At 39.9% G+C, this 144,179-nt stretch overlaps 1 protein-coding gene across 2 annotated transcripts; it reads right to left on the bottom strand.

Annotated features, from left to right (window-relative positions):
- Positions 1-40,454: 40,454 nt before the first annotated feature.
- LOC124592508 (zinc finger CCCH domain-containing protein 13) lies at positions 40,455-123,366 on the bottom strand. Of its 2 annotated transcripts, XM_047131842.1 has the most exons (9): positions 122,858-123,366; positions 122,400-122,532; positions 122,218-122,322; positions 114,361-114,516; positions 85,157-85,253; positions 70,691-70,932; positions 60,011-60,189; positions 56,184-56,254; positions 40,455-42,820 (listed from the first exon to the last, which is right to left on the bottom strand). In XM_047131842.1, exons 1-9 carry the CDS (start codon positions 122,925-122,927, stop codon positions 40,559-40,561), a joined length of 3,315 nt encoding a protein of 1,104 aa, XP_046987798.1. In that variant the 5' UTR covers positions 122,928-123,366; the 3' UTR covers positions 40,455-40,558. The 2 variants fall into 2 exon arrangements, with proteins under 2 accessions (XP_046987798.1, XP_046987799.1); XM_047131843.1 differs by lacking the exon at positions 114,361-114,516.
- Between the last annotated feature and the right edge of the window lie 20,813 nt (positions 123,367-144,179).

Here is a 144,179-nt window from a genome sequence, read left to right as displayed (position 1 = left end):
ATAGGACATGTCAAAGTATTTACAAGTTTAAACCAATTTAAAATAAGCTAATTAGTTTATTTACTCCTGTTATACAATACTTTTTCTTACAAATAACTTATTAAACAATGTAATGGCACACCATTCACTCATATCTCACGATCAGTCATTGCACACACCATACACACATTGTTTCGTAACACTTTACTCGCTACACACACGAACACACGTACTCACACACACACACACACACACACACACACACACACACACACACACCAGTGATCTATGGACCATTTTCTGTGCCACAACTTCCCATTTGCTAGCCTAAAAAACTTAGTCAGCATCCCTCTATAATGAGTGAGATGCTGAGCTCAGAAAGAGGAAGAGGTGTTAGTGTTGTGCTATGCATAGCTTGGGGGTAAGTATTTATAGAAAAGGGAAAAAGAAGTGAAAAAACAAAGTGTGATGGTGTTATGTGGAATGTTGGATGTTTTATAATCATTATTTATTTGTATAACATTTCTGTTTCTCAAACCTCTACTCTGTTTTATCCAAGTAATACTTCAATGTATAAAATGTACTGCATAACAGGTACATTTTAACTGCTTTTTTAAATAAGTGTATTTTTGCAGTTTCTTTAATCTCTTTTGGTAATTTATTGTACAGTTGTATTCCTTGGTAGAAAATGCTGTTTTGAGCTTTATGTTTATTTTTTCTTGGTAAATGTAAGTTGAGTCTAGCTCTTGTTCCATGATCATCGACAGAGCTGTTTGTGCAGTAATTACCAATGTTATTTTTGATATGTACAACTGACTGGTAAATGTATTCACATGGTGTAGTTAAAATCCCCAGTGTTTCGCAAAGATCTTCAGAATGAGCTCGACTACTATTTCTGCATATTATTCTTATGGTTCTTTTCTGGAGTTTGAAAACTGTGTTTATATTTTTTGCATTTGTTCCCCAAAACATAATGCCATAGCTAAGAATTGAGGGTATATATGAATAATATGTAACTAAAAGACACGGCATGTTACACACTGCTGATAGGATTCTAAGGGCGCGTGGCCTCCAGCTGCCTTAAGATGAGTGACAGTGGGTGGGTGATTGACCCCATGCTGGTGTACCAGGAAGCAGACGGAGAACTTGTACGCCTGTTGATAAATGTCCATTGTCCCGTTTTCAGTGAAACATGCGAGAAAACTGTGCAAAGCTACGGTGGAGCAGTCAACAGAGGCCAAAATATGCGTGTTCGTGACTATAGCAACTTCCCGCTGAATTCACGGTCCGCAGAGTCTGAAGTAAATCAGGTGATGAGCGACAGAATGAAATTCACCGGCCTCCAATGGGAACGTAGGACCAAGGAATTTGAAGTACTCTCCTGGGAGTCAGAATTCCGGAAAAATTGGTGTTTTGTGCAGACGCTAACCTTGATAGGTGGCCTGGGAGGAGCTAAATAGCAGAAGTTGAGAGGAAGGGAAATTTTGTGGGAATTTGTTCACTTCCCAGAGCAGGCCGTGGTCGGCACTGGGAAGCGACGCATAAGTAACGCGACTTGCACTGCAATTGGCATAAGTAATTTTGCTGGAGGGGAAACCGAGGCGAAGAGTGGACTGGGAGGAGTCTCCGTAGAGGTCTTCCGTTCCCAGCTTGTCTATAGTGCGGACGTGGCGTTCTTTACTCAGCTTGCCTGAGAAAGAGTGAGCATCTCTGCAGTTTAGGACTTAGCAAGTGGAACGATTGAGCTTGGAGATAGAAAGTTTTGGTTCAGCTATGTACTGAGCAAGATAGCTAGGAGTGAATAGACGAGAGCAGCCTTGCAGCAACACGAGGCCGGCCGACGTCCTCACAACAACGACGCCCCGCCACGCTGAAATAGGCTATATTGCACCCACTCCGGCTTGAATTAGGCCACATTAATTTGTTGGATCATGTAGGCAAAGTTTCCATGAGGATTTCATGGGCCGTGTATTGGGGAATTCTTCTCGCACTTCGCATTACGCCTGGGTCAGTCGATAGGAATTAATTTTGATTTACCGTGCTTTACTCCACGTAAACACAATTTATTACCAGTGCCTGATAAGAGAGTCATGTAATGTGATGATGGAAGGTCAGGAGTTAAAATAAAGTTGTGGTCATCGATTGCATCTGTTTTCAATGAAGTAGTTGAAATCCCAAGTCATTTTCTTAATTAATTTTATCTTCAAGATTTGCATCTAGTGTTCAATAGCTGAATATAACATCAATGTGCACCCCTTTTTAATTAAAAGTGATCAATTCTGAATCAATTAATGTCAACACTGCCGCTGCAGTTCAATCAGGAGTCACAGGGCCTTATTACTTTCTTTGCATTATCCGATATTGCAGCAGTTTTGCGCTCTCTGTTGATCTGTTAGCCAATTTGGTGGGGTGAATGCACGCCAAAACCAGATAAGTGATGGGTGGGGTGTTACATCTTTGTGTGTTCATACCACTTCAACTGAGAATCAATATTCATTCCTAGAAATTTTGCATTTGTTGCACAGTCTATCAAGGTGCCATCTATATTTAATTTAACGTTGTCATTTTCCTTCTTCAAACTGAAATTCATGGCATTGGCATTAGTTTTCTTTATGTTCAATGTCACTTTATTCCTTATTGACCAATCGTAAACTTCCTTGAGAGTTTCATTTTCTCAGTGACTATAATGATGCTGACATCAGCAAAGAGAATTTTTTCACAATGAGTAACACTACTGGGAAAGTCATTGATGTATATCAGGAATAGTATTGGTCCTCATATGCTACCTTGTGGAACCCCTATATTAATGTATTTTGGTTCTGATGAATATTTTACAAAATGTGTAGATCTATTTGAAGTATGTGTTATCTCCACTCTTTGTACTCTATCTGCTAGTTATGATCAAAACCAGTCATTAGCTACCCCTATTATTCCTAATGCTTCTAATTTATTTAATAGAATATTGTGGTTGACTGTAGAAAGATCTAAAAATGTGCTTGTGACACACTCATCTTTATAAAGAGCTTTTGTGAACTCTATTATGGCTGACTCTGTATTTTTACCACTGCGGAAACCAAACTCTGATTCACTTTACAGATTGTATTTATTCAGGCAATTCATTGATATGTCTTTCATCACTGCTTCTATCATTTTGAGAATGGTGACAGCAGGGAAATGGGTTGGTAATTTTCTATGTCTTCTGCATTACCTTTCTTAAGCAAAGGCACAACTCTTGCCTGTTTTAACTGCTCTCGAAATGTCCCTGATGTAAAGGATTCGTTTTTTATATTTGTTAAGGGGCCTTGTGTAATATCTATGCATTGTTTTAGTACACATATTGGTACTTCATCTAAGCCTACTGACGTTTTATTTTTTAGTTTTTCAACTGTTTTATTGACTTCATTCCCCGTGGTTGGAAGTAACATCACTGTATTTAGTGCAACATTTATTTACAGGTGTTATATTTGTTTTATGGCAATGTTTGCTGTAACTTCTCTGCAATACCTGAAAAATGCTCATTTACATAGTTTGCTAAGTGTTTTGGATCATTTATTACCTTATCCCTCTCCCTTGGCAGTGTGTTATTCTGCATTTGTTTGCCTCTCCCCATTTCCTTTTTTATAACATCCTAGAATGCATTGCTTTTATTCTCTGCATTATGTATTATTTTGTCATTAAATGACTTTTTTGCAGCAATTAGCACCTTCCTATAGATCTTTTTGTATCTATGATTAAATTCCAATTTCAATATGTAAATAATATTCTTACCTGAGTTTTCAAATACGTAGTTTTTCTTGATTTAATTGAAGATTCAATTAGCCGAAGATAATTTTAATTTGATTCAGACTTGTATTTGAGTTCAAACATTTTAAAAGCCAAAATAATATAGAATTAAACAATAAATAAGAAAAAATCAAATAAATAATAACATTGAAGCCACCATTAGATAGTATGGAACTGTAGCGTGTTTGCAGATTCATGTGCTTTGCATCGTTCACCTTGTTGTAGTTTGGAAAACAAATTCCCATCGGTCTGTACATGATACAGAATTGCAGACTGATTTCTTGTTTTGAACTTTATTTCAACATTTGATGTAATAGGCTGATGTGGGAGCGCAATCGAAAAGTATTTTCTTATCATGTTATAGTGACATTTCCTAACTGCCATGTTGCAGTTTGGCAAGAAACTAAATATGAATATCTATGACTGGCACGATCAGACAGTTAAAGTTCAACATCCAGGGAGTACAGAGATCACTGGTCTAGAAGTACTGTGCTGTCTAGAATGGAAACCACTGACGTGGGGTGCGAATTTCGGCGGTTAAGTGCGGGTTGCATTGTCGTAACCCTTTCGGCGTGAATTTTATGTTGTAGGCAGTCGTCGTGAATCGTCAGGGTTACTAATGTGGGAACTCGCCCGATCTGGTGTACAACATAGAATACACGATCCGTACATAGAGTAACATACTTTTTATCATAGACAATTACACGAGACATCGTCACATGTACAGTGCACGGTGCTTACTAAACAGTCAGAAAGAGAGAGTTCACAAAGTTATTCTTGCTGGTCTGCGATGTTGTTGTTGTGCTTGCTAGCCGCCACATATCATTAGGGTAATCCTGCAAAGTTTTTAACGTACATGAAATTTCATATCAAAAGCTTTAGTCATAATGAGATTTTCAAAAATACTCCATTTCGTGCACAACAATAATTATAAAAATGCTGACTGTGAATGTACATTTTACCTGTAACAAATCTGATTAATTTCCAGAACGACATAACAGTTTCCAATAATAATATAAGAGTTTCATATTCAAATATCTTTCAACTATCCAAGAAAAGATTTTTAATGAGTGCATTTTGTTAAATACCATACTTGACATCAATAATAAGATACTAGTATTGCTTTTAAAGAAAATTCATTTGGTTCTAAGTAACTACATAACGTGTTTCGAGTGGAATAGAACTGTATGGACAGAGGGTGATAAGATAGAGGGTGATAAGATAGAGAAGGATGTAGCACAGAAAACAAGCAGGAAACTTTGCTACAACAGCTCGAGGCCTAGCAATCACTAAGCACATGATAGACTAGTGAGTGTATGTTTCTCTGGGAGATTCATTTACATCATCATACAAAGTTGACATATTGCAGACAAAATAATGGAAATATAGGTATGTATATTAAAGTGAAAATTTGTAAATTCATTTTTCAATACTTGTTAATACAATGAAATATTCAATTCATTTTCCAGTGAGAAATCTTTTTCCTTCGAAATCAAATTCTTTACGAATCATATTTACTCTTCTGCTTTTATGGTTTCAAAGAGTAATATTCCCAAGGCCAAGAAGATTCTGGGATTTTGGATGAATCACAAAATATGCATTAGGATGCAGATTTCGAATGGACCAATGTATACAGGGTGGTCCATTGATCTTGACTGGGCCAAATATCTCACGAAATAAGCATCAAATGAAAAAACCACAAACAACGAAACTTGTCTAGCTTGAAGGGGGAAACCAGATGGCGCTATGGTTGGCCCTCTAGATGGCGCTGCCATAGGCCAAACGGATATCAACTGCGTTTTTTTAAATAGGAACCCCCATTTTTTATTACATATTCGTGTAGTACGTAAAGAAATATTAATGTTTTAGTTGGACTACTTTTTTCACTTTGTGATAGATGGCGCTGTAATAGTCACAAACATATGGCTCACAATTTTAGATGAACAGTTCGTAACAGGTAGGTTTTTAAATTAAAATACAGAACGTAAGTATGTTTGAACATTTTATTTCGGTTGTTCCAATGTGATACATGTACCTTTGTGAACATGCCATTTCAGAAAACGCATGCGTTACAGCATGATTATCTGTAAATACCACATTAATGCAATAAATGCTCAAAATGATGTCCGTCAACCTCAATGCATTTGTCAATACATGTAACGACATTCCTCTCAACAGCAAATATTCGCCTTCCATAATGTTCGCACATGCAATGACAATGCGCTGACGCGTGTTGTCAGGCGTTGTCGGTGAATCACAATAGCAAATATCCTTCAACTTTCCCCACAGAAAGAAATCCGGGGATGTCAGATCTGGTGAACGTGCGGGCCATGGTATGGTGCTTTGACGACCAATCCACCCGTCATGAAATATGCTATTCAATACCACTTCAACCGCACGCAAGCTATGTGCCGGACATCCATCATGTTGGAAGTACATTGCCTGTCTGTCATGCAGTGAAACATCTTGTAGTAACATCAGTAGAACAATACGTAGGAAATCAGCATACATTGCACCATTTAGATTGCCATCGATAAAATGGGGGCCAATTATCCTTCCTCCCATAATGCTGCACCATACATTAACCCGCCAAGGTCGCTGATGTTCTACTTGTCGCAGCCATCGTGGATTTTCCGTTGCCCAATGGTGCATATTATGCCAGTTTACGTTACCATTGTTGGTGAATGACGCTTCGTCGCTAAATAGAACGCGTGCAAACAATCTGTCATCGTCCCGTAATTTCTCTTCTGCCCAGTGGCAGAACTGCACACGACGTTCAAAGTCGTCGTCATGCAATGCCTGATGCATAGAAATATGGTACGGGTGCAATCGATGTTGATGTTGCATTCTCAACACCGACGTTTTTGAGATTGCCGATTCTCGCGCAATTTGTCTGCTACTGATGTGCGGATTAGCCGCGACAGCAGCCAAAACACCTACTTGGGCATCATCATTTGTTGCAGGTAGTGATTGATGTTTCATATGTGGCTGAACATTTCCTGTTTCCTTAAATAACGTAACTATCCGGTGAACGGTCCGGACACTTGGATGATGTCGTCCAGGATACCGAGCAGCATACATAGCACATGCCCATTGGGCATTTTGATCACAATAACCATACATAAACACGATATTGACCTTTTCCGCAATTGGTAAACGGTCCATTTTAACACGAAGCAAATACCGTCCGCACTGGCGGAATGTTACGTGATACCACGTTCGTATACGTTTGTGACTATTACAGCGCCATCCATCACAAAGCAAAAAAAGTAGTCCAACCAAAACATTCATATTTCTTTACATACTACACGAATATGTAATTAAAAAAATGAGGGTTCCTAGATAAAAAACGCAGTTGACATCCGTTTGACCTATGGCAGCGCCATCTAGCAGGTCAACCATAGCGCCATCTGGTTTCCCCCTTCAAGCTAGACAAGTTTCGTTCTTTGTAGTTTTTTCGTTTGATGCTTATTTCGTAAGATATTTGGCTCAGTCACTATCAATGGACCACCCTGTATATGAAAATAAAGAAACTAGTTTTTGTTTTTTTTTAAATTGATGGAGATAAGGAATTCCAATTGGACGTTTCGTTTTTTGAAGTCAAATAAATTTGTATATAGACGTAATTCGAAGTGCAGAGGTCAACTTGAATCACAATTATCAAGAATAAAAAAATTTCTCTTATGAAAAAGAAGGTAAATATCGTCTACAAACTTGTATTCGATGTTGGGTCCCTGGAACTTTATAAAAACTGTTAGTGTGTTTAGCAATACAGTGCATAGTTCAGCAATTAACGTTTTAGACTTTCACGTGATTTGATTAATGCGTAATATTCAGTCTTAAATTTTCTTGTTTGTACTTTATCATCATGCCATATTTTCGTATTTCACCTTGTTTTCTCTTAGTTTCTTTGACAATTTCCTCACTTTATTGTGCAGATAGAATTGCACATGGTGAAAACTCAACTAGTGCAGAAAGAACGTCTGCAGGTTTTTGTGAAAAATAATTTCAAAAGGTTAAAATCAACTAGAACTGTGTTATAAGGAGTTCATAACTTCCTCAGAATCACTTACGCGTTCACACAGGATGAGACGCCGAAGATGGGCGATTTCTAAATAAAAACTGCTGGGTCAATTTTAAAACTGATGCATGTTTATTGACATTAAATCAAAGCTCATTACTTGCCATTTAATGTTGTCCAGACACTTATATGTGAAAAATAATTTCATTGATATGATGTCCATCATTTCGAATGCATAATTCAAGTCTCGTCTCCAAATCCCCCACTATTCAGACCAATATCTTTGCAGGGATAGCAGCAATTTCTTGAATGATTCCATTCGTCAACTGGTCCAGATTTCGCGGTCTGTGGTTACATACATGTCTCTTGAGGCACCCCCTCAGAAAAAAGTCACACATTGGTCATTCTGGAGGCCTGGGAGGCCAAGGGACAGTGCCAGAAAGTGAGATAATCTGTCCAGAAAACATGCATCGAAAAACTGCCATTGAAGCATTCACAGTGTGTGATGTAGCGCCATCCCGCTGTAACCAAGGGTCTTTTAAAGGGTTCATCATCTCCTTAGCACTGATTTCAAAAACGTTTCAAGTATATAAATGTATCGAGCCGAATTAACATTTTCTTTGAAAAAATACGTTCCAGTAACGTCAAAAGAGCCAAGAGCTCACCAGACTGTGACGTTTTCAGAGTGTAAAGGACACTTGTCAATAAAGTGTGTATGTCCAAGAGCCAAATAATGCAAGTTTTTTTTTTGACGGTCCTATTTAAATGAAAATGAACTTCATCACTCATCAATAAAATCACATTATCACCCAAAATCATTTGCATTCTGCAAATAAAGTCTCTGTACATGGCAAAATTTGTCTAAACAATTCACGACTGACTACTAGCCCACTAGCACTATGTCTAGGTGACTGTCCTGGGCTTCTGACCTTCGCCTCCCTTACCCTTGCAACATTTTCGGTTATCGTTACATTGCGTCTTGGGCCTGTACGTTTCTTATATTTCCAGTTCATCTGAAGTGTTCCAACCATCTGAGGATCGTCTTATGACTGAACAATTCTGTGTTGACCGACACTGAATTGTACCGTAAGGTTGGACAATATTGATATAGGAGGCAATAGCGATTATTTGGCCTGTAATTTGAAAGTCGAGCTCTCCTGCGAAACTGCGACAGTAATGGAGCCTGTGCGCGGTGTATTATCAAAGATACCATAACTGTTTACTTGATTCAACGACAAGAATTCGTTCAGTTCACCTACAATCAGCTAGTAAATGTTGTGAGAAACAGTCTATTCCATGTAAAAAAAACTTCAGTTGAAGAGCTTCATAGCCTGTGCAAATAAAGTAAATATCGTTAACTATTCCTTAGTTAGTTGGGTATCATATGAATATTTACATAAATTTCTAAGTAATACTACTGTGAAGTTATAGGGCTTATATGGGAAGTTGTCTTGTTATAGGGTACTAATGATCATGGTGAGAACATATGTCAAGTTGCTTGGGTCCAGTGGAAGGTGCAAATACCACTCCATTTTCCTGGAAAATGTGGTAAAGGGCGTGCGTCAGGGGAAAAGGGGCATCGGGAGAGCATAACAAGAGTTTGTTGTACCTCAGACAACCCTTAACGACAAATTATAGAATAAGTATAAACACAAGGTGGGTGCACCAACAGCCTTAAACAGGGGAGAAGAGAAAACGCCTGTTGAGGGTTTATTGATATGTGCCTAGTGAGGTTTTCCACTGAGGTGCATGGATGAACATAACGTCATAAGAGGTTACTTTAACCACGCAGGGAAAATGGAAAAGACATTTAAAGACAATCATCCAGGATTAAAGTGGGTTCGTGAATTTCTGAGAAAAAACTCGAAATAGACTGTGAGAACTGGAGAGAACACGAAAAGAGTTGGAGTAGCTGTTTCGAAGGACATAATAAAGGAATATTACGATAATCTTTGGGAAACGTTGGATGGGGATCATGGCTCTAATGTAATTAACTAAGATGAAACAAATTTTTCCGACGCCCTGGATAGGTGAACGTGCTTGTCAAAAGAGGAGTGAAGCATCCGAAGAGAATTTTAGACGCATGTAAAACTAGTATCAGTGTTATATGATGGCAGTAGCTGCAGATGGAACATTGCACCCCGATTTACTGTTTACAAAAGTAAGCACCTGTATGATACTTCGATCTTAACATGTTTGAATCATGGTACAAGAAAATTGTGTTGCCCTATGCCAAGAAATTGCAAGGACCCAAGATTATGATCGGAGATAAGTTACCCAGTCACCTCTCATCAACTGTTGCGACGAATATGACATTAGATTTGTCCCCCTACCTCCACCTTTGCGAGCCTCTTGGCGTGGCATTCTTTCGCCCCTTAAAGATGGCAGGGCGACGCGTGTTAGATGAGTGAAAGAAATCCAACAGAGAAGTGATGCAGAAGTCAGCATTTCCTAAACTGTTGAAAGGAACTTTCGTGAATATAAGTACGAATTTCGCGACGAATATAATATCAGGGTTTACAAAAATTGAAATTGTGCCTTTCTATCCTGAAGAAATGTTGCGTCAGATTCCACAAAATGAGAATGACGTTAGCAGCGAACTGCATCCTTTGAAGAACATCTCCAGCTATCCCGAGTTGGTGACCCAAATATAAGTACATCTGTCCGCTGTGCAAAGTGACTGACTGTACCATCTGGAAAAGGCATTGTAGTTAAGGATTTGTTTACCAGTGATACGGAGGATAGCAACGGAAATGCGGCGTCACAAGAAGATTAAAATATGCTGGAAACAAGTAACTCAGGCTTCAAATTGCTAGATTTATGTCACTTCTCCCTTGAAGCTACCATTTCAACTTTGTAGGAAATGCGGTACCAGCGGGAGTGGATATGTAATAAATGGTACACGGAGTGTGCTAGACAAATCCTTACTTTACTTGCTGGACAGGATTACATCATGGTCTACAACTATCACAGGATCGATACATACTAAACTGCAACAGATATTATTGTTTACTCTACTGCACAGGGCAGCGATGTTTGTTTTGTCAGCCAGAGGCGACATATAGTCGCTATGTCGCCACAGAGCCCCTACCCCCCTCCCCAGAGCACAGGAGAGGGGGAAGAGTTGTGAGGTGGTGAGGTGTCAGTGTTGATCTGTGGTGGGCAACGGCCACAGTGCTGCCGGAGATCTTGTAGCCTCTGAGGCGGGCAAGAGGCCAGAGGGCATTTCCATAGTGGGAAGTAGGTAGTACAGGTGCACTGTTGTCAGTAGCAGCCCCAGCAGTGGGCATCGAGGTTGGGGTGCCCGATGGTGTAGTTCTATTGTTGACTGTAGCAGGGACAGCCACACTGTAAACCAGGGCAGTTATGATGAGGAGTCCTCAGTAGTGACTCGGGACATCAATCCCAACGTGTCCACATCCACCAGTATAGGCGAGGTGTGGTGGAAACGGTGTGAAATCGTGCTCTCCCCAGATCTCCTGCTTCGTGCTACACAAAGACGAGCAGGTTTTCGTCGATGAGTGTCACAGATACATCCTCGGGGAGAAAATCCGGTTGAGCTGCTTTGTGAAAGAGCTAGAAGACAGTTGCCCAGGAGGAGGGTTAAATGGCGGCTGCTGAGACCGTTCTGCGAAGGTCCAAGCCAGTTTCAATCTATTAACAGACACTGTCAATCGTTTGCCGCCAATCATGATGTCGAATGTGTCTGTGCCGCTTTATGAGGGCCTGTATATGGCAGATGCAGGGCTGGTTTCGTTGTGTTGATGCATAGCTTCACATGAAAATAGGTGAGCAGATCTTTATGGACAAAGACCCGTGGCGTTGCATGATGTGATGGGGAAGGGGGTATATGCAGGTTCTGTATGTGGCGTCTGACATGGGCGATGAGATTTGGCAGATCACAATCGGTTGGGGACGGAATTGGCGGGAAGAGAGAATGCCTCGTGATACAGGGTCTCAGCTAAAGATGCATCGAAGCCTTCCTTATGGGTGATGTGAGTACCAAGCAATACCCAGGGAAGGGCGTCTGTCTTTGATTCAGAATGGCATATTAGCGCTGCTTTTAACATGCACTGCCATCTTACAATGAGACTATTTGACTGCGATTGAGACATAGTGGTATGGAAACAATGGAAGCTGAAAATGACTCAGATCATTGAATAGAGAGAACTCAAATTGTCTGTCTTTGTCAGCAGTAACAAACAAAGGGCAACCGAAATGTCCGATCCGTGTGTTGACGAAAACTTTGGCAACAGTCTCAACGGATATATCAGCAGCAGATATGGCATGGACCCATCGCACAACTCTATCAATCAGTGACATAATGTAACGCTGTCCATCCAAGACTGGAAGTGGTCATATTATGTCCAAGTGCACGTGTTGGAAACTCCCCTTTGGGATCGGAAATTTACCTTGGGGGGGGGGGGGGGGGAGGAGGGGGGGAGGGTTGAGTGTGGCGGCCTGTTTTGCTCTGTTGGCATGGGAAGCACACTCTGGTCCATTCGACGCAATCTATCTGCATGTGGGGCCACATGATTGTTCTGTCATTAATCGTACAAAGGACCATACCCTAAGGTGTGTGGGATTGTAGATGAGATCGAAGATTTGTTTACGAAAAGGTTTCTGGACGACTGGTTGGACGCAGTCATGGTACACATCGCACCAAACTGGTTTGATGAAGCCAGGGAAGGTCTGTTGCTTAAGTTTGAGGCTTATGTCCATGTCATGAAGGACGTTCTGTGAGTCTGGATCCGAGTCTTGCGCTTCGGCGATCCAGTCATAATTGAGCTGGGCAGAGGAAGAAGCAATGTGCAACAAATAGCCTCTAACAATGTTCCAGCACCTTTGATGTAGCGCACATCAGTCATGAATTGTGAAATGAAATCGGGGTATCGAAAATGCCTGGTGGAGTGGATTCCATAACACATCAGCCAGGGAACAGTGATCTGTGTAAAGAGCAAGAGGTCTGCCCGCTACCTCTTCTCGAAAGTGGCTGGTTGTCTTATAGATGGCGAGTAGCTCATGGCCAAATGTTGACCATCTATGTTGTGTGTCTGAAAGTTTACGAGAGAAAAACTGCAATGGCTGGGGTATGCCAGCTACCTACTGTTGTAACATGTCAACAATAGCAAGGTCACTCGTGTCCGCTGTTATACTAAGGGGCCGGCCGGAGTGGCCGAGCGGTTCTAGGCGCTACAATCTGGAACCGCGCGACCGCTGCGGTCACAGGTTCGAATCCTGCCTCGGGCATGCATGTGTGTGATGTCCTTAGATTAGTTAGGTTTAAGTAGTTCTAAGTTCTAGGGAACTGATGACCTCAGAAGTTAAGTCCCATAGTGCTCAGAGCCATTTTTCAACCTGCCTCCACTAGTTTGTCCTCAGCAGTAAACGCCACTCTATGTCTGTGGGGAGGGAGGCATCGAGGTCTACGTCAGACAGGTGGACTGAGTGTAGAGTTTATATGATGAACAGTAGCATTGCAAACGGCATAACTGCATGTGGTCTGATAGTAGGGTGCATGACTGTGGCCAGAAAGACGCCATGTTTTAGAGCAGGCTCACTGGGCAGAGCAGCGGGTGCACTGTCAAAATTGCGCACTGAAGTTGGATACAGCACTTCATTAACCTGAGCGGATTCCTTGCCAATTGGCTCTGGAAGTATGTTGGCGTCCTCGGAAGAGGCAGACATGTGGTGTGGCTGTTGCGAATGTTATAGGACAGCAAGGTTGTACTTGAAAACGTTAAGTGATGTTGCAATGTCAGCAATGCACTGACGAAGATCACATTTTTGTGTCTTGTGATGTCATACACAGTGTGTAGCGAAGAACAGTTGGACATCAAAGAGTTAAATTCGCCGAAGAGCACTGAGCACTTTAGGAGGAGGTCCAGAGAGGTATCTCTGTGTGATGAAGAGGTAGGAGATGGACAGAAATGTTTGTGGAGAGCTTCGCTGATAACTCCAATGATAATGAACTGCATAATAATGAACTACAGACGAGGTCAGGAAGCAGATGACAGTGACGCAGAAAGTCTTCTCCCAGAACCGGCTCTACCATCTCAGTGAGAGGAAGGTCCAGTGCACGTCACTCTCCACCTCCAAGTCCAAAGTGACTGAGGCGGTGGTGGCGATCGCAATGAGTGTCGCTCGTGGCATGTAATTGGAGCAATTATGGTGAGAGAGTAGTCGGCGCTCAAGTTGGCGGGAGGATATTGACGTCAACAGCTGTGTCGACGAGGAAGCAGGTTTGCATCAGATAGTCTTAAACAAATAAATGTGAGCTGTCGGAAGGGCGACATGATGTGGCAGAAATGTGCAGGTGCGGTTGATTAAGGCGTCTTGTTGTTCTAGAGCAGCCTGGAGCACCTACAGCAGGCCACTGTGCTCATTTGAGTAAGCACAAGGTGCGCTGCAGATGCTAGCCTCCTGTCCAAATCTGCTAAGGAACCAACAGTATCCCTAGGCTGTTGAAGGGACGGAGGCAGGTGACATTGTTCTCTGAAGTGGCATCTGTTTGTAAGCAGTGCCTGGGGGAACGGGGGCAGTGGACTGGGAAGGTGAGTGTATTCGCTGCATAGTTCAGTGGTTGTTGTCCATCAGTACTGTGAAGGTTGTGCAGCATGGTGGTGGAAGTGGCCTGCGCCAGATTGGCTGGAGTTGGTTGGCCTCAGACATGTTGTGGCTGCATGGAGCAAAGTCAGTGGTGGCAGCCGATAGCAAGTGGGGAAGCTCAGGCCAGCTTGGGGTAGTCAGTTAGCCTTGGTTGCCTCATAGCCAAGTGGGGCGATGGCCTTGCTGATGTCAGAGTAGCTGTTGATGAGAGTACAATGCTGCAACAGGGTGTGAATTGGGTCCATGAGGTGAAGCCTGGCATCAAGGAGGTCATCCTTGTGCAACAGCATTGTAGTCTGGATGTGCGTGGGACGTTTCAATAGCCAGAGCGTAGAGCATGTGGTTAGGCGTCTGTGTAAGATCGACCTGCATCTGTAGGCATCGCCAAAGTGAGGATGGCGGGTTGTCTCTGAGGGTTTGTTCATGCATAACTACTTGTAGTTTCTATTCCAGGAAGCATGAGAGATACTGGAGGAGCAAGGCCTTAATAGTCTCGTACATGTTGTGAGAGGGTTCTGCCAGGAATAAGTCACTGATTATGTCCATGTCATTGCCAAGACGGCTGAGTAACGTCATAAATCTTGCGTCGTCATCGATAATCCCGTGGGTGGACATCAAACACTCGTTGAATGTCGGTACAGAATGGGAGCAGTTGAAAATGAGGCCACGTGGTGTGGGTACTGTCCATGGGACTGGTCAGAGCATGGTACTGACTGACGTGGCCAGCACAGGAGCGCTGGATCTCTTGGAAGTGCCAGTCTGATGGCAACGTGGAATCACATGACACAGATGGCGCAGACATCACTACACGGTATTGTGTGGCTCGAAAACCAATGCAGCAAGCATGGGATCTATAATGCTCGGTCACTCAAACGGATGCATCCCGTCACCATGAGCAGCATACAAGAGGTTGAAAATGCATGACGCATCTGTGACATCAGACGGGTTGCTGCAATATAGACGGATCTTGAAGTGACAAATGTTGCAAATGCTCTAGGGCATGTTAGTACCATACACATAATTCATCTCAAAGGTGTGGGACGCGAGGTGTGTGGTGGTAGTTAGGCTAAACGTGATACACCACACATGAAGCACGGCTGGAACAAATGTGATGTCACTGTCCAATGCACTGGGATCACTTTTGAGTGGAACGAACGGTGTGGAAATGTTGTGAACTGAGACTCAGACACCATGGCAGGATTGGCCAACATAATCTGCTCTCTGTACATCAGAGTAGTAAATGAGATAAGGGCAGGATTATTTGACAGTGTCTATTGTTGATGTGTTGGAAAGGCGCCGTTAGGAGCATCTGTATAGCATTGTGGCTGGAGAATGTTGCTCGAAAAGTCCCTGGAAAAGTTCAGATGTCCACGGGTAGGTGAGGGAGCCAGAACGGAGGAAAAATTAGGAGCACAAAAGGTAACAGTTGCAGGACAAACAGGGTGCTATTATTCGTTATTCCATTCGGCATTGTTTCTGTCTAAATCACTGCACTGAAATTCCTCTAGTCCAGGTCAAACTATTTTGTTTATTGTCACACGGAATGTTTGTATCACATTGTGGCTCTGTTTGCAAAATATCCTCAGGGCTGTCATTGATGTGGTGAGGTGAACAATGGCAGCATTGTCAAGTACCTACCCTGAGCGGAAAATTTGCACAAAATCATGACACAGTGTGGTAGATGGGGTCACAACTGTAGCAAATGCGGTACCAGAGGGAATGCATATGCAATAAATGGTACACAAAGCGTGGTAGACAATTCCTTTCTTAATTTTTAGACGGCATTACTTTGCGGTCTACACCAGCCAGATGTTTGACACATACTAAACCATCACAGATATTATTATTCACTCTACAGCACAGGGCAGCGAAGTTTATTTTGTCAGTCAGAGCTGACATATAGGCACTATATTGCAACAACTTCAATCAAAAAAGGAAAGGAACAGCAGCTACTGAGTGGTGCCGTTGTTCTTGTTACATTACCAGGGAAAAAAACAATTTGACATTTCATTGGTCAGATAATAAGGAAGACAAGTTTGGGACTCTATGAAGTTAATTTCATGTGAAAAAGAAACATAGGAGCCACAACCTTTTTTGTATTCGCAAATGTTGCAGACACAATACACATACGAAGAGAACAAATCGTCACAGAGATGAAGCCTGTATCTTGCAATAAGGGAAGTTTATTTCCTCTGACACTGATGTTAGCGATGTGGAGTAGGACTGATTGTAATAAAACAAGTGTTTAAATCTGATGTGTTAAAATTTTTGATTTGCCTTCTTCATATATTTAATTATTTTGTAACTACAGTAGTGTTTGTACTTTTTTAAAAACGTAAAATTTTTATCAATGTAACCTATGGAAAAGTGTAACATTGATAATCAAGCAAAATAAACTCTTGATCAGAATTACACCATACCATTGACTAATATGTATCAGCAATTTCTTTCCCATACTGACTATGTATTCACTTGTTTCGATTTTCTATTATTATCAGATGGACTAGAAAGAGTCACACATTTTAAATATAAAATTATGTAAATTTGGTTTTAATGACATAGGAAGTATCAGTGAAAAACAACCAAAAATTATTGGTATTACCCAGTTTTATGGTACATGAAACACTTAGAGGGCAGCCGTAACAGATTTACCACTTTGAATTAAACAGTCACAAATGCACACACTATGTTGCAAGTCGAAATGCTCCATTGGAACTGAAATAGAGCCTTGTGTGGAGAAGAACCACCCCACCATGATCTTTTTCTGCCACCCTGTTCTCAGTACTAAGCAGTTTAACACCATCTGTCTGCTGAAGGACATTCATGACTACAACACATACGACACAAACAACCAATTTCACACATATATCTGACTGTGGTAGTCGATGAGGGTTTGCATAGAAAAATTAAAACATGTTTTATTTTAGATCTTTCTATAAATGATTTACAGTGCTTAGATAAAAAGTGTGATCCATTGCCTGATAAAGTAACTATTGGTTACCCTACATTACTGAAATAGTCTTTGCAAATTTTTGAAATAATTTCAATGCTGGTAGCTTTCCTGATAGGGTACAACTTTATGAGACATTTACCATGACAGCAATATAGCAGTGCCCACTTTCACGTTTTGACAAAGCTCCAAACCCAAAGGTTTTTCCAGAATAATGTTTTGCATTTCTGGTTGACATGTCCTATTATTTACCTTGACTCAATGACACTCATTACAAGTTCTTTTCTGAGCTTTGTAGCCGCATCATAAAATAAAAATTTCCCTGTAGTTTTTGCATACAGCATTGACCATAGCTTTCATATATGTATTTAATTAGTCTCTCTGCTTTCCCCTATTGACAGTGTAGTTTACAATTATTAAAATTTAAATTGGTTCTTCTAAAAAGTGTTCCTTTGAATACCTTATAATATTTGTTCTCACACATCTTTTTACCTAAAAAGCTTTTTACCAATCTCCAGTTGGATTCTGATTTCTCCTAATTGGGATCTAATAATTTTTTCCATTATATACACTTTTCATCTTAAATTCTTTTTCCTCTATGATCAGAAGTTACATGAATTCCTCCTATTAGTGTTCTTGACAGAGCATCTGCAACAACATTGTCAGAGCCTTAAATATATTTTTTTCTCATAATCAAATTGTTGTAATTTCATTGTCCATCAAGTTAATCTACTATGGCAAAGTCTACATTCCTGAAGATACCTTAAGGCTTTGTTATCTGAATGTGCTTTTATCTTGCACCCCAGTGCATAAGTTCTAAATTTTGTAAATGCCCAACATATTAATAACTCCTTTTCAGTAACAGTTTAAGATTTTTCACATTTTAAAATCATTCTGCTTGTGAAAGCAATTTTGCAGTCAATAATTTCTCAATCAAAAGTTATTCCTGTATATAAAAAAAGGGGATAAAGACAAAGTAAATAACTACAGACCCATCACAATTTCCTCCTACATCTCTAAAGTACTGGAAAAAGTTATGTATGAGAAACTTATGAAATTTATAAATACAAACAGCATCCTATGTAATGAACAACATGGATTCAGAAATAAGAGGTCAACGACAACTGCTGTCTATGAGTGCATCAATTCCATCCTAAACCTGATCGACAAAAAACAGAAAACAATAGGAGTATTTATTGACTTGTCAAAAGGTTTTGACATGGTGGACCATAAAATTCTGCTACCAAAGCTTGAAAGATATGGTATTCGAGGTCTGTCCAACAAGTGGATCAGTTCCTTCCTGACTAATCGTAAGCAGGCAGTGTGCATCAAGTGCACAAATATTGAACTAAAAACTGTATCTAATCACTTATCTGACTATAAACAAATTAAATGTGGTGTACCCCAAGGATCAGTAATGGGACCCCTTCTGTTTCTTCTGTAAATAAATGATCTAAGCTTAAATGTTGATGCACACAAAACAATCATATTTGCAGATGACACCACGATTCTACTAAAAGGAGACGATGATGAACAGTTACAGCAGACAGTAAACACGGTCACGAAACAACTTAGCAGCTGGGCACAGAGTAATCAGCTTGTAATAAACAGTAAGAAAACCATTGATCTAAAATTCCACAATGTTCCTAACAAGGACATGTTTATCCCATCAGTCTCTATCAATGACGAACCAGTTGGTAACAATACTGAAACCAAATTCTTAGGACTTTGGCTGCAGAGTAACATCAGATGGAATAAGCATATTGAATATCTCAATTCAGAACTGAGCAAAACATATTACCTTCTTTGTTCATTAAAATCTTGCTGTTGTGAGGAAACAGTATTGAATGCATATCATGCGTACTTTCATTCTCGTCTTAGATATGGGGTCACCTTCTGGGGAAACTCTAAAACAGCTAATAGCACTTTTAAACTACAAAAAGGGTCATTAGAATCTTGTTTGGGTGCAAGCCTAGAGATTCTTGTAAACCCCAGTTTAAGACATCTGGTATTCCTCCATTACCACGTGTATACATTGTGGAAACCCTTTTGTTCTTTAAATTAAATGTAATAGGCAAGGACTGGAGACTACAAAAAAACTGTGATATACATGATCACTTTACCAGACAAAACAGAAACTTACATATGACTCAAATCAGCACAGCACTGTGCAAAAAAGGTACTTTTCACATGGGAGTTAAGCTTTATAACAAACTTCCTGAAAACATAAAAGCTATCACTGAGGTCAATACATTTGGAAAATCTCTAAAGTCTTATTTACAGCATCACTGCTTTTACACCATTGAAGAATATTTAAATTTATGAAATGTGTCATATAAATACTTATGTGTAAAGTGTATTATTGTAACCTTAAATATTTATGCCTTGAAATGACTTTCAGCCTGTATATTCATAACTTGACTTGTCCAGTGTCTTATGCATATGCTGCTATGTAGACAACAGGACCAATAAAAAATACAATACCATACAATACAATCAATTTCTCTTTCCTGTAATAATTCTGGACCCAAACCAACATCATTACTGTCAATAAATAAACAAAACAGTAAACTTAGCCAGGGCTATGCAATAAATTTTGGTCATTGAATTTCTTCTTGATGTTTCCAAAAGCCTCTTGACATTTTTTTCCCCATACCCAAACAGTTCTTCCTGAGAAAATTACTAACAGAGGGTGCACGTCTATTGCCAACTTATGAATTTTCTGTAAAAACCACATAAACTGTAAAATGGTATCAATTGTTTTTTGTTATGTGGAGCTGGTAAGTCTGAAATATTTGTAATTTTCCACGAATCTGCCAAAATTCCTTTTTTAGTAATCACATGTCCTAAAAATTTTAACTCAAGTACCACAAATTTACATTTACATTGTCATTCATCCTTGGATAAGTTTTTCACAGACTTGTCTCAGAAATTCATTGTATTCATTCCAGTCTTGCCACTTACCAAAAATGTCATCAACATAAACTGTTAATTTAGACAGAATGTTCTGTCCCGGTATATGATCTAATGCACTAATAAATTTTTCTACACCTGAGTTAAAACAAAAGGTACTACACAATATTGGTAACACTGTAAAGAAAAACAGTGTACTTCCTGGATTCAGGTATTAAAGGTATCTTTTTGTAAGAACTGCAAGGGAAAACTTCTTTGTAGATTAAATATGAGTGCCAGACCAAGATTCAAGCTTAGGATCTTTGCATTTTACAGGCAAGTGCTCTACCAACTGAGCTACCAAAGCACAGTCACAACCCATCCTCACAGCTTTACTTCCACCAGTACCTTGTCTCCTACCTTCCAGACTTCACAGAAGTTCTCCTGTGAAACTTGTGGGACTAGCACTTTTAAATGAAAGGATATTAAATAATGTTGATAATGTTGAGGTGGTTTACCTTAATCATTAACAGGGTGGATGCAGCAATGACTTGGCTTAGCCAGAGTCTGGAGGATGATTCCAGAATGAAATTTTCGTTCTGCAGCAGTGTGTGTGCTGATATGAAACTTCCTAGCAGTTAAAAACTGAGTCCAGTCTGAGATTTGAGCTCAGGGACTTTGCTTTTTATGAGCAGGTGTGGGCAGTTGGTAGAGCACTTGCTTGCCCAAAGGAGCTTTGCATCGTAATCCAGAATAAAACAGGAACTGCACTAACATATTTATGCGTGCACTGGGCAAGTGACTTTCAAGTAAAACGCCTTACCTACACAGGAATATACATCATGGATGTATGACTAAAGGTTTTAGATGCATGGTTGGTGGCATATGCAAGTTTGGGTCTGACCATGAATCATGAGGATAGCCAAATAGTAAGGATCATAATAAGTGGAAAATCCGGGTTTGATTCCTGGTCCAGCACAAATTTTCATTGTCGTCATTCCACTCTACGGCTGATGGTGGCCTGTATTCGCAATTATGAATATGTGTAATATATATGTGTTCATTTTCTTATCTTCATCCTTCAGTTTGACTGGTTGACAACCTCTTTTTCAACCAACATTATATTGATAGGATAGTACACATCTTTAAAATAGTTACTAATTACTCGACAGGAATCTTTATGGTGTGTAATGTTATTATTGGTCCATTTACTATTCGGTTTATCCATCCCTACTTTGCAGGCTGACAATGCAGTGCATGCTAGTTATTTATTTCCTGAGTAGATGCATTACCTTGTCTCCTTGTGTCATTGGGTACATGCCAACTACTATTTCTGTTGTCAAAGTCACTATTCAGATTTCTGTGCCGGCCATTTCTGTAGTGACCCCTCGGTTGAAAATTATTAATGTTAATATTATTGTGGTGCCGTGAATGAAGATTAGTATCACTTTAATAATTGTGTCACCATCTGTTACGGTTAGCATTTTATTACCTCCCTTTGTAAGTGACTGTGACTGTAGTGGTATTGTGTACTTATTTTTCACGTAAGTTTGTCTAGTTTATCTGTGTATTCAAAAACTGATCTGTTGTGTCATCTAACTAAGTCCCATTGTATTTTAGTTGGCAAAATTCCTTTTGAAAATATCTCTCTGTGTCAATTCATCAAATGGTTTGTTTAAGTATGCTAACTTCTTTATCTGGTATTTGCCGAAATGTTTCATTCTACCATGTCCCTCCATATAATGTGGCCCATCCAGAAATTCACTTTTTATTCTGACCTGCTCAGTTTCTGTATTCACAGATAAATTTTGATTAGCCCATTAGGATGCTTCACCTCCTAAATTCTTTTTTGACAAAAGCAGCTTTCATACTGTCACTCATATTAGGTACAAACTTGCCTTTATATTGTTGTAAAGTATCAATTAGTTGCAAACTACCTTCATCAGAAATGTTTTTCACTGGAATGTCACAACACATCGCATCAGTATTGTTAACAAGTTTTCTACAAAGTATGTCATTTTTAAGGTTGTGGGTATTGCAACACTACGCCATAGTTGTAAGTACTAGAGACACATTGTTAATTAATCAACGCATTATTAATGGAGTCTTTTTACAGAAAGATCGTACTGGATACAAAAATTACACACAACATGGCTGAACAAGAGCACACTGAGAGTAAGTCAAAGAAGTTATTCCTCACAGGAGTGGTGGTTGACTCCTACTGAGCTGACTGTTGCCACAGAGCACACTCACCTAGTGTGGGTAGGGCGGGAGGTTCGCCATACAGTACCTCAGCTGAATATGATTGAAGATCCTCTCTGACGGTAGTACGTATGCACAAGATGACCCACAGCAACCTTCTGCCGAGTCACTACAATTACAAATGAGTGCCACTTTCAGTGTTCCATGAGGCCATTACTTTGTGGATGGTAGGCGAAGGTAGCGAACTTGGCAACGCCACATAGATTACAGAATTTAGTGAGAAAGAGCAATTCTAATTGCGCCTGGATCCGTAGTGACCGATGGTAGGCAGCTGAAGGAGGCCAGCCAGGTGTCAACAAAAGCATGGGCTACCGAGCTGGCCGATATGTTGGCCTCCACCTACCTACTAGATGAGTCGATCACAGAAAGAATGTTTTTGAAACCTTCCGAAGGAGATAGGGACCAACCAGGTCAAGATATACATGGTGAAAACGTTCTTTTAGAATATCAAAACTCCCAAGAGAGGGCAGTGCATGTCAACTGACCTTTCTACATTGGCAGGGAATGCATGAATGCAAGCCTGTACAGAGGTGTGGCAGTCACTTTTGACATTCGGGCAAACAAAGCGCTCAGTAAGCAAGTACCTGGTGCTCTGATACCCAGATGGGCCAGGCCATGGATGGCTTTCAAGACACTGTGCTGCAGGCCAGAAGGAAGTATGGGATGTGGCCTGGTGGAAAAAGTGCCACCAAACAATGAAGTGGCTGATGCAGATAGGATTCCACTATAAGGGACGTAAATCGAGTCTTGTAACAAATTCTGTACAGTGAGGTCTTGTTACAGCAAGCCAGCCAGCTTGTACAGGTCAAGGGATGAAATAGTGGAATTAATGCTCTACATGTAGTCTGCAATGACTTTGTCAGCACATTTGATGTAACGGACACCTGTAGTGCACTGAGAAATAAGGTCCATATGTCGAAAATGATGAGGGGGAGGTCAGTAGCACAGTTACACAATGCATCTATAGGGGGCAGTGGTCCGTAAAGATGGTAGCCTCGCAGCCTTCAATGTCTTCTCAGAAGTATTTCACTGCCTCATAAATGCTGCATAACTCTGTCAAAAGCATGCCATTTGCACTGGGAGGATTACAGTTTCTTGCAGGAGAAGCAAAGAGGCTGTGAGATGTCACATATATGTTGCTGAAGCATGGCACTCGTAGAGGAGTAACTAGCATCCATGGCAGAGAGGCGCGCATTGGTGACAGGGTTTGTGAGAGTTACAACATTGGAGAGTGTGACCTTGAGATTTTCAAAAGCTTGTAAAATAGCTTTAGACCAGTTCACTCTATGTGATCTGAAAGTGTTCTCACCTGATAAAGTGTCCAAGAGAGGGGGCCTCAGGTGAGGCGGCATGGGGTGTACAGGGCCTGAAAAAGTTTACCATGCACTTAAACACTCAAAGATCACAGAAGGTTTCAGGTATTGGAAGGTTGGAGATGAAGGCAACATAATCGGAAGCTGGGAAAATTCTCTCAGCAGTAATATCATGACCAAGGAGGGTTTCACTTTAGCATGGCAAAGTTCACTTTTATCATGATTTATTTTGACACCATTGTCTGTGAGGACTTGTAACACACGAGTTTCTTGTGTTTGTCATTGGAAGAGGAAACAATAAGGATGTCGTCCAGATATGCACAGCAGAATGGTAGCGGGAAAGATAGAGAATGAATAAAGTGCAGCCAGGATTGGGTAGCATTTTTCAATCTGTAATGCATGAAATAATATTTGAAAAGGCTGAATGGTGTAGGATGGCTCATTTTGGGATATCATTAGCATGAATAGGGATTTAATGGTAAGCCTTGCTAAATACAGGTGCCGTACAGCTGCTGCGCCAAGTCTTGGAAGTGTGGAAAACCTGTACATACTGTCCTTTTTAGGAACCAGGTGGGTAGGTGAAGACCATTTAGAAGAGGGGTGGACTATACTTGTGTCTAAAAGTCCCTGCACAGTGGCCTTGGAATGGAGCACTTTTTTAGTTTAACCTATGGCAGGTACCATTTGAAACAGCCATGAGGCGTAAATAGGGGATGGGAGTGTCACATGCAAAACTGATACACAAAGAGTGATTGACTTGTCATGTCTGTGGCACAGCAGTGTGTGTCATCAGCCAAAGTTTCTGCTGGCAGTATTGTGGTGGGAAGAGCATCGACCACAGGATATGCACATGTCAGGTTGTCGGAAGCTGCCATGCCAGCTGGCAGGTCGTGCTGTTCCTGGCGTGAAAGACGCCAATGTCACGACAATAGAGTAAGAGTTCTGTGAGGTATTTGGTGAGCTGAATTGTCAGAAGTACAGAGTGTTTCAAAAAGGACTTAACAACTTTGAAAATTCATATAAATCAATTCATAGTACTTACAGAGGTGATTGTAGAGTCAATTTGTAGGGAAATACATCAAGTTTTGTCTCGTGTAGTTCCTTAGTGCCGAATTGCACCGTAAGGAGCGCTAGTGGCAGTTGGATTGAAGATGGCTGCTTCATTGGACCCGAGCGTGCTAGCTATGTGTTTTGGTTTGAATAATCGAAGTCGGTTACAGCAGTTCAGTGTACAGTGTCGGTTACAGCAGTGTCGGTTGCAGCAGTTCTTCCCACCACAATACTGCCAGCAGAAACTTCGGCTGATGACACACACTGCTGTGCCACAGACATGACAAGTCAATCACTCCCACCCTTTTCTGATGAGTCGACTATTCATTTAAGTGGCAAGGTTAACACACACAACTGTAGGATTTGAGGCAGTAAAAATCCACATCAATCATTGCAACAAGTTCGTGATAGCCCTAAACTGAACGTATTTCATGCACTGAGCAAGAACAAAGTGTACGGCCCCTTTTTTTCCATGAGAGAACCATCAATGGGATAGTGAACCTGGATATGTTACAACAATTTTTGAAATCACAGATCGACGAGGATGACCAAGAACGAAATGTTTACTTCATGCAAGATGGTGCACCATCCCACTAACTGGCTGATGTCCAGGATTTTCTCAGTCAATGGATTGGCTGTGATGTGCCAATCGCATGGCCTCCACATTCCCCAGATCGGACAACACGCGATCTCTTTTTTATGGGAATTCATCAATGATACTGTGTTTGTACCTCCAGTGTGGCTTCTCTACCTGCACTTAGAGCAAGAATTTACGCCGCCACTGAGCGAGTTACACCAGCAATGCTACAGCGAGTTTGGGAAGAAATTGACTTCCGATGCGATGTGGGCGGGATAAACAACAAGAAGCCACATACAACTTCTTTAGTTTAAGGTAAAAAAAAAAAAAAAAAAAAAAAAAAAAAAAAAAAAAAAAAAAAAAAAACCTTGATGTGCTTCCCTACAAAATCACACTAAACCCAGTTCTATATTTTCTTTCAATAAATTTATATGAATTTTTAAAGTTGTTAAGTCCTTTTTGAAACACCCTGTATATATTCAGATGATGGATGGACAAGCGAGTCACAGCGAGACATGCGGGCTGTAGCCAGTGGAATGAAGGAATCTAGTGTATGTGCGCCAGTGGTATGATGCAGCAGTGCAGCACACGGGATGTCTGGCCAGAGGCCGAATTGTTTAAGGAAGCCAGTTCCGAGAACAGGACTCTCAACAACCACCAAATGGATGATCCATCGGAACTGCAGGTTAGGACTGAGCTGAGGCTGTAGCACAGCAGTGCCGTGGACTTTGAGAGCTGAATTATTAGCTGCACGTACTTTACCAGGCCAGGACAAGATGGCGGGATAATACATCCATGCTGATGTTAATTAGGAAGCATGTCGAAGTCTATGTTTCAATAATTCTGCAAAGATAAGAGCTGCAGCTGGATGTCATATGGAATCTTGATGATCCAAATGGTCTTAGTGTCCAGCAGGCTGTTAGGATCGACAATGGCATGTAGGTGACACCAGAGGTGGGAGGGCATCATGTCACCAATTTATTCCATTTAAATTACCTAATGTAGCACTTCCTACAGTGAGTGAGAAAGACGTTCAACAATGAACTGCCTCACATTAAGGTGCTGGAGGAGGGGGCGGGGGTCTGGATGATATTGGTGACAAGTTCCATATCAATGTGTAAGTGTCCAATGAGGCACACAAAGCATGCATCATCACTTGTGATGCCACTAATGTCCAGAATAGAGTCCTGAAGGGCAAACCATGTGAGAGGGCTATCCTTGTTAAAGGGAAGGAGCCAGGTGGGGTGACTTAAGCCAGTACCAGAACACAAAACCGTGCACTAGAAAAGTGCAACACACTTGACAGAGTGAGGACAGTATGCAACAATGGTACAGTGCCCAACGTCTCAGAAGTAGTGAGGGCCCTTTGGGACATCACACATCATAGCAGGTACAGATGACATGGGTGCGAATGTGGATGGCACAGATGACACGACCAGTGCAGTATGAACAGCCACGGGCATTGTAACATGGAGGAGTCTGGAATGCTTGAACTGAGTGGACGGGGTGGCACTGCCTGAAGGTGGATAAAACGACACAGGTTGGAAGAGTTAGATTCTTGCATGCTGCACAGTCTGAAGTGGGATCAAGACTCCAGGTTCCTGTTTGATCACCATGAGCTGGGCATTTGTTGCACTACAGCCTGAAGTGCCCAGAAGAATGGCTGCCGTTGACTGAGAGTGGGGTGGAGGGGAGGTGCTGTGGAACCCAACTTGGGGATGTGAAGGTGGCATATGGAACTATAAGTGCTTAGTTGAAAGTGGTGTCCGATGTACTTGTGACGACACACTGTAGCACCCTCGAATATATAGGTTTGCATGCGATGTCCATTTGAGATACGACAGGGAAGCACTGGTTATGGGAAATATTGTTCACACAAATGATAATGATCTCTGTGAAAGTCAATGCGACATGATGCACATGTGAGCACTCCAAAACTACAGCATCGTCGGAAGTACTAGACACATACTGTTAAATAATAAACAGTTCATTAATGAAGACTTTTTACACAAAGATCATGTCAAATAAAAAAAAAAAAATGACACACAACATGGCTGAACAAGAGCACACTGAGAGAAAGTCAAATAAGTTAGTGCTCACAGAGATGGTGGTTGACTTGTGCTCAGCACAAGGTCTTCAGCTTTTTTTAATAAGTACAGAAATACTTCTGTCTAAGTTGGATGTAATATTTTTACTGGCTACTTCATTTGAGTTTGCATTCTGACAAACCACTTTTACTTTCTCATCAAAATTGACTTTGGTAGCTGCCAAATTCATGTCGACATATGTTTCAATACCAGATATTTTAGATTTTCTAGATTCTCATTGGCCTTTTGAATTACTGTATGAATAATTTTGAAAGCAATGTTTTTTCTTCCTATTAGTTCCAATTTTTTGTTTAACTTCTGAGATTAGATTTTATTTCTTTCAATTTTGATTCTACAATGAAGATTCTTTTGCTCCACATAACCAATTTAGTTATGAGAATGTGCAATTAACTGTGTAATGATTTAATGTGTTGTTCCAAATTTGTTAGATGATGTGCAGTTTGGTTCCGAAAATATTCCAAGAACTGATATATCCTTGCCAACATAATTTCTGTCCTTGACATTCTCTCGCCTGCTGGGTCTCACACTTCCTCATCTTTTTTATTTGGTCCGCCTCCCTCAGTTCTGTTGGTTCAAATTATTCACCTTCCTTCTTGATTGTTACATTTAAGTCCCCCATGTGAGACACTTCCTCACTATGTCTCAGTAGTTCTGATTCCAACTTTGGTTCTAAAGAAATCATTTCTGCTAAATGTTCTTCACATGCACAAAAGATTAAAAAAATAAAATTCACAACTTACCTTAGTATATCTGGATACACAGCTGTCATTGATTAGGCCAATTCCTTTATTGCCACGTCAATTAGTGTGTTACTTTTTTTGACACAGTATTTCTGTTATATAAATGTTGTCCAAACAAGGCCATGAGAGTAGACAACAGTCTGTTAGCGTGAGAGCAGACAACAGTCTGTTAGTGCCACTGGTAGGTTTGGGAGAGCCAGCCATGACAAAATACCCTCAGACTTCAAGAAGAATATAATAATCCCAGTTCCAAAGAGAGCAGGTGCTGACTGGTGTGAAAACTACCAAACTATCAGTTTAAATAAGTCACAGCTACAAAATACTAACATGACTCCTTTACAGAAGTACGGAAAAATTCATACATGCCGACCTCTGGGAAGATCAGTTTGAATTCCAGGGATATGTGGGAACAAGTGAGGCAACACTGACCCTATGACTACTCACAGAAGACAGGTTAAGGAAATGCACACCTATGTTTCTAGCATTTGTAGACTTAGAGAAAGCTTTTGACAATGTTGAATGGAATACTCTTTCCAATTCTAAAGGTGGCAGGGGTAAAATACAGGGAGCAAAAGGCTATTTACAATTTTACAGAAACAGAATTGAGGGGCATAAAAGGGAAGCAATGGTTGAGAAGGGAGTGAGATTGGGTTGTAGCCTATCCATGATGTTATTCAATCTCTATACTGAACAAGCAGTAAAGGAAACAAGAGAAAAATTTAGAGTTGGAATTAAAATCCACGGAGAAGAAATAAAAACTTTGAGGTTTGCCAACAACATTGTAATTCTGCCAGAGAGAGCAAAGGACTTGGAAGAGCAGCTGAACAGAACGGACAGTGTCTTGAAAGGAGGATATAAGATGAACATCAACAAAAGCAAAATGAGGATAATGGAATGCAGTCGAATTAAATCAGGTGATGCTGAGGGTATTAGATTAGGAAATGAGACACTTAAAATAGTAAATGAGTTTTGCTATCTGGGAAGCAAAATAGCTGATGATTGTCGAAGTCGGGAGGATATAAAATATAGATTGGCTATGGCAAGGAAAGCGTTTCTGAAGAGAAATTTGTTAACATCGAGTATAGATTCAAGTGTCAGGAAACCTTTTTTGAAATTATTTGTATGTATGATGAACAAAAAACTAAGCCTGTTTTCTTATTGGTTGGATAAATGGGAAATTGACTAAATTGTAGGATTTCACTATCTGATCAAAAGAATCTGGAAACCCCTATGTAGTGTGGAATTCACCACTAGATATCATGAGAGTTGGACCCACAAGTACTAAAGGAGCAGCAGCAGTAGAATGGGTCAGTCAGGAGAGCTAAATGACTTTGAATGTGGATTAGCAATTGGATGTCACCTGAATAACAAATTTGTCAGGGACATTTCAAATCTTTTAAAGCGGCCGAAGTCGGCTTTTGGTGTTGTGACTTTGAAGTGGACATGTGAAGTGACAAGTGTAGCTAAACCACGACCAGGCACACCTTGTGTATTTGCGGACAGGGACACTAAGCATTATGGAGCGTGGTTGTAAAAAAATCGCACAAAATCAGTGGAAGGAATTACTCAAATTCCAAAGTGTTACCAGAAGTCCAGATAAAATAATGCGTGTGCTTAGAGAGATAAAAAGAATGGGGAACAATGATCAAGCAGCTCCTCATAAGTCACACATTTCTGCTTTCAGTTCTGAGCAACACTTGAGGTGGTGCAAAGAGTGACACTACTGGAAATGAGTGATTTGGACTGATGAATAACACTGCATCCTGTGACAATCTGTTGGAAGGGTTTGGGTTTGGAGAATGTTACCTTGCCATTGTTTGCAGTGCCAATACTGACTGAGGAGATGGTGTTTTACAATGATGTTGTTTCCATTATTAGGGTGTGGTTCCCTTATTTGCTTAAGAAAACACTAAATGTGGAAGGATACAGACACATTTTACAGTGTACAGAAGAGGAACAGATCAGAGATGGTGACCAATAATGCACTGTCATGAGCCACCATCTGTGAGGCAATGACTTGTGGACAACATTTCTGAAATGAAATAGACTGCCTGGGGTCATGATCTGAACCCAATAGAACACATTTCTGGAAAGTTATAATGTTGACTTGCTCCAAACCTCAGAACACCACTACTTTCTCTGCTTTTGGCTCTTGTGGCAGCACGAGCTGCCATTCTTCCACACACGTTCAGACCTCTCACAAAAAGTGTCCCCAGAAGAGTTCAAGCTGTCAAAGGCGAAGAGTGGGTGCACCCCGTATTGATGTGCACTAACTGGTGTGTGGATATTGTTAATTATATGAAATTTTCTAAATTGAACAATCGGTCAACTGACAAGTTTTTCCTAGAGAAAGTGGTCATCTTTGAAATTACAAAAATTATGGCTACAAAACTATGGAATTGAATTATGGAAATAATCAAAAGGTATTTACAAAGAAGAGGAGCAAATGGCTTTACAACTTGTTACAATACCTCAGTCAAAAACCACCTCTTAGCTCACTCCAAATTCAATTGCAACAAGTTCATGAAACACCTTAAGTTACAAAAATGTCTTATGTAAATAATTGCCATGTAATTTTACTGTAGTATTATTGTTACCAATTAAAAAACTGTATCTTGAATCTTTGTCATGAAAGAAGGCCTGAACACAAAATTAAATTTGGAAATTTGTGGTATGGTTCCATGGGACCAAACTACTGAGGTCATCGGTCCCTAGGCTTACACACTACTTAATCTAAACTAAACTAAGTTATACAAAGAGCAACACACACAACCATGCCTGAGGGAGGACTCGAACCTCTGATGGGGAGAGCCGAGCGAACTGTGGCAAGACTCCTCAGACCATGCGGCACAAAATTAACTACTTTAAATAATTCTCTCACGTGTGTTCTTTATAAAACTCGATCAGTTAAAGTAACAGGAATGGTATTAGAAGAGATGGATAGTCCCAACTTGCTCTGTTACAATATGCTTTTCAATCAGTGCTCTGGATTGGTAGCGTACACTGCAGCATTACTAAAGGTTGCAGTGGTATTCGTGATATGTACAGTAGTTTTGCAAAATGGAACAGCAGATGTTCACAAAACTGTGAGACATGCATTTTATGTATGGTGGAGCCACTGTAAATGCACATGAAGTTCAATGCCTGTATTACATTCAATATTCAAACAGACATCAATCACAACCTTGGATGTTTCAAATCATTCACCACTGACATGGGGAGACAAGTCTTTTATGTGTAGTGCATCATGTAGGACCATCCACAGAGACCTTGAAAGTTGATATGGAACAGGAGGTACCTGTACAAGTGTAAACAGCCATCAACAAGCAAGCAAACCATCTTTCACATTTTGGACATACCTCAAAGTAGTGTGTGGCATGTCCTGCATGATAATCAGTTGCCCCCTTATCACCACCATCAAGTTCACGATTTGGGTGTGGGTGATTTCCAACAAAGACTTTGCTTTGTGAAAGAATTGTTCACTGTCATGAGAATAAGCTCAATGTGCTAATTAACATGTTGGTCATAGATGAAGCACCATCTGCCAGAAATGGTTCTTTTATTTCCATAATAGCCACATCTGCGCACGGCACAATCGCTGTGACATTTTCACACACCACCCCCAACAGCAGTTTACTGTCGATCCCATGATCGGACCATACCTCCTGCCAGTATGTTTGAATGGAGAGAGATACAAGGTCTTCACTGAATAAGTTCTTCCAGAACTGTTGGAGAATGTATTACTTAACATGTGTTGTCAAAGGTGGATGCAAGAAGCATCTGCACACTTTTCTGTTAAGTATATATGATACGCTCAGTGCCACATATGGCATGTATTTTATCGGAATGGGAGGTCCGACAGTGTGCCACCTTGCTCCCCTGATCTGATGCACCTCAATTTTTTGTGTGAGGGTAGATCAAACGCTTGGTGTACAGGACACCAGCTCCCAATGAAGAAAAATGTCTTGCCAGGATACTCGCAGTGAATGGAGAGGTTTGCGTGATACCTCGTGTAGTTGGCAGAGTGCAGTATAATTTTCTACGAAGATGTTATGCCTGAATTGAATGTGGTGTTGTCATTCTGAACAACTTTTTTAATGTGTAACACTGTTGATTAAACCGTATTTTCTCTTTGCTGAACTTACTTCCAAAACCCTAAGTTCTTGTTCCAAAGCAGCTGTATTTCAACTCCATTATTAGCTCCTCCAGTATGTGCCAGCCTTTTGGATCAATCTGAATTTCAATTGTGGCTATCAATGAGTTAGTTTCCCTAAAGTAGTGCACAGTTTTTTCAGTGTGCTTCAAACTGTAGGCTGCAACCACTTCCTCTTCCCCATTTTCGTTCAGCAAAGCCACTGCTCAAGTGTCTAATGACCATGGAAAATAATTTCACTACTTCTTCTACCTTTTGTCAAAATGATGAACTAACTGTCCTGATATCACTGTAGGGAGGTACAGGGTGACACAGAACAACAGGAACATTTCCACAATCCCACAATCCAATAAAACTATAAGTGATGAAGGAAAGATATTGCATTCATAGTCGTTGAAACCTTACAACTTTGCCATTTATTAAACATTGATGGCATTTATCATTTTTTAAAAATTAAGTCCTTTAGATTCCGACGTCCTGCACGAATACATTCGTGAAATCTGCTGTTGAGATTCCTCATTGACCACTGCAACATCTCAGCTGGGATACTGTGAACTGCATCCTGAATTCTCTGAAAAAAAAAAAAAAAAAATCACAAACGGCTAAAACTGGCGGTCTCGGGGGCCAGAGAATGTTATAGAATCATGAGATTACACGGCTGCCAAACGTTCTCGCACATATGCCATTGATTGCCGTACAGTGTGTGATGTTGCTCTGTCCTGTTGAAACCAGGCTTCTTGAACATTTGGAAAGTTGTTCAATGCAGGTATAATGAAAGTTAGTAACATCTCCATGTAACGATAGGCATTGTCAGTTATTGTGTTTCCCTGTTCATTTGCGAAAATATACGGTCTGATAATCCCATGTGATGAAACACCATACCATACTGTCACTTTACTAGCATGTAAAGATACAATGTCATTAGGATTTGTGTTTGCCCAGTAAGGGTAGTTCTGTTTATTCACATAACATGTGAGATGAAAATGTGCCCCATCTGACATCCACAACTTGTTTAGAAATTAACTGGCATTGTTTATTTTTGTTGTCATTTGTTGACAGAATCCTAATTGTAAACGGTAACCATTGTCCTTCAATTGTTGCACCATCTGTAGTTTGTGTGGGTGAAATTTTCAATCAAGTTGAAGAATTCTGCAAACACACTCCCGGGACATTCCAACCACTGCTGCCTGCTTACGAATTGAACGCTGTGGGCTCCATAAGACAGACTTGTGTACAACATCAATGTTTGCTGGAGAATGCACACTTCTTGGTTGTCCTGTTAGTTTCTCCTTGAGGGCACATCCAGTTTCTTCAAAGTTATTAATCCAACATTTTATTGCGTTTCGAAGGCACGGCATCATGACATCCTAAATGACAAAAATGTTGAGACTCCCTCTGCCACGCTACCAAACTATCATTGTTTTTATAAAACATTTTTATGGCTTATGCACACTGCTGTACATTACACTGACCCATGATTACTGAAATGGCAGAGTGTTTACTTGCTAACTGTCATGAACCCACAGTGCTGCCACCTGCCCATGGCTCCCACTATTCATTTCAAACTTTCCCATTACTCTGTATTACAGTTGTAAACTTCGGACTTCGTTGTGGAACTAGCAACAAGATACTATTGGCATTTTGCTTTGTGTCATCCACTCATGTACAGATAAAACATGCAACAGCAGTACACACGCCTCACACTTCACAACACAGTACGGTCATGGCTGGACAGAAAAAAGCATGAAAGAATATTATAGCTTGACAAAAAGGTAACAAGTAGTAAGAGGTAAAATTGATACATATGGTATTTGAAGTTTTGATGCAATACATGAATGTTTTATGACATTAAAACATGTCTCAGCCAGTTCAAATAATTCCTCCACAACACACAAAGACCATATGGTGAGACACATTATACTGCAAGATAAATTAAGTTAAAAGTGGTTAAGTTCTTAATGCATTCTTTGCTATTTGTCAGGTGACAACCTAAGATGTAGAAGAAAACACACAATAATGACTGACTGATTACACGTGAGATCAACATAATCTTTAGTATTTAGTTTACAATTTTGCCTAAGTTGCATCTTCACAAATTTCATTGAGAAGTAACCCATTTTTGTGCCTCAATGATGGAAATTATAATTGAATTTTCTATTGGCCAGCTGTTGTTTACTTGATTACAATGGTACTTTTTGAAGAAAATAATTCCTCACATCTTAAGCAACAGAGGTCTCTTTGCAGTACACTACTACTTTTGCCATGCAACTTGAAAATGATGGAATGAAATGAAATGTTGTGTGGCGAGGGCCTCCCGTCGGCTAGGCTGGTCACCTGGTGCAAGTCTTTTGAGTTGATGGCACTTCGGAGACTTGCGTGTCAATGAGGACAACATGATGATGGGGACAAAGCAACACCCAGTCCCAGCGTGGAGAAAATCTCCGACCCAACCGGGAATTGAACCTGCATCCCTTGAATGGCATTCTGCCATGCTGACCACTCAGCTACGGACCTTGACAATGATAATTGTTGTTTTCCATGCAGCTGATAGGTATTTTCAATCCTTGACTCTAGAAAACAAGGTAATGTGGAATGAGTGGCTAATGAGATAGGTTTTTAATTTTCTTTTGGACTGGCAAGGATCCTCAGTTTGCTGATCTGTATTATATGGAAAGTTACTGAAAACTTTTGGATAACGGAATGTAGCTCCTTTTTTAACAGACAATGAGACCAAGCATAGACCAAAATTAGTTTTTTGTCTTGTACTGGAACTGCGTAAATAATACTTCTGCAGAAACGTATTTGCATTACCTCCCCTTTAAGGAGAAAATATATTAGGTAGGAGTAAGAATTTCACAACCCTTAAAAAAGGCCTCTGCAAGATGTGTGGCTACCTACTTTACACAGTTTCTTACAGATCACTTCTGCTGAATAAACACACTAATTACTTTAACTCTTTCACTATTATTGGGATGTATGTGTCCCTCAAAGGTTATCAGAGAACTAGCAGCAATTTGCTGCATGTTATTGTTATGTATGTGTTCCACTGGTAAAGGGAAGTCTGTTAACGGTTTGCAGAATTATTATACTAGGGTCGTTCAATAGGTCCTTAGAAAACCCAAGAGCTGCTGCTTGTAGTATCGAAACAGTTTGTTGGTAATAAGCATCATCCGTCACTACTGAGCAGGTGAAGTTTCAGCTGTATATGTCACACGGTTTTGTTGTACCCATTGACTGAAGCAACAAGTTTCAGATGTATTTCACAATGCGGAGAAAACTGAGTTTCAAGCAGTGATTAAATATTACTATTTGAAAGGCATTACACCAAAAAAGATCATAGCTGTGATGGATTAAGTTCATGGCACTCTGCTCCTTTGTTTGTAACTGTTTACAATTGGGTACATGAGTTTAAACATGGCTTTACATCCACAAAAGAAAAGTTGACAAAATGCATGGTTTTGAGTGATTGACGAACCAAAGTGGGTGAAATAGTTAAGGCCACTGGCATATTTCAAGATACAGTGTTTTGAATTTTACATGAAAAATTGGGCATGAAAAGACAGGTGCTGCGTTTGCTCCCATGGAGAATAAACACTATCATGTGGTCGGTGATGAGGCCTTTTTTCTGTCAAAATCATGTTGGGTTTTTGCATTGATACATAACTCTAGATGAAACACGGCTACACTACTACACTCCTGAGACTAAGGGACAACCAAAAGGATTGGATTTTTCAAGGTCAGTGGACTACGAAGAAGGTAAAGACTGTGGAATCAGCTGGCAAGGTGGTGGCTACAGTTTTTTGGAATGCAAGCAGAAACATCTTTGTCGATTATTTGAAAAAAGGAAAAACAGTAACTGTAGAGTAGTAAGCAGGTTGAGCAAAGAAATCAAGCAAGAACATCCTCATTTGAAAAAGATCCTCTTCCATCACAAAACTTCATGGGTGCATATCTGCACAGTTCAGTGGCCAAAATTATGGAATTAAACTTAGAATTACTGCAGCATCAATAGTATTCATCAGATGTGGGACCCATGCGATTTTTTAAATTTCCAAACTCAAAAAGGGCTCTGTGGCTGATGATTTACATTGAATGAGGATACTGTTGGCCAAAAATTCCTATTTTGCAGGCCTTCTGAGAGTCTACTTTTTAGAAGACTTAAAAAGGCTGAAGCAATGCTTGGAAAAGTGTATGGAGTTAAAACAGTATTATGTTGAAAAAATAAAGGGAATTATTCCCAAAACACTGTTTTTCTGTCTTTTTCCACAGACTCACTGAATGACTATCATAATTACAGATTGTGTTGTGCTGTCTTCAAGTTTAGCTGAGAATCCTCTGCTCTGTATCATCACATTAAATTAGTTCACTCCTGCAGATAGGCAACCAAAATGAACAGATTTTTATATCGGGCTGCTGTTGGGCCTTCCAAGACAATTTGGGCCAGTGAACTGAAAGCATGTTTAATTTTTGCTGTGTCCAAATGGTGCTGTATTGAGCACCTGTGATGTGAGTGTAACTCAGAGAGAGGCTCTGTCCACCAGTGTGTGTGCGTTTTCTGTAGGTTTTGTAGTTTTTATGCAGTTGTCTTCTGAAGGTCCGGAGGTACACTTGTGTGAATAACCTTTAATGTCCCATGCCTTTCCGTGTTGGAAACCGAAATGACAGTAATTATTTTTTTCATGTTGCTACTTCTGACAAAAACGATTAAGATAACCATATATAAAGTGGGAGGGGGATTGTGAAAAGATTTTTCCCAACGACAAGAAGTCAGCATGCCTGACAGATACATCTAAACATAAACACGTCGAACTAAACCTATTGATTAGTTCATCCATGCATTTGACTCAACTTTGTTATCATTTTGGGCCCACAAGGAATTTTACACAGCTTACTGCATGACCTTTAATGTCTACTTCTGGTTCTTCAGGCCTCATTTGATTGCTTCGAAATTGCATATGAGCTTCAGTGAGATTAAGGCTTAAACTGTCTGCTGTGTGTCATTCATAAGCCTACGAAATTCTCTTCTGAGCTGCTTCTGGTATGGTTGAATTTGGACCCTTAGTTAGTAAGTCTGTGCCAACATTGAACATAATAGTTATTGAATTGTAAGAATAGACCCAATATCAATCCCTGTGGGATCTCACCAGTTATGTTCTGTGATTAGGTTCAATTCTCTGACACAGTCTGGCAATGTGATCACCTGTTCCCTGTTGTGAAGGTAAGATTCAAATCTTGCAAGATAAATGTGTGGTATCAACATTTTATGTGATCACATGACCATAACGGCAAGTCTCATTGTCAAAAATTCATGCAGTATCAGCGAATATACGTGGCTGAACACTTGGGAAGAAGCAGTGCTTAAACAAACATCGAATTTTAGTTCTTCAAGTAGAGTTACATGATTAACACAATTGAAGGGTTTGGGAAGATCTCAGGATATACAAACAGGATAATTTTTCTTGGGGCCCCTTCAGACTTTTTGGGTGAAACTAATCATTTGTTTCTGGATTTGCAGCCTAGTTCTCATTTTATCTTCATATGGTATTTCAACAACTTCCCTAGTTGCCTTCTTCACTTGTTGAACACAGATATTGTAGCTTGCTGTCTGGATCCCAAGAATGAGTTAAAATTTCATAGAGTAACTAACACTCAAGTTACAGCATTCCCTGTCATTCACGCAGTGGGCAGATCATTACAAGGAGCCCAACAAGTTAAAATCAGACTCATCAATTGTATTATTTTATGCAGTAAAATTATTATTATCTTATGGTGAAATTTCATTCTTTTGGTGCCTAGTATTCCCTGTCCATGATGATCAGTTACTGTTATTTCAAAACCAAAAAAGGCTGACATAGTACATACATGAATGTGCTACTGAAGCAACATATGAAGTGATTTAGTGTGAAACACAAAAGAACAACAGTGAGTTTATAAACTTGATGAGATGCTGATTTGAAAGAGAGAGAATGAGAAAGAAAGAAGGGGAGGGGGGAGGGGAGGGAGGGAGGGAGAGAGAGGGAGAGAGAGGGAGAGAGAGAGAGAGAGAGAGAGAGAGAGAGAATGTTATTCAGTTTTTGACATGTGAAAATGTAACAGATCTGTGAAAGGAGCTTTAGGGGCTTCAAGCTAGTGGTAAGGTATCACAATATTCTTTGCAAATAAGAAAATTAGCTCTGAACCTACATTTTTGTTCCTTAAAGGCATATAGCTACTTATGACAGTTTGTGAAGTTATCTTACTCAAGAGCAAGTCACTGCAATTATGAGAAGTTCCCTATTTACAAACAGTGGCACCCTTTTATAGTGACTGAATTTGGGGAACCACTAGATTATGTGAATCATGAACCTGTACCTCAAGAATTATTTTATCTACATGATGAATCACTTACATAAATCTGGATCTTTTGAGAACAGGTAAAGTTGCAAGACAACTATATACAAAGCTAATTTTATTTAAAGGCCAGTGAAAACATTACAACTGTAGAATGTCAACAAAAACAGTGTAAAAATAAAATGGAAATGATACCACTGTAGAAATGAATTGTCAATAAAATATTGTAAAAATAAAATGGCAGAAAATTACTTTACCATCTTGGAAGTCGTCATTATTATGTACGAGTTTTTAAAAATATTCCTAACCATACTGGACTAGTCTTTGGGGGCTGTGACTGCATGCTTGAAATATGAACAAAAGTACAGAATCCCAGCACAACTCACCATTTCTATTAGTTAACCAGTGTGGGTTTTGAAGTTTACTACATAATCTTCGGGTTGTAACTGCTGAAATAGCATTGATTTACATTCCGTTTGTGAGCAACAAGAGGTTATTGTGAGTAGACAAAAATGTTTTGAGTGGTTGTGCAGTTTTATCTGCATTGAAAAGTTTATACATATTTTGATTAGGTTCTTCACTTGATGCTGCCAGTACACACACAAATTACCAATGTTTGCCAGTTTTTTGAGAAAAAAACAAAGTTAGCCTGAGATATTTGAAGTTAAAAGGTAATTCGAAGTAGTATGACAAAGCAGATGATGCCAAACTGATAAAAATGAGAATGGGTATTTAGTTTGTTTCAAATGTGGATGTATAGCCACTCCAAGAAATTTAAGCTCATTTGTAGCTGACACAGTGAGCAACAATATCTGTTCAACACGTCAAGTAACTAACCAGTTGTTGAAATATTGTGTGAAGATGAAATGACAGCTTGCTTGTAGATCCAAAATCTTTTAAGCCACAATATTTATTGTTTAGTTCTGGCAGGTATCAGGTGGCAAGGAATTGTATAGGTTTCTTTATGGAGAATCCAATATGAAAGCCAAGCTGAGAAGTCAGCAAGTTCAGCTCAGAAAAAAAAAGCATCTTATGTAGACACTGAGGTTGGAACAGCTCCCTCCATGTAATTATTTAGAACTAAATGAATTCATTGTGATGGTAAGCTTTCAAATACACCCACGAGAAGTAAGTGTTTGAAAAAAAAAGTGAGTAAAAAATGTGTTTTAGAGTGCACTTCAACGCAGAAAAGTTAATCCAATTAAATGCTTGAGAATATTTAACTAAGGTGTTGGACTCTAATAAATTACCAGGATGCTACAAAAATGACAAATATGGGCTGCTTGGACTGGCTACATATAATTAAAACAGGAACACAAGAATAATTATCTGAATATGAAAGTAGTTTTTATTCATCCAATGTTCAAATGAGGTGTATTCTCTTTAAGGCACAGCAGAAAGAGAAAGAACAATATAAATAAATATTCAATCTGTTTTAACACAGATCTCTATAAAAATAGATCAACAAAGTTAAATTCTCTTAAAGTGGAATGCATTTAAGAGACTAAATGAGTTTTTCCAAACACAACAAATATTAGAAAATCATGAGTAAGGTTCCTTTTTCTTTTTAATCAAAAATAAAACTGAAAATAATGCAACAGTTTCAAAAACAGAAAGAAAGGATGAATGCTAATGCCATGTTACAAATCATCTTTGCAAACCTCAGTGCAATGTTTTCACACACACACACACACACACACACACACACACACACACAGGGAGATCACAAATGCATCCAGTAAATGGAAACCAATGAGCACAAATGGATGGTGTATCCTGAATGCAGGGTGACTACACATCAGAGCGAGAGCCAGCTCTAGCTGACTTCTTCGGCCGAGGAGTAGCAGATGAAGCATCAGCTGAGCGGGAAGTGGCAGACTCTCTTGCACTGTCACTGGCTGTCGAGCCTCTGTGATTGTGGTGATCTTTTTTTTTATTTCGAATGTGGTTCTCAATCCCATTAGTTTTCTTTTTTGTTTGACGTATCTCCTTTGAGGCTGCAGTATCACTCTCAACTGATGATTCTGAGTCATTTGCATTCTTAGTCACTACCTTGTGATGTTTTGTCTTTGCAGAGTGATTTTCACTCTTTTGTAGTTTCTTTTGTAACTGTCTGATCTTCCGAGCAATGGCATCGGGATCCTTTCCGCAAGAAGCGTTAGAAACATCTGAGTCACTGTCAGAACTAGAACTGCGACGACTTCGTACTATTTTCCTGCGACGTTTCACTGGTGTAGCTACAATCTTTCTCTTCTTTTTCTTCCTCTTTTTCTTTGAGTCTTTGTGTTTTCTTTTGATCTTTTTCTTCTGTTTCTTCCGCCTGTCTGACCCACTACTGCTGCCACTGCTCGAGGAGGAACTACTGCTGTACACACTGCTGTCGCTGCTACTGCTGCTGCTACTGCTACTACTAGTACCGCTCGAACTGCTGACGTCTCTCCTCCTGCGCTTCTTTGCTTTGCAGTCTGCACGCAAAACTTTATCGTCTTCTGATGAGGATCGATCACTGTCCGAGTCATCTTCACCTCTGCGAGGCTTCTTCTTAGTTTTATCTAGGATCTTTCCTTTCTTTCCTTTAATTTTCTTCTTTTTTCTTCTCCTTTTCTTGACTTTCTTTGCAATTACTGCATGCTTCTTTTGTCTGATTTTCTTTTTGTGATGCATGTTTCCTTTTTGCACCTCTGAACTTGAGCTGCTATCTTCTGATGAATCAGATGAGCTGTCACTCTCACTCGAAGATTCTGAATTACTGTCTGTAGAACTATCTTCACTCTTCTTTCTTTTCTTCTTCTGAGGCTCAGAAAGAGAGTTCTCTTTACCTTTGTTCTGCAAGGCACCACCATCTTTGCGTTCTGTGGCAGCAGCATTTCTCGGTCTCTTCTGGAGCTGACTTTCCGACTTCACATTATGCTCGCCAGACGATGTCGCATCTCCTGGTCCTTTGCTTCTGCTGTTGGCACCAGACTGATGACTATTTTCTCCCCCTTTCCTGCTCATTTTGCCAGAAGGAGTCCCTGGCCTTTCTTTTCTTCTGGCAGAATCACTCCCTCTGGCCTTTTGTGTGTCACTGTCTCCTCCATCTGACAAGTCATCTCTGCTGTGGTGTGCTTTGACTCTTTCAGTACCATTGTCCGAACCATGGACAGCTACTGTCTTAGGAGTTGTACTTCTGTTTTTCTCCACAGCTTCTGCCCCTCTTCTCCTGGTGCCTTCCTCACTGGAACCACTGCTGTCTCTCCTAGCAAGCTGTGCACCATTCACATTACTTCCACCTTCTACGTTTTGAGATTTCTCCCTGCCATCACTTCTCTTCGGTTCCCTGGGCAGTCGCTCCTCATCAGCTCTCTCCCATCCATCCTTACTGGATGTCTTCCCACCAGTCCTTCCACTCTCCGTTTGAGAATCTCTCTCCTTAGCATGATCTCCAACATCATCTTCAATGTATTCCTTGTTCACGTGATGTTTATCTCTCTCCTTGTTTCTCTCCTTTTCTCTCAACTTCTCCTTCTCTTTCATCTTTTCTTTTTCCCTGTCCTTTTCCTTGTCCTTCTCTCTTTCCTTTTCTCTGTCTTTCTCCCTGTTTTTATCTTTCTCCTTCTCCCTGTCCTTATCTTCCTCCCTATCACGATCCTTATCCTTATCACTGTTTCTGTCTCTGTTGCCACCTTTGTCCCTGTCCCTATCTTTATCACTTTCTCTGTCACGTTGGCGGTCCCTGTCCTTGTCCCGCTCCCTGTCTCTGTCCTTATCCCTATCCCTGTCCCTGTCTCTGTCCCTGTCCCTGTCCCTGTCTCTTTCTCTGTCTCTCTCTCTTCCTTTGTCCCTCTCCCTGTCCCGATCTCGATCCCTATCTCTACCTCGCTCCCTCTCTCTGTCCCTGTCACGGCTGCCACTACTTCCGCCATGCCTGCGCTCTCTCTCACTGTAGTAGCGGCGTTCTCGTTCTCTGTCTCTTTCGGAACTCCGGGTATCGGAAACACCGCGCACGTCCTCCCGTCTTCCGTGGTCTCGAATATCTTCCCGTCTCGAGGAGTTCCTGTCATTGTCAGGTCTCTGCAAATCAAACAGATGCACAAGCAATTATTACATATTCTGTAAAAAGAAGAACCTGTGATGCCATAAATATGTAATCATAATACAAAGAAGTTATTGAACTATATTTCACTGGCGTTATCTGGAATGATCCAAGTTTCTTTTCAGAAATGTGTGCTGAACAAAATAAGGAAACTTTATGAGAAACTGCCTATATTTTCATACAAAAGGAAAAGAAAACTTGCAGCTATGGGGCATCAGTCAGTAGTCTTCAGATTTGAATAGTTCACATAACTGTCAAGAAGTATTAACAGTTATCTGGCTTCATTAATCCAGATCCTTCATTCATGTGGAACATTTTGCTCCTGTATAGTAACTGTAGTACAGTTGATACTCCAAAAGTAATTTGAGAACAACTGATGGTGGCAATCATTAACTTCAGATTCAGCCAGCAGCCACACACAATTCTGACAAAGCGTCAGGTAACACTTTAACACGACATGTATTGTTCCCATTTTTTGAGAGTCCAAAATGACATACAAAGACAGCAGCATCCACAGACAAAAAATTAGATACATTGAGTAGGATGGATAAAGGAGAATTGCTAAACAGCATTCTTGCTGAATTTGGTGTTTGAAATTTGACGGTTTCAGATTGGAAAGACAACTGGAAAAACTAATACTTTTGTTTGAAACTGATGTCAAAAGACGGTTTAGAGTAATGGGACAGTAACGAAAACAAAGAATAGAACTCTAGAGGGCATCCTTTCAATGTGGTTTAGTGCAAAGAGGAAGAGTGGTGTTTAGTGTCAGGCACCATACTGTACGAAAAAGCAATAAGTTTAAACAAGAAGCTTTCTAATAGTGATCCAAACTTCTCAGCCAGCCAAGGTTTGTTTCAAAGGTGGAAACATCGATGCAGAATATGGTAGCAGTCAATGATTGGTAAATGCATTTCAGCAGACACAGTAGCTCCCGAAAATTAAAAAAAAAATTCAGAAATTTTATTCCATTTGATAAGTTGACTCTAAATCAAGTTCACAATGTCAATCAATAAGTTCTTTCCTGTCAGATGCTATCCAACAAGACATAAGGTTCCTGATTAGACACTTCTCCAAATGCTAGAAAAAGAATAAGGAGAAAAGAGTCACAATTATGGCTCCCAGTAATGTATCTGGGAAACACAAAATCCCTCTTTTGTTAATGGGGAAATAAGACAATCCCCATACTTTCATAAATGTGAATCATCCCTCCTCACCAGTATCTTATATGTCACAAAAATATGTGGATAGGCAGGCTGCTGTTTTAAAAGATAATTCTTTGAAGCTTTTGTGGCAAGTGTAACAATATTTCTAAAGGAAGAAGCCATATTGTTGGCTGTGCAATGCTCCATCCATCCTGGTGTAGAGAATTGGTCAGTAAAATTTCTGCCTCACAACAAAATGTCAATGTTGTAGCCAATGCACAGGGGGCTCCTGGAAAATATTAAGCATGTGCATGAGAGGCAGCTCCTCACAAAATTTGTTGAAGAAGAAGGGGAAAATGGTGTGTTAACACTATTGAAATTTATGAATTTACAGAGTATAATAGTGTAGAGTCAAAAATCAATGTACTGAAAGAATATATGCCCAACCATTTAGAAATTAGTGGCAATATCGGTGCAGAGTTCATCGAAGCCCTTGCAAATCCTGCAGAAAGCTCAGGCATAGATGTTAATGACTGGCTGGGAAATGACAATGACACTAGCTACAGTATGATTTCTGATGACAAAACTGTCACAGTTCCTGTACGTGCAGACAGCAACAACTGTGATGATCAATTACCTGACATAGCTGATGCTCAATCTGAAGAGATTATGGATGATGACACATACAAATAGAACAACCTAGCTAGACAAAATAATGGTCTATTTGGAACATGAGCCAGAAAGAACTTGTTTCTGAAAGTCCATCGTTCTCGCGGATGTAGGACAGTGGCTAACGATATAAGTAAAGAAAATGAACCACAACAGCCATATCATCAAAGAAGTTTATTTCAAATGACCTGACTCTGTGCAACACTTATGCCATATTCAGGTCCACTATAAACCACAAAAGTATTTTCGTTCCTTGGCCCAAGTATCATAGTGTATACTCTACAACATGTTGCCACAATTTAGGGTGAAATACTGCTGGTGAAACATTTGTGTGATCATGCTGCACATATATGACATGAATCTGATTCTAAAGAAACTTACCAATTATTTCAGCATGTAAAGCTTGTCACAATTCAGATTAAAACAGTGTACAATTTGTGTTTTATGTGAAAATAGATATAATGTCTGTGTTTCTGGCATTCAATCCATGTATCTCAGTTTTTTCTGAACATCTAGATTATCCAGATTTTTGACAATCCGGATGATCTACAATCTCACCTGGTCTGGCAAATCAGGGTTTCACCGTACATGAAAATTTGTAATGAGAATAACTTTTCCAAATAATGAAACAAGCAGATGTTGGCTGAGATGGAAAGGTCAAAAAACACAAGAGCTTATGACCACACTCCTAACAATAAAAACTCTCATACCATCACTTAATGCACACTTCAAGAAGGAATCATGTAATAAAAATAATTTCCAACTACACACAAAAATTATACAGAAAGCAAGACCAATAAAACTGCTTTATGAAAAAAAAATTACTATTTGCAAGGGAGAGGGCAGCAGTGCCAGTGAATTTGAAGTTGCCTGCAATCTTGACAATAAACTATTTAACAACCATTCTGCAAATGAAGGGAGGGCAAAACATTACTTTTTAAAGGGATCTGACAGGAATGAGATGAGGAAAAGCAGCAGCAAATTTTCATGGAATGAGAGTCGAAAGACTTAATTAATTGTAATTTTGTCATATAGTGGCATTGTAAGCTAAGCATATGTGTTTGGATAAAAGTAAGTGTCATTTCAAATCAGTGGCTTGTAGCTGTTTAGTTCACTACTGGAAAATGATACATCATCTTTTTTTATGCTTTCATTTATGCTTTGCTCTTAGCACCCTCTTCTAACTGCTTACATTCTTAATACTCCTTGCATTAAAGCCTTGTTAAGAAGCAAAAGCTGAATATAACCAAAAATAAGCATAAGAGAAGGAAAGCAACAGGAGTTCTATGAAGACAGAATCAATACCTTCACTGTGTGACAGCAAGAGGGATAGTGACAGATGACAATGTCACTAAAGCAGAGTTACTGAACACGATTCTACAAAATTCCTTCACGAGAGCACATGCAGTATATATTCCAGATTTTGAATCAAGAACAGCTGCCAACATTTGTAACTTCGAAGTAGATAAATTCGGTGTAGTGAAGCAATAGTATCATTCAATAAATGTAAGTCTTCCAGTTCAAATTGTATACCATTTATGTTTCTTCCAAAGTATGTTAACAGCCCCATTTTTAGGAATCATAAACAACTGCTCACTTGACAAAAGATCTGTACCTAATGACCAGGAAGTCACACAGGTCACACCAATACACATGAACGGAAACTGAACTAATCTACTGAATTACAGACCCATATCACCGACTTCAATTTGTTGAAGGATTTTGGAACATATGTTGTGTTTGAGCATTATGCAACATTTCAAAGACAATGGTCTACTAACATAGAGCCAGCCTGATTCAGAAAATACCATTCTTGTGAAACACAGTTGGCTTTTTATTCACACCAAGTAATGAGTACCACTAAACAATGGCGTTTTTCATTGCAGCGAGATCTTTTCATGGATTTCAATCATCAAATTTCTCCTCTGAATGAGGAAATAGTTTGTTGACATCACTTACACAGGGAGAAATAATTATCATAATAAAATAAGAGAAAACAGAGCTTGCATGGAAAGATTCAAATGTTTGTGTTTCCCGCGCACTGTTTGAGGGTGGAACGGAAGAGATATAGTTTGAAAGTGGTTTGATGAATCTTCTCCCAGGCATTGAAGTGAGAATTGCAGAGTAGTCATGCAGATGTAGCTGTTGATGAATTTGAAGTAAAATTTTATCCGATAAGCTGATAAAAAATGCTAAGAAGTTTTCATCTTATGTAATGTCAAAGTACTGTCATCCATACAGTCACTCAGTGATCACATTGAAACCAAAGTAATCTAACAATAACAAAGAGAAGACTGGTGTACTGAATCATTGTCATTATCTTGGTCAGTCTCCAGCCTCTGGCCGAGTCTGTATGGAACATAGGCCTCTCCACCATCTTCTGTCTTGCCACCTTCTCTCCGTCTTCACCTTGGTCCAGTCTACTACATCTACATCTACATCTACATCCATACTCCGCAAGCCACCTGACGGTGTGTAGTGGAGGGTACCTTGAGTACCTCTATCAGTTCTCCCTTCTATTCCAGTCTCGTATTGTTCGTGGAAAGAAGGATTGTCGGTATACCTCTGTGTGGGCTCTAATCTCTCTGATTTTATCCTCATGGTCTCTTCGTGAGATATACGTAGGAGGGAGCAATATACTGCTTGACTCTTCGGTGAAGGTATGTTCTCGAAACTTCAACAAAAGCCCGTACCGAGCTACTGAGCATCTCTCCTGCAGAGTCTTCCACTGGAGTTTATCTATCATCTCCGTAACGCTTTCGCGATTACTAAATGATCCTGTAACGAAGCGCGCTGCTCTCCGTTGGATCTTCTCTATCTCTTCTATCAACCCTATCTGGTACAGATCCCACACTGCTAAGCAGTATTCAAGCAGTGGGCGAACAAGTGTACTGTAACATACTTCCTTTGTTTTCGGATTCCAATGAATCTCAGTCTGGCATCTGCTTTACTGACGATCAACTTTATATGATCATTCCATTTTAAGTCACTCCTAATGCGTACCCCCAGATAATTTATGGAATTAATTGCTTCTAGTTGCTGACCTGCTATATTGTAGCTAAATGATAAGGGATCTTTCTTTCTATGTATTTGCAGCACATTACACTTTTCTACATTGAGATTCAATTGCCATTTCGTGCACCATGCGTCAATTCGCTGCAGATCCTCCTGCATTTCAGTACAATTTTCCATTGTTACAACCTCTCGATATGCCACAGCATCATCCGCAAAAAGCCTCAGTGAACTTCAGATGTCATCCACTAGGTCATTTATGTATATTGTGAATAGCAACGGTCCTACGACACTCCCCTGCGGCACACCTGAAATCACTCTTACTTCGGAAGACTTCTCTCATTGAGAATGACATGCTGCGTTCTGTTATCTAGGAACTCTTCAATCCAATCACATAATTGTTCTGATAGTCCATATGCTCTTTGTTCATTAAACGACTGTGGGGAACTGTATTGACTTTGCAGAAGTCAAGAAAAACAGCATCTACCTGAGAACCCGTGTCTATGGCCCTCCGAGTCTCGTGGACGAATAGCGCGAGCTGGGTTTCACACGATCGTCTTTTTTGAAACCCATGCTGACTCCTACAGAGTAGATTTCTAGTCTCCAGGAAAGTCATTATACTCGAACATAATACGTGTTCCAAAATTCTACAACTGATCGACGTTATAGATATAGGTCTATAGTTCTGCACATCTGTTCAACATTCCTTCTTGGAAACGGGGATGACCTGTGCCCTTTTCCAATCCTTTGGAACGCTTCACTCTTCTAGAGACCTACGGAACACCACTGCAATGAAGGGGGTAAGTTCCTTCACATACTCTGTGTAAAATCAAACTGGTATCCCATCAGGTCCAGTGGCCTTCCCTTTTTTGAGCGATTTTAATTGTTTCTCTACCCCTCTGTCGTCTATTTCGATATCTACCATTTTGTCATCTGTGCGACAATCTAGAGAAAGAACTACAGTGCAGTCTTCTTCTGTGAAACAGCTTTGGAAAAAGACATTTAGTATTTCGGCCTTTAGTCTGTCATCCTCTGTTTCAGTACCATTTTGGTCACAGAGTGTCTGGACATTTTGTTTTGATCCACCTACCGCTTTGACGTAAGACCAAAATTTCGTACGATTTTCTGCCAAGTCAGTACACTGAACTTTACTTTCGAATTCATTGAACGCCTCTCACATAGCCTTCCTCACACTACATTTCGCTTTGCGTAAGTTTTGTTTATCTGCAAGGCTTTGGCTATGTTTATGTTTGCTGTGAAGTTCCCTTTGCTTCTGCAGCAGTTTTCTAACTCGGCTGTTGTACCATGGTGGCTCTTTTCCATCTCTTACGATCTTGCTTGGCACATACTCATCTAACGCATATTGTACGATGGTTTTGAACTTTGTCCACTGATCCTCAACACTATCTGTACTTGAGACAAAACTTTCGTGTTGAGCCGTCAGAAAAAATCTTCCTAACTTTTTTAATATTTCTATTTACGGCTGAAATCATCAATGCAGTAACCGCTTTATGATCACTGATTCCCTGTTCTGCGTCAACTGTTTCAAATAGTTCGGGTCTGTTTGTCACCAGAAGATCTAATATGTTATCGCCACGAGTCGGTTCTCTGTTTAACTGCTCAAGGTAGTTTTCAGATAATGCACTTAAAAAAATTTCACTGGATTCTTTGTCCCTGCCACCCGTTATGAACGTTTGAGTCTCCCAGTCTAAATCCGGCAAATTAAAATCTCCACCCAGAACTATAACATGGTGGGGAAATCTACTCAAAATATTTTCCAAATTATCCTTCAGGCGCTCAGCCACTACAGCTGCTGAGCCAGGGGGCCTATAGAGACATCCGATTACCATGTCTGAGCCTGCTTTAACCATGACCTTCACCCAAATTATTTCACATTTCGGATCTCCATCAATTTCCTTCGCTATAAACATGCCTCCCCTTCACTGTCCAGCCTGTCTCCGCGGTATACATTTCAATCTTTCTTCTGGACTCATTGCTCTAACTCCTTTCAGCCATCTGTCTCTCGGTCTTCCTCTGGGTCTCTTTCCTTCCAGTTTCATCTCGTGAATCCTCCCAGGTATCCTCTTCTCCTCCATTCTCTTAACCTGTCCGTACCATCTCAGCCTTGATTTCTCTATCTCCTCCTGTAATGGTTCCACCTTCATTAACTCTCTGATCCTCTTATTTCTTAACCTGTCTATCTTTGGCACTCAATACTGTTTCTCACGAATTTCATCCCACGAGCTTGTACTTTGCTTTTCTCTCTTCCTTTGATAACCCAGGTTTCCGATGCAAATGTCAGGATCGGGACATAGTATGACTGGTATATAACCTTTTTACTGATTTGGGGTACATCCTTGCTCCATATCAGGCTTCTGACACTCTTCCGAAATTCTTCTGCTTTTCTCCCCCACTCATTTATTTCTCTGTCGGTTTTTCCCATCTTCCTGTATCAGGCTTCCTACGTACTTGAAATTCTCCACTCTCCTCAATTGTTCTCCACCAATTGTTATTCCCGTTATTCCTCTCTCGTTCTTTCTTGTTGTGGTAATCATCTCACTCTTACCTATACTAAATTTCATCCCGTATTCTTGTACTGTTCACTCCCATACGCCCAACTGCTCTAGTACTTCCTCCTCCTTATTCCCCCAAATCATCAGATAATCTGCAAACACCACAGCTTTCATCTTCCTTTCACCAATTACTTGTGCTACTGTACTCATTATATCATCCATCTCAACAATGAAGAGTAATGGTGAAAGTGCACTTCCCTGCCTAAAGCCATTCCTCTGTTCAATCCGAGCTGATCTCTCTCCTCCCACTTTCACACAGCTCACACTTCCATGGTACATTTCCCTTATCCTCCAAATAATGTTTTGCTACTCCTCTGTTCTCCAGGGCTTTCCACACTTTGCTGTTCCTGCAGTTGTCTTACAGCAAAAATTAGATCCACCGTGGACCTTCCTCCTCTGAAGCCTTGTAGCTCTTCTCTGATTCTTCTTTCTAATTTTGCCCGAATTCGTGCTTCCACAATTTTCTAAAAAATCTTTGCACAATAACTCATCAATGTTATCTCCCGAGTTCTTGCACTCTTTTCTATTTCCCTTCTTAAAGATCAGGACAATTATTCCCTTCTGGGATCATCGTCTGTCTCCACACAATTTTCATTACTCGATATAGCCATTGTATCCACCACCTCTCCTGCTGATCTCACCATCTCTACACTTAGCTCGCCCAGACCTGGTGACTTCACTCCCTTCATCTTTTCCAATGCGTCTTCCACTACTCCCCATGTAAGGTCTTTTTCTATTTGCTGTTCCTTCTCTTTTTTCTCTTCGGCTTGTTCCTCCTCATCCACGTCTCCATTCGGGTTCAGGAGTTATTCAAAATACTCCTTCCACATATTCTTGAGTTCCTCCTTATTCTCTACATCTTGTCCACTTTTGTTCACCATTCGAGCATAATCTGTCGTACCATTCTTCCTCTCACTTTTAATCATCTCCTATAACACCTTTTTTGAGCCTTCGATGTCCTCCTCCATCATTCTGCTCCACTGTTCCATCCACTTTCTTCTTTCCTCTGCCACTATTCTTTTTGCTTCTTTCTTGCTTGCCTGATACTCTTCTCTTGTCTCTACTGTTCTCTTCTGGAACCATACCATAAAGGCTCCATTCTTCTTCTGTACTATATCCTTTGTTTTATCATTCCACCAGGGTGTTTCTGTCCATCTCTTTTTGTTGCTTGTCCTCCCACATGTTGCTTCAGCTGCACTTACTAATGTTCCCTTGAATCTACCCCATTCCTCTTCTACAGTTTTTGGTTTTGGTTCATCCTTTGGGATGCTTTCCTTTACTACTTAAAGGTACTGTAGCCAGCTTTCTTCCTCCTTTTCCTGGTCTTCTGTCCCTTTATTATCATTAGTCCCTCTCAGGTTCATTACCAACAAATGGTGGTCACTATCCAAGCCCTCTGATGGTATTACCTTAACGTCAATGATGTTCCTATTCATCTCACTATCATACAGGAAGTAGTCAACTATCGACTTTCTCTGCAAGTCTTGACTTTACCAGGTAGAATTTGAATGATTAGGAGTAAAGGAGACCACTCATTGAATAGCAGAAGCGTTGAGTTGTTGATAGGTGCACACAAAAGGGAAAGGAAACTTGGTAGCTTTCAGAGTAATTGTGTTTCCAGCTGGCACGACATAGGGGCACAGAGAGTGTGTGTGTGTGTGTGTGTGTGTGTGTGTGTGTGTGTGTGCACTGCCCCCCCCCCCCCCCCACACACACACACTAGCTCGAGGTACGATTTATTCTGTATTCTGTATTCTTTCACTTTTATGTGTACCTGTCGACAACGCAACACTTCTGCCAGTTGATAAGTAGTCCTCTTTACACCTGAAGTATAGTAGATGTAAGTGATAAAAACTGTTCTATTGGAAACAACTTGGTTTCCAGAAAACAACAATCTTATGGCACTCAGCTTGTTCTGTTTGTCCACAAAACCTAGAATGCCATATATAGAAGCATGCAGGTTGATGCCATGTTCCTTGACTTCTGGAAGGTGTAACATGCAGTTTCATGTTTCATTTAGTAAAATAAATTTATCTTATGAAATACTGAGCTAGCTTTGAGACTGGACTTAAGACTTATTAACAGACAGAACTCCGCACATTCTTCTTCACAGGTAAAAACATGAAGTCATTTCGAGGGTACATCAGGGAATGTTATAGGATCATTACTACTAAAAAATGTACATTCTGGTGAACAATGTAAACAAAACATCAAGCTGTATACAGCTTATGCTCTTCTACACTAAAGTAGTAAACTGATAAAATTACAGCAAATTGCAGAAACATTACATTGATACTCTGCAGAGGAAGTGGAAGTCAGTCTGTAAATCTACATTAATGTTAAAATATTCTGCATAAAAAAGTGAGAAGTTCCAGTATTGTTCAATCAGTGGCAATAGATCACAAGAAACAGCCAATTGTAAAATATTAGTCCTCTGGCTGCTGGGACGAAACAGTGGTCACATGTGTGAGAGGGCTGTGTGTGTGTGTGTGTGTGTGTGTGTGTGTGTGGGCGCGCGCGCGCGCTGAAACAGTGGTCCTGTGTGTGTGTGTGTGTGTGTGTGTGTGTGTGTTTTGTCTATTTCATAAGAATGCCTTCTGGCTGAAAACTTACATGTTTAGTAATATTTTTGTTGTGCCTGTCTGCGACTCAACATCTCTACTATATGGTGAGTAGCAAACTATCCTTTTCATAATATTGCCAGTACTTGTTACAGTGGATAGATTTGATGAACATTTCTTCTTTGACAGTGATCTTTGATACTGATGTAGACTTTGTTTTGAAACCCAAGATGAACTCACATAAATTAATAAGTTGATGATACATGCTTTATCAGTAATCTCCTTCCATCAGTGGTTTGAAAAAATGATATAAGTCTTGTCCCAGGAATGGCAAAACCATTTTCATATCAATTTTGTAACATATTCGATAATTTTTGTCATCTCCTCTGTTTTAACACAAAATGTTTGCATTCCTGGAAGATGAGTTGTGCCAAATGTAAATGGGTCTTTTGGACTTAAAAAGTGATTGTCATATGGACGCTGTAAACTTGTTCTTGTTGCTTTGCCATGGCTAGTGACAAAAATTTCCTTTCTGCAGTTACCTCAAGACCTTTTTGTGATGGCACAAATCTACAAAGATCTTAAAGTTTTTATATGATGTAAAACTGCCATCACTGAAGTAAGTGTTGGATGTGTGGCTTTTGTCCCAGAGTATAGTTGAGAATTATTTCTGAAAAACATAGACTGTGTTTGTATCATGCTGCAAACAATCGCTTCTATAACACAATGACATACTCTGCTGTATAGCGCAGAACAAAGGGCTGATGGGTAACTTGAATGTTCTGCCATTGAAACCCTTGTGCAGCATCCTGAAGCAAACATGTATAGTTTTCTGCAAAATCCACTATAATAATGCAAGAAGTGTCAGGGAGTGTTTGCTCTAATGATGCAAGAAGTGTCAGGGAGTGTTTGCTCGCTTGATTTTTAAGTAGCAATCCTGAGCTTTCAATATGTAATAATGTTGTATTAAGTTTTGAAGTTTTTGGACGAGATACTCAATAAATTCATCAACTGTCTTCATTAATGTGTCCAATGTATGTCAGAAGCTTGCCATTCCAGATTGCAAGCTTGTTCCTGTAGAAGTTAAGCATTGATACTTCTGCGTGTGAAGCACGCATCATCAGTTTTATATTTTGATGATACACGCACACTCATGCATTAAGCATTCCATGACTGTTTACAGCACTGTAACACATTCTTCTCGATGAAGTTCACAAAATTTAGTAAAAACAATTTTATTGGAAGGAAATTTTCTCTGAAAGCTAAGTATACATCTTTCAGTTTACATAAAATGAGTGCTTTTGTCTTACACACTCTTTTGCCATTTTCTGAAGTAGCAGATAGACAATCTCTTTTATGAGCAGAAATTCGACTTACATCATTGCTGTAGTAGAAAGAGTCTGGAAAGCCATTCCATACCTATTCTGTTTCCCACTTTATAGCTCCTTCTTGACAAAATACTATCTTCTTTTAGTAATGTCCTTGATTTCTTTACCATACATTAAGTTGTGTTAAAAACTATTTGGATTTTTCTTTACCCATGAAGTTGGTGTTAAGGTAAGTGGTTGCTAATTTTCTTGAACACAATTTCTGCTAAACTTCTCTTGAACTATTTGCATTAAACTATTACAACCTGTGCATTTAGCACCGTCATGTTCTTCAGACATATTTTCTACTGGAACTGTTGTACTTTTGATGCTGATCACTGGAATTTTAATGCCATGTGACGCAACACAGATCGAAAGTATTCTGGGAGCCTCCCTTGTGTTCTTTTGGTAACCTTAAGTAGTGAGATTTCAATTAATACACTACTTTCATTATTTTTTTCAAGAGCGTCAATCAATCTGGTGTATATTCCGGATCTTCAACTTCACATTCTTCCACCCTTGCAAGTTGTATAATGTAGGAGATAAAATGTCCTTACAGCACATTATACAAAGATTAGTAGCTGGCATAAATCCAGGACTTTTATATTTAAAATCAAGAGATGGAAATATATTTAAAATCAAGAAATGGAAAATCCAGGATGGAATAATGGGAGCATTATTAAAAGGATAGTTGCTACACCACACAGTGGAGATGCTGAGTCACAGACAGGCACAAGGAAAGCCTGTCAAACAAGTAAGTGTTTGGGCAAAAAGATCTTCACTGGAAATAGACAAAACAACCAACCAACCAAACACACACACACACACACACACACACACACACACACACACACACAGGACCACAGTCTCTGGCTGACTGTGAGCAAGGTGCACCTGAGGGAGAAGCAAGCTGGGTGGTGGGGTAAGGAGGAGGCTGGGGTGCGGAGGAGGAAGGATAGCAGGGTAGCGGTAGGGAACGGTAAAGTGCTGCTGTTATATTTACTCGCCATGGTTAAGGAAACAACTTTCCGATTTCTTAATAGTCTTTTTACCATGCTTCTTAAGAGTGTATCAGCAAATTTTTTGTCAATCTTCAAATGTTCCCAAACAGAGCCTTCGATGAGAAGAACAGACAATGTCAATATTTTCACAGGTACTTGTTGGCTTCAGTAGTTCACCATCACCTTGATTCAGACTTGACATTATCTATTACATTAGTCTCTTTGCTACTGCTATTTTCCTCTGACTTGTCACACGTGACACAAAACTGCCAGTCAAGATGCTTTAGAACGGCCTCAGACAGCTTGCAGCGCTATTGCCAGCTTTCAACTGTGAAGCATTAATGGTTACAGGTGACAACAATAGCTGTCACCAGAGCTGTTAAACACTGAGGTGCAGCCATAGAGATGTTTATAAAATTGTATTATGTTACGGGTTGAGGTAGGCCCACAAATTATTGTATGCAACCCACTCTCAGGGATCAACTTATGCTGCCTCAACAATAGAGATTATTTATTTGCTATGATTACTTCTAAACTGTGTGTGTATGTTGCACAAAAGGACAGGATGCTTAAACTTTTCTGACACCACTCTAATAGTCAAAGGTGAATCAGGAAGAATGTTAAGGGGACTCCAACGACTGTTCTATGTAATCTTTAGCACTTATGTTAAGGAAAAAAATAAAATTTAAATCTGGTATAGCAGAAATATCTGTGTAGCATTCTCAGAGTAAGAACAATTATAAAACTGTTGACAAATCACAACAGTCACACTTCTGTTAGCAGCTAAAATTTGTGTATTACTTTCAAGTAACATACTAGACAGAAGAGGTGTTAAGAGAAGCAGACAGGCGCACAGAAAGTATGAAACCAAAAGACAGGAAAGTCCTCCTCCAGAGAACACACACACACACACACACACACACACACACACACACACACACACACACAACTCACTGAGTAGAGTTAAAATTAAGTTCAAGGAATTAATATATAAAGGAAAACAGTTGTTTACTTACATAGTTGTTGTAATGAATATCACCATCTTTCCTTGGATTACCCTCATCATCCAAATGCTCCACTCCACGGCCTAAAATGCACAGCAATGAAAAGATTCAGTAAAGGGCAATGAAATTTACAACATGTAGGAAAATTAGATTTTCCAAGTAAAAAGTGACCAGTATTTCCTGGAGCACAGGAACAAGAATGGAGTACAAAAGGTACACATTCTGAAAGGTACTCTCTAGCTATTGTACTTTTAGTACACGAGTATAAGAATAACAGTAGAATTTGTTTTTGTAGCAGGTTTATGGATTCTGTTTTTGGTCAAGCATTCTCTCATCTCCAACAAGTGATAAAAATATTATGAATTTTATTTCTGTTTTTATATTTCTTGTACTTTTGGTGTGTCAGATTTTAAAATCTTATGTTGCTGGAATTTAATTGTGACAATTCATCTTAACTGTTTAACTTTGCCTTTATTTATCTGGGGTTTTTCATATAATTAGTCACTCTTGTTTCAATAAAATTAAAGTCTTGTAAGTTGCAGTCCTTGAATAATCTAACCTTCACAATTCTTAACATTTTTGTAAGCTGCTGGCCTTGAATGATCTAACCTTCACCATTCTGAACATTTCTCCAGTTACAACTGTCCATGACACTTACTGATTTTACATGTCACAACTACTTTTGAAAAAACCATAGCAGTTTTTGTTGGCCAAACCAAGATGGTGAACTAAACTTATTCTGTCGACTGTCCCATGACAGTGTGTAATGTACATTTCAAAGCACAATTTAGCTCTTTATGGATACTCTTCATTAAATGCCAAACATCATAGAAATTTGTATTTGTGAGTGGTATATTGTTTCCTTGCATGTGATATTGCAAAGTAGTTCTTCCTCATATTACTTTTTTTAATTAAATGTCCATTCATTCATTCACACAATTATCTATTCATTCATTCTCATAAAATGATGTTCCATAAGGCCTGTCATGAAGTAGCTTTCTGAGATCTGGAACAAGTCAAATTATATATGAATTGGCAGAAGCAGCAGGCTAGGTCTGTAAACCACACAAACAACCAATTACAACTAGTATTAATCTGCTCATATACTGTGTGTCAGTGCAGTGTTGTGTTCTAAATATCGAGCACCTGTGTATAGAAAACTGCAGGGAATTGATGTAGAAGCCAAGAAATAGATACTGTAGATGCTTTAAATCAAGATCAATGTGTCTAGTCCAAATAAGACTTTACACAGTTTCAAAAGACAGAACAAGTCCCATATTACTTCTTACAAACTTGTTTAATACAAAAATTAGTATTAACTGGGATTTAAGTTTACAAGCCCATATATACAAAGCTTATTCAGTAAATAATGCCTGACTTTTTTTCCTCAGAACATATTTATTCTTAAGAGTTAGAATTTGGTGACAGTATCAACCAAAATTTCTTCTACATGTACTATTTTTCTACACAGCCTCCTATGTTCTATGGACTTACGGTATGCAAAAGAGCATGTATCCCCTATTGGTAAAGGCTCAAAGTGGTGCACCCATGTTTTGTCACCTGTAACTATATGTTACAAAGGTCTCTCCATTGGTCTTATACTTCTCTGATAGTTCTGGGAAACAGAACATCATATCTTGAGCACACCTTTGAATATACGAGTGTCTCAATAATTGTTCACTCACTCGGCTGTAGAGCCAAATGAGTTGTAATGAGTCAGTCAGCTCAAATAACGGCATCCACACAATAGTCATGTCGCCAGCAGTGGCTGTGAAAAAACATACTGAATGTGGTTAATTATGGATGCAACTGTTTCTACACTTCCTTATGTCTCAATTCTCTTTAACTATTACTCAATAGTCCTCTTGTCAACTGCATAATTGCCATACACGGTACAGAAACGTTTACGGATATTCACCACAGTTCTTCATACACAACCTAGAGTTCCATTATATTGGTTTGCTTGTAATGAGTGTCTTACACAGACAACATTCATGGTTTGCTGCAGCTCTTCCATCTGTCAGGATTGTTCAAAACTTTGCACACATGCAGAAAAACATAAAATTTGAAGCACCTAAAACGATGTTATCTTATATTTATCAACAACTGTAAAAAATAAAATTATTTCTTCAATGGCCATCATATTAATTGAAAAAGTGTATTTGCTTACACAGATAAACTACATAAACATAGAATGGATGAATATGTAAACCATTTTAGCAACAGAAAAATGACACGAAAAAAGAATCAGCACACACCACAGGAATAAAAAAAAATATTTAAATCAATTGATACAATGATAGCCTAGGTGAAGGCATAAACTTCCCAACAGAATTCCTAAATTTGCTCAATGTTCCCAGTACAGCTTCACAAAAAAGCTTCTAAATATCACAGTTACCAGAAAAGAAAAAGACAAGTCAATATTCATAGGAAGAATTAAGGAGGATTGTTTCGACATTAGAGACTATCCACGTTCAGGTAGACCTTCGAGGTTTGATAAAGATCGTTTAAACTCATTACTGCGGAATGATCTACATCAGTGTACTCCATTCCACCATCGTGCAACATTCGCATGCAATGGGGCAGGTTCAAAGATCGGGTGTATGGGTACTGCATGCTGTAAGCCAAAATCTACAAAAATCAGCAGGGGGTCATATGTGCATCTCTGCTTACTCATCATCAATTGGCTCATGAACAACACAAAGCATCCCTTTCATTTATCATTGCTGGTGAAGAGAAAGGCTGTCCTTATGATATCATAAGGGAAAGAAAGGAATAGTTGAACCCAAACAAAGGATATGATGTCTGCTTGTGTCTGTATATGTGTGGATGGATATGTGTGTGTGCGCGAGTGTATACCCGTCCTTTTTTCCCCCCCTAAGGTAAGTCTTTCCGCTCCCGGGATTGGAGTGACTCCTTACCCTCTCCCTTAAAACCCACATCCTTTCGTCTTTCCCTCTCCTTCCCTCTTTCCTGATGAGGCAACAGTTTGTTGCGAAAGCTTAAATTTTGTGTGTATGTTTGTGTGCCTGTCGACCTGCCAGCACTTTCATTTGGTAAGTCACTACATCTCTGTTTATATATATATATATATACACACACACACACACACACACACACACACACAGAGAAAGGAAAATCCACTCAAGGAAACAATGAAATGACAAATTACTGGCCAATACATACCTTCATGAAGGAAAATCTTCTTTACTAACAATACACACATATTAAAAGGACATAACACTATCCTAGCATTTGGAACAATTAGTTCCTTCCTTGGTGAGGAAAAAGGGAAAGGTTGGCGAAGATTAAGAAGGATGGGCAGCTCACTCAGATCCCAGGATCAGAGGGAGTGTCCTGCAGTGAGGACTAGATCAGACAAAGATAAAGGGGGAGGAATCAGGGAGAATAGGGGGGACAAGATAGTGTATTGATGAGCACTGTATTAGCTTCAGTCCAGAGAATATGCCAGAGGAAGAACTAAAGGTGTATTAAGAGAAAGTGGAATGAATAGTGCAATTAAGAATGGGGAGAAAAAGGAGATTGGAAAAAAAGAACACAGAGGGGAAGGAGTGAATGAAGATCTAAAGTGAAAGCAATAAAGAAAATACTTGAGTGAAACATAATAAATAAAAATATAATGGAAAAAGAGAGGAGAATGTTTTAACAGAGGGAGGATGTGTCAGAGGGCAAGTTTAAGGAAACTAGTATTGGGTGGGACAATCCACACAACATGTGTGGCATAGCAGATGCTCAGATTTTGTATGCCCCCCTCCCCCTCTCCACTGTGTGTGTGTGTGTGTGTGTGTGTGTATTTAATTTCTTCAAACAATACTCACCTTTACCCTTCCATCTTAGCTTTGCCACACTCTGGCTGAAGTCAACATGTATCCTTCGATCATCAATCAAAACATTGTCCATTTTAAAATATGCATCCTCACATGATTTCCGGTCTTCAAATTCTACAAATGCATACTGCAGAGAGTCTCCAGTCACTTTATCACGTATTACCTCACAGCTGAAAATGAAAAATACATAAACAAATTACTTCCTAGCAAAAAATATTAAATATTGCATTAAACAGATGGAGTTCCTCCGTTTCCACTTGTTACAGTGTGTGGTGTACTGTTATGAAACCGAATGACATAGACAGCATATTTTGAAGTGACTTTTCATATATTAACACTACAATCATGATGCTGCTATAAAAAATAATTTCATCTGTGACTATGATCACGGTCAATATTACTAATGCAAAAATAAATCATGAGTTTGTAACACATTTGTAAAATATTAATGTAAAAAAGGAAAGCAAAAACTGAAGAGAAATGCTGCTTTTTGGGTCATCTTTTACAACAGCTGTGTGAACAAACTATGTCATCAGGATTATTTCACCAGTGGAAAAATGCTCCCATCAGAGCATGAAAAGGTGAATATGTTCTTCTTTAAAAAACTCTAACAAGGTGGGTGTACTTCACCAAAAATATTTGCACACGAGCATATTTGTGTTCTTTCATCACTTTGGAGACACATCGATGTGTTCATAAGACCATACCCACATACAGCTCGGACCACGATATTCTAACATGTGAGTCACCTATTGCTTGAAAACAAGACTCATTTTACATAACAACTGCCTTCTGTTGTCAATTCCTAGAATTATTTCAAAAGAAACATCAGCTGCTGTTGTGAATGGCTGAGCCTATATGCAATCACAGTGATGTTTAATTTTGTGCATTTACTTGTTAGGTGTCACAGTTTGCTGTAATTCTGCTACAAACACATCATGTTTGATGAGTGAGCAGGAAATTTTGGAAGCTAAAGAGGAAGAAATTGTTCAATAACTCATCTCGCTCTCTTTTTTTGCCATTATTATTCTAAAATTTGTCAGCTATTAAAGAACTAAACTAAATATTGTCTTTGACGTGTAAATGCAGAACATTCTACATCCTCTTACCCAGTCTCGCTTGGTAGCTGAGTCTTCATACTTGGCATCTGCCTCTCACTGCTGTTCTCTCTCTCTCTCTCTCTCTCTCTCTCTCTCTCTCACTGTTTCCTCCTCCTGGCATGTCTACTTTTGTCTTTCTACCCACTAACACTATCTTCACGATACCAAGGTAGCTCAAAAGTTATGGAGGATCTGACAAGAGTATTTCCCCTATAACCAAGTGTTTAAAATTTCGGTCTAAAATGTGCCTTCCCCTATACCTACATGTTAAAGTTTGCCAGTTTGGGAGGTACCAGAACCCCTGAAGCCTATGTAGGGGCTCCACCCAACTATGTTTTTCATTTCCACTGCCTCCTCGTTCTTTTGCTCAAACTGCTCCTGTCTCCACCCGTCTCTCTTTCTCTTCTATTGCCACTATCTCTCACTAAACTGAATTTCAATATCTCCCCTCTCTTTGCCTCCCACTGCTATACCGTATTTACTCGAATCTAAGCCGCACCAGAAAAATGAGACTCAAAATCAAGGAAAAAAAAATTTCCCGAATCTAAGCCGCACCTGAAATTTGAAACTCGAAATTCAAGGGGAGAGAAAAGTTTTAGGTCGCGTCTTCAAATCGAAACAAAGTTGGTCCATTGTAATATGAGACACAATTTAGATCGAATGAATGCCGATACAGCTACAGTAGTTTGGTTCGAGTCGTAACCTTAGCTGTTAAGCTTTAGCAGGTAGCCATTGCTATGCGTCAGGCGCTCCGTCCGTATTTATACGGGTACCCTTCCTTTTTCACGTGCTTCGTCTGGTTTGAATTGATTGCTTATTTTTCTTTGATCTGATAAGCGCCGTTTTCTTTGTTATAGGTGTTTACGTCACTCTAAGCTGAAAATGCATTACTGTACTGTGTCATGCATTGTTTGTCGCATTCAGATAGTGCGTGTTTACGGCCTGTCGCCGCTCGCTTTTGTGCGCACTAACGCCGCTTACAATTAAAAAAAAAAGAGAGGAATCGTCTCATTAGCGAAACAATGGCAAGAGATTGCTATTTGTTGTTACTTACACTGCTGCTTTCTTTGATAATGATCAACAAGAACCAAATAATCCATGCAATGTACATTGTCTCTGGATGAATAAACTACTACTACTACTACTACTACTACTATTACTACTGCGCATGATAGAAGATGTTCTGAACGAGAGTTAGCGAAAATTTTTCTCCGTTTGAAAATCTTTGCAGGCGCCTCTTTAGTACATTACATTCTGCACAGAAATTAGAGTCATCTTAGATTTAAAAATCTAGTCAATTGCTGTGCTTCATTTCTGACTGTATCACTATTAGGCATAAGAATAATACGAATATAAGCTTGACATGATATGTATATTCTTCCGCGTTTGCTGTTGTCTCACTCTTAGTTTCGTAGTTTATTAGGCAGACAGGATTTAAATGAGATAGCAGCAAACACGAAACAATACATGGCTAAATGTTTATATTCGTATTATTCTTATGGTGAAGAGAGTACTGCATGTGATTCACAATTCATAGAAGCTCCTATTAGCAACCATCTCTTCTCACAGGTAGGAAAAAATTCAGAATGTAGAGTTGGCCATATTGACAAACATCCCAAACAGTCTTGCCAATCGGATTTTCGTAGTACATTGAAATGCTGCTACATTCGAAGATGAACAATACGGAATTTGTATTTACTTCGTTGGATAATGTATGAAAATGCAGTGGTCGAAACTCGAGGCGGAGATAAAAAGCTCGTCTTCCACCTTTTTTTGTAATTTATTTACTGACGCAGAGGATTTGGTGCCAGTATTTATCTTTGTGCCTAAAAAGCATGCCTGTGTAGCGCTACACATATTCGACGGCAGAAGGAAGTTGTGGCGGCACGCACCAACGTTTTTCAGAACTTCCACTTTCTTTGCACTCGATTCTAAGCCGCAGGCGTTTTTTTGGATTACAAAAACCGGAAAAAAAGTGCGGCTTGGATTCGAGTAAACACGGTAGTCTTCATCTCTCTTTCTCTTTCACTGTCACTTTCTCTCTCACACCATCGCTACCTCCTTTGACTTTCTCTCCCACTGACACTTTCTGCTCTCTCTTCCACAGTCACTGTCTCTCTGTTAATCTCTTTCATAACAAAAAAGTGGAAGTATGTTTCATTCCAAAACTTTTGGTGAGGAAGGGGGAATTTCATTCCAAAACTTTTGGTGAGGAAGGGGGAATGAGGATCAAGGCAACAGGTTTCCCACTGTTCTGTCAGTCTTTAAAAGAGGAACGTATTTGCCTTTTTTGTGGTCTGACAGGGGAATTTTTTTTGCTGGTTCCCTTCTTTTCTTGCTACAGTACAGTGTGCTGCTTATATAAGACGAATACTACAGGTCAATTAAGTTTTGTCAGTTTATTTATATATTTTGTGAAACAAATACTAACAAAGAGATAGAGGGGCTGGCCAGTACTTACCTCAGCTCAGTACAGCCGATAGATACACATAAAACAGAACTGAAAATTTACATTCCTAGCTTTCGGAACTTTGTTCCTTCATCAGGGAGGAGAGAGGGGAAAAAAGGGAAGAAGGGAAAGTGGATTCAGTTACTCACAACCCAGGTTATGAAGCAACAGGGAAAGGTAAACAGGGAGGGTAGCAAGGATGGAGGCATGGTTGTCAGCTGACAACCATGCCTCCATCCTTGCTACCCTCCCTGTTTACCTTTCCCTGTTGCTTCATAACCTGGGTTGTGAGTAACTGAATCCACTTTCCCTTCTTCCCTTTTTTCCCCTCTCTCCTCCCTGATGAAGGAACAAAGTTCCGAAAGCTAGGAATGTAAATTTTCAGTTCTGTTTTATGTGTATCTATCGGCTGTACTGAGCTGAGGTAAGTACTGGCCAGCCCCTCTATCTCTTTGTTAGTATTTGTTTCACATCTTATATGAGATTTTCCATTAATTATTTATATATTTTGACACATTTACATACTTTGACGCATACAAAAAACAAATAATTACGTAGAATACAAGATTAACACAAAATGGTTTGTTTTACTTTTTTTCTGGATACTTTTGCTCATATTAAAAGAGTAAAAATGTTGTTAGGCATATTTTACTGGATTTGCAGTCTTTCCAGTTTTACAAAATTTTTTGCAGGAATTTAAGTGTTTTTCAGGCATGTTTTTAGCAGGCATTTACCATTGCAGTACCACTTAGGGCATATTCTTACAGATGTGAAGTGCCCACTATACACAGACAGCTTGCCATAACGCTCTATTGGTGAAAAATGGTGACTAAAACCATAGTTTTGTGACCTCAGAATCCCTCGATGACCCTAGAACCCTTGCCATGAGTTCACAAAGTCAGTTAAAACAACATTTACGCCTCACACCAGATATTACATGCATACCTTACGTGCATTAAAGTAAATCTGAATCTGTGGATCAAGCTAACTGATAACGACATTAAAAAAAGTTTCTAAGTTGCATAAAAATATTGTCACGTAGAAGAAGGTGTAATTAGATGAATGATGAACACTAGCTTCACATAACGAAGGTTTATTCAGCACTTGCACATACAAGAGCATGAAGCGAACTGCCTCCGGCCAGAAAACATACAGTATACATACAGCTACAGAACATTCCAGTACAATGAGTTTTGAGCTCACGATCCTCCATGCAACAGTTTAGTATAGTAACCATTACACCACGGTGTTACTCAGCTTCTTCTGCAACATTGCTCCCTCATTAAGAGAACAGCGTCTCGGTGTTACGTCTTCCTGGTATGGGAACGAGTCATCGGTCCTGCATACTCTGACTCCTGATGACTGATTCTCGCCCTGGCAGTGATCTTCTTCGAACTTCTTCTGCCGCTATGCTCTTCGTCACCTTTCCGCTTGTTGCCTGTCACTGGACCTTTGAATTTATCCTAGGCTGCAGGATCCTTATAGGGCTTCATTCGGAGGACATGAACCGTATCTCTGATCTTTCGTCTCAGTCGGGGTTGAAATCTTCAACTTCATAAGTAACATCAGACAACTGTCTTACAACCTTATAAGGTCCAAAGTAGCACCTGAGGAGCTATTCAGAGGGACCAACCTTCTGAACAGGAGTGAAGATCCAGACGAGGTCACCAGGCTGGTAGACAACAGGGCGGTGGCTCGCGTCATACCTTCGACGATCAGAGTCAAGTTAACTGCAGAGCTTCCTCAGCTCTGGTTAACACCTGGCCGATGTAGTCGTCCATGTCATCAGGATGTAACGGAAACACAGTGTCCATCGTCATAGTCGCCTCACGCCAAAGCACCAGGAAAAATGGCGTAAATCCTGTGGTGTCTTCTTTGGTAATGTTGTAGGCAAATGTCACGAAAGATAGCACTTCATCCCAGTTGCTCTGCTCAACATTGACAAACATTGATAGCATGTCGGCCAAGGTCTTATTAAGGCAATCAGTAAGACTGTTAGTTTGTGGATGGTAGGCAGTCGTCATGTGATGAGTAATGTTGCACCAACAGTTTATCTCTGTCACAAGATTCGACTGAAAACTTTCCCTTGATCCGTAATTAACGACCTTGGGGCACCGTGTTTTAATACACTGTCTTCCATGATGAATTTGGCTACCTCGGATGCTTCGGCTGTTTTCACGGCTTTTGTAATGGCATCGTGTGTCAGATAATCAGTGCAAACAATAATCTATCTATTGCCACTAGCTGACATCGGAAATTGTCTGAGGAGGTCGATCCCAACACACAGGAATGGCGTTTCGGCTGGTGGAATTGGTATGAGTTGGCCAGGTAGCATCTGAGCAACTGCCTATCTCCTATGGCATTCTTGACAGTGCGACACACAGTGACAGACACTCCTAAATACACCTGGCCAGAAAATTCTCTTGCGGATTCTATTGTGTATCTTAATAGATCCTAAATATCCGGCCTCAGGTGTGCCATGGAATTTCTGTAGAACATCTAGGCGCACGTGTTTAGGAATCACTGGTTGCCACCTCTTTCCAAAAGGATCAAAGTTTTTCTTGCAAAGTAATCCATTAACTACCCTAAATTGTCCTTTCACATCCTCTGACTGATTTAAGGCAAGCATAATTTGAAATTTCTTGGCACCCTTCTTCCGCTCAGCAGAGAGGTACTGGAGTGCAGTGAGACAGTCACTGTCTTCACACAGGGTTTCTTGAGAGACAGTCGGTATCTTGGTGTGTTCTTCCACTTTTGTACACTATGGTAATGTCATGCTCTTGAAGACATAGTGCCCACCTGGTGAGTTGTCCTGTTGGATCCTTAAGACCTGTCAACCAACAAAGTGAATGATGGTCTGCAACAACTGTGAATGGCCTTCCACAGAGATACTGTTGAAATCTGCACATAGGCCAGATCACAGCAAGACATTCTCTTTCTGTAGCTGAATAGTTTCTCTTGGCTTTTGTAAGTTTCCTACAAGCATAAGCTATAACCTTCTCTTTTACAACCGAAATTTGCACCAGTACAGCAACAACATCTGTGTGTGGTTCTGTATAGTAGGTGCTCTCTCATCATAAAGACCAAGTACAGGGTCAGTTGTCAGAGCTTTTCGCACGACATTGAAAGAATCTTGTTGAGCACCACCCCAGATAAATTTAGCATCAGCTTTTAACAACTCTTGGAGAGGCCTGGCTTTGGTAAAAAAGTTTTTGATAAAACGATGGTAATAAGAACATAATCCGAGGAAGCTTCTCACATCTCTAATACTTTTAGGAGTAGGAAATTCCATTAGAGATCTCACCTTTTCTGTATCTGGCCACACATCTTCATTTGGAAATTCCTTTAGAGATCTCACCTTTTCTGTATCTGGCCACACACCTTCATTTGACGCAAGATGTCCAAGTATTTTGATTTCTTATGCTCCAAAGAGACACTTTCTTGGGTTGAGCTTCAGTCCGCCTTGTTGGAGACACTTAAGAACGGCCCTAAGCCTTTTTATATGTTCATCAAATGTCTCTGAGAACACTGTAATGTCATCTAAATAACAAAGACACATCGTCCACTTCAGATGTCTTAGAAGATTATCCATCATCAGTTCAAAAGTTGCTGCTGCATTACACAAACCAAACATCATTACCTTAACTCATACAGGTCCTCAGGGGTGATTAATCCAGTTTTCTCACGATCAGTATCATCTACTTCGATTTACCAGTATCCCAAGTACATCTCCACAGTTGAGAAAAACTTAGCCCCCTTCAGACAATTTAGTTTATCATCAATTCGTGAAAGAGGGTAACCGACCTTTTAGTTATCTTATTAAGCTTCCTGTAATCAACACAAAAGCGCCAACTGCCATCCTTCTTCCTGACAAGGACCACTGGTAACGACCATGGGCTCTGCGAAGGATGCATGATGTCATTCTACATCATTTTCTCTACCTTGTTGTGAATTATTCAATGCTCTGTTGCCGACACACGGTATACTCTCTGGCTTATTGGTTGATGGCCTCCAGTGCTAATTCGGTGCTTCACCGTTGATTTGTCTAATTTGCTCTCCACCTGTGGATTGAAACATTCAGAGAACTCTTGAAGAATGGTAAGTAGCTTCTTCTGTTGTTCCTTAGTGAGATCTGGTGATAGTCGAGCTAGATCCTGTCTCGTAGTGGTAGCACTAATTTCGCCCACAGACTCAGCATGGGAGGTTTCTATGATGCTCAGCTGTTCTTCAATTAATGGCTCAGTGTTTGCTATGCACATGCATCTTGGAAGGATCTGCTTTCTCGGCGACAGTTAACTATCCACAATTCACTGAATCCATTTTTAAATGAGATGACAGAGGCCGGGAATGACCAAGTTATTCTTCAGTGCTATGCTTCTCTTACATTCCACTACAAGATCCATGGGTTGATGCATGGCATGACACGTGGCAGTTACCTTTCTAGCGCTGACTGCAGGAATGATCACTTCATCCAGCACACACAGTCTCCACACACTCAGATGTGCATCTTCCTATCCACTGTATCTCATCTTGTCTAGCATAAACTTCGAGCGACCACAATCTATAATTGCCCGAGAGGATTTCAAAAAGTCCCATCCGAGAATGACGTCATGACTACATTATTGTAAGATGATGAATTCTAAGGGCTGTGTATGGCCACTTACACCCACACGAATGGTACATCTTCCTGTAGGTTTTACATATTTACCATTAGCCACCTTCAGCAGAGATGTTTTGTTGTCGAGGAATACTGTTTTCTGCAACTGGCAATGGTACTTCTACGAAATGACTGAATATGATGCTCCAGAGTCCACAAGAGCTTGGGTTGGTCGGCCACCCATCGATGTAGTTTCCTATCATTTTTGTAGTGTTTTTTCTCTTCGGTGGCCTCACTCCAAGGAAAGTCGCACCCTTTAGTTTTCCAGGTTGCGGCAGCTAGGTGATTGGCATGTTGGGGAGCGTCCTCTCCAGTGGCTAGCTTGCGGCGATGGTGAACTACGCCATCCTGCACCCACATATTCTTGTTCACCTTTGTTGACCTGGAGTTGGAGTTGGCTAAGATCAGTCTGCTGTCTTATGGTGTGGGCGTCATCAAATATCTGCCGCCTTTCTCGACAACAGCGCACCACATGTCCTGGTCATCTGCAGTGGAAACATACTGGCTGGTTATCCTGGGTCCTCCAGAGGTCAGTCTTCCTTGGTGCCCAAACAGGTTCCTCATGCGGCATTGTAGGAACGAACTCTGCCTGGGTCTCGAATTTTCACCGTTTTAGAGGGAAATGAAAGATGAGAGATTGGGTTCAATTTCTGTCCCACTTCCTCCCTTACGACCTCTTGAAGTTTTTTTGGTCACTGTGTAATCCAAGTGCCTTCTAAACTTCCTTTCTCACTATCTGACAAACACTTGTGAAATTAGTTTCTTCCTCCATTACAGACATCGATACGACGTTTGGAAGCCATTAAAACTTCTTGCATGTAATTCTTTTTTGATACACTGCCTCAATATACTGACACCATTTTATGAAGTCGTCTGCTGACAAAACCTTCTTCAGGAGTAGGGCTTGATACATGTCCTCAGCAACACCCTTCATGAGACGTGCAACCTTATCTTCCTCCTTCATTCTAGGAGCCATCTCCAAGACTTTTTGAATGTAGGATGCTGTAATTTCACCTGGGCACTGTGCCCTGCACTTTAATTTATCTTCAGCCTTGCACTTCTGTCGTGTGTCGCCGAAATACTTGCGCAGTTCCGCCTGGAATACTTCCCAGCTTGTGAACTTCTCCTCGTCCTCATACGATTGCTTGGCAGTGCCCTCCAAGTAGAAAAATACGTTAGCCAAACACACGGTGTCATCCCATTTGTTAATTTGGCTATATGCCGCTCATATACCTTCAGCCACTTGTTTGGATCTTGGCCATTGTCACCAGAGAACCCGGAAAGATGTCTCAGTTGGTGGCACACAGTTGCTGTCATCGTAACGCCCTCTTCTTCTTCTGTCTCCGATAGATTGCGATCTGTTGAATATGGCTCGAACTCAGGTTTCTCGCCACGTAAACGGCGGCTCTGTCGTGCCCTAATGGGAGCCATTGTGTCGTCGATAATGTTCGCTATCACAATTTCCAATACCCAGCACCTCCATCAGAATAATGTCACGTAGAAGAAGGTGTAATTAGATGAATGACGAACACTAACTTCACTTACCGAAGGTTTTTCAGTACTTGCACATGAAAGAGCAAGGAGTAATCTGCCTCCAGCCGGAACACATACAGTATATATAGAGCTACAGAACATTCCAGTACAATGATTCTTGACATTTGTGGATACTTCGAGAGTGTACTCGGACCGCATACAGAAATTAAAACTGTACAGTCCAGATGAGTTTTGAACTCACGACCCTCCATGCAACAGTGTAGTATCATAACCACTAGACCGCAGAGCTATTCAGCTCTGTGACAATGGCATCTTAACACCAATTAAAAATTTCAATGATATGTCATAAACAGAAATTATAGAAGTTGCCATCCCCACAGTTGGTACTTTTCATACCCGAAAAACTGTTCTCTCTCTCTCTCTCTCTCTCTCTCTTTTGAGGGGGGTTCTCAGTAACACCCATGAATAAATGGTGCTTTTATAAACTGCCTAAGGTCCAACCTAGACCACACCTAATGCAAATGAAGCCAACTGATTTGCTCAATTTTCCTGAGCTGGAGGAAGTGTGTAATGTCGAAATTTTGATTCTGTACTGTAGGATAGTGCTCATTCCTGTGACAGGTGTACGAATGGTTGCTACGCCAAAACATTTTACCCCTTATCTCTGTTATCAATAGAACCCCCATATATTAGTCCCTGAAAAATGGCAGTTTTGCATGCAGCTTTTTGGAACATACTGATATCATGCACGGGTTTATGGTAGCAAACAGTGTACCTGGGACACAGAACTTAAAATATTTATACACAACTTTATGCAGCTATCTCATGTTTAAAAAGCTTGTATAGTGGTTATGACTGAATGAAATCTAGAACAACACTGCCTAGGTTTACAATATTGTGAACTTTTAACAAAAAAATGTAAGGAACAGCAAACTGTGTAGATCAACTAACTGCACGATATTAGTAACTACCTTTTAATTTTTCCAAATCGGCTGAAAATGATTTCAAGGTCATCATCTGTGGTCACAGGATTTAGCTTGCACACAAAAAGTACATTTTCAGGAGGGGCAACATCAACATCAGGTATGTCGCCTATGATTTCCAGTATAGTTGCCTGAGCCTTTGCTTCCCTTTCCTTTCTGATTTCCTCGATCTCTATGGCAGAACGACCCTTCGTCTCATCCAGTTCCTCATCTGGTGCAATGCGGCTATTCTGAAACAGGAGAGAGTAATATTTTTTATTTCAACAGCCAAAACCATTTCATTAGTTTAAAATAAATAAAGTGTAATGGTAAAAAGGAAATTTTCAAACACTGAGAAAATTAAAGAGGGCTATAATTTTAGGGTGTGTGTAAAATTAAAAGATCCAGTAAACAGCCATGGTAATTATGACTACAGTGAAAAATAGAAACACCGTATAAAATTAGCTCTGAAAGCAATGGCAAGTACAGAAACATCTGTTCTATGTAGCCATGTGAAGTTAATGAAGTCACAATGTATGAACACAAAGTGTGAAGTCTGTACATTAAGGTACTACCATTGTTTTTATTATACTGTTGGAGTTGCAGCTGCAGCCTTCTACGGGACTGGAAGGAAGTACACCACATCCGTGTTGTGGGCGTTCCTAAACAGAGCTTATTGTTGTTTACTGCCAGCCACTCATCCTCCCACTGACCCAAGACTCTATGAGATCAACATTGAGATTATAGCATGCAGGGGGATAGCACACTGAAACATCTGCAGATCAAGACATGCCTCCTTGACTGCTAGAACTGCCCTTTCATTCTCAGCAATCCTGATGTGCCCTGGTACCCAGCAGAAAGCCACCTCCTTCCTCAGTTGTTGTAGTGGAGGAGGGTATCCTAAATGGTATTAACTATTTTATCTGCTGGGTACAAACTTTCAACGAGTGAAGGGCACACTTAGAGAATCGGAACACACATGCAATTTAGCACCGGAAGAATGTCTCATCAGCTACAGTGCCCGCAAGATCGCAGACAATTATGCATAAAGGACAGTAAATGCTTGAGGGAGTCGGACTTGAGGAAACGATCCAGGAAAACAACAGAGCAACCAGCAGAATCCCCTATTCGACCCATCTGTAAAAACAGCTACATAGTTGGGGTGCTCAGATAACATGCCAGAATATGTTGCATTAAAAACGGAAGCAGGACTGCAATCTCTCTTGTACCCCAACAAATCTAAAATCACTCTGAGCCTCTCCAGTAATCAGGGCAGCAGGCGGTTAAAACCCTGGGTCTGGAGCTGTACTGGCTCCGCACTGAGGGACTTCATTACATGTTGCACATGGAACCCAAACAGCATTGTGGCTCATCGACAGTTTGATATAAGACAGTCCAGAGGCGGATGAGCAACAGTATGGTGTGCAGGTGAAGTCGCAGCTGCGAGAAACTTACACGCCTGACGCACCAGGAGGAGCTGTCACCAGATGGTAAGTGGCGGTTTCCCGGCTTCCGCACAGAGACTGGGCATGGGACTGGTCCTATAAGCACCTGTAGCCAGCCCGAGTCCCTCATACTGGACACCATCAATGAACTTCAAATAGGAAGGCCTCTCTGATCCATACACTGTGTAGCACCCTTAGTCCACCATAAACGCACAAAAGCCCTATAAAACTGGAGGAGACGCCCCTGTCTGCTCCCCAAGACCTGTGGCTAAGGCACTTTAAGGTATTCAGTGCCCTCACGGTTCTGGCTTTCGGGTCTCTCAGATGTGGCAACTGTGACAATTTGAAGTCAAAAATGAGGCCCAAAAATTGCACTGAAATTTAGGATGGTATCCCTCATATGCAAGGCAGGTAAATTAAAAATATGATGTGAATGATTAAAATGAACACACACACACACACACACACACACACACACACACACACACACTTATCTGCAGAAAACTGAAAACCTGTCTTTGCAGTCCACTCCTCTAACATCCGCACTGTAAGCTGCAACTGACACCATGCTGATGCAACACTGGAGAGGGAACAGAAAGCAGCAAAACTGTGCATGAATAAGGAGCACTGTACTGGACACCCTACAGTAGATGTGATACTGCTGATGGCTATGGCAAAGAGGGTAGCACTTGAAACACTACCCTCAGGGACACCTGCTCAAAACAAACTGACAATGAGTTACCCATGTGGGTCATAAAACAGCGCAGACAGGAAAAGACTGGATGAAGATGGGGAGGTGGCCACAAAAGTTCCATTGACGCAGTTGAGCAAAAATACAGTGTCGCCAAGTAGGATCATACACGAATAACATTCCAACGCAGTGATGTCTACGTAGAAAAACCTGCTGAATAGCTGCCTCTAGCAGGGCCAGGTTATCGACAGTGGACCACAACCTTCGGAATTCACACTGAGAGCGGTTAAGGAGTTGCCTGGTCTCTAACAGCCAGGTCAGATGATAGTTAACCATTCACTCCAGGTTCTTTCCTACACAGCTCGTTAAGGTGACACTCCGAGAACTACTGGGACATGTGTGGTCCTCTACTGGTTTGAGGAGAGGTATCTAAATTGCCTCTCCCCACAAGTTGGGGAAGTTACCTGTCTGCTATATAAGATTTATAACTTTCCAGGAGGATTTCTTTCGACACTGCTGGCAAACATCTAAGCATGCAGTGCCAGATCTGGTCATGACCAGGAATAGATTCACAAGTCTCAGACAGGGCTGATTCCAGCTCCCACAGGGAGAAAGGGTAGTTGTTAAGTTTCGGAATCATGGAACCAAAGTTCAATTTTCTCCTCTCTCAAGTTCCACACTAGCGACGAAACGCCGGAGCCTGGCTGGCATTTTCAAAAGTATGTGCAAAGTTCTCCACCACCATCTGAGCGATGTCTCCAGTGGCTGTCTGAAGACAGCCTCGTGTCAACTCTGCAGCTATTGGTGAACGACTGCGCTCACCAGAAATCCTCCTGATGGCTTCCCATACCTGTAGAACAAGTGGAATGGTTGATGGAGTCCAGGAATACTTACTATGATCTTTTCTTGCTCTCCTTAAGCACACGCCAAGCATTTGTTCTCATGACTCTAAAGGCTATAAGGTCGTCTGCCGTAGGGTGGCTTTTAAATTGTCAAAGAGCTGCACGCCTGTTCCGAATGGCTGAATGGCACTCACCTATCCACCAAAGCACAGGTTGCCTCGGAAGATGACCTGAGGCCTTTGGGATGGGTAAGTCAGTGGTACGATGGATCACTTGTGTGATATGGTCCACCTATTCCTGGACACTGTTGCAATGTTCTAACACAGCTAGCTGGCTGAACAGCGACCAGTTAGCCCTGCTGACCAGCCATGTCAGTAGCTTCTCTTCATGTAGTGCTCCATCAAGTAGGTGAATGCAGAGTGGAAAGTGGTCACTGGAATGGAGGTCGTCAATGACCTCCCACTGAACAGAGTCTGTGAGGGCTGGAGAAAGAGAGGCCAATGGCTGAGAACGACAAAGTAGCAGTAAAGAAGTGAGTGTGAGTACCTGTGTTTAGGATGCAAAGCTTGTGAGGCATCAAGAGGCTTTCCAAAAGTCGACCCCGAGGGCAAGTAGAGGTCGAGTTCCCAAAACATGATGGGCATTGAAGTCTCCCAGTATGAAGATCAGATGGGTAAACCATGTTAACTAATGAGGTGGTACTGAACAGAATTGGGGAGAGAAAGTTCTAGGCTTGAATGCAACAAGTAGATTTGAACACATGTCCATTGCTTTGAATAATGGAAAATCTGGGATGAAATAATGACCATATGAGAAGGATGGATTGCTAGTCACCACATAGAGGATGCACTGAGTGTGACCAGATAGGCACGATGAAAAAGGACAGCTAAATATTATTACCTATTGGACTAACCAACTCAGCACCTCCGCTACATTGTGAGTAGCAACTTTCCTTTTCATAATATTGTAACATTCCATCTTGGATTTTCCATTGTTTGATGTTGGACTAAGTACTTCATCAGACATAGACAAAACGAAAAGAAAAAACACACACATGGCGGCTGTCATCACCTGGCACTATGGCCTGACTGCAACAGTGTCTGATGTGAATGGTGATCTTTACACGGGGGTACAGAAAAGAAGTGGGGTCGGGAGAGGTAGCAGGACAGGAGTGGGGCGAGGTGATACTGCTGCCTGTGGGAGTGTGCAGTGATGTGGTGGGGACAGGATGGATGGTGACCTGCTAGGCGTAGCATCAGGAGACTGTGCTTGAAAAGGGGGAAGGGGCAGGTTGGGAGGACAGAAGCAGAGAAGGGTAAGGATTATGTAGGTGCACTTACGAGACGGAAGGCATGTCCAGTGCTGGAGTGGGAGCGTGGGAAGAGAGGGGATAGGCAGTTGGAGGATATGCATTCGTGAAGGCTGAAGTGAGGGTGGGTATAGGAATGAAGGATATGTTGCAGGGAGAGCTCTCAACACCCGGTGTTTGCGGGAAGAATCCAGAGAAACCCAGGATTGTTCCAAATTTTGCAATTCAGAATAGCTGGTGTTGGTGGAGCGAATTATGGATTCTTCCCGCAGATATCATCTATTCTGAATTGTAAAGGTTTTAACTCTCCCTGTGACATAGCGTTCATAGCAGTAACCCCTTGGCCTCCAACTTCACTTGTTCTGTCCTCCACCTGCATGTCTCCTTCCCCGCCAGTGTACCAACATTGTCCCTTCCTCTTCTCTACTTGTCCTCCCCCTCCCCCTACCAATATGACACTTGGTACACAACTATCAAGCGGGACCACACGAACATAAGAAATATATTACTGTCATGATATTTTTATGGTTTTGTGATTATTTGTGTATCTTATGGCTTGTACATTGTTTTTATTCACTTGATGTTTGGACTAGCAGCTGTACGTATAGCTGCGTGAGTACTTGTATTTGTGACTTCTGCCTGATGATGTGTAGTAATACTCAAAATTGCAATTGCAATAAATAAAAAATAAATTATTTGACAGCTGTAAGCAAAAACAACAATCAGTACAACAAAAACCAACCAAATCACCAAATTTCACTTTTTTATTCACTTAATGACTAGTTTCATGTGGTGACCCCATTTTCAAATCATCAGAAAAGATAGCCAAAAATGGTTATTTCTCAAAATTAAAAACCATGTTAAAACTGTAAGCACTATAGCTGTTTGTTTGCACATTTTTGGAAATACCGTATCTGATTATCAGTTACTATGATTTGAAAATGGACACTGGACCGAAACTAGTCACTGAGTGAATAAAAAAAGTGAAATTTGCAATTTTGCTTGGTTTTCTGTTGTACTGATTAACTGAAGTTCCTAACCTACAATAATTACAGCATGCTGGAAATTTGCACAGATGATTGTACATGCTACCAGCCAGTCAAGGAATATTTTAGGGAATTGGTTTAAAAAGAACTGTTTCACAGGTTTTTTACAAGTTATCTCACAGAACAACTTCCACTGTGCCTATGTGACACAAGCTGCCTGCCTTTCAGAACCGAGGCAGTTCTGTTCAGTTACAGCTGCTGACAATAGAAGCCTTGAGCCCTCTGCTGAAACTGCTAGCAAGTTCATGCCATAGGTTTTAGCCAATGGCGTGTGTGGACTCTGCAGTGCAGAACACAGTTGCTTTGCTCTCTCATGATCCAGACCTCAAGCAGAAGAGACGTCTTTCTTATAAGGCAGAGCCTCTGGCTCTGCATTCCATGACCAGCCACCAACATGTTAACATGAACTACCTCCCCTTCCACTGTCTACTTATTGAGTGTTCGACCTCCTAGACTGGCCTAAAAGTTGTAACTTTTGACCCTAGGTGCCTTGTATACCGTACACTGAAATATATTTTCTTTATTTTACCTAATTTCCTGTTCTGTCATTTAACAGCTGCCCTGGATGCCAGCTTACAGGTCCTGACTGCTTGACCTCCTGTGCACTGTTCTCGTAAAGAGAATCCAACAATCTCCCCCACCACGTATACAACAATGTTTAAAAATTACATGAAGGCTGTGGACCCATATAGCAACAAATCTCAGCCTGTGTGTATAATACCATGTAATTACAGCAATCTTTACTATGTGGGTGTAGAAATCAGTATACTGACATATTTCACCTGATAATGTCCTACAGGATGATATTTTGGGGTAGTCCTCATTTACACTAAAGTACTCATTGTGCATAAGAAAGCATTAGAATTAAGGAATGGGATCCACAAATGTACCTCTTGCATGCAGCTGTTTAAGCAATTGACAGCATTAGCTAGTCTCACAGTACATGCGTTCACTGACTAAATATACGAGGTTGCCCAGGAAGTAATGTGATTTGCAACGTAAATATAATTAAATTTATAAGATGTATTTTCATTTTCACTGTAATGACAAAGGACACATAGAAAAATGAAACTAACAAACATGCAGAGCTTCAAAGACACCATGAAAGAATAGTACCAGGAGAAAAAAAAACACAAATTGGCAGAAACATTACAAAAGTGGTTAAAACTAACACAAACTGGCAAAAAGAAACACAAATTGGCGAAAAATAACACAAACAGGTGAAAAATAACAAAGAAACTGGTAAAAAATAACAAAGAAATTGGTAAAAAATAACAAAGAAACTGGCAGAAAAATAATACAAACATTGGAAGAAACACCACCAACACTGGTAAAAGATAACACAAAAATTCAGTCACACAGTTAACTGATTTTTCCTGCCTCTAGTATTGACATACCTTGAATAGAATGACGCTTCCACGTCAACCACCACTGATTCCAGACATGTCGTGAAACAAGACGCTCACTTTTTTCACATGACTTCCTGAAAGCCATGGATCACAGCTAATGTTTATTAACGAGACTGTTAATTACGTGAGGGGTACCAAACTATTGAGGATTTCTGTGCTGTGAGAATGCAGCATATAATTTTTGATGAATAGGCATTTACAAATGTAGAATTAACTTAAGGTGTACCCCAGAGAAGTGGGGTGGGTTCTTTGCTGTCCATGTTGTATATTAACAACAATATCAATAGTAACCTCATACTTTTTTTTACAGATGCTGCAATCATCTATACAGACCGATCTACATAAGATTTCAAAGTGATGGCAACTTGTTACATGTCCACAAATGTAAAAGCAGGCACTTCATGGAATGCAAAAATGGAACGTATTTTGACTGCAATGTTAATAAGTCACAACTGGAATCACTCAACTAATACAAGCCCCCTGGCATAATAATATCGAAGGACATAACATCAAGTGATAACATAAGCTTGACAGTAGGTAAAGTAGGTGGCAGACTCAGTTCATTGGTAGGATACTGCGAAAATGCAGTCAGTGTACAAAGGAAACTGCTTACAAACCACAATGTATACAAAGAATGGCAGCACATATGATGACAGGCTTGTTTAACTCATGTGAGAAGGCTGAGACAGTGCTGTGAAGCACGAGCTCGCAGGCACTTGACAATGGGCATCAACTGCACCATGAAAGGCTACTTACAGTGGTTCAAGAACCAACATTAAGTGAGGATTCCAGGAATAGACTGCAGCCTCCAACTTATCACTTCCACTGCGATTGTGAAGATGAGATTACAGTTATTATGAAGCCATTTAAGCAGTTGTTCATGTGTTCCTTATCTGAATGGAATGGGAAGGAACCCTAATATATGACACAATGGGAAGTGCCCTCAGCTATGAGCTTCACTACGTTTGTCAGAGTATGGCTGCATTTTTTGAAGCACATGTTGTACAGTAAGTTCCCTAAGTTCCCACCTGCCAAGTTTTGAGGAACAGGAATGGGAGGGAGGGAGGGAGGGAGGGAGGGAGGGAGGTGGAGGGAGGTGGGGGGGAGAGGGAGGTGGGGGGGGGAGGGGGAGAGGGAGGGAGGGAGAGAGAGAGAGAGAGAGAGAGAGAGAGAGAGAGAGAGAGAGAGGTACTGAAGTCCTGGCTGTTGTCTTCTACAGTATGCTCTACAAAAGGCTAATGTGTTAACTTGGGAACTATCACATGTTTTACTTATATTGCTGGTTTCAGCTGCAATCTACAGCCATATTCTGACCAAGTGTTGCAGCATGATAAGCATTGTAATACAGGAAACAGAATCATCACATTGATCTTCAATATAACAAGAATGATGCATTTCACAAACGTTACTATGTACCACGTCTGTACTTTCTGGAAGACAACACCATGAAGTATCCTATTGCAGGCTATTTATTTGTAGAGCATAATGCACAACATGTCAGTCAAGACTTCAGTGCCTAGCATATACATTAGTTACATATATTTCCCTCCTCTCTTTTCACTTTTCCCTCCATATGCTTCTCCTTGGACTGTATATGATGTGTTTACTCTTATCTCTGGCTAGCCTGCTATCCTCTCTGGACTTCTCAGATTTCGAATCTCCACTGATACCAACAACAAAATCTAATACTGTCTTGGTTAATCTGCCTTATCATTAGCACTCACTGTAGTACATTTTCCACTCTGTCCCTTGAAAGTAGTCCCCTCCAGAGGCATACAACACGCCCAACATTTTCTCAATTTTTGCAAAGCCTCCTGGAATGCATTTTCTGGGACTGTGCATTTTTTCCCATTAGGAATTTTGTGCACCATGGCCACACAACAAGTATTGCAAACAAGGGAAACCCAAGCACTCTTTTTTGGAAGTTGTTCATGGGCTGACTGGCTCCCCAAGTTATAAGGTGAAACATCCCTAAATCTCCCAGGAACACGTAAATGTAGCTTTGGGTGAATGCTTATATGGGTCCACGACAGTTGCTCCTAATATGAGAATATTTTCCATACAGTTGGCTGTACACATTTCTTTTGGTAACTTGGTCTTCCATTATATTCCTAATGTTTCGAAACATCAAACTATGTTACAACATTTTTCATAATGTAAATTTCTTAGTGTAAAAAGTTGATATTAACATCATGAAAACCGCACAGTATCAATACATCTAATGGTCAGCATCTGCAAGTAAATATATTACAACAGCTTGTACATAATATAAACACTGGTTTACTGAAAGAATAAAATGTCTTGCATCTACAATTTTTCCACACTAGCATGTAGATGATTTACGAAATGACATTGAAACAGATGTGTTTGGATTCAATATGCCAGCGAGCATAGTTGTATGATCTTGCTTTGTCTCTCGGTTCCAGGTGCACAAGATATTTTAATAAGAAATGTATGTACTTTAAATGTCTGCTACAGTTTTACTGGTATCATGGTTTCAACACATATTTCTAGGAAAGATGATTCTATTGGTACATAAGCAATTTGGAATAGTTTGTAATTCCATTCAACAATCTAGTTATCACTAGTTGTGGTCATATTATCTTGCACTATGTTTTTATGGCAATACATTTTAACTCTATGATTCTGTACTTTATTTAATATAAATCTCTGTACAACCTATTGTCCCTATTGTCTCCTACTGCGCAAATAAATACTCTGCATCATAAATCTATTCAATAAAAAAGAATGCTGATGACAACCATTATAAACATGGAGCTGAGCTTAGCTGTTTAGGTTTTCATAAGCAGCTTACTCAATTTGAATCATATCTGCTAGTTGGCAAGTTCTTGACTATTAACACCTACGTTTGAAATTATGTTTGGTGCATGACTATATGAGTGAGCTGGACTTCATCTTGGTATGTATCGTACCTTGTGAAACTCAATGTTCTCTACTGTAAATTGACATACATGTTTGTGAATTGAACATTTAGGTTTGACTTCACGTGTTTTTATTTTATTTTAGCAATGAGGATGATTACTCTGTGATTGAAATCAATACGCAATAACAAAAAATGGTTTCAAATTTATACGACCAATGCTGAAGTTTCTCTTGTTTGGAATAGGTCTCTTATTATAGTGTTGTTTAGGAACAATGTACTTTCAACACGATTTTAAGTTTGGGAAACAGGGAAAAGTCTGCTGGGATTAGGTCCGGTGAATAGCGACAGGGTGTATGGGGCCCAAAAGGAGTCTGATATTTCGCCAGAGAGCTAGTGCACTGTAACGATACGATATATGAGTCCAGTTTTCCCACAATTCCAGAAATGGAACTATCACCACCCCCTTGATATTCGGCCAACTTGTGTGCCTTTTTTTTAGTTCAAAATGCTTAAACCACCCAAAGCACTGTGTGTGTGACTTACACAAGCCTCACTGTGCACCTGAATACGCAAACAAACTGCCTCTGTAAGAATTTTGCCTCGCTTGTATCATAATTTAAAATACACATATTGTACAAGCTCTTACACTGTCACTAATCCAATGATCACTTCAGCGACTGCAACTCGGCAACTAACAGTTGAGTTAAACAGACGTAATGGCAGTTTGTTGTGTAAACTGACACTAGATGCATTCAGGAGCTGCAGCATGCTGATTCAGTTGGTTGGTGCACTGTTTCAAACGTTCGGTCTTTCTTTGAAAACATCTCATATTTCCATAATATCAAATGAAACTGATGTTGCACATAACTGAAGGCAGTAAAATCTTTCTCATTTTCACTTAATTCCTACCAGCCATTCAGAAGACAGGATGGATCTGTCCGCTAACTCTCTCTTGCATTGACCACTGGTAAGAACAGCATTGTTAACTAATGTAAACATGCGCTTCATTTTGTGGCTCATTCTTTATTTTCTGTTCATCTGATGACTGAAGGTGCAACAGTGCTTAAAGTAGGACCCATAGAACATATCTGCACTGGTATTATTTTTCAGAGAATTTCGAAGTGCATAACCAGACATAAAATTGACCATAGAATAATTGAAATCTCCAGTAACACTTGATACCATAATAATACATCTGAGTATTGAACAGAAGTCAATTTTGCACCACACCACAAGCCTGCACAATTTTTAACAGACAAGGAAATAAACTCATCCTACTGGCTTTTTACAAAAACTATGTACAAATACTTGCCGCATACTTATGAGGGTGGTTTGTTAAATCTAACAAAAAATGCAATAAAAATGTTTGTTTTGAAACAACTCACCTTCCTTCTCAATGTAGTCTCCTTGGAGGGTATACGAGGGGGGAACCAAAAATAACCAGAATTTCTTTCTAGAAAGCACGTACTTTATTGTTTTAAAATACAACCTTAATCTCCTTCGAAGTATCTCCATTAGCATTAATACACTTGTCAAACGTTCATTCCAGTGTTCGAAGCTCCTTTTGAATTCGTCCTCTTTGATACCTGTTAGCACTTTAATGACATTGCGTTTTACGTCTTCCACATCCGCAAAACGCTTCCCTCTCAAGTCTCTTTTCATCCTCAGGAATAGGAGGAAGTCCAAGGGTGCTAAATCCGGCAAATAGGGTGCGTGGGTCAAGGTAGTCGTCTTCGTTGAGGTCAAAAACTGGCGAATGCTGAGAGCCGTGTGCGCAGGAGCGTTGTCGTGATGCAGAAACCACACGACAGAATCCCACAAAGCCAGAGGTTTCCGCGACAAACTTCGGCGAAGCCGCTTCATAACCTCTAAATAGAATTGTTTGTTTACTTCTGGTTTTCAGAGACAAATTCAGAGTGTACGATTACTTTGATGGAAAAAAAATCGTTTTCACATTCGATTTCACTTGTTGAGCTTTTTTTGGTCAAGATGAGCCAGCTGACTTCCATTGTGATGACTGTTGTTTACTTTCTGGATCGTACCAATAGTACCATGACTCATCACCTGTAATGATTTTGTTGAAAAAATGTGGATCATCTCTGAACGCATCCTTCATTTCGAGACAGGCTTGAACACGACGATCCCTTTGATCTCCGGTAAGAACGGAACGAAGTTTGCTGCCACTCTTCGCATCCCCAAATCGATGGTCAAGATGCGCTGAATTGAGCTCCAGGACAACCCGGACAAGTTCTCAAGTTGGTTGATTGTCCTGCGTCAATCTTCACTGATGAGATCACGGGTTTTGTCGATGTTGTCTTCGCTTCGAGCAGTTGAAGGTCGACCAGAAAGGGGCTGATCTTCAACCACCATTTCTCCCTTTTTAAACCGAGAAAACCATTCGTACACTTGCGTTTTACTAAGAGCATGGTCTTTGTAGGCTGTCTGAATCATCGCAACAGTTTCTGCTGCGTTCTTGCCGAGCAAGAAACAAAACTTCACTGCCACAGGTTGTTCGTAAGAACTAGCCATTTCCTTGTGTCACGTCTGCACTTTACACACAGTCAAAGAGCTGCCAAAAAACCACACTTCTCACTGTTGAGTGACGCCGCGTGGCAGAGCTCTTACTACAGCCCTCTGGCGGCGCAACCTGCTACTACAAGTACACAATGTGCAGCATTATGATTCCGGTTACTTTTGGGTCCCCCCTCGTATACTTGGCTCAGCGATCCTCCAGCGTTTTCATCCCACCAGAAAAACAGGTTCTATCAAACTCTGCAGAATATTTATTGACTGCAATTATCACTTCCCTATTCGATGAAAATTTCTTTGCAGCAAGCCAAAGTTTTAAGTTAGGGAACAGGAATAAGACACTTGTGGTTAAATCTGGTGAACTGGGTGGATGAGGAACCAATTCAAAGCCTAATCCGTGCACTTTTGCCATTTCTATCACTGATGTGTGCATTATCCTTGTGAAAGAGCCTCTTTTTTGTGTGCTAACCCAGGTCTTTTTTTCAGCAACACTAGTTTCAAATGCTCCAAACAATGAAACGTGATAGGGTCCAGTATGGTTCTGCCTTTTTCCACATAATCTCTGAGGATTAATCCTTGGGGATCTCAAAACACCTTACCACCTGATAAAATGGCCTTTGCCTTCTTCAGTGCATTTTCAGCAGCCTTTCTCCCTTGTTTTGATGGGATTACAGAAGTGTCCGATTCCACCCATCTGCTTTGACCCATGATGTCATTAATATGGCAGAAATGGGTATTCTAAGCATCTCCAATATGGCGTCTATGATGTCAATACATACACACAGCAACAAACATGAAAATACATATAAATAAGACAATAACATCTCCCTCCAAAAATACGATCAAACTAACGGGAGAATTGCAGGAAATTGGGGGTTTTACGACGAGGACAAGCTAAATACAACACGGGGGGAGGGAGGAGGGGGGAGGGGGGGACAACACCACCACCATGATCCCAGAAAACACACACACACACACACACACACACACACACACACACACAATAATAATACAAAATCTACAGTTATCGGACACTTTCCTTGACTTATACAGGTCAACCACAGCTGGCGATACCAAAACACCAACAGCAAAAACTACGAAAATTGGAATCAGACATTTCCCTTGACCACAGCTGACGATACCAAAACACCAATACCCACATTTAAAACTATGAACATTGGAATCGGTCATTGCCCTTGACCTATATAGATCAACCACAACTATTGATATGAAAAAACCAACGCCTACAACTACGAAAAACAAAACCACAACACCTCAAAAATTAAAAAGGCAAACATCACTACGTAAATTAAAACACATTCAATAAACAATAAATACACAAAACATTACAACTTGAAAAAAATAGACAAAAAAATATTTACTTACACACACACACACACACACACACACACACACACACACAGGGCGCCATCAAACACAATAAGACAACATCTACAAAAACAAAAAAACTCAAACTCTGTGCCTTAATGACATCACACACCATGGCACCCTTACATCATGGGTCAAAGCAGACTGCCATTTTGCCTCGGATGTCTGATAACAGATCAAGCTTTCGTAGACAGTCATAAATCAGCATAACAAAGTCTTGCGGACTGCAATTAAACAACAGCAGACATTGTTTTGAAATGCAGTAATAGATGTGCTTTTGGTTGACGGTGAGCAACTGCAGCACCCACCACTCACACAGCTTCTTCATAGCCAATTATCGGTGCAGGATATTATGTACTCGCTCAGCTGAAATGCCCACAGTCTCAGCAATCTCATAAATTTTTATTCAATGGTCTCGCATTAACATATCACAGATTTTGTCAATGATTTCTTTTGTGGTGATCTCAATTGGACAGCTGGAGCAAGCTTCACCTTCTGGGCACGTCCGACCATGTTTAAATTCATTAATCCAAAAGTAAATGGTCTTCAATGATAGTGCAGAGTCCATGTGAACTTCACCCAATTCTGTTTTGAGTTTGCTGGCAGTCCAAACCATCCAATGAAAATGTTTAATAACAGCACGAAACAGGATTTTCTTCACTTTCAATCACAGTAGAAACACTGACAGCTGTTGACAATGAACTGTATGCTGTAAGTTGTTGAATGTCCTCTTCACGCAATGAGAACATCCCTTAGAAATGCATCTATCTACAAGACGATTTTTATATACAGGAAACAACTGTGACAAAATCATTAATGTATTACATTATTGACACTTCATAATAATTTCAGGAGCATATACAAAGAAAATTCTGATAAAATGAAACAATTATGGGAAAATATGGAACTAAAGTTACCAAGGAGCACTAACCTGTAGATTTTCCTTAGTTGGCAGAGGAGAAGAATCGGGCACAATTAGTCCCGGAGGATCATCATATGGATCTTCTAAAATAACAGTATGAGTGATCCTAAAAAAGAAGACATATTTCAACCTTACATACAGTATAGTATCACTCATTATGAAATATTTTCCACTCTAGTCTGTTCATTTGTATAAATGCAGCCATTATACAAATTGTGCTTGTCTTTCACAACTAATACAGAACTGTCTGCACAAAAATTTGACTACACAATAAGTGATCAATTCATCTGGAAAAATAAGAGGATAATAAGGACTGTTGTTCAGAATAAGCAACAGATCACGGGATGTAGGTTCATATTAATGTTTGCACTAGTCAAACTTCATGCAAAGTCTTTCCAATTTTATACTCAATCAATATGCACTTTCATGGTGAAAGCATTACTACACTCTGCAAATTGAGAAATATTTTCTGTTGCTACACATTAAGTTAAGTGCTGCTCTATGTTATTCATATAAAGTTGGTGAAAAATGGGTAACTCCGCTTCGACACAATTGAAAGTAATTTCGGAATAATGATAGTGCCTTAGTGGAGAGCCATTCCACCAAAAGTAAAACCAAATTCACAAAAAATTAAATCCTTGATTATTGTATGTAAATTTGTTGGAGCAAAGTTCAAGATGCCTACATTGTATAAAAACACACATGAAAACACAGTAATTTCTACATCTACATCTACATCCATACTCCGCAAGCCACCTGAGGGTGTGTGGCGGAGGGTATCCTGAGTACCTCTATCGGTTCTCCCTTCTATTCCAGTCTCTTATTGTTTGTGGAAAGAAGGATTGTCTGTATGCTTCTGTGTGGGCTCTAATCTCTCTGATTTTATCCTCATGGTCTCTTCGCAAGATATACGTAGGAGGGAGCAATATACTGCTTGACTCTTCGGTGAAGGTATGTTCTCGAAACTTTAACAAAAGCCCAAACCGAGCTACTGAGCATCTCTCCTGCAGAGTCTTCCACTGGAGTTTATCTATCATCTCCATAACACTTTCGTGATTACTAAATGATCCCGTAATGAAGCGCGCTGCTCTCCGTTGGATCTTCTCTATCTCTTCTACCAACCCTATCTGGTATGGATCCCACACCGCTGAGCAGTATTCAAGCAGTGGGCGAACAAGCGTACTGTAACCTACTTCCTTTGTTTTCGGATTGCATTTCCTTATGATTCTTCCAATGAATCTCAGTCTGGCATCTGCTTTACCGACAATCAACTTTATATGATCATTCCATTTTAAATCACTCCTAGTGCATACTCCCAGATAATTTATGGAATTAACTGCTTCCAGTTGCTGACCTGCTATTTTGTAGCTAAATGATACGGGATCTATCTTTCTATGTATTCGCAGCACATTACACTTGTCTACATTGAGATTCAATTGCCATTCCCTGCACCATGCGTCAATTAGCTGCAGATCCTCCTGCATTTCAGTACAATTTTCCACTGTTACAAACTCTCGATACACCACAGCATCATCTGCAAAAAGCCCCAGTGAACTTCCGATGTCATCCACCAGGTCATTTATGTATATTGTGAACAGCAACGGTCCCCTGCGGCACACCTGAAATCACTCTTACTTCGGAAGACTTCTCTCCATTGAGAATAACATGCTGCGTTCTGTTATCTAGGATCTCCTCAATCCAATCACACAATTGGTCTGATAGTCCATATGCTCTTACTTTGTTCAGGATTAGCAAATGAGTGGTTTCAGTCTTACATGAAAAACAAGGTGCAGAAGGTAGGGAGGGTACACCCATCTGCTGTAGATAATTTTTTTAGTAAAACCACTATCAGTCAAGAAAGATACAAATAAAATTTATCTGTAAATGTGGATATGAATCTAGGTATCTGTTGGTAGGATAGCAAACTATTGAACAAAAGTTTCAGAAGGTAAGGAATGATTAATTTGCTGTGTGTATTTGATAAATTCTTTAGTATTTCTATTACTAATATGTAAAATTCAACTGTTGTGCCATCATAACTTTTAATGTAACCAAAAACTGTACTGTTTTATTGTCCCATTCGGTCACAGTAAAATATTAATGTTTATGTTATGTAAAAAAGTACTAATGATATATTCAGTGCAATATATTTTATCAGTAAGAAATACCATGGAAAATCAAATCATATCTCTTATTAGTCATCCCACTGTGTCACAGCTTAAAAAGACTTGTTTGAAGACACTGAAAAATGCTAATTATTCTCTAATTTTAATGAAATTCTAGTTGGCTAGTTATTCCCTAATTATAATGAATTTCTAGTTATTTTTTACAAACTTAAAAAAACTTTCTGAAAAGAGGGAGAGAATCAAATTCTTATATACTTAGTAAAGATTGATATTTACTAGGTTGTTTGTTTTTCTTAATATTTCTTCAAGTATAAATAGTCCTGGTGTGATTGAAGTATTCTTTACGCTAAGCATAATAAATAATGAAGTTCAGGGAAAGCCAGTGTTGATGGATTGGTGGTGAACTTGAATGGTATGGCATGTGGTTTTGGCTGGAAAATATAAAATATCAGGTGAGAAATGCAGTGTCATTTTATATAGTTGGGAAAGAAAGAAAGAAAGAAAGAGAGAGAGAGAGAGAGAGAGAGAGAGAGAGAGAGAGAGTTGTCGTAAGGATCAAGTTGAACAGTCTTAAGTTTTTACTTCAAGCAGTTATTCATTACATCCATGAAATACATGACACTCACTCTGTTCACTACGTGGAAGCTCTGTCCCCGTGCACAATAATTTATGATGAACATTCTATCATCAAAAATGCTTTTGAATTTATTTCAGGGAAATTTGCAACAGTTATTTCTAAGCACACACTAAATAATGAAATTAATAATCAAATAGGTGAGAAAAAATTGATAAACATGCAACCAAAACTTCAATTAAGCACTTCATTGGACGAATCATAACAGTAGATAATGACTAACAAGAAGCGACCTTCTTGAAGAGGGGGGGGAGGGGGATTACTGGATGTCAGCTTCACCCTGTAATGGAAAGATGTCAGGAAGCCAATACAGAAATTATAAAACATAAAGTCAGCACATTTAGATAAAGTTCAAGTCTCTGTTCCGAAGGCATGCACAGAGAACATACAAGTCCCATTAAGAAACAAAATAAACAATTTCTTTAGTTCAGCTATTTCTCCAGAATACGCAAACCTATGTGACCTGTAAAAAATCAAAACATCACTCCGGATTAGGCCTTAGACCTGTTCCAGCTGGGGGATTACTCCCTACAATGCAGTACAAGGAGTGATCTATGATCATGTGACATGTGATCAGCATGCTGCCAATTCCTCCAACTGTTATTACCAGTTGATGAATCCAGATGATCTCCATGCTTTGTTATTCGAGTTGCTCCTCATATGACCTTACAAGGGCTGAGTAGACCCTGTACCAGACCTCCCTATCTCAGAAAAAATTGAGGAGGTAGCAAAAAAACAGGGTTCCACATTGAAGGCAGTGATGCTAACCATTTGGCTACAGAGGTGATCAACGAGTGGTACCCTTGAAAGAAAGGGAATGTGGAGAATAGTGAAAACCACAGGCCAGTTTTACTACTTCCTGCATTCTCCAAAATAACTGAATCAACCATGAAAGATAGATTAGTGAGTTATATATCAATAAATACAATCTTTATAATGAAGCATAGCTTAATTCGACTGGAATCCATATGATGCCATTGTGGCCAGTAATTGCTGAACACAGACAATGGAAAAAAGAACAGCAGATCTAGATTTCATCTATTACAATTCATCCCTAGTGCTAAAATTTACAAATCAGGAATCAGGAACAAATGTAAGATGGGTAACAATGTATTGTAAGTGGGAATGTAAGTACCACACTGTTACATACCATTTAACAACAAGTACAATTCGTCCAAAGTGTCACAGAGTACATAATATTTATTGATGTAGAAGATACTACAGTCTAACATGAACTGAAGCCATTGCTTACATGGTTGAATGGGAAGAAACCATGACGTCTGAGATTTGTGGTGTCCTCTATTGATAATAGTGAAGTTGTATAATTTTTTAAAAGTACTGAACAATGAAACCACAAGTAATGGTTAAACCATACAGAACTAATCAAAAACTGGTTTCCAAATTGGGAAAAGTACAATATGCCGTAACACAGTTCACGAAAGTGGTATTTGAAGCACTTGACAAGGATTACTCTGTTGCACGCATATTCTTAGAGTTTCAAAAGACTTTTGACACTGTTAATCATAAAATACTATTAAACAAGCTAGAAGTACTAGATGATGCAAGAGGATTAGCAAATGAGTGGTTTCAGTCTTACATGAAAAACAAGGTGCAGAAGGTAGGGAGGGTACACCCATCTGCTGTAGATAATTTTTTTTAGTAAAACCACTATCGGTCAAGAAAGATACAAATAAAAGTGTCCCTCAGGGTAGTGTAATGTGATAAATTATGTTCTTAATATACATCAATGACTTTCCAGACAGTATTATTAGGCATTATTTTCATTATTATTAATCATATGACGATTATACACCACTTCTCAAATACAAATACAATATAAAACATTATATACATAATTTACAAATTTACATACATTATAATCTGCTGTAGCCTTCAAGATGTCTGGGGTGTTTACAGGGTACAAAATAAGAGGGTACACTTCCATAATTTGTCTGACAGTCTGCCTTGGAAAGCCACAGGTGCAGTCTGGCTCATATGGATCCAGACAGAATAAGACATGAAGAAAAAGTTCACTTTGCTTATGATAACATCATTGTCACTGATACAACACCAGAACTCCTATTAGAGAAAGCAAATGAAACCCTCAAGGATATTTAAGGTCAGATGTATGTGACAAATTAACACTGAACATAAAGAAAACAAACAATACACAATTCACACTTCAGCATTAAGAGTGCAAACAATAATTTCACAATAAACATAAATGATAAATCTATTGACTGTGTAGCAAACACGAAGCTTTCAGGGATGAATACTGATTGTCAATTAACACAGACTGAACACACAAATATGCTGGTAAGAAGAATGTCATTGGTACACTTTGCTCTTTGGGTTTTGTAATTAGTCTGCTAATGCCAACATCTTGTGGTGGCATACTACTGATACATACATTCAAATCTTAGTGATGGGATTCTTTTCTAGGAATCGATGGCACAGAACATGGATATAACTTTTAAACTGCAGAACAGGGCCATAAGACTAAGAATCAGATGCAGTAGTTGGCCTCATTGCAAATAACTATTTAAAAAAGGGCATCATTACTGCACCAGGAGAGTACACCTACCAATTTGTATTGTGCATCAGGAAAAACATTACCATTTCATTAATAGTCCCATACATAATCTTGGAACAAGAGCCAGTTTGGACAACTGCCATTTACAAAGGAAAAACAAACAAACAACCGAGAACAGCATTTTCTATCAGGGAATAAAACTCTATAATAAACTACCCATGGTGATTAAGAAGGTTACTAAAATATATCCGTGTAAAAAGGCTGCCAATATATTCTTCAGAAGTAACATATACTACATAGTCAAAGACTACTTAGAGGATTCAGAGTAGTAGTTAATAATGAAAGGATATAACTAAAACACCTTATTGCATTACAACATTGTGATGCTTTTGCAAGAATTCCATGTACCAAGATCTATAGTGCATGTGTGCGCGCGCTTCTATTCTGATGTAAGCCTCTTTGGCCAGCAGCTTTGTTTGACAGCCTTTTTATTGTGGCTACCTGCGACTCAGCATGTCTGCTATATGGTGAGTAGCAACTATCCTTTGTCTTGTCATTCCCAAGTTCAGTATCTCACTCATCGGTGAGGAGGGGGGGTGGGGGGGAGGGAGGGGGTTGAGTCAGTTTTTCGAGTGGACTGAAGGGAGGACATGAAGACATGCACATAGAACAGGGACACATGTACAGGCCTACAGCCATCTTTCCAAACAGATGAATTAGTGTAGAGGCTGGAGGCCACAGAAGAAAGTACATGGTTCAGAAGTCACTAGTGGCAATAAGAGCCTTGAGTCAGCTCTCTGAATGGACTTGAGTTATTGCAAGGGGCACAGCAGAAAGTTCACAGTTCTGGAGTCACCAGCAGTTGTACCTGATGTGTGCAACAATGAAGAGAAAAACTATGTTTATAACAAAGAATATGATACAACAGGAACCAACTGAATGACAATGGAGTTCATTCCGTCCAATCCTCCTGATTTAGGTTTTCCTAAATCATTTCAGGCAAATCCCAGGATGGTTCCTTCATCAAGGCCACAGTTGACCCCATGTCCTATCCTCACAAAGCACACATATATATTCTATATGTATGTATATTTTGTAGCTATTATGATCACAAATCCATTATCACAGAAAGATGATCCCTAGATGAATAATTTATAATAATAATAATAATAATAATAATAATATAGTAACTAGGTGTACGAAGTAATTTGTGAACAAATAGGAAGAGAGACTGACAATACTTTTTTGCATTATGTTAGTTATTGGAACAATCAAACAATGGAAAATCCACGATGGGCTAATGACAACATTATGAAAAGGATAGTTGCTACTCACCATATAGCAGACATGCTGAGTCGCAGGTAGCCACAATAAAAAGGCTGTCAAACAAAGCTGCTGGCCAAAGAGGCTTACATCAGAATAGAAGCGCGCGCGCACACACACACACACACACACACACACACACACACAAAATTGCAGCTCACACATACGACCATAGTCTCTGGATGCCAAGGCTAGACTGCAAGCAGTAGTGTATGATGGGAGACACAAACTGGAGAGTGGGGTAAGGAGGAGGCTGCAGCGGTGAGGGAGAGGGATAGCAGGGTAGCAGTGGATGACGGTACACAGGTGGGGAGAGGGTACGGCAGCTAAGTGCAGTCAGGAGGTTAGACAGAGGGTGAGGGAAGGGGAGGGGGTGGGAGAGTGGAAAAGGAGAGAAGTAAAAAGACTGTGGGTGTGTTGGTGGAATGGGAACACAGAAGGGCGTAGGTGGTTAAAGGACAATAACTAAAGAAAGTTGAAGCCAAGAGTTACAGGAACGTAGGATATATTGTAGGGAGAGTTTCCACGTGCACGACTCAGCAATTCAGAAAAGCTAATATTGGTGGGAAGGACAAAGGCTGTGAATCAGTCATTGAAATGTTGAATAGTTTTTTGGGATGTACATGTGGTGGCAGGCTGATTTGTTGTGTAGCCTGACACCTAGCTTTTATTAAAAGATGACTGCCTTGTTATGAGCTGGCAGAGCAGTATCAAACTCTTTTAGTTAACCACACAAATTTACATTTAAAGCTGATAGTAGTGTGCGGGCTCTGTGGTCTGATGTTTTTCAAATTCTTGATATGCATGATATTCACTATCGACGAAGATTTTCATTCTCTGGCTTGGATATCAATGATACGTAAAGTTTGTACACTTTTTATGTTGCAAACCAATATTTTCAAAAGTAAAACAGGTCAAAATGAAGGTGTTTCTTACTGGTCCCACTTCAACACTTGAAGAAATAACTGTAATGTTAAAAAACACATATGTAAATTTAAAAAATATTAATGCTGACTGAACTACAGACTCTTACTTACAAGAATAAAAATTTCAGAATCCAATTGGGTGCAATTTCATAGAATTTTTTACAGTGTGTTACCACGATGGATTTTATATCCTGAATCCCACTCCACCAGATGTCTATTTTTACTTATTTAAATAACAATATGCAACATTTCTGTAATTTTATTTTAGCAAAATTATATTTAAGCCTTTACCATTTTATGACTAGAGAAAGTGTGTTCCAGCTTCAACAGAAATTTAATTTTGAAGTGTGAAGCAAGTTAAAATTTTATGCAAATGTTCCATTCCATCACATGGAAGGCAATTTATTATTGTTTATCTCTGGCTGATTGGTGTGTCAGCTGTGTAATGGTAAAGTGTAGATGACTCTTATGAAAGTTATGGAGTGCAGTGTTGTGTTACATAACTATAAGCATTGATGTATTCACAATCGTATACTTCAAAGGGCTGAGTGGTCATTACGGCTTCTACACTGAACTGACATTTAAATTACTCCACAAAAATGTTAAGAGTAAATATGGAAATTGAATTCAGCTAATGGAGAAACACCTAAATACATGATAAAATCAAGAAGATAGGATCAATTAAATGAACATACTGATTGGAGGCACAGATTTTGAATTGCACATCTATTATTCAACATTGATAAGAGAGGCAGATACAATGAAACCTCCTGATGTGCTGTTCTGAGGGACTCCCCTTTTCTGTCTCTCCTAATTCTGTACTTACTTTTCACGAATCCTATCTTGAAACAGTGCAGGAGCTACCACAGATGCAACTTTTTTTGTCTTTTCTAGCCACTAGTTTCGATCCAAAACACACTTTTCCCTGGATGAAATTACACAATAAAGCGAATGAAAATACATTTTATCCGTGTTAAGCGACAGTATACTTTCCCTCGGAGATGTAAAACCTATCAGTCCTTTAAATGGTAAAGGTCTTATACCGGAGTAGAGCTTCCAGGCACTTTAGCAAACAAAATACAGCAAAAACAAAGCATTTTGGAAAGATCTTTGATGTGCAACAATATGCGCACAGCTTCTTTTTGTATTGCGAAAATATATATACAAATTCCACCAATTACAGCATAATAGTTTCCAGAGCTCTGAAATAGAGATTGCAATGAACGATGTGCTTTTGTCAGCCAATCACAGTTCATGCCACATGATCTCACCAGCCAATGACAGCAGTTATTCAGAGCATACGACATGTTATGTAATCAGCCAACAGCAACATCACGGTTAAGTAGCACGACCATATAAAGAGGAAAAGTTAATGGGTTAAAGTACTGTAAGTACAGTATAGCTTCACGAAAAGCTAAACTTTCACATATAATACTGGGCATCAACAATTTTTTTCTGTTTTTCCTTGGAGAATGTGGTTACGAAGGAACCGAAAAGTGCTTTGCAAAGTAAACTGCTGTATTTTGTGTAATTCGTACTTCTACTTTCGTATTACACAAACATGCAGTTCAAATGCCAATGCGAATCAAAGATCTTTCCAAAATGCGTTGTTTTTTGCTGGGTTTCATTTCCTAAAGTGCTCGGAAGTATAAAACCTGTAACCTTCCCATAAGCCATTTTCCAATGACACAATTTACGTAATTTTCATTTCATGATCAAGGCTGTGGCAATTCAGGAGAACCTTTACGAAGTAGCCGCAGTTGGTGTCATGTTTTCTTGAAGAGTGATGCAACAACTTTTACATTGTTTTTATTCAAAATTCTGAATATACTGCACAATATTTAAACACCCACTGATATACGGCTGTGAGCACTCACAGCAAGGTCTAGGAATCTTTGTGAGCATTCTGCATTCTGCCTGACTGGGACTGGAGGGGCAATGAAGGATGGGACAGAATAGGAGCAGTCACCATGGCATCAGCTGGTCAATGCAACAAGATCCAGTGCCTGGATGAAGGGGAAGAGAGACTGCTGCGAGTTGAGATGGTATGGTGAGGTGACGTGAGCGAGCCAGCAATCAGTTGCATGAAATGAGCCATTGTTTTTAGCAGATAACACCATGTCTGCACAAAATCACAATACCATGAAATGCCATTATCATACAGTCACTGTGAATGGGATTAAATACAAACAAAACAATTACCGTTTATACACCTGATGCCAAAAAAATATAACTTGGTATATGTAGAGAGAGTATTATAGGAAAATACTAGCTGGCATGGGGAAGTGCGAACAATAACATAATGTAAGTTGGTCAATAATTAAAGAAGAAAAGTCTGGAGCGAGAGCCTTGAAAAACACATTTTTTTGACTGAGCTTCTTGGTCTTGAGATGATCTTTGACTATCATGTAGCTAGCACATTTCAGATTGTTTTTCTACTCTACCTTTGCAACAAACATTTGCAGATATGGAAGCAGTTAGTAAAGCACACTCCGCAACATCTACGTTCTCCAGCCATTGGATCACGCAAACTTTCAAGAGCAACCATTCCTATTTTGTGGTCCAAATATACAGAAGTATTCTGGAATGGAAATCCTTAAGTAGGTTTTACATGGCACATAAAAACTGAATTGTCATCCAGAGCGTTTCCTCTACTGCATAGTACTTGACTAGGTAGAAAAATATGGAGAGGGGGGATTGCAAGTGTATCAAAGACAGGAAGCAAACGTAACATGAACACAATAACACCTGAAGAGCGTTTATTATGTTTTTAGGTACAGACGAATACGTAAAAAGTGACCTGATCAATATACTGGATTTGAAGTAACACCATATTTTAAACTTAAGCAGGTAAATCATTCCTCTACAAGTAAATCAACATGTACATTGGTGCAGAATCTAGGCTATAAATTAAAATCAGTATGTGTACAACAAACTGTCTATCAAGTGCTAAAGCACTTCAGAAATTTTAAATAGAGTAGAGCACCTCAGTTGTAAAGTAACTGGGAGGCCAAGTCGTTCATAGTCAGCAGACTTCATAACTTAGAAATCATGGATGGGAGATGAGAGCAAGTAACGAATAGCAGCCTATGGAGACAGACAGACAGACAGAGGGAGAGGGAGGGGGAGAGGTAGAGGGAGGGCAGGAGCCTCACTGTAAGGAGTGAGCTAGACCTAAAAGGTGGCAAACGAATATGTCGCCCAGCCTTCAGAACATCGGTCAGATCCAGCACTCAAGTACTGATTGGTGAAAGTATCCGCAGACCATTATAGTTTTAGGTGTGGATTATTTCCAGGGACCCTCATTAATATCCGTACTATACGAAGATCAGCTCTTACAAGTCACATGACAAAATCCAAGCAGCATGTTGCGAAAGCAGCTGCCATGAGAATCACAGCAAGTTTGTATGTCTACACATGACCCACAGTGATCCAGCAGATAGATTCTACTTCCACTACCTCATCTGTGGATTCAGCCAGACCAACAACAGCAGTGTGGCTACGAATTGTTGCGCCTCCGCAGAAGGAGCTCACGCAACATCAAAAAGGAGCTCACTGCAACATCAAAACCCAGGAATAAACTAAGAGGAACTGATCAGATGAAGTAACAAAGGCGGAAATACTGTGGTGCTTGGAGTGCATCATTTCACACAAGTCACAGCGTAGTTCTGCGGACGATGTGTTACTTTTCCCTGCAATGTTCCCCGACAGTGAAGTGGCCACGAGCATGCGTTTACAAATGGGCAAAATCGGTTAGATCATGCAATATGGACTTGCTCCCCTTTTTGAGTCTGATATTAAAGCTGACCTTGTAAATGCATGATGGATTGTTGTTTGTTTTGATGAATTCTTGAACAAGGTGAGCAAAAGAATACATAAGGATATTTTAGTGCATTATTGGGACAAAAAAAAAATCTCGTGTGCATCCGTTACTATGCATCAGCTTTTCTAGGCAGTTCGATGGCAGCTAAGCTACTAGAGTCCTTCACGAAAAAGATTCCTGGCGAAACAATGAAAAAACTTTTACAAATATCGATGGACGGCTCTAACATCAACCTCACGTTCTTTAGGGAACTTAAAATTTGTTTGAAAGAAGCTGAAGGGGTATGCACAGTTTTATTGGAAATTGGAATGTGCGGGCTCCATGTTGTTCACGGCGCCTTCCAGTCTGCAATACAGGAAACACAGTGGATGATAATTCAGTTTTTATGTGCCGTGTACAATCTTTTTAAGGATATCCCTGCCAGAAGAGCTCTGTGTATTTCGACAATTGAATCAGAACTGTTTCCCTTAAAGTTTTGCATAATCCAATGGCTGGAGAATGTGGAAGTTGCTGAGCGAGCTATAGTAATGCTTCCATTTCTGTAAATATTTGTTGCAAAGCTGGAAGATAAAAACAAACCAAAATGTGCTAGCTACGAGGTATGGGAAGATCACCTCAAGGACAAGCTACTCAGTCGGAAAACTGCATTTTTCAAGGCTCTTGCTGGAGACTTGAAACCTTGTCTAAAGGATTTACAATCCGATTGGCCGCTAGCACCATTACTCCACTCTGCTATGACAGAGATAATGGAGATAACGATGACACAATTGGTCAAGCCAATGAAGGTCTCCCCGTCAGTTAATTTGGACAAAGAATCCAATCTTTTGGGTGTGAACCATGTTAAGATTGGGTTCACCGTCAAAAATGAGTTTACGAAGTGCATGTCTCCAAAAGCCCTTGAAATCAGAAAGTTCCGGAACAAATGCAGAAGAGGAATGATTAAGCTCATATCAAAGTTGATGGAGAAATCTCCCCTAGACTTTAGGATGACAAAAGCTGTTAGCTGCTTTGATCCCACCATAGCATGCAGGGATGCTGGTCCCAAATAATTTAATTCCTTTCTACAGATTTTGGTGGAGAGCAATTGGTTAGGTGGTGGATGTGCTGATAAAGCAGAAGCACAATAAGCTTCTGTTGTAAAGAAGAACTGCAAGACAAAATTCGAAGCATTCAACAAGGGGGAATGGCTGGATGAGTTCTGCATGAAATGTCTCAAGAACCAGAACTCAAAGTTCCACTAACTGCAGAAGGCAACAGATATCGTGCTCACTTTGCTGCATGGGCAAGCAGCGGTGGAACGAGGATTCTCACTGAACAAAGAGTGCCTCTTTGAGAACATGGGGGAAGAATCTGTAGTGAGCAGAAGATTGGTGTATGATGCAGTCAAGACACATGGCGAAGCCCGAGTGCCTATAAAGAAGTCTCTTACAATGAAACCTCTTTATAACATTCTTCCATATAATGTTTTCCTCTATGTTACGTCCGTTTTTTCGGTCCTGACTATAAGCCCATATAAACAATGTTACATTTTCCTCTTTACTGCATTACCTCTATATTACAATTTCTTCCATGTAATGCTCATACTTTTGGAACCCTGGTCAATTATTTAACTCTTTATAACATTTAAGTGACTGGATGTAGATGTATAGTTTTCTGTTCCGTGGATTCACAGTTTGCACCGGCTCAGAAAGCCCGCGCTCAGTGTGTTTCATATGTCAGTGGCACGAGCCGGTCACGTGACATGTGACGCACATTCTGCTTGCAATCTTTTTGGCACCATTTCAGTCGATGCTTTGTATTCATAGCGTGTTGTGTGAGTTGAGCAGCAAACAGTTCGTGTGTCTAGTGAGAGTGTGTCTTCGATATGACATGAGTGAAAATTGGAAGAACATTTCTGTGGAAGAGAAGGTTTCTGTTATTAAAAAAGGCCTTGAATTTGATGGATCAAAGAAAACCGGGAAGCCAGCAGACTTCACAACTGAAGCTGAATATTTTACAGGCAATGAATTTAATTCAGTACTCGTGAAGGGAAGTCAGTGCTGAAACTATTAAGACCTGTTTCAGAAAAGCGGGATTCTGTGAGAATGAGATGGCAGCTCCTGTGGAAGATGTTGCAAGTGATTTGCAAGAGTTTCAGGAATTAATAGGCAGTGATTCTGTCACTTTTGAGGACTTTGAGTCTGTGGATAACAACGTGGCAACCACAAGAGTACAAAGTATTGAGGAGCTGACTGCATAGAGAAGCTTGGAGAATAATATTGGTAGTGAAAGTGACAGTGACAAGGAAGATGACCCTGTGTCCTCATATACTAAGGCAGCTGAAGCCTTTGAAACGTTCAGGAGATACATGATGGCCCACAGACTTGAGAACAGAACAGTAGCTCAACTTTCTCATTTTGAGCAAGAAATGATTACCATAGTGCCTAGGAGAAATAGAAAACAAACATGCTTGCTTCAATATTTAAAAAAATCATAGGTATGTGATTTTCAGAGTGCATGGGTTCCTAGAGTTTTGTGCAAATTTAAGTTCCGTTTCATAATTTAATTATTAAAATAATTTTTTGTAACAATTCTTTTTTTAAACTGTACCATTTACCGTGTTTTTTTGTAATATGTTCAGTATATCATAAACAAAATTTGGCTCATATTCTATAAGTGGGTCAACTGAAGAATGGGATACCACCTGTCACCTTGGATCTTAAGACTCTGAGAATCTGATATAACTTTTTACAGTACAAACTGATCCATTTACTTTCACCCATCCACCTACCGGGCCCCATGTTTTAATTACAAAAAACTAATCATTTGATACATTGATCATTTTCAATGAATAACATATTCTGGTGTTGTAAAAATTTAAAATGTCATCTATGGCACCATTTGTCAAAGCTGATTAGTGGTATTCCGATCTTTAGTAATGCCCTACAATTATTATTTGGAAGCCTTCCTCTTTATAGTGTTTTCCTCTATACAGTGTCCAGAATTTGTGGTCCCTTGAAATCGTTATATAGAGGTTTCACTGTATATACTATGGAAGAAACTCAAAAGGTCGACACACTGAAGACCTCAAAAAACCGAAACAATGAGTCGTCCAGGAAGAAGGATGATCTGACTAAAAGGAAGATCGCTGATGCAGAAATCAGAGAGCTTAAAGAGGAGAATGCAAAACTTGAGAGGACCATCCAAAACGCTCAGATACAGCACGAATCTATTACGAATGAATCAGTGCTCTCCCAAAGAGCTCCAAGTGAGTTATTCTCTAAAGTCAATTCCTAAACTATACTATCTGTTGTTAAACTATGGTACTTACTTCTAAATTATTTGTTGTACTGTCTAATAATAAAAGGTTTCTTTAATAAAATGTTTTTAAAACAAATGAATGTGAAAGAGTTATTTATTTTAAACTGCTAACTTCCAAAGACGTTTAAATATACATTTTAAGCAGTATCTTTCGTTATTAAAAAACATTTGAAAAATAAACCAAATTTAAGAAATTAATTATTAAAATAAAGAATGACCAGAGGTAAAATTTAGAAACATGAAAATCTGTAAAGAAAAGATTGTAAAAATGGGAAAAATATTTTATGGAGAAAATTTCTTATTATTCTAAAATGAAAGACAGTAATTGAGGGTCTTTCAACAATGATTAAATGGCAAGTTTTTGTATTTAAATAAAAATAATAATTAAAATCAGAAAAACTGAGGAATGAAAGAGGTAAAAGACACACTTGTCCTTACTGAAAGCAAATTCTAGAGCAGCGAATATAGTAGCTGCACCTGACACAGGTTTTAGCTCTAAAACTGTACTAATTTCATATGGGTGCAAGGTACGGACATTCCGCTACCTGTCACTTGACTGGTGCTGCCCCTTCTGTTGCTTATTTATAGGATTACTTAGAAAGAAGCAGTAGTGAATGTTACAGCTGTTTGGAGAACAAGAGACAATTCACTGGCAAAACAAGTAGAAAAGAAGTGAACTGGTATTGCTCTTATCACAACATATCTCTCTGCATGCCAGAACACTTCGACTTTTCTACAGAAAAGATGACTATGTGTGACATTGCTCAATAACTCATAATGCACTTTTTTGAAAGATAATTACACTTTTGCCATCATACTGCTAAGTCATATCAAACACAAATGAGCCAGTAAAATTTTAAATAATGGCATAAATGGCTTGCCTTCTGGGTCCAAAATTTTTTAAATGGCTGATTCTCAAAGTGTAAGTTTTGAATGGAGTTAAATGCTATGTGATTTAAGAAATGCACTGCACATTCTCAAACATAATATAATTCATCTTGCAAGGAAATTTACTTTGAAAGTAACACTTCCCCAGCAACCTTTCATAATATTTTCTTGTGACCTGTTAGAAATGTAAACATCACACACATCAAAAGCACGTATAATCTTTGTCCGAAAGCCTTGAACACTTCGGCGTCAGCAGACTTGTGTGCACACTGTGTAAATAATCCATTTTCTTTGCAACTAAAGTTTTATGTTGGCCTTGAACACTTCGGCGTCAGCAGACTTGTGTGCACACTGTGTAAATAATCCATTTTCTTTGCAACTAAAGTTTTATGTTGGTGTTATTCTCTGATTTATGTTTCACTGCTGCAGTATTATTCAGCAGTAGTGGGCTGAAGTAAAATTCTTTGTTAGCTTATCAGTTCTTACAAGTCAATCCTACAAAAATTTAACTGAAAACTAAAACAATGAAAAATTCCTGAAATCCTAAAAAATTTCTGTGTTTTTCCCAGATCTCCCAGGCTGTATACATCCTATGTTACATGGAACAATAGAATTTATACACTGTTCACTCCAGGACCCACTAGGCAGAGATCCTTGAGCATGTGGAATATTAGTTTCATACATTCGTTATTTTCATTTTTTCTTTTTGTCTGGCCAATTTACAAAATGTAAAATACATAGATGGAAAGTCAGCCCCCTAACCTCAGCATGGGCACCTAGCATGACTGACAGTGGGCTATGTCACACAGTATGTCACTGCACTCGTAATTGATAGATCAAACAAGTCATGTTGGTGAATTGTTCACCTTACAGTGCAGTTAATAACAACAGTAAAAAACATAGTATGGGAAAACTAAAGGTAAGTGGTAGTACTCATATTATTATTAATTTAAATGAAGATACTGCATACTGGGCAGATTTACATAGACAAAAGAGGAAGCCTTACATTCAAGGAAAGGTAAAGAAATATCAATATCCACTAAGAACACTATGTCAATGGAAAATTCAGTGGCTAGGACAGAAGCAGAGAAGTTTCGCAAAAGAGCAAACCAGCTCATACTGATCAACCAGTGAGCAAATTGGAGAGTAAGGACAAAATGAGAGGCAGTTAACGTTGACAGCAGCACTCACAGGGTGGATTATGTGCAAAGATATGCTTTATACTAAAAAAGGGGGACGAGCGTGAAAGATGGGAAGCAAACCAGTTTGTGAGGTATGAAGAGCTTTAGAAGTGGATTGTATTTTTGAATATGAAAAGGAAGATACAAAGAATGAAAACAACTATGCATCAAACTGAAGTGAAGGTGGGCATTAGTAAGAATAAGAGACATATTTACGACCATACGACATTCATAGAGACATGGATAAACAAAGTGGGGAAAATTGGGGAAGGGGATTATGGGAGAGATGACAGAAAATTATAATGCAAACGTTTCTGGGAGAAAACCAGTGTAGGTTTGTTTGCTAAATGATAGAAGGAAAATACATATTTCAGAAGACACACCAACCAGTATACCCAACTCAAACCCACAAAACTAAACAAGAGCATTTCTGCTTTTTGGTACCAAAGGCTCCTTCTTCATACTTAAACAGGAAGAGGAGGAGGAGGAGGAGGAGGAGGAGAATGGTGAAACACTGGCAGGGAGAGGTAGTCATTCAGAACACAAACTACGAGGTAACGTGCTAGTACAAAGAAGAAGCAAGGCCCTTCTAATACAAGGTGGGTTCCTCTTAGCTTGTGTTCTGAGTGAGATGCAATACTCTCCAACATGTCACAAATATTTCCTACTTTCTCACTTGTGGTACCAAAAGCTGAAGCTAGAAGTACTGTTGTTTTATTTTTAAGTATAATAATGAATGTACTGGTACCTGTACCTTCTGAAGGTAAACACTGGCCATGTCATTTGTCTCTCTGTGAATTTATAGAATTTCCGTGAGGAATTGTTATTTTTATACTCAATACATTGTACAGCAACTTCAAAAATCCCGAGTTATGAGACACTGAGGTTAGGAGAGAGTATGGTGTATTTAGTAAGAAAAGAACCTTTGTCTTTTGTGTTGCACATGAGAATATTTTCTGGCACATAACAGAATGTTTGTGTATTCAAATTCATCCGAAGTGTCACCTCTAAGACTGTCTGTTTTTTTTTTTTTTTTTTTGTTTTTTTTTTTGTTTTTTTTTTTTTTTTCCCACAATAAAAATGCATCATTTGCTTACTAGATGATAACTTACATTTGTGTAGTTATGTTCACTCTGCTACTTTCAGTTTCACATTTAAGTTTTTGAGTGAGGGAGCTGAAACAACATACAGCAAATGAGTTTGTCGATAGTCTTTTTGCAGTAAGCTAAGCTACCGACATGCCTATCAGGGAAGTTATATCAAATAGCCTAATGAGGAGGCTGTTATGGAGGGAGGGTGTATATCAATATCCTGCTTTGATACTACAAACTACCCAAAGATGAAAACTTATTCAAATCCGGGATCCCCAGTTTTTTAAAGCCCAATCTCTGCTGGCTCTATGACATTACATTCACAAAGATTGATACAGTTTCCATTTTAAGCTTCCGTATCTCAATCGGCCCTTTATAGACTAACTCTGTTGCCTGTCAGTCTGACTGTTAAAAACCTTTGTCTCAGGAAAGGGTGAACAAATAAACTTGAAATTTATGTCACATACTAAGGTCTATTATCTTTTGATGTTGTATAAAACTTAAGTTTCTAGGCCAATGTAGTCAAAAGATAAAGCCTTTTCTGTCACATATTCTGATACTCCAAAACTCACTCACAGTATTTCCCATTGACCTAGAACTGTGAAATTAAGCAAGAAATAATGTTTCGCAGTACAACCAAACGAAAAAAACCATAAATTTTTGATTTGTAATTATAACATGTGAAAAAGGTGTTGCCTGTTATCTGACTGTCTGTCTGTCTGTCAAGAACCCCTTTTCACAGGAATGGTTGACGTATCAGGTTGAAATTAACGTCACGAAGTAATTCCTATCATCGCTCGGCAGTGTATTAAACGTTAGCTTCGAAGTTCAATGCAATCAAAAGGTACCAGCCACTTGTGTCACATATTTTGATACAAACCCACTCATCAAAACATACATTGTATGTACCACTGGCCTACAATCATGAAAATTTGGCAAGAATTAAGGTTTAACTGGAAAAGTAACGGGGGGAAATAAAAATCAGAAAATTCATTGTGTAATTACTTCACATGGGGGAGGGGGAGGGGGAGGGGGGGGGGAAAGAAAAGAAAAAAAACTTTTGTCATTTGTTGTCTGACCACAAACTTTAAATTAAAACATTCTCGAAAGTCTTACCAGAATGGATGAACTGTCTATATACATAATGAAGATTGTACGAACCCTCAGTGTGTGAGTCGTCCTCACCCATGGCCAGTTTTTCATTTTAAACCTTTCTAAAAAAAAAAAAAAAAAAATCACTCACATACTGTTGCTGTCTTCAATCTGAAGACTCATTTGACGCAGCTCTCCATGTTAATCTACATTCTGCAAGCCTCTTCCTCTCTGAAAAACTACTATATCCTACATCTGTTTCCAAGTCTTTCTGTTTCCAAGTCTTTATTGTATTCATCCCTCTTTCTACAATTTTTACCCCTCACACTTTCTTCCATTACTAAACTGACAATTCCTTGACGCCGTAAGATGTGTCCTATCAACTTCCTTCTTTTAGTCAAATTGGGCCACGAATTTCTTTTTCCCCTAATTTGTTTCAGTAACTTCTCATTAGCTATTATGCTCGTGTTCTCTTCTTGTGTGAACTGCTTATCGTCAATGTTGCAATTTTGTGCAACCGGACATTCTAGACAAGACATGTTGAAACTTAAATTTGTGTATTATACACAATGAGAAATTAATTTCACCCCATTTTAAACTTCACGCCTACAAATAGTGATAATTTCATCTTAAGTATATCTTGATACTTCTGGCCGTTCACCAGACTGGACTTACTCTAGTGTCTGGCACTTGTTGATTCAACTTTCATCCTGTCCTGGTGTCTGATGTCTCTAATGGATGTGTTCATGCTTCCCATATTACTGTTGGAGAATGCAATGTGCACATTTTTTAATGGCATTTAAAGTGCTCCCTTAGCTGAGTGGTCAGTGTATTTGACTGCCATTCAGCACGCCCATATTTGATTTCTGGCTGGGTTGGAAATTTTCTCTGTTCATAAACTGGGTGTTGTGTTGTCAGCATCATCACTTTGTCACCACTGACATGCAAGTCGTCCAATACAGCGTCAACTGAAAAAGGCTTACAACTCGGCAGCCGAACTTAAGACAGGTGGTGACTTCTGGCCTTCAATATCATACGCTCATTTAATTTCATTTTAAAAGTTTATGACAGTGAAATACTTACATAAAATATGTATGTGTCTGTACCAGTTTCGACTGGTCAGTAATTTTAATATGGGATTGTGGATCCACTTTGAGGCAAATACTTTTCTTTATTTACTTAGGCTACCCAAACTAGTTTAGGCAAAATACCACCATCATCTGTAGATTTGTTTATTCTTTTTATTTTAAAGTCATTGCATAATTGATATGTTTGTTGCTGTTCTTCAGCACACAGCATGTCGTGTTAGTTGGTCAGCTTTAGTTGCTCAGATAATGCAGAAAAAGCATTACATTTCGCCTTGGCAATCACTCAAATATTTCAGTTACTGCCAAGGTGAAAAGTTATGATTTTTCTGTGTAATTTGTGCGACTGAAGATGGTCAACTAACATGACATGCTGTATTCTTGGAAGGGGTGGGAGGCACGGGAGGGGGGGGGGGGAGGTGGATGGGGTGGGGGGTGGGGGGGGGTGGGGGAGGAAGCAATGACTTTAATAAAGAAACCCACTGATGATGACAGTATTTCACTGAAACTAGTTTGGGAAAGCAAATAAACAAAAATGTTTGCATAAGGCAGATCCCCAGTCTCATTGTTACTGGAGCAAAAGAAGAGTTAAAGTTATAGTGAATGTCAGCTAATTTTTAACAGACCATGGAATATGCCTGGCCTATGATTGTGCCAAAACAGAGTGACCCTCAACATATTTTTATGTGGCCTTAGGCCAAAAATTGTTCCACAGAATCCTGGAAACTACTGATACTCAGAACTGGTACAGTAACATAAACTATGTGATGTAGAATGTGGGAGTGAGTGCCCTGGGGCTCAGTGACACACTGGTGGTCAAGAGAAATATTTTATTCACTTCAATTACACATCATGTCATTAGCAATGTGACACAAACACACCCCACTCCAGCGACTCAGACTGACAATGTCTAGCAGGTGGCTGGCTTCTGCTCTGGTGAAAATTGCACCCGTAGGTGTTGGTGCCCTGTGTTGTTGGTGTGAAGCCGGGTAGTGGACGGAAGTCTGTCAGTAAGACGTGGTCCCAATATCAGTGATGCATTTCTTCTATTTGTTGCAACTGTATTCTGCTGTGGAACAGCTGCACACAGGGAATCTGACTTGGCTCGTGTCCACCGCGGTGGTGAACCAAGTCTGCCGTGCAGGGGATACGACCCGCTGCCTCTGGGAAGGAGTCTGGCAACGGCAGCTGTGGGCAGCACTGTATCGCCAAGTCCACAAGGACACTCAGTGCAGGAGACTCAGTGCAGGAGGCAGTTTGTCCAATCTGGTCTGAAACCCACGACTGCAGCCGGCGATGCCCAGTTGTATCATCATCTAGTGTAGCCCTGGCATCATGGTGGTTCTGCTGCTGGACTCTGAATTTATCTGCATCAAAATTCACAGCTATTTATATGGCTCGAGGTGCATTGGTTGCACTATTATCCGCCCCTGGTCATGTAGCTCGCAACATGGGTCTCACCCTGTTGTGATGACACAATCCTACCTGCCTTGCCAAGCAAAGCTAGCTCGTCTTGCAATTATTTTGCATATATGTTGTTATAATCAGTATGTTGCCACACTGCACTTTCCGGCCCACAGTACCTAAGGCAATGCATCACAGTGGATTTTTTACAAATTCCTTCAGGTTTCATTTAAAACTAGATTGTGACTTTACAGTGCCCCTGTTCACGGGGAAAGCCCGGCCTCTTGTCTCTTGCTCAGGACCAGTTCCCCACCTCGACTACTTCCACCATTTTTTTATGAAACAAGTGACACACCTGATGATCATACTAGACCAGCAATTTAAAACCCTACACATTTATTATATTAAATTTACGACTGCTCCTTTGCAAATCTTTCAACACATCTATAATTATTGTATCTGTGCAGTGGGAACATCTTTGTTCTCACATAGTTTTCTCCATGCTTCAAATCGTCTTTAAGCTCTAACAAATTCATTTCTCTCTGATATTTGAACTATAATATTACCCACACGCCTTAACATATCAGCTTCAAAGCTCTTTCACTTGGCTTTCCATCTGTCTGTCCTATGGTTCTGACTCAATGTTTTGAACAACTTGTTCTTGCACGAACAGTTCCCCTTAGACTCTTCAAGAAAACATACTACCAAACCTTCCCTCACAAGAAAACCACATACATCACTACCATTCACAGCACTTACGGGGGTAGGATGTCAAACAGGCCGCCTTATAGCAGGAGAGGCACCGCAGGACATTTTAATTTCCACTGTCTATACTTTTACAAATAAATTCATAAAAATTTGTCAGCATGACCAAGAAGTATTCAGGATTCACCCTGATAGCAGTGGATGTTGAAAAACATAACAAAAGCAATTTGTTTTATATGTGAAATTCAACCATTTTTTCCATTACCATTGGCTGCATTAATTGCTTTAGGTACACTTTTCTTCATAAGTAAGAGAGATTCTCCAATGAATTTTCCACAGCATACAAATCATACTTAAAGGAGTATGAAACTCTAGAATTAATTTAATTTGTGAAAAAATGACCGAGTTATTACATTTTAAACTTAATGTTTAGAAAAAAACTCAAATTTTATAGTTAATTATCCCAATTTTTAATAGATTTGGAAAATTCTATAGTTTTCCATTAAGGAATTTGTGTTTAATAAGCATACAATGTTTGATAGTAATAGGATATTTATTTTGGAAGCTAAATGGCCATTAAAGTTTCTGCTTGTATTTGGCATAGTTTTAGAACTGTCTAGCACCATAAGCAGGTTCTATTTCGTTTTCAATATCAGTGTCCTTCCTCTTCACATTCCCATGATGCACTCTTCTTGATTTCATGACCTCCAAAAATGATTTATCTGCTTTCACTACACACTCTCTGTCTATCGCACACAAAGCTTTGATACAGTTCACTCTAGGCTTAATTCCCATTTTCTCTAATACATATTTCCTGCTTTGCACACCGTCATTAAAACATGAAACTGCATCATAAACATCAATAGCAAGTGCATTTCTTCCCACAAACACAGTTTTTGGCAATCTCTCCCATACACATTGGTTAAAACTTTCATTTGGGTTTTGGGTACCACCATGAAGGCATTTCTTCAGTAAGTTTTCATTTGCAAGGTCCCTGAATATAGGTTTGATGGCTTCCATTACAGCAGTTGGTAGAGAATTCCTATGATGATATTCTTCACCACCAGCAATTGACCTTTGGTAGCCACACCATGACACACTTCCTTTTGGGCATAAGTTGTGGATAGGGTTATTGTCTGTGGACATTTTGTTGAAGTTATAAGGCCCAAACTGCTTGCTTCATATTTTTCAAGTCCCCTGTGTTCCTTCTTATCGCCAAACCATAGTATGTCTGTAGATTGTCAATTTCTGCATCTGTCAGTCGCCCTCTCCCTTTTATTCCCTTCCCATCAGATAAATTTTTTCCCGACAAATCTTGTCTCAGTCTTCCAAGTCTAGTGCCAAGTCTTTTCTGTACATGTCCCACACATTCTAACTTCTGCGCAATAGTCTCAGCTCCATATGGTGCACACTTTTGAACCTCAAGGAAAGCTTTACTGTCACCATCACCAAGGTACTTCACAAAACGCAGGCCACGGGAGGCAACAGATCTGGTAAACAAGCTTACAACTCCCTGCACTTCCATACCTCCACTTGAGCCTTTATAGTTCATATTACATACATGATCTGCAATCCCTTTCACACAACTATGATAAAATTTACTCAGCACTTCAACATCTAGTACCTTAACAGTGTCAACTGCACAATGTGTTCTTGCTGCCTTCTGTCCCCTACCAATACAGCGCATGCCATATGCTACCCTCAAATTCACATCATAATCTTTGTTTGCGATTTTAGATTTCCTGCAACACCCACCAACGTTGCATTTGCTGCGTATCACAGATAAGTTCGTAGCAAGGCCTTTCCTGGCATTCTTATCTTCCACCAAAGAAACACACTGAACACCAAAGCACATAACACTGTCCAATATTAATTGTGACAGTATGTTACCATCAACGGTAATATTACATGAACCTTCGGATTCACAGCCTCCATTTTCATTAGCACCAAAAACAAGTGGTGAATTGTTTACTGGCTCTGAGAGGTTGCAGTCTTGAGCCACTGGTGTAACATTTGTTTTAACACCCTTTACTGTGTATCTGTTGCCGTGGTGACGTTTACGACTGAAGCAACGAATTCTAGGCATCCTGTGCGATAATATGCCACAAATGAACACAAAACAACACAGCAAAATGAAAATGGTGTTGAAGATCACAGCACCACACTGCACGCCTTTCAAAACATAGAACAAACAAAACCAGTGATCAAAACAATGCAGGTCGAGAGCAGCAAGAAAGTATCGATATCAATAGTCCTTTGTTTCATGTATGACTATCTTTGGCACAAATATTGCATTCGAATTCTACAAAGCGAAATACACTTAGGTATGACAGAAGAATGCTGTACAGAGGGGCGTGGCACTGCACCTTCATACACTTAAGACCAAAATTACATACCTTATAACTCCTAAAATATATATGTTCTATACATCAAATTATTCAGGAAGATGTGCACTACAAAATAAGCATACTTTTGAAAAATCAATTTTTTTTAATCAATTTTTTTTATGTCCTACCTCCCTTAAACAAGTAGTCCCACTTATTCCTCCCAATGTAGTGCCCATTAAAGGCTAAATTCCCCTTAAAATGCTTGGTTTCCTGGTCTCCATGTCCACACAATACAACTTCTGATGCCTGATTGCACTGTTCCATGTGAATTTGTACAAGGTTAAACTGGTTTGTCCACTACAAAACACACACACACACACACACACACACACACACACACACACCTCATGACAGCTCTACAGTGACAAAAACTATCTGCAGTTGAAGTTTAACTTTGGCATGATGTTCAGTCAGAATGATTACTTTTAGGCTTGTGTTCTACCCTTAACCCACTTCATACTCATCGTGCACATCAGATTGTGGATGTGCTGTAAACAGCTCACTGTGCATGTCAACTACTTGTCCCGCAAGGTTGTGACCCACTACCTGTGCTTGTGCTACATACTGAACTGGGATGTACTCTTCAGCAGATTCAGCCCTGCTGACTTCATCATCCACTCTACAAACTCATCATCTCTTCATTTTCTTTCATTCACCCTGCTTCTGAGCAAATATATGTTCCCTTACCATTTCTACCATAACATCTGCATAACTATCAACAATTTCTTGTGCATTCTGTTTAGTACCTAAAACAACTTTCTTTGCAATTCCACTCTGCACAATGCAAAAATCACCAGCACCTATACTGCCCTGTGTATTTGGCACAGGTTCTATTGCCTCAACACAGCACCCATTATCACCAAATGTGACACTGAACTTAAAATCAACCCTGTTGCTATTCCCACAATCGCTTCAGTACAGTCCATATTCATTCCTGCTACCTCAGACTACACAATTACACCTGGTATCAGAGGTGGCACTTCTACATTACTCACCTTAACTTCATCATCATCATTACTCAGTGCCTCACTAAAGTTCCCACAAACATTTATTGTGACACTACCTACAGTTATTTTAACCTTCCCAGTCAAACGATTGTCCACCCGCCCACAACATTCTTCCCTCCTCTTCACAAGACCGAAAGGTTCACCTACATTAGTGGTAGTCGGCCGTCCTGCAGGAACAGATAAACTATCCACAAGCCTGCTCCTCCTATTCAGCTTCCTCCTTTTCCTTCCTCTAATTTCCCTTATTTTCATTCTCCTCGTAATCAACATATTCCTCACAACATGAGGCCTGTCTTCGATCAAACAGTCAGTGTGCTCTCTCCGCAGCTTCTCCTTACACTCTGTAGTTTTGTGATAAGTTCTTTCCTTCACCTCAGCATCAAGTGCCCCTAATCTCTTAGACCACTTGGCACTGTCCACCAGCACCTTATCTATTTCATATCTTAAATTCTGTATACCTCCTCTCTGTGGTAGGTAGCCTCTTGCACTAACAAAAACCCTGCTTCTCATCGTACTGACCACGAAATGATTACCTCTTACAAATTACGCAAATATAAATGAGAATGCTTAGTTAATGAACCATATACCTTGCTCTGCACAAAATCAAATTAGGAAACACTTAAATGTAATATTATCGTATCACTTCTTACCACAAGTTAACTACTCTTGCCTAAGTGGCTGCCCATTTTTACTACTACACATTGAAACAATGATTAAACTTAGCTTCCCCTCCTGAATCATTACTCAGTTCACCGCTTGTACAGGGTGGAGAAAAACTGTGTCACAAAATTTTAACCCTGGATATCTGATGCCAGTACGAGCCAAAATTGCTAAAGTTGCGTAGGTTTACAATGCACAATTTTTAAAGCATGGAAACTTTGTGCAAAGTGTTCCGATTGCCCTGTTGCCGGATGCTCTGGAACAATGCTTTGCCTGCCAGAGATCGTGATGCACCCAAGGCAGCCCACACATTCGCACCAGCCTTCCACTCTGGGGGCAAATCCGCTGGGGTCCCAACACATCCAGTGTAGTTTTATCATAAGACCTACCAGGAACAAACCACAAACCCATCAACAGCTGTTAGTTCACATACAGAAAGTCTTTTACAAATTGTGTCGGCCCTAAAAAGGGCCTTTTTTGTAGCTAGGACATTGTTTACTTAAAGCAGGTGCTCGAATTGGCGACCCTCTGACATGACACAGGCTTGGCAGCGTTGAACGGGGTTTTGCCGAACTCTTTGATAGATTCCTGACATTGCCCTGATGTGACTGGCGGCATGTTGAATGCGACCTGTTAATTCCTCTTCGTTTCTAGATGGTTCCCATCTGGGTGGGTGAACTAGAACCTTGACGAATCCCTACAGGAAAAAGTCCGGTGGCATGACATCTGGTGATTGTGCGAACCATGTCCTACGAGCACCTCTGCCATTTACCCGGCTGTCGAAGAGTTCATTTAAATACCCACACACAGCACGACTGTTACGTGCGGGTGCCCCATCATGCTGCAACCACATGGGTAGTTGTATGTCCAGGGGAACATCTTCGAGCAGAGTGGTTAGAGTTTCTTGCAAAACATAAAGATAATTTGCTCCAGTAAGTTGAGGAGGTAGAGATGGACCGCCCCAATCAGATGGTCACCCACAATGCCTGCCCAATTGTTGAGCGAAAATCGTTCCGACATCCGTGGAGCTAAGTGACGTGAAGATTGTCCCTTGCCCAGCAATGCCCATGGCACTGTGGTGCTGCTGCTGGATTCCGAATTAATCTGCTTCAGAATTCACAGCTTTTTATATGGATCAAGGAGTATTTGTCACACTACTATCCAGCCCTTGGTCTGTCTGCCTTGCTGAGCACAGGTAGCCCACCTCACAATCCTTTTGTGCAGATGTTGTTTTAACCAATATGCTGCTACACTGCACTTACTGGTATGCAAGTTTGCTAACACAATGCTTCACAGAGGCTTTCTCACAAATTACCTCAAGTTTAACTTAAAATTACATGACACCACAGTGAAATGTAGCTGTAATACACTTCATGGTTTCCTAATTAAATTTGGTTATTCTCAATTCTCTCAACCTTTTCATCTCCGAATGGTAATGAGGTCACGCGTGATTGCCTGTCTATGCTCCCACGTGTACAAATGCCATCTCCCTAAATTCCAATTTACACAGTTTCTTAACTGTTTCAAGTACTTTACTAACCTGCCAATTCCACACCAATCAGCTGCTTCCTGCTCACCATATCTTGCTACTATCGGCACTTTACGTGCCAACCACATTATTCAAATGTCTGGCAGCAAACTCAAGAAAAACACTGCACACCATTTAGATATTTGTGCGATACCATGAACTAGTTTTCCTCTCCACTTCTCTAAGAAACTTGTTCTTAACCCTCAACAAGTTCCACATTTTCCAAACTTGCCAAGCGTAGCAGGTACAGCTAAATTTGCCGTGGTATTATTTTATAAAAAACAAGAAGACCTTACACTGCAATTCACAACCTCAAGACAAACCTCAACCTTTCCTCCAAAATCCAGTTCTCCCAGTGAGCTCCCAAGAGTCATTCAAAGTCATTACCTTCAGCCCCAGTTTCAGTTTCAATCAAGTTGCACATGCCACAAGCTTCTCTTTTTTATTTTAACAATTTTAAATAAGGAAATTTTGCTACCAATCAAAAGCACACATTGAAACTTGATATATATTTTTAATCTCAGATTTTTGTGAAAAATGATAACCATGAAGTAGGAACATATACCAACACAAACAACTTCTGGTTCATAAAGCATTTTCATTTTCAGTCTTGTACAGCTTTACATGTCATTCTTTTATGGATAACATTGCTTCTCCTCTCCCTGTGGCATTACATATGAGGAATAGAGCTACGTATTCCATAATTCATGCACAAGAATCTGAAGCTGTCCCAATAGAAAGTTCGTGAACTGCACTTTGCTTCACCGTCTACCTGGCCCAGTCTCTTTTTATTACATTTCTCTTAACAGCCTTCACTCATATATTTTTGCTATATTCAGCATTATCGTCGGCTGTCCCAACTTATGCTTGCTCATTTGATTTTGTGTTTGAAAAATACATTCCTGTGGTCCTTTATTCTTCCCTCTTTTCCCACTTTAAAATATTTTTCTTCATCCTTCACCAAGTTTTCCTCCTATTATATTTCGTTTTTTTCATTTTCGTTAATAAGCATTTGCAACCGGAGATTTGAATTCAGTTTGATTTAGTTTTAAGTCTCATCCTTGATTCATAAATTATCTGTCACTTATTACAAGCTGTAGACTCAATTTTGAATATTGTTACCTCTACTGTTAATTTGAGATCATTTCTTCATTTCAAATCTCTTGTTCAGAGTTTAGAACGATTTCTCCTTCCCTTGCATATTTGTGCACACACAATTTTGTATTACTATCTTTACTCTGATGAATGAGATTCTACAATCTGAAAGACAACGTTAATGCTAGTTTGTGTGTGTGTGTGTGTGTGTGTGTGTGTGTGTGTGTGTGTGGAGGGGGGGGGGGGGGGCAGCATTGGTCAAGTTCCCATTTTGGGGACTGTCATGTGGCTGCTTCTCTCCTTAACAATTATTTATTTTTTACATTTATTTAGAACAATTATGGTACAGAGGCACAACTGAGACACAGGAATGCAAGTGAAAGCGAGATTCAAATGTGGGGAAGCCTTTCTGCTGATAAACTTACCTTATATCTTGGTAAGGCCTATGTTCGGTATCACAAATTGCTTCATTCAACTTTAGAAGAATTTCGTGACCTTCTGCTATCTCTCCAAAGACACAGTGCTCACCATCCAGGGACTGAAGATCCTTTGCGAGGGTTATGAAGAACTGTGATCCAAACCTTAAAAATCACAAAACTGAACATGCACACCTTTGTGGCACAAAAAGTCAAGATGACATACCTATGAAAAAATATATCATCAAAATTTAAAATATAAAAATCTGATTATTTTTCTCTGTAAGTATTAGCAAACCAACAACTAAGTTAAAGTTACCACTAAACTTTCTAAAACGTACTTTCTCCCAATCAAAGTGAATAACAAGTGCAGCTGCTTTTGATTCAGTAGTTATCTGGCAAAATCATGTCCTGCAACTGATATAATTGGTTCCAGATGATGTACGTAGAAAATTATCCCATTTTAATCATTTCAGAAAATGAAGAACGTTGAAAAATGCACGTTCGATGAGACAAAGATTTCAGAGAAAACTTTTTGAAGACAAAGGGGGTGAAAATACAGTCTACACCATTTTTATAACAGTAACACCTATTTAAATTGTGTATGACGACTAAATGATGTGATTGCTCCTCCACAGCTAACCACTTTCCAGGAAACATTTTTGTGAGACAAACTTTATACATTTTTAGTGGCTCTGTTTGCTGGTATGGTCCCAAATAATAACACTGATAATTTTTAATCTTTTATTAACAGTACAGCTGTTCACAACACGAATATTGGTTGGAACACTGCATTGCTGTAATAGTCATGACCATGTCTGATGCCCCTGCCTTCCTCTGACCTTTTAATTGACTTGTTCTGTCACTTATTTGGGGACATACAATTTAACATAGACTGACTACCAGCAAAATTTCAGAATTTTCACATTAATAATCACTGCCAGAGATGAAAGTAGTAATAAGTGACCGAAAAAATTCCAACTCCAGCTAGTGATTGAACCAGGAACCTTTGGAGTTGTAGCTTGGAATTAACCTCAGTTTCCAACAGACTAGACTCTTGCGCAGAAGGCTATTTCTGATTACATGCCCAAGAAAATTGTAGGCACTTGTGAAGCAAGGAAAAGCTATCACAAAACAGTTAGTATGAAACCTAAAGTGGAAGGACTGGATTTTGCAGGTGCTCAACATTGAAGTTATCAGCGAATCTAAAGTGGAGTGACCAAGAAAAATTAACTGTCGGAAAAACAGATTCCATGTTAACATTAAGTTGAAGTATCTTATGGAAGTGTAAATCACCCATTAAAGAAGTGGAGAACAAAACATTTATAAAGACTGATTCTTGAGTACTGTTCATCAGTCTGGGACGCGAGGTGAATTAAAGGTGTGTCAATGTCTACCCTATGTCTCTCTCCTCGTGCATAGTCACAGACACATGGGAATAAAAGAGCATGAACAAAACTTCATGGAAAGAATGCTTGTATGCACTTTTGAGTGTTCTCATGTCTACACATTGCCTCAATATGCAAGATGTTTGCCACGCATTCCTCTTCTTTTCTTGGGAGCTTGTGCTGTATTTATTGCAATGAAAAGACAAGGCAAAAGTGACTACAGGTAAAGAATTATCTAAATGATAGAGGTACGATAAATACAATGTGATGACATCAATTTGTTTCCAAATTTTAAATGTCACACCGAAATTTCAGATTTTCTTCTTGGGAAACTGCAGTGATAAGTCTGACAACTACATTTTGTTAGCTAGTAACCAGCAACTTACATATTAGTTTGAAATATTTATTTTGCATTTCAAAACAAAGAATTTCCACAATTATTCCTGAAACTCAGAAATATTCAATGGAGACGCTTAGTCGTTATGTGAGGATTAATTAACTTTCAATTTAATTTAATAAAAGAGTTGTTTAAACAACTTTGATTATATGTAGATTAACATCCTTGGACTTCATCAGTGTCAATATCCTCTGGAAGGGAGGTTGTGTTTTCAAACTTTATGCTTTTTACATCATCAATGTACCTCACTTGTCTTTCCAGTAGTTTGTTGAGGAGCTACTGACAGCCCATCATTTAATTTTTTTCACATCATGCTCCTCAGTTGTGTTATTAAGCCACCATAGCATGAATATTCGTCTACATTTTTCAAATACACTTTTTATAAATTTCTAAATTATTATTCACTATTTTCCTACCCGTCCTTATGGCACATTATTTTTAGAATAATATGGTCAGAGACATTTTCTTCAATACTTGACACTCACGGCATCACACCTCAATTTTTTATTCAAATAATCTTTCGATGTAGCATTCCATACAACTTTTCCTTGTCTGTAACCATGTATAAATTCATGCACGCTTCCTTCGGAGTCAACAGACATTATGGGGGATGAAGATACTTGTGTCTGCAGCACAACTTAAGCTGCACGTATCCCCTGGGTGGTGCTAAACAAGTATCAGAGCTGGCAGACAGACTTATCTACTACAGATCTCCTGGCTTAAACATGAACGCTAAACTACTTCATAATGGTCCTTCTCAGAACCAACCAACCAGACACCTGAGCCATAACATTCAAATTTTACAGTTCAATGTTGAAGGCTCAACCAACCTAAATCACATCTCTCTCTTACACTACTCGAAAACAATGTAGATGTGGCAGTCATTCAAGAACAATGAGCAAAGACTGTATTCAAGAGGACATGTAGGTGGCTACAAAGTCCGTGGAACTACATACCACCAGACCTAAGCCTGTGCTACCTGTATATGCAATAACACTGAAAATGCGCATCTGATATCTGCAAACTCCATGCAAAATACTGCGAATGTGTCAGTTAAAGTTGAAGATGTTACTATAACAAATGACTAGAAGCCTCCAGCAGATAACTGGCCTGCTCATGTTCTTCCCATTTCCTTGCATCCAAGTGTATATATCGGCGACTTCAACAGCAATTGTAAATACAGCAATACTGACGAAAATGGTGAGGACCTAGCAAATTAGGCTGAAAATAACAACCTCAGCCTAGTTTTTGGCTCAAAGGACAAGGGAACATTTAAATTTGCAGCCTGGAACAAGGATTCCAAGCCTGACCTATGTTTTGTAACACAGAACTCTCAGGGACAACTTCTACATCCAGTGAGGTCAGTCCTTGGAGGTTTTCCAAAAAGCCAACACCAGCCAGTAATTCTAGATGTAGGAATTCAAATTCCTGTAATCAGATCAATGCCTAGACCAAGAAGGACCTTCAGAAAAGCAAACTGGACTAAATTCTCCAAAGAACTTGATAAAGTGATCACATGGATCCCACCACTAGGTGAAAATTATGAAAGATTCGTCGTAGCACTTTTAGCAAAAAAAAAAAAAAAAAAAAAAAAAAAATATTGCATGCCTAGAGAATTCCAGAGTGAATGTATCCCAGGCTGGAGTAATGTATATGAAGAACTGTATCAGTCCTACTGAACCACCAATGACGGCTGAACCTCCCACCCGAAAAGATCCTGCAGTAACACCAGACCAAATTGTGAATAGAATAAGTTCTCTCGCCAAAGCACCCTCACATAAGCCACACACAAGAATGGTTAAGAAAAAGCTTAGAAACTTGAAGCAGAAGGCACCCATACTCCAGAGACTTCATAGTAGATGAGCTCACTGCAGCAAGCAAAGAAATGAAAAAAGGCAAAGCTCCAGGATTTGATAGGATACATTAAGAGTTCCTCATCAATTGTGGAAATAGGACTCTTAGATGGCTTGTATGTTTTTTCGCCAATATTATGCTATCAGGGAACATTCCAAAAGCATTCAAAAGAACAAAGATCATAGCTATACTGAAGCCAGGTAAACCAGAGAACAAAACTGTTAGCTATCGCCAAACTGCCCTCTTGAGCTGCTCCTACAAGCATTTGGAAAGAGTCATCCTCAACCGAATCACTCCAAAGATTCATGAAGTTATCCCCATCAAACAGGCAGGATTCGGACCTGATCTTACAGCTGCCTACGATACAGTATGTAGACAAGGACTTTTGTACAAACTCACCAGAGTTATACACTGCCAAACCACAATCAGGCTCATAAACAACATGCTATCAAAGATACTACCAAGTAGACCTTGGCAACCAACTAAGCAGACAGAAGAAACTTGATAATTGTCTTCCTCAGGGCTCAGTTTTGGCACCAATCCTGTTCAACTTATACACATCTGACCTCCCTGAATTAGAGTCAAGGAAGTTGATCTATGCAGACGATCTGGCCTCTTGAAGCTGGCGAGGAGATCCTATCCACAGATCTAATCACAATAGATGAATACTTCATAAAGTGGAGACTGATACCAAATCCAACGAAGACTGAAGTAAGCTGCTAATGCGAAGTTGAATGTCATCTTTAATTGTCAGGTCCTTCACCAGTAAGACTCTCCAAAATATATAGGAGTGACTCTTGATAGAACCCTCTCTTGCAGGAAGCACATAGAAAACACTGCAGCAAAGCTGAGATCACCCAAAAACGTCATACAGAAGATGAGTGGTACCTCATGGGGCACAAGAGCTACGACACTGTGATGTGCCACCTTAGGGCTGGTATATTCTGCTGCCGAATACTGTGCCCCAGTGTGGCTTAATTGCACACATGTGAGAAAAACTGGTGTAGAGCTAAATGCAGCAATGAGGACAATAACAGAGTGCATCAACTCTGCTCCTCTATACTGGTTACCATATCTAAGCAACACTGCGCCACCAGACCTCCGAAGACAGAACACCCCCCTCAAGGAATACCCAAAGTTACTTAAAATCCCTGAGCTTTCAATGCGCTCTGATGTTCCTGCACTCCAAATGAACTGATTAGCATCTAGGCAACCATCTACCCTATTGGCGGAATCACAACAGGCACCTACTTTCAGTATCAACATAAGTGAACAGAAATGTGGAACACTATTGCCCATGAGGAACATCAGACCCTGAAAAGACCTGACAAGACCAGCTGGTATGGAATTAATGTGACGTGCCTGGAAAACAATTAATCGGATGCGCGCAGGCCATGGCATCTGTGTTGAAAACCTCTACCGATGGGGAAGTGCTTCATCTTCTCATTGTGACTGTGGAAATGAATACCAGACGATCCATCACATTGTGACAACCTGTTGCAGAAGAGCCTACCATGAGCACTAGGAAGACTTCTTTGAAGTGACAGAGGCAGCCCTTGAATGGATCGACAAATTAGATATTAATTTATAGACTTATTTTTTAAATTATACAATATGAGATTAATATATTTTTGTGAATTATGTAATCCAAAATTGTTAGTTGCTGTTCATATGTAATGCCAAAACGCATATAGATTTCCACTGAAAGCGAGAAGCATGCGCAGCATAGTTGCGCTGTTTGAAATTTATGCACATGCACACAGCTGAACACAAAAAAGGCATCGTGTGGATGCACCTTAACTAAGAGACAGAGTAGATTCAATGAAGGAGGGAAGGTTTCATCATTGCATCATTAAGTAAGGGCAAAGTGGTTTTGGAGATGTTCAACAACCTCCAGTCCAGGCACAGCAAGAGAGGTATAGACTGGCATGGAAAGGTTTACTGCTGAAATTCCATGACACAGGTTTCAACAACGAACAGGGGATAATTTACTTCCCCCCCCCCCCCCCCATTTGCCTTGATAAATTATAAAGGCAAGAAAATCACAGATATTTGACTTCATACAGAAGTGTATCAACAGTCCCTCTCAATGGACTATTAATGAATGGGGCAGGAAAAGTGGATATTGTAGTGGTATGAGAAGCAGCCGCCACCACACACTGTACAAGATGTCCCGGGGATTAAATATGTAGATATTTCAATGCATTTTTCTGGGTTCCAGATGTCCACCAGACGTCGTCAACTGATTTGTCAATGATAATTAGTGATGAGAGAATGTCTGTTGAGGCTGCATTAATTCGTGTAGATCCACATGTTAATCGAAAAATTGAGCAGGAAATTTGTGATCCACAGCTGATATAACAGTAAACCACATAACTGGTTCCATGTTATCCATTAGGTGCACAGTGTGATCAAGATGATACCATATTAAAGTCTATTGACAGCTTTGTTGTGGGAAGCATTATGAAATTTTCCCATAACAATTTAAGGAAATCATAGTTTACTTAATCAGTGTGGCTAAAATACGATTTTGACCTTGCAATACGGTGAGCATAAGGCCATAGAATCCATAGCTAAAAAATGGGATAGTTCTAGCTCAGACTCCTTTCCTCTACTACATGCTGGAATGTGCTCAGCATTTGATCTTTGCTTAGAATATACTGCACAGCTCAATGTTGTTGTTGTACTACAACACCAGAAATTAATTTACATTTCAGACTAGACAGTCAAAATGATGTACACCTCTTGAGTAACTGCCACAGGTTACTGTACACAATCTCTCTAAATATGGTGCACTTACAATGGTGTGGCTACTGAATTTATAGTCTACCTAGCAGTTTTAGTGCATTGCAAACTTCCAAACTAAAATAAAACTCAGACTATGTCATAAATCAATTTCTTTGATCAACTGAAACTGCCACTACTTAACAGTTTAAAAATGAAATGTAAGATCGTCAATGTTTTTCGCTAACCATATAAATTACTATTGATTATGGGATGTATTCCAACCTGCCTTGGATAATTCTCATGTTCTTGACACTGTCTTTCGGCCTTAAGTTCTTTTTGCAACTTTCCTTTTTTACTGATCAAGTCACTGAACACCACAAGAATTTTACCACATAACAAGCGTTAGTTCTAACTGGTGATACTGAGAGTTAAATTTTGTGGTACATTTCTTCATCGATTCTGTAGCTCACATATCAACAGATTAGCAGTTGACCAAAATCTTCCCAAGTTTCTGCACTTTTTCCTCTCCTACTGATTTGTCTTCTGCTGTTAAAATTTTATACTTCAAATGAAATGCTGTGGCATGTAACATTGCACGTGTAACAACTAGAAGAGAACTGAACACCGGCAACATAATTTTTTGTGCCAATGTTTTTTGGGAATATAGATTGCAATGATGAGTTGCAGATTTGTAATGTACCTCGAGATATAAGTTAGGATGGAGGGTGATAATTTGGCTGAAAGTTGGTTAAGCCAACAAACGAGAAAATAAAATATTTGTTGTGACTTACTGCTCTGTAGCATACCCCACAAGGTGGCAGAGGCAGCGAGAGAGAGAGAGAGAGAGAGAGAGAGAGAGAGAGAGAGAGAGAGAGAGTGTGTGTGTGTGTGTGTGTGTGTGTGTGTGTGTGTGTGTGTGTGTGTGTGCGCACTGGGAAAACTGAGTCAATTATACAAGAAAACTGTACAGGGCTATCACAATTGGGGAGAATCTTGGAATCTTGCTCTAAACTACATTTACAGAAGGATGCAAGACATTGGAAAAAGAAGAGGCTCACTAGAAAAAAGGTGGTAGCTTGAAAGACAATAATCTCACTGTGTTGTCACGTTTCTATGTACATGATATGAGTTACTTATTGATACGTAGATAGTTTCAGATGTTTTTGTTTACTGTAACCATCATGGAATTTCCACTGCAATATTTCGAAATATTCCACAAGGAGGGAAAAAAGTTTACCCCTACCACTTTCTGAAATTAGCAAGTGAGTGCACAAATTTCTTTTTAGTCTCATGAGTGACAAATTTTGATTTACACCACTTAGAGAAGTATCTAAATTGTCAGCCTAACAGATCAGACATTTTACCATAGGAAATTAACATCTTTTTGGCACATATTATTACTACTGCCACAGATTTTACCTTCAACATCACATTCAGTTAAAAGACTATATCACACAATTTCCTACAGCGTTTACACAGCCTATTACAAATAATACTTACATGTTATTTCCACAGCTGACCATTGACAACAGACCTGCCTTATCATGTTTCAATTTAGGCATTAATTCCCCTTCATAATACTTGGCATTTTCTCCGTGAATTTTGCTAAAAACCAAATACAACATGAATATATGATTTTCACCTCACTTGCTTATTATGCTGCAAATTTATAACAACTGTACCTGTAAACAGATTCTCCACCTTTTCCAGACCCAGTCGGATCCCCCGTCTGTGCTATAAAGTTGTGTTGTATTGAATGAAATAAACAGAAGTTGTAGTATTTTATTCGGCAGAGTTTCAAGAAGTTCAAGCATGCTGCAACAAAGATTGAAATAGATCCTGGAATATAATACTGAACATATGGCAGGTAATGGGCTCAACAAAATAATTAAGTGTAGCATCATACACTTTTCTCAATTAACATAAAAAGAGAAAAACGAAAATGCCTCCAAAATGCTTCTAAAATCCAGAGCAATGTTAAAAAATAAGCCACGAAACTGAAGGATGCTTCGTACAGTAATGACATATATTGTTAACCACGTTTAAACTGAAACAGTAGGTTACAACAGCAACATGAAAGGGACGGCAGGGGAGCAACCGGGAAAATTTCATAAGGAAACAATTTACCAACAATACTTACTATTTGGCCGTTCTGTTGTAAATAGGTCAACTGTGAAGTCCCCAATGGTAGTTTCCACGACGACAGCCATCGCTTGCTAACTATAACCTGTTTGTATATACAATCCAAGCCGTGGAACAAATACGTAAAATTGAAACTCTTTAATTATGCAGACATCTTCAGCTATTACACTATCATCCGAAACTACTCATAACTGAATCTCACTTTAGCCACACAATCATACATCCATGGACCATACAAAAACTTTTGTGTCCTTTCTTGAAACCATTACGTGCGATAAGTATCATAACAACATAAGCATCCAGATGGACCTTTTAACATAACCTACATTTGCATTGAACAATCATAACAATCAACAGCTGCGTCATACAGAACATTATTCCCTTGTCCTTGCAGATGCAATATTATCTTTCTTCTTTTAGAAAAAAAAGTGATACTTCTACTACAAAAATAGTTCATACATCTCCTCCGTCTGTCACGTCACATAACACACTTCTAATCAGAATTTCAAAGATAAAGCTATCATACCATAGCACCATATTTGTGTCTAGCGCCTGACATGCAACTGCGGCTCCACGTTTCCGAAGCGAGTCGACCTTTTAGTAAGCGAACCAAGCTTTGGCGGGACATACGAATTTCAGTAATATTTAAGCTGCGCGCAACACGAAGGCGAACTGATCTTCACAGCCTGCAACCACACTTTAGTATCATTGGAAGTACTACAAGTATATTGAAATTAAATGAAACTGTCAAAAAGAGGTCATTTACTTGCTGTATTATCTAATAGTAGCTTTATTTACCCTGTAGATCGTAGATTGTGAGCAGAGAAGCACATGATGATATAGAACAAGTCAAGAATGGAGCTGAGATGATAAATGGTTAAAATGATTATGACACTGGTATTATAAGTATACAAATGTTCATATAATACATACGTAATGCCAAGAAACAGAAAAGCATATAGGTGGATATCTTGTGAAAAAGTCAGAAATGCACAATATTTATAAAAAAAATTCAGAAATGCACAATATTTCTAAATAAGTTCACATTATTAAGGGAAAGAAACATATAAACAAATAACATGGAAATTCAAAAGTACCATATACATTAAAATGCATTACTAAACTAAAACAGTAAAGGTGACACGCTTCTGTATTAAAGTGTTCAGGTATACATACAAAGTAAAGAAAATGGACAGAGTAAGAAACATGAAAATTTAAAAGTACACATTAAAAAAACAAATAACATGGAAATACAAAAGTACCATGGACATTAATTCATTACTAAAGAAAGACAGTGAAGGTGACACACTTTCATATGAAGATGTTCAGGTTTATATACAAAGTAAAGAACGTGGACAGAACAAATAACATGAAAATTCAAAAGTATACATTAAAAATACTTTACGAATGGGAAAACTCACTTCCATATTAAAAAGTTTAGGTTTCCACACAAACGCATAGAGCATGGACAGAAAAAGTACCAAGCTAAACAAAGTTACATTGTATATAAGGAGATGAGCTGTAAGGAGAAATTAGAATTTTGTCTCAAGAAACACAGTATCATAGTAAAACAGTGATTTAATACAAATTTGTATTAGTTCAGTTCTCATTTCCTTCAAGTTGTTAATTGTATTGATGTCTGATGAGAGATTGTTGTAATGACTCTTGAAACTTTCCTGGCGTATCGAATATTCCACAAGATTTTGGGATTGCAGCCGGATCTCATCGACTTCTTTCCACGATATTTCGGCTGACAACCTTACAGCCATCTTCAGACGAGTGTTTGACACTGGAGATTGCTAGTGCAAGTCGCTCTATTTATACATAAAAGTGCCGCAGGCGCGCATGCGTAAGTTACAGTAGCATGTGCGCCACCTGTCGATTCCAAGGCCCTCTACAATATTACTGTATCTATGGAGCGCAAACGAATGTGTGAAAAAAGTAAAACAAGCACGCAGACGTGTCCAAAACAATAAAATGCAAAATTTCAATATTAAAATTAAAATTACTTGTCGCTCGACATGTCAGAAGCCATAAAAAGTTTTCTTTTGGTTGAAATTAAAGAAATCAACGGGTCCCAGGCCTTATTCAATAAAAAGCCGCCGTCACGATTAATGAGATTTTCCGCTAAACGTATTTCCACGGATTCCTTCACAACTGAATCCTAGAAGGATCTCGATGGGGCCAAGATTTTCGTGGCCGAATAATCCATAGTATGTCCTGTGGAAATACAATGTTCGGCTATGGCCGACTTACTGGGCGGTAAAAGGCGAGTGTGGCGCTCATGTTCAACGCAGTGGTCGTGTACTGTGCGTGTGGTTTGACCAATGTAGGCTTTCCCGCACTCGCAAGGTATTTTATAAATTCCAGCCTTCCGTAATCCCAGATCATCCTTGGCTGAACCCAGAAGAGCACGAGTCTTTGTAGGTGGCCGGAAGATTGCTTTCACACGATGTTTCTTTAAAATTCTGCCTACTTTCGATGAAATGTTCCCGACATATGGGAGAAATGCTCTGGACTTCAACACCTCCTTATCCTCTTGATCTTGTGGGTGGTCACGTTTTTTCCTCCTTAAAGCAGTACTGACCTGATGTGCAGAATATCCATTATGTTGAAATACCGATTTCAAGTGCTCTAATTCGTCTACAAGGCTGTCTTTATCAGACACGACATGTGCCCATGCACCAACGTTCGAAGGACACCCATAGTTTGTGACGGGTGATGACAGCTTGACGCCTGCAGGTACAGATCCGTATGCGTGGGTTTTCGATAGACAGAATGCCCCAATGACCCATCCACCCTGCGTTTAACCATGACGTCCAGAAATGGTAGGCAATCATCCTTTTCAATTTCCATCGTAAACTGAATGTTTGTGTGGATGGAATTCAGATGTTGTAAAAACCGTGAAAGCTCTTCTTCACCGTGAGGCCACACTACAAAGGTATCGTCCACGTACCGCCAGAAGACTGTTGGTTTCAACATCGCCGAATCGAGAGCCCTCTCCTCAAAGTCTTCCATATAAAAGTTTGCTACCAGAGGGGACAGAAGACTGCCCATGGCAACACCGTCAAGTTGCTCAAAATATTCATTATTAAATAGAAAGTAAGTAGAGGACAGGGCATGGTGAAACAGCGCCGTTATATCGGCCGTAAGCTTTTTGGCTTTTTTATTGAATAAGGCCTGGGACCCGTTGATTTCTTTAATTTCAACCAAAAGAAACCTTTTTATGGCTTCTGACATGTCGAGCGACAAGTAATTTTAATTTTAATATTGAAATTTTGCATTTTATTGTTTTGGACACGTCTGCGTGCATGTTTTACTTTTTTCACGCATTCGTTTGCGCTACATAGATGCAGTAATATTATAGAGGGCCTTGGAATCGACAGGTGGCGCACATGCTACGGTAACTTGCGCATGCGTGCCTGCGGGACTTTTATTTATAAATAGAGCGACTTGCACTAGCAATCTCCAGTGTCAAACACTCGTCTGAAGATGGCTGTAAGGTTGTCAGCCGAAATACCGTGGAAAGAAGTCGATGAGATCCGGCTGCAATCCCGAAATCTTGTGGAAGATTGTTGTAAGTTTTTATGCCCATATATTTAAAACCATCAGCATGTAATTTGATACTATGTGCTGTTGTGGATTGGCAAGACAGCCAACCCACTATGAGAGGAAGCCGAAAGGCACGCGTTTTAGCTCACGCAGGCTGGCGTGAGGTCTGGAACAGGTCAAGGAAATGAGACAAACAAAAAACGTACATAGCTGCTGGAATACTTAACTTTAATCCATAATTGGTGAACATCGCTCTTGACGGTACGTGTTTTACAGCATCAATAGTAACTGGTAATGGCGCCTTGCTAGGTCGTAGCAAATGACGTAGCTGAAGGCTATGCTAACTATCGTCTCGGCAAATGAGAGCGTAATTTGTCAGTGAACCATTGCAAGCAAAGTCGGCTGTACAACTGGGGCGAGTGCTAGGAAGTCTCTCTAGACCTGCCATGTGGCGGCGCTCGGTCTGCAATCACTGATAGTGGCGACATGCGGGTCCGACGTATACTACGGACCGCGGCCGATTTAAAGGCTATCACCTAGCAAGTGTGGTGTCTGGCGGTGACACCACATGTGCTATAATTTTTAATTGAGATTTGTTTCTAGTGTTACGTGTGTGGCAATCTAGATTTGTGCATAAGGCGGCTAAATGCTGAGGTACAAAACAACCCTGTTCCATTATATAAAAGCATGGCATTGGCAGTATTGTTAATGCTTTAAACAGTGGTTTACAATGTTCAGTTCCGCTTTTTGATGCCATTATTCTGACCATTAGTTGTTGTAATTTGAAAACTGTTTCGGATTCAGAACGATTTTCCCAGAAAATTAGGACGTAGCTCGTAATCGATTCAAAGAGAGCATGGTATACGAGCTTAAAAGTGTTGGCTGAATATTTTACTGATCTGAGTTGGTATCACATTTTTCTGAACTTCTTTGCAACTATCTCTACATCCAGGCCCCAGTTTAGTGTACTGCTGATGATCAGTCCAAGGAATTTGGTGTTCTGCACACTGAAAATTTCGTCTTTGTCAATGTGTATGTCTCCGCTGAAGAGGGCAACATTCTGCCTCATCTACTTAGTTTTCTGAGTGTTTATTAGCAGTCAATTTGTCTCAAACAAAGATTTTATGTGACAGTATATATATTATATTGAAATTTATGTTAGTTTTATATTAAAATATTTGTGTCATCAGTATACAAAAAAGAATTAGAATTAGGGAATTTATCTGGGAGGTCATTGACGAACAATTTGAAAAGGACTGGGCGAAGAACAAACCCCTATGGGACACTACAAGTTATATTTAGGTATCTGACCTGCAATCGGTAGAATCCTTGGGGTTTCTGATTTCTACATATCACTACCTTGTAGGAAAACCGGCACATCTCTAAAACCACTAGTTTAGAGAAAACTCCACTTAAAGATAACAACCAAAGTTTCACTCAACATTACTTTTCTCCATGAAATCACATCAGCACTGTCTTTTTCTTTGTAAGTAGTACATACTCAGAGGTAACTTTTACATATTTTTCTTTCATTCTGAGTGATAAATTAACCCTAAGGGCTTCGATATGTGACACTTTTCTACAAAGAAAACTACTTCAGTTTTAGCTAAAGGGCTTTGACTTGTGACATACAAAAATATAAATTTCACCTCTTATATCTGTACAGGGTATGAAATAAATAATTTAATACAGAAGTAATTATAAGAAAATATTTATTTATAAAAAATACAACATAACACTCCACAAATTATTTCAATCAAATCAAGAAATTAATCAACTCAGTTCTTTTGGTTTGTTTTAGATTTTACATAAAATAGTTAGCACAGGAAAATTATCTTACAAGTTATTGAAAAAAATCAAATTAAAATTTTGGAACTATATTTTTATGTATTAACTGCAACAGTTAGGCCTTTTTAGCATCTGCTACACTTTTATTAGTAGTATAGGCTTTTGCCAGACACACCTTCTGCTTGCCAGTTTCTGATGTTTGTGATCAAGTTATTTTACGATTATTAGTTAATAATATTACTTCAAAATCTTGTTCACTATAAGAGTTCTTGTACGTCGACTGATTTGGTTTATCTCGGTTGATCCTAAAAATCTTAACTTCAGAAATCTTGAATGTTTCTTTGTCAGTATTCCTTTTATTGATCTCCAAGCCTTCATTTTGAAAGTCATAAAAATCGTCATAACAAAGCTCGTGCACAGTATATGGCACGCCAATTTTTTTTGCCGACCTTATTAGGCTCACATAATGATCAGGTACATAGATAGGACCAGATTTTTGAGCTTTCCTGATCTCTTTCTCAGTATTAGAATGTACACAGTCTCCCTCATTTCGGGTATGTCCAGAGATTAAATATTTGTGTGTTATGACTTTAATCCACTTGATAGTCATTATAGCTTTACGGTACATAGTAATAAACTTTTTATTTTTATTTTGATCGGTGCAGTTATCTGAATAAAAAGTGACCTCTATTTTGTTTTTGTTGCTTGACTCATTACCCCTTTATTGATGCAGTTGTTCTAAATAACGCCATACGCAGGAAGTAATTTCGACAGAACCTCGATTTGCTTGTCCTTCGTGCCAAACGTAGCAGTTAACTGAATTTGTGTTAAGCTGAAAAATAGTGAACTTGAAAACGTTCAGTTTGGAAAGGTAGTAAAACGTTGAGGCATCACCCACAGGACATGGTAATACAGCTTGTAAGTCATACACTGCTACTATACTACTAGATTTCATATCTTTCTCTTTCTCAATTCGTGATAGATCTTTCTTTTCAAATGGTTCTCATATTGAACTACAAATTTTTGTTTTTCTTCATTAGATGCATTTTCAAACTTGTTGTAGAGCTCGCTCTGATCGTTCTTTGGGGTAAAAAAGCCAGATTAAATTCTTTGGTAAAAATTGTGTACTACATGAGATAATTAAGATATCCAACTTTTCTTCTTTGCACATCTTTTTATAATCTCTATATGGGTCACTTATTGTTTTACCACATTCAATATTCTTTAGCAGTTCTGGCACGGCAGTAGTGACTAGGAATCTTCGGAACTGAGCTGATATGTTTTCTTTTATTTCTGCTGACACAGTCGGTTGTTTACCATGTTTTCCCCATAAATCAGTGGAAATAACTCCTCCTTGAGCAGATATTCTCTTTTCCTCAACAGTTCGAACCATTCGTCCGCTTATACCTAAAGTAGCAGTAAAAAACTGTTTACAAACTCTTGCTATTTCACCATTATCATCAAAATAAGAAGCAGTTTTAAGATGACGCTGGCTATCTTCCTTCTGATAATGGTACCTTCGCTGCACAGTTGTCACGTTAGCAGCGATGTAATCACGTTGCCTCTGTAAATCTCCCATATTCCAGTACTCCTGAAAAATATTTTGTCTCTCTTCATCAGAAAATTGTTTTGAACATCTAAGCCGACACTTTTGCCCACATGGAGGCATCATTTTCCGAGCTTCTCTCATTACTAGAGTCCTTTCAATTGTTCCGTCGCCACTTTGTATTTTCTTTGTAGACTTATAGCTTTTACCACAGTTCCTTAGAATTTTGCTTTCGTTTTTTTGCCATTTGTCAACATTCCTCTTTTTTCCTCTTTCTCTTTCGAAGTTTATTCTCAGATTTACATGGAATTGATACTTTTCTTTTACCTTTCCTTCCCCCTTCTTTAGACTTTGTAATTCTTTGAGCAGATTGTGAATTTGCAATGGATGATGAGTCACTAGAATAGTCAACAAAATTATGGTCAGCATCTGTGTCGTCGGAATCAAAATCCTGAAAAAGTTCATCTGCAACACTCATCAAAAACGTGGAGGTACTGTTTTCACCTGGATCACTACAATCGTTTTCAGCGTGTTGATGTAGTAATAAATCGCTCGGTAAACTATGAGTATTTAGCGTCTACAAAGTGCATATCGTGTGATAAAATAGTAGAAAGCGGTATTAGAATATGCCCAGTGGTGCATATGTGGTATCATCCACACTGCTTTGCGAAAAAAAATCTTGAAAACATATCATGTGCTTGTGTAACAGGGTGCAACGGTTATCTAGATGCGACTGGAATCTATCGTGAAAATCGCGAAACCAATGTATTAGAAATACTGCAGAAAGAACTTCAAGCCACAAGACAACATGCTCTGCTACCGGAAAGCATGATCAAAAACCTTTCTGAACCGCCACATAAGGAAAAAGTTCGAAATTTGTACAGTGATGTTGTTTTAAATATTTGTACTAACAAAAGAAATGACGCTCCATTGAAGAAGAGTGAGACATGAAAAATGTGAAACAGTAAACAAAGGTAAGAGTGAACATGAAAAATGTGAAACAGTAAACAAAGGTAGCATACAAAGTGCTTCTGAACACTTCTCGTGTAATTTAAAAATGGTTAAGAAAAATGACTGCAGTAAGTTGAAAACAAACACGAACATGAGTCAGCTTACAAATAACAAAAAACAGGTACTGTTACTTTCAGATAGTCACGGTAGGAACTGTGCAAAAGTACTGAACGAAATTTCAACAACCAGCTATAAATTTACATCTTTGATAAAGCCATATGCTATATTCAAAGAAACAACATGCAATATACAAAACAAAACGTCTAGTCTAGGACAAAATGATTGTGTTGTCGTCTTATCTGGTGCAAACGATATTAATGGATCAAAACGTGGTTTTATGATATCACTAGATGAAACCATCGCAAAAACTAGGCACACACAACTAATTCTATGCACAATACCATATAGATATAACATGCCAAATTAAAACTGCAAAATCTACCAAATGAACAGTTACTTGATGAAAAAGGCATCTTACAGTGAACACATCAGAGTTTTAGATGTAAATAACTTCCTCCAACGGAAAGACTTCACCAGGCATGGGCTTCACTTACATAAAAATGGGAAAAAGAAACTGTGTGTTAATCTGCTGAATGCCATCAAAAGTCCACTGGTAACAAGAAGTGCCATAAAACGAGTGACACTAGGACATCAAGCATATTTGTGGTCCAATGAAGCTAATTTGGTGGACAATCTCAGAAGAATGAGCAATACTGCAGCTGAACCAACAACAACACCAGGAGCTGAAGAGCCATCAGTAACAACAACAAAAGTGAATATGCAGTCAGGGTCATCAAGGAAAACATCAGAAACAGTTTTAGAAAAGAAGAAGGTATCCACAGTCAGCACCAAGTCACCACCAACATCCTATGCAAAAATCTCGTCAAGTGCCACAAATCAGTCAGTCCACGACATCCAAGTGGAAAGAGCAAAAAATGTGCAGCCACACTCCAAATCAGTACCACTGGAAACTGTGACAAGATCTTCAACTCGAAAACGCCGACCTCCAGCCTACAGCCAGGATTTTTTATGGTCAAGAACACCAGTAGCTCCCTGCTAGCAGCAAACCAAAGGAAAACAGATGCAGAGCAAAATCTTCATGAACCAAAACTACAAGAAAACCTGGTGAGTGGTGTCAAAAATCATTCCATTGGAAAACAGTCACTCCTTTAAAATATTACACCATAATGTACTGTCAATGTTTAATAAGTTACTAGAAATAGTTCTCTTCCAAAAAACAAAGTCACACTTAGATGTTCACTGTATTACTGAACACTGGTTAACAGAAGACAAAATTAAAAAAAACACCACTTGGCGAATTTACTCTAGCTGGTTATTCTTGTCAGAACAAAAGTAAGGGAGGTTTTACAGCAATCTATGTCAAAAAAATTTAGGATACAAAAGCCTCACAAAGTAGAATAATATGCAAATAGAAACAGACTTTGATTTCTCCTTAATTATCTTAACAGACTATAACCTATTGATACTGAATGTATTTAAAGCCCCTGATGGGAACATCCAAACCTTCAAACACTCCCTCGAAGAACTACTCACAAAAATTCACTCTCTAAATAAAAATGTATTAGTAAGTGGAGATTTTAATATTGACTTCCTCGCACCTGAAAAAAAAAACAAAGATGAATTGTTGAATATTACAAATTCATTCAACCTATCCCCAACTGTCAACACACCAACCAGGATCACAAAAAGTTCAAAAACAGCTCTAGATCAGATTTTCATAAACGCAGAGAAACTACACCACTCAGTCAAAGTCATCAGCACAGGTTACAGTGACCAGGAAGCCCAAATACAAACGGCGAATTTAAATTACATAGGACAATATCCCACAATAACTAAAATGCAAAGGCAATTTAATGATGATAATGTAAGGCTTTTTAACTATCTGTTAAGGGCTAAAAACTGGGCAGAGTTCTATAAAGAAAATGATGTAAACTACATATTTAATTCCTTCCATGAAGCATTTCTCCACCACTTCAATACTGCATTTCCATTGAAATCCAGGACAATCGGAAACAAACACACAAACTCATGGGTAACAAAAGGGATAAGGATTTCCAGCCAAAAAAAGCATGACTTAAAAAATCACATGAAACAGCATGAAGTCGATGATCAGTTTAGGTCATATTGTAAGACCTATTTTGCAATCTACAGAAAAGTAATCCAACAAGCAAAAAAATTATACAATGATAAATTTATAAAGGAATCTAATTATAAAGTGAAAGGCTTGTGGACAGTTGTAAAAAATGAAACAAACAGTAAGCAGCATGTTATAAACAAAACATTAAAACTAAACCTAAATGATGAAGTCACATCAGATCCCCAAAAAATAGCAAATGGTTTTAATGACTATTTTAGCAAAATAGCAGAAAACTTCATAAAGAACAACTGCCACAAACCGAATACTCAACACCAAAAACTAATAGAAACCATACCAGTACAGGCATCAATGTTTCTTCACAAAGTCTCCAATACTGAAGTACTTACAGCTATAAAACACTGGTAGTGACAACATTCCTGATTTAATTGTAAAGAAATGTGGTGAATCCATTGTAGAACCCCTAACCTACATAATAAATGCATCCTTTACAAATGGAGTTTTCCCTGACCTACTAAAGACTTCTAAAATTACCCCACTTCACAAAAAGGGCCCTAAAATGATGTAGCCAATTACAGGCCCATTGCACAACTGAGCTCATTCTCAAAAATATTTGAAAAATTATTTTACACCAGATTGGAAGACTTTACTAATAAACTATCCTTATTAACAAAACACCAGCATGGTTTTAGAAAGCAAAAGACAACTACCACAGCTATTTATGAGTATCTCAACAAAATCTTAGAAGCACTGAATAGTAAGAAAATCACTACCGGTATCTTTTTAGATTTATCCAAAGCCTTTGATGTAATTGACCATACCATACACCTTAAGAAGTTAGCAAATAAAGGTATAAAAGGAATTGCAAACAAATGGTTAGAATCTTACCTGTCAAACAGATTTCAAAAAGTTGAGATTAATTTTGAAAAAAAGAATACAACCACCCATCAATCTACTGTCCACTCCTCTGACACAATGCCTATTAGATATGGTGTGCCACAAGGCTGAATCCTGGGACCCATACTGTTTCTGCTATACATTGATGATATAAGCACGAAGCTTGCTACAGGACATACCACACTATTTGCCGATGAACGAGCATACTAATAACAGGTACTGATACAGAGGGCCACACCAAAAAAATTAAACTGCTTATGTCGTCACTCAGCAAATGGTTCAACGAGAACAAACTGATCATAAATATACAGAAAACAACGTCCATCACTTTCAGACTCTCATCCCAAAACCAAGAAATGCCTTATGTGATTCTAAATAACCAAGACTCTGGACTCTGTCAAGTTTCTTGACGTATGGCTTGAAGAAAATCTTAAGTGGGAGACTCACACAAATTATATCTCAAAAAAGCTATCAACTGTGTGTTACATTTTAAGGATACTCAAAAAATCAGTCACAAAATTTGTATAATATCATCTCATTTGTCAAGTCATACCTGTTAAACAATGACTGCACACTAAAATTCTATGGAGATATTCATAACTATGCAACAAGGCAGCAATCTGGCCTACATATGATTCAGTCCAGAACTACCTGCTACCAAAAGTGTTTTAAATGTTGGGGTACAAATGTATAATAATTCACCAAATGAAATCAGAGCAACAAAGAACCCAAGAGCCTTCACACAAAAGTTAAGAAAATATCTCTTGGACCATTGCTTTTATGCAGTTGATTATTTTTTGAAAGGGGTTAAAATGGTAAACAATTTTATGATAAATGTTCAATTAGGTCTGAAAATCATATACTGTGCGTGTCTATGAAATATACTGGATTATCATATACTGCGCATGTCTATGAAATACACTGGACTACTTTACTATTAAATTTGTATTGGCTGTTTGTATTTTACCATACAACATTTGCATTTACTGTTTTGTTAAAGATAGCTAACTTCCTCATTACAAAGTAATGTAAAATCAATTTATTAAAAATTACTTGCAAATATGTTCTCTTGACCTGTCCAATATCGTATGTACAACCTTACAATTCTATGATTTGTATTAACTGTTTTGTTTAAGTTAGATAATTTCATTGCTACAAAATAATGTAAAAATCAATTTGTAAAAATTACTTGTAAATAGCTCTCTTGACCTGTCCAATATCATATGTACAGTTGGACAATACTATGATTGCCTGGATCAATAAAAATACAATACAATACAATACAGCAGATGTGTATGTGCTGAGGTTGTTATCATTCTGATCATCAGAATCATTCAAAACGCTACTGGCTTGTAAAACCTCAATGTCACCACAGCGTATCGGAACAGCTGCAAGAAACAAAATAAGAATGTACCTTTCACGTGAATTGCATAAAACGTACTTAACATAATACGTGATTTATCATTGCACGGAACCGACCTTGAGAGCTGGTCATAATATGCTTTGCATTTTCTTCGGTATTGTTTGGACGCTGACGTTCCGAAATTGTAGCATTTTTCTCATTTCGTTTGACAGCTAACGTGACAATTAGTGGGATTCGTGAACTAGCCAACATTGTTGTAACTAAAACAGATTCATCACTATATGTACTTCTTTGTTCAAGAGTGGCACAAGACAAAACATTAGAGCATGACATTACAGTTTCGAAAAAAGGTTATGAATATTTTTTGAGAAGAGTGGCACATCTCGAAATAAAACAGGAAAGGAAATAGTATCTAATCTCATTTTGTAAACGAAACTGTCACATCTCAAAATAAGACATTATTTATCATATAAATGTACTGTGCCTACGTACTTTCACATGGAGAACAAGGCATAATTCAAAACGTGACTCTTTTCTTCCAACATCTGCATGAGCACTGGCTGAACGCTGCAGTACAAGTGACAATGCGACACCCTTTCTCCAATTGTCGGAATAGGTTCTGTTAATGCAACACTGACGTAACTGCTCTCTAGTGGCCGAATATGCCAGTTGCGTTTGTGACACTCTTCCACATAAAAGTATTCCACTTTATCGTTTTGGTGATGACATGAGCGAAAAATCGGCATTTTTCGAGTTATGCCGGTTTTCTTCCAAGGTAGCGATATTGTCTCCTTTCATTTATGGGAACGGGATCGGTAATCAGGATATAGAAAACTTAATTCCCATATATGTCGTAGCTCGTATATATTTACACTTGACACTGTGTCCGTACAGAATGCAGTATAACAAAGAACTGACTAAAGTAAAGTTAAGATGGAGGCTCGACATAGCACTTAGAGTTCACAGATATTAAATTTCGTGGTCGATACGAACTATCGACGCCACACAGCCCCCCCCCCCCCCCTCTGGATTACAGAGTACTACAGATGTCCAAGTGCGAGGGCGTGTGGGCCTCGACATTGGTGGAAATCATGCACATAGGCAGGTGCATCACAGGTACTTCCATCTCGAATGAGGTGGGTTGTGCAGGCTGAGTGGCGAGAAGCAGGTCCACTTTGTAGTCAGTCAGTCACTGTGGCTGGATGAGATGGAGGCCAGCCCAGGATTAAGCGGGCGGGGCAGTCAACGGCATGGTGGAGGCGTGTGTGGCCCTTAAGTGGATTGAGCCATCTGTAGAAATGAAAGCACGTAGAGATGCTCAGTCTCACTCGCGCAGGAGTGTGAGGTTGTGTGTAATGTTGATGTGTATGGGACCGTTCGATGGCGGGACCTCGGTATCTGTCAAAAGAATGAGCATTCGGTCATCAAACGTCACTATAGAAACATCATTCATTTGGTGTGGCAACACTGCAGGGCAAACTGATTGTAGGTGTGTGTGTCTCCGACATTGGAGGTGGAGGGCGCGAAACCTGCACAGGGTGAAACAGGGGGCGATGTTGGGAAATCAGCGAACGGTGGGGAACAGTCTTCAGTGGAAGAGGTGTGCCATGAGGTTGATGGGAGCACGTATTTGTTCTCGATCAAGGATGGATCATCTGCAGAGTCCGACTGCGGCTGTGTGAGACCATCAGGGTCGACAAAATCCGGTTTCAGGCGATGCAGAGAAACTGTCTGTGTGCGGTCTTTAATCCTGATATCAAAAGTCGTGTCCCCCGGCCGCAGAACCTTGTAGGGGCCAAGATAAGGAGGTTGAAGAGGCTGCCTAACCGCATCATCCCGCAGCATGACGTGGGAGCACTCAGAGAGTGCAGTGGGAACATAAGTCTTGGGCGGTGAGTGACTGATGGTCGGGTGCAAACGCGTTTGTTGAAAATGCGTGTGCGTGCACATCGGCTAATGAAACCTGGTGAGGGCGGAAGATCCTCGCTAACTGGGAGAAGAATAAGTTCTCCCAGTAAGACCGGATTCTCGCCAAAAACAAATTCGGATATAGTCCCCTGTAGGTCAAGTTTATAGGTTGAGCATAGGCCAAGTAGCACTCACGGGAGAGCTTCTGACCAGAGACAATCATGGCATCGAAGGGCCATCTTGAGGTTGCGGTGCCATCTCTCCACCAACCCATTGCTTTGTGGGTGATAGGCAGTAGTGTGTATTTTTTTAATACCGCATATATTGCAGAGGATGGTGAAAAGGGAGGATTCGAACTGTCGAACCTGATCGGTGGTGATAATGGTTGGGCACCCAAAACGAGCGACCCATGAGCCAATGAAAGCCTTGGCTACTGTCTCGGCAGTAATATTAGGGAGAGGAACAGCATCGACCGAGCGAGACAAACGGTCGATAGTTGATAAGATATATCTACGGCCCTCCGAAGGAGGAAGAGGCCTTATCAGATCAATATGTATGTGACGGAATCGTCCTGCGGGAATGTCGAACTTGCCCAGAGGCGGGGAGGTGTGGTGGCTGATCTTGTTGCTCTGGCAAGTGATGCAGCTGCGTGCCCAGGTTTGACAGTCTCGTTTGATATTCTTCCAAACAAAACGTTCTGACACGAGATGTGTGGTGACTCGAGCACCTGTGTGGGCTAGATTATGCAGGGCATTGAAAACCTGTCGGCGTAGCCCAGGTGGGAGCAAAGGGCGTAGGGTGCCGGTCGAAGAATCACCCCACACCTCGTCGGAAACGCCAGGAAATTTAGCCTTTGTGAAAACAAGTGATGTTTGTGGGTCTCGTAGGAGAGCTTGAGAATGTTCATCAGAAGCTTGGAGGGAGGCTAGATTGGAAAGATCAATGATGCGGGAAACAGCACTGATCCGTGAGAAGAAATCCGCAGTAACTTTATCTGCACCTTTGATGTAACAGACGTCTGTTGTGAATTGAGAAACCAGGTCAAAGTTGCGGTAACGTCGAGGGGATGGGTCCTCAAGGGGGTTGCAGAACGCTTCTGCCAGTGGTTTGTGATCGGTGAGGACGAAAAACGAGCGTCCATCAACGTCGGGGTGGAAATGTTTAATTGCCTCGTAAACAGCAAGGAGCTCTCTATCGAATACAGAATATTTTCTCTGAGCCGTAGATAGTTTCTTGGAGAAGAAATCAAGCGGAGGAACCGTGTCTCCCTTGTGTTGTTGCAACACTGCCCCCCACCGCGATGTTGCTGGCGTCCATAGTGATGAATAGCTGGGCCGAGGGGTCTGGTGGGCGAGTGTCACAGCTTGAGCTAAAGAAGTCTTCAGAGCCTTGAAGGCCTCTAGCATCGGAGCAGTCCGAGAGACGGGTTTGATACCGGAAGTTTGTTTGCTGATAGCGCATCTGTCAGGGGCACCTGAACAGTGGCGGCGGAAGGCAGATGCCGACGATAGTAATTGATGGTGACAAGGAAATGGCGTAGCTCTTTGTAAGTACCCGGGGGCGCCAGAGACGTGATAGCCTGCACAAGAGATTTGGGAGGCTGTATTCCTTCAGCAGAGACGGTGTAACCTAGGAAGGAGACTGACGCCTGGCGCAACTGCAACTTGTCTTTGTTGATCTCGACACCGTTGGAGTTCAAGGTTTGGAGGACCGCAGACAGGTGATTTTCAAGTTCCTCCGCTGAGCTGCTGAAAATGAGAATGTCGTCCAGATAAGCAAAGCAAAACTCGAACTGTCGCAAGATAAGAGTCAAAGAAACGTTGCCACGTTTGCGCCGCGTTCTTTAAGCTGAACCACATGTAGTGGTATTGGAATAAACCGAGCAGCGTGATAATAGCCATCTTAGGAATGTCTTCTGGCGCCACGGGAATATGGTGGTAGGCGCATTTACAGTCAATAACACTGAAAATTGTGCCGCCCGATAACACATGAGTGAAGTCATTGATGTTCGGCACTGGGTAATTGTCCATGACGGCACGAGCGTTTAAGCGTCTGTAATCGCCGCACATTCGAAAAGATCTGTCGTGTTTGGGGACGAGGTGGATTGGTCAAGACCAGTTGCTGTCTGAAGGCTGCAGAACACCTGCTGCCAAAAGTTCATTAATCTACTGCTGGGAGACGAGCAGCTTGATAGGGTTGAGGCGTCGTATCTTATCCCTAATAGGAGGGCTGGAAGTGGTAACTATCTCGTGTGTCATTCCATCAGTGACGGAAGAAACTGTGAACTGCACATGAGATTGGTTAACATCCTGGCGCCGGGTCTTTGGACGAGTAGGGTGCGACGAGGCGTAGCTGTTAGCGCGAGTGGGGAAAGGTAGCACGAAAGTCACATGTTGCTTACGGGAGCGCGGCGTGCGCTTGTGTGGAAGGGGTGGGAGCGCGTGCAGCGGCGAGCGAAAGGGAACGGGCGGTGACTATTCGCTGTAAACCTTGTGCTGGATAACCAGCGCGGGCGAGAGCAGCGCTGGTGTCGCACGTGGGGCCACAATGGCCACCGGGTCATGTGGCCGGTGAGTGAAAGAGTGGGAATGTTTATCAACATGCGTGGTAGCTGTCCTAGAGATGGACATGGTTGAACCATGTGCGCGACAGTCATTAGCAGCACTGTTTGAAACTCGTCCGAGTTTTCTAGTTTAGGTGGCGGCGCCGTGGACTACAGTTGCAGAAGCGAGGTACGAGCCATGACAGCCGGCTGAAGTGGCTGAGCAGTTCTGGGCGCTTCAGTCTGGAACCGCGTGATCACTACAGTCGCAGGTTCGAATCCTGCCTTGGCCATTGATGTGTGTGATGTCCTTAGGTTAGTTAGGTTTAAGTAGTTGTAAGTTCTAGGGGACTGGTGAACTCAGATATTAAGTCCCATAGTGCTCAGAGCCATTTGACCCATTTTTGAGCCATGACAAGCTCACTGTAAGTGGATGAGATGCATTGTTTCAGCTTCTCGTTGTCCTGGTGGAGATGCATCGCCGAGTCATATTCTGACAGTAGGTCAGCAACGCAGAACATAATGTTGCCCGTGAGGGTGGAGCACTCACATATGATATCGTATGTTGTGGTGGAAACAGAGCGTTGGACATAGGTGTGGGTGCACGGTATGTGAGTGTTCGTAGAATGGTGGAGCACTGAACCCTGTACGACGTTCGGAGATAGTTTGTAATGAGACAAAAATTCCATACCTAGGATCAGTTCATCGATGTTGGCAATATAGAACGTCCACAGAAAATGTAGAGAAGGAGATAGGGTCACCGTAACCTTTACTGAGCCTGAGGTAGATAACGTCGTTGTGTTGACAGCTCATAGAAGTGACTTCGTCTGTGAAGAAGCGGGTGGAGCCTTCGAGGTAGGTATGATCGACACGTCAGCACTAGTGTCGACCAGAAAAGCTAGACCTAACGCAAAGTCAGTCACATAGAGACAATCACTCGGCCAGGCGGATGGAGTGTAATGTAAGAGGACGCCTGTTAGGTTTCCCACAGACTCGGCATCTCTTAGTCCCTGTGGTCAGCGTTTGGGTGTTGGCATCACAACCTGCACTTCTTAGCGTCGTCGCCGAACACTTTGTGGTACCAGCAGAAAGGGTGAGCAGGATGAGGAGGAGGTGGAGATTGCGACAGTGGGGGTGGCTTGTCCTCGTTGATTTGTTCTGGTAAATAGACCGGTACATAACGTGTGTGGGTGATCCTAGAGTGCTTGGACAGCCGAGAGAGTGAGACGGCGCTGCCAGGAGAAGTAGATGAGGTGATGGCGGAGTGAGCCCTGCCTCTGCCAGCTGTAGGTCGGTTTGCGGGGGTGGCTGTGCTGATGAATGGTGTGGAATGAACTGGCTGATGTTGCTGCAGCAATGAATACAACTGGTCAGCAATGCATAGGTGGTAGCCAATGGACTCGAACGAGTGTGGTAACAGATGGGTCTGTAGATCAGTAGGTAGTTTGGCAGACCACACAGCCCACAGTGTGGCATCAGGCTTGGTATGCTTGTTCACGAACAATCGAAGGTGACACCAGAGTTGTGACGGTGTGCGTTCCCCCAGATGCTCCTCATAGAGAATCTTGCTTATTAACTCTTGTGGCAAGCGGGCAAGTAGTTCCAATATAATCTTCTTTGCAAACTCATTTTTTGGTGCAGGCAACGGCGAAAGGAACAGGTCACAAATCGAATCCGAGTGGTTGTGGAGGTGTGTGACAAGGCAGAGAAACTTTGAGTTGTCGTCAGACACATGATGTAACTCAAACAGATGCTCAACGAATGCAAACCATGATACCTGGTTGTCCTCGTATAAGGGCGATAGCTTCGGCAGGTGGCTGGGAGGGGGAGATGACAGTGGCTTCAGTGTCTCCTGGGGTAGCAGCTGAACTGAGGTTAAGTCAGAGGCTGGTGCAGTAGGCCCGGATTTAAACCAGGTGAGTGAATCCGTAGTAGCAGCAGCTGGCATAGTTGACTGTATGTCACGAAAACATGGTGCTGCAGGCACAGACGGTACTGTGGAAACAGACGGATGGATGGCACATGAGGGGGGCCCGGAAACTGGACCGTGAGTGATGAGTGCTGGGTGGAAACGACCCGCTCCCGGAACAGGGCGAGAGACTGTTGCGAAAGACACAGGCAGTGCTGTGGGAGTGGCACGCGGTTGAGCAACCGGAAATGGGGACTCCCACAAGTGAGGGGTGGGGTGGGGGGGTTGAGACCGCCACCCGCTTGGCAGGTGCCTGTAGTGCATATGGTGGGCCACTGAGGCGAGGTAAGAGGTCCATCTAACACAAAACACTGAATTGTGTATGTGAATTGGACACAACTGGAACACTGTGTGTGCAGAACGGATCCGTTGTAGTTTGTAGTAATGGCGGCGTTGCACATGGCCTGACAGTAACTGATGTAGTATGCCAATGGCTGGCTAAACACATATTCAAATGGAGATCACTTTGTTCTTGAAACACTAGATTTGAAGAGACACAATTCGAAATATTGTTCAGTTCACATTTCACTGTCGGATGGGCATAATCTGGTGACGCGAAGTCTGAGTCAATTGTTCGCTCTAACGGCATAGTTGTCGACCGTGGAAAACTAATGATGTTAGCACACGGCATTGGTTGAAAACGCAAATCACTGTGCTCAAATGATGAATACGCCATTAGTGAATAAATGACGAAACTTGATTAACAGAGTTGTGCCTCCACATCTTCAAACAAGGCATTGTTTGGTGTGGTCATTGTGTAGTGCATATAACCTGTTGCATAAACACTGGCATGAAGGACGCGAAACACGAATGAACTGTGGGGTCACCACTATGGGAATGGGATCGGTAATAGGGATATAGAAAACTTAATTCCCATATATATCGTTGCTCGTATATATTTACACTTGACACTGTGTCCATACAGAATGAAGTATAGCAAAGAACTGACTAAAGTAAAGTTAAGATGGAGCCTCGACAGAGCACTTAGAGTTCACAGATATTAAATTTTGTGGTCGATACGAACTATCGACACCATACACTTATATAGCTACTGAACCAACTGTGGGCAGCACCCTTGATTCCAGATTTCTCAAGTTTCGAAAGGAGCAACTTACGGTTGACCATATCAAAGGCTTTATATTGGTCAAGGAATATACCAACAACAGGCTTGCTCAATTAGACTTGATAACTTTTGTAATAACTCATACAGTACATTTATGGTTGGCTTATTTTTGTGAAAACCATATTGAGAAGATGTTACAATGTTGTTGGTGGTTATAAAGCATTTTGATCTTTTGGAAACACAGTATTCAAAAATTTTTGAAAATGCAGGTAATATTGCAATAGGCCTATAATTTTCCATGGCAGTTTTCTGTCCTTTCTTGTACAGTGGTATAATTTTAGAAATTTTTAATTGGTCAGGAAATATTCTCTCCGCAAAAGAGTTGTTAATGGTATTAGACATAGGCTCACAGATGAAACTGGAACACTTTTCAATAAAAAGCAAGGTACCATATCATGGCCAGCAGAGAATTATTTTTTATTCCTTTCCTTATAATATCCCCTATTTCACAAGGTGTTGTTGTAGATAGCAAAGAGGAGTTCAAAGGAATACTGTTGTAAGGATGAGAGTGTATAGTGTATGAACAGGCAGGTAATTCATTTTTAGAAATTTCTGAAAAATATTTGTTAAACCTGTTGGCAGTTTTATGTAGATTTCCTGTTTTTTACCCTTCTATGTTCTACTTAAATTTATATTCTGTAGTTCTCTTCCTTCCAGTTTGGTTGTTTATTACACTCCACGCTGTCTTACATTTATTGGAGGGTTTCCTAATGATGTTATCATTCTGAGCCTTTTTTGCTACTTTTAATCACTCGTCTATAAAGATTTTTGTATTACTTTTTTAAAGCATGAATTGAATTCTTCTGACTTGCCACTGTCTAGTTTGCTAGCTCTGTGCAGTAGCCTGATTCTTTCTGAGGATGTTTTAATGCTTTTTGTAATCCAAGAATTTGTCTTTTTGTGGATCACAGGTTTTTTTTTTTTTTTTTTTTTTTTTTTTTTTGGGGGGGGGGGGGGGGGGGCGTGTGTGATGGTGACTGGAGTGGTAATGGAATATCTGTATGAAGTTTTCAAATGTTTGTCTACTGTTGCTGAATCATATTTTTTTTCCAGTCCTCTTTCCTTAAACTGTATATAAAATTATCCTCATCCACAATGGATAAAAGTTTTGTGTATAAAATTACTGTCATTATAGCTTCTACATGTTATAGCTACTTTTTTAGAAGGAAGTTCAGGTTTTGGTGATTTCAACAGAGTAATAAGTGCACTGTGATCTGAAAAGCCAAAATCCCTGACCTTTACAATGGAATCGGTACCAGTTGCAACCTGGTCAAGACAACTTGTTAGCCTAGTTGGAGACATGACTTTTACATTCAAGTTGAAAGAAAACGTGAAGTTCACAAACTGTGACGTTATGGGAGATTGTTCAAGAAAATTGATATTAAGGTCTCCACAAAAAATAACTTCTTTAGAATTATTGTGAGATGCTTTTTCTAGTAAAAATCTCTGCTGGTGACAGCAGCTGAAAGCAGAATCATCCTACACAAAGTAACTTCTTCCATACC

Source organism: Schistocerca americana, chromosome 2, assembly GCF_021461395.2.
Source record: "Schistocerca americana isolate TAMUIC-IGC-003095 chromosome 2, iqSchAmer2.1, whole genome shotgun sequence".
NCBI lineage: Eukaryota > Metazoa > Arthropoda > Insecta > Orthoptera > Acrididae > Schistocerca > Schistocerca americana.
Note: the sequence above shows the minus strand (reverse complement) of the source record. Positions and strands in the feature narration are given on the sequence as shown.

What these genes read in the sequence shown, in the direction of transcription:
- LOC124592508 (XM_047131842.1), bottom strand. Translation starts at nt 122,927, where the DNA reads ATGGCTGTCGTCGTGGAAACTACCATTGGGGACTTCACAGTTGACCTA. An exon ending in GGTGGAGAATCTGTTTACAG is followed by an intron (nt 122,323 to 122,399) that starts GTACAGTTGTTA and finishes TTTGGTTTTTAG; the next exon opens with CAAAATTCACGGAGAAAATG. An exon ending in AGGCCTTACCAAGATATAAG is followed by an intron (nt 85,254 to 114,360) that starts GTAAGTTTATCA and finishes CTTCTTTTTTAG; the next exon opens with GATCACTCATACTGTTATTT.